A 144,179-nucleotide genomic window follows, 5' to 3' on the forward strand; every position below is an offset into this window, starting at 1 on the left:
TTGTGAGCACCCAGTACATTCTGAATGGTGCAAATCTATGGATGTTGATCTTATATGGCATGAGAAAGCAGGCTTAACAAACATGGAAAACAAACAAGTTAATGATGTTATTGCTCTGCTTCACTTCCTCAAAGAATCCATTCTCTGTCTTTCTCTGATGACAGACTGTGATATGGAAACTTAAGGTATATAACCTACTTCTTCCCAAATCATTTTTGGCCATGGTGTTTAATCACACCAACAGAAATTCTATCAAAGGCAGTACATGGTTCAAAAATTAAGTTTAATAAAACTCATAATAGGAATTCATGAAAAAAATCACATGATCATATTAATAGATGCAGACAAAGATATTGACTTATTCCAACATGCCTTTATGATTAAAGTCTTAGGGAGAGTAAAACTAGACAGAACATACCTCAACATGATTAAAGTTATATATGAGAAACCCACAGCCAACATTTTCTGAAATGGAGAAAACTTGATGGAATTCAACTCAAATCTGGGATATATACTCTCTCCAGTCCTGTTCAATATTGTATCTTCAGCACTAGGTACAACAGTAAGGGAAAAGATGGAAATTAAATGGTAAAGAAGAAAGTACAATCATCCCTACTTGCAGATGGTATAATATTGTACATAAGAGATTCCAAAAAATGCCAGCAGAAAAAATCTAGACAAGTAATTCTAGCAACATATTAGAATAGAGCAACAAATTTTCAACACTCAATGCTTTTAAATGTCACACCAATCATATGGAGAAAGACATCATGGACATATGCCCACTCATAATAACCTCAAATTAGATAAAGTATTTTAAGATAAACCCAAGTAAAAGGAAAAAAGACATTTGTAATGAAAATTTAACCTTCTGAAGAGATAGAAACACTAGAATTGGAAACACATCTTACATGAATTGTGAAAATGTCAATTCAACCAATAGCCATTTACAAGTTCAGTATGGGTCCAGTCAAAACTCCCATCACATTATTCACAGAAATATGAGAACAAAATCTATTCTAAATTGTACATGGGAACAGAAAGTTGCAAGACAGCAAGAATCATAATGGGCAAAAGAATGATGCTGGAAAGAAGACCAGTGTATATTGGAGATGTAGTAGAGTCATTTTAATAAGAGCAGTATGGGATTGGTGCAAAACAGATGATGCAAAAAGAAACACAAGAATAAGAAAGCTTATGTAATGTGTGGTGCTGGAAAAACTGGATCTTCACCTGTAGAACAGTAATAATAGACTGTACCCATCACCTTGCACTAACAAAGGCTTGGTGTGATTGACGGCTTAAATCCGTAATAACAAGGAAGCCATGGAAGGTAGGGTGAACAAAGTAAATTGCTGATTCCTATGTTAATGGGACACAGTGAAAGTTCAGTGCCAGTATGCTCCTGGACCACAGGACAGGTGATGTTACAATCAACATACAGGATAGGCATTTGTTCTTCCACTAAACCTCTCTGAAAACACATTCCCCATTAATGCCCTGTTTTGCCTTTTAATCACGTGTAGCTGAAAATCAAAATTTATTGTTCCATCACCAATGCAATATGAGTCTCAAATGATTAATTTCTTATAAGTAATACTTTCTCACCAAACACTCAACAAGAATAATGAATTATCTATGTTAGTTTGAGCCCAAGATATTGTCATTCGAAATGGTCAGCTGTTGTTCTATGATTAGCTTTGTGATGATTTAGCATATATCTCAGTTTAGTTGTTATATAAAATGTGTCATATTGCGTCCTGCACGACCGGCAAGAAAGACGCAACAAACCAGAATCTTCCGCGGCAAGAGCTTTATTGCTTGTTTCTCAGGAAGATCCCAAACCGGGAAAATGGCGCTGCTTTTATAACCCGCAGCGTGACGTGACGTTTCAGCACCTGATATGGCGTGACAGCTCCCGATTCGTTGCTTGCCCATCACCCCACTATTACACCCCGAGAATGGGAGTGACTAGGAGTGAATTCACTCTTGCACCTGAGTACAAGGCTTGTTTACTAGTTAGGCACAGCGGAGGCCCGCGCCATCTTATAATGGTGATTGCTCGCGGCACACAAGGCTCTCCTCAGAGATTACCGGCTCTCCACAGTGTCAAAAATAGATGACATTACCAGGAATTGTAATTTTATTCTAACTGCCATTTGGAGGCATATTTCTATTAATTCATAACCAAGTGTTTACTTTTATGATAGTTAATATTGTCCTTCATGTAAGATCAAGCATCACCATAGATGCAAACTTCTGAGCTTGCATATGCAACTTTCTAAGTAGATTAACTGAAATCAAATGATCAACTGCAACTGAAGGCCATAGCATTCAATGGGGTGCAGTGCTGAACTAAATCAAAAACAAAAAGTACAGTATTCATCTATCCCCGATTCCTGACTGACTGTAAAAGTCATGCTCATGTCAGACATGACATCCCACTGTGGCAGAATGTACCTTTGAGTTGTCATCCAAAGTAAACCATAGTTGCTTTGGTTAGCTATGTGTCACAAAACACAGGGCCCCCAATGGAGGAGCTAGAGAAAGTACCCAAGGAGATGAACGGGTCTGCAACCCTGTAGGTGAAACAACAATATGAACTAACTAGTACCCCCAGAACTTGTGTCTCTAGCTGCATATGTTAGCAGAAGATGGCCTAGTCGGCCATCATTGGGAAGAGAGGCCCCTTGGTCTTGCAAACTTTATATGCCCCAGTACAGGGAAACACCAGGGCCAAGAAGTGGGAATGGGTGGGTAGGGGAGTAGGGTGGGGGAAAGGTATAGGGGACTTTGGGGATAGCCTTTGAAATGTAAATGAAGACAATATCTAATAAAAAAATGAAAAAAAAAAGAAAGAAAAGTTGCTAAGCCAAGCTCTACACTAAATAACCTGTTGGTATACTAATCAATTCTTATCTATCTCTTTTCAGTTGAATACTATAGCATACATATATTTCCTTATATTAGCTATGAATCAGATTGTTTCTTTTAGTACTAACACATTAATTTTGTGTTACTCTTAAATTCTATGAGTATTTTAGGATTTATCAGTGTTATATATAATTTTAAAATTAATTAATTAATTGATTCTCTCTCTCTCTCTCTCTCTCTTTCTCTCTCTCTCTCGCTCTCTCGCTCTCTCGCTCTCTCTCTCTCTCTCTCTCTCTCTCTCTCTCTCTCTCTGTGTGTGTGTGTGTGTGCATGAACATATATATGTGGTTCACCAAAGAGGCCAAAATTTAGTGTAGGGACCACTGGAACTAGAGTTATGGGTAGTTGTGAGACACTAGGAATGGGTGCTTGAAGCTAAACTCCAGTCCTTCCAACAGCAGAGCAACTCTTAATCTATAAACTTCCTTCCCAGTGCCTTGGCTCCCATACACCTCATGGCATTTGAGACAGAAGGTAACCTATGTGCAGCATGCGTAGAGCATCTATGTTCATCTCCTATGGGGAGAGTATTTAGACAAACAGGAGTGTCAGACAGTAGGCATTCCACTCATGGGGGTGTATTTTCTGACACACTAATGGATAAATGACATATTTAAACAATTTTACTGTATTAAAGGCATTTATCTAAAGTGTTTGGAGACTGTTTTATTCTGTTTAGGAAAAGACATATTGTAGAAACTTGCAGCTAATATTTTTCAACTTGTCAATTTTATTTTTAGAAAATACAATTTTGAAAAGTCTATTTTATACTTAATTCTTTCCATAGACTATTTCTATAGACTAAGACATACTTGTAGGATCTCATACTAATATGCCCAAGTATATATGCATATCAAGAGCTTCCCTTTTTTTGGTTCCTTTAATATATAAACTTTTTACTACATATCTTTGCTTCACTTTTGTGTTTTGCAATATCATTTCCCTGACTTATTTAATGTTGATAACAACAGACGTTAGGGGTAGTCCTCTGCATTGTTTATTTGCTGCATTTTTTGCCTGTAGAAATTATATTTCTTTTTATACATAATGACAATTTCTTTGTAGGAAGAAAATTCTTTTTACCAGTAATTGAAAAAGAACTGGATATCCTTCTTATATCAGATTATTGAGAAGCATTCCACATGACAATATCTTTTGTTCAGAATCACATTTTCATTCTTTAGACAATTTTATAGAAATTTCTATAATAAACAACCATACAATATTATAACTTTAACATTTTAACTTCCTTATAGACACTCCTTTATAAAGTAGAAATGGTGATATATATAGAAAACAATTTTTCTCTTGTTATCAGTAACACAAATTCTTTGAATATCAATGCACCTACAAACTTGTAGACATGTGCATACATATTAACAAACACACACATATATATACATATATTTATACTAATATATATAACACATACTAACACATATATCTATGCATCATTTATTTTCATGTAAATATTTTACCACTCATAAGATACCAATAATTTTAAATTGTGTAATGTATTTATGTATTATTGAGATAAAATAAAACAAAGTTTATTTAGTAAACAATAGTAATCCATTCAAAACAAAATTAAATTATTATTAAGAACAGTAATATGAAAAGAAATCTTAGTTGATGTTCAATGGAATTTCATTGGAAATACAATTAACCAGAGATTGCATACAGTTAGTCTTTATGAACTCAAATATTAAAGGTGGGAATTTATGAAGGGAGTCATTCTAATATATGCCAGAATCAAATAAGGCCCAGAATTAGGTAGTTTTTTTCAAATGGAATTATATAAAAGTGAAATGAAGAATAAGATGAGGGAAGATGGACGGTGGCAATGTGAAATAGAACACGGGAATGTGGTAAGAAGCTTCAATTCCTTCTCTGATAACTGAAGACACATGACAACAGTGCATGGAGAGAATTACTTTAAGAGGAAACAAGAGCTGAACTGAGAGGTTCCTTAAGCAAGGTGTCTGTGAATTTAACATTTTCCTAGTAAGAAAACTCATATAGTCCGTGTGTAACTCAGTAACTCCAAACTTCGCATGGTCTTTCATTATCAGAAAGAAGTTTCCATATCTCATGTCTCCTGAAACATTTCTTGGAACAACTGGACCGCATGTAAAATATTTCAGTTTTTCTAGATGCTGTATTCTACTGGGCCTACTTTGGAAGAGGGAAAGAACCAAAAACTCTATAGATTCTCAAGATAATTGCTGTGAAGATGAGAGTTTACAATGACCATATGCTTTGAATCTGAGTAAATCTGACTGAAGCCTGATTTAAGAGGTTTGTCAGCTCAGCAGTGCCAATACACAACAGGTAATGGAGGTAGCTGTCTTCTCTAAAATACAGACAAAAGAAGAAGAGGAAGGAGGAAGAGGAGGAGAAGGAAGAGGAGGAGGAGGAAGAAGAGGAGGAGGAAGAGGAGGAGGAGGAGGAAGAAAGGAAAGAAACTGGAATCTGTTTTAGGCCTAGAGATAAATCTCCATAAAATGTCCTTAGTCGTATTGAGATATGTGAATCACCCAACTGCGAGCCCGGGAAAACTATCACAAGTAAAAGAAAGAGTTCAGGAAGACAATAAGTTAATAAAGTTTGAAAATGATGAACAATAAATCACACAGAGTAGAAAGCTAACAGCTGAAAGTGTAATGTCAAATACATGTACAAGGTAGATATCTTTATATACATGAGGTGAGGAATTTACAATTTTCTCAGATTGTGGTGTGCTTTTATTTAAGTGTATATTTTTTTCTCAACATCATGTCATATATTGTGTGAACATGTATGTAGTTGAATGCCATACAAAACTTTAAATCCAGAAGTTACAGAGAAATACTGGTCTATTCTGAACATGAATTTGAATTTCAGTTCCTTCTTAGAGTTGTAAACTGGACAGTTTCCTTATCATTTGTCTCCTGAAATAAATAATGTTATAAATGTCTGTCTTCTGTATTTCACTACTTAATAAAGAAGACAGGAACTATATATAGAACATTATGAATTAGATTTGCCTTTGATAAAGGAAACACATTCTTAGCCACCATGCTATACCATACAACTTTACATGTCATATGCTTTAGAAATTGTTTGGAAGGGGAGCAGGTACATTGATGCATCATCCCCTTTGCGCTTTGTATCTTAAGTTCTTACAATGAATGAAATAGTAATAAACAGTACTATAATTTCGAAAATTATTTTCATTTGATCAAGAAACTATAGAGCTTGTCCTATAGTGCACTTGATCTCTTTTGTACCATGAGAAAACACTGAAGAGGATGGAAATAAGCACTCTATATTGTGAGGTCCAAAAGTTAGATGCTGGGCTTTACCTGGATAAGGGTATAATGGTATACTGACAACTGAATGAGTAAGCATAACTACACTCTAAGGCTAGTATTTCAGGTGAAAACAGGGATGTTCGTTGACCTTCCTTTCTGTGTTGTCATGAACATCCTTCCTATTTGATCACTCTTGAATAATCTCAATTAACACAAATGGAGAATAGAAGTAAAATAATGCTATTCAAAAATTCATTTTCTGATATATCAGCTCATAAGGAAAACTCCCTTTATGAACACTAAGTGTTAAGTGTCTAATGAAAGAAATAAAGTTATATTTTCCCACAGCTAGTGCTTAATCTATTGATGACTTATTGTTAAATATTACTAGTAAAATCTTTGGAATGTAGTCTCTGGATTGCTTTTCGTAAATCTGATATCAATCAGATCAATAGCTATGTAGCATTTCAATCCAGATTTCCTCAGGTTTCTGCATTGGCTTGTATATAAGACAGAGATAAGTGTATATAACATATATAAATTACATAATTCTTTAATAAAAGGAATGCTGGATGTCATATGCTCCCATAAAGCAGTACATACTAAAAGTATTGTCAAAAGTTAAGAGTGTGACATTGGCATACAGATATTGAAACGTATCTGGAGTAGAAACTCTTGTACAAATCTCTAATAATGTGAGCTCGAATCATAAAACAGCTAACACTACAAATCAGTGAACAATCTAATCAATAAATGTATATGCTTTGGGTCTGGATCTACCGTTTTATGTAAGAGCACTCATCTGACTACCACATACAAGCTCTTTACTTCTTGGGAGCTTCCTACTTAATTTGTCTTGTTTGGTTTTTTGTTCTGTTTTGACAGGGATTCTCATTGGTCTGGTGCTTGCCAGGTAATAAGTTATCCTAGCTATCAAGCAAGCTTCAGGTATCTCCACCTGCTGCTGGCTATTCATAACTGGGAATAAATCACATGCTTGGATATGATGCTCTGAGGGAGAATGTTTGTATATTTGAATTTGGACTATATGTAGCATATCTTCAGTTCAGTCTGTGTGTGTGTGTGTGTGTGTGTGTGTGTGTGTAAGTGTGGAACACTTCTACATATATATATAGAGAGAGCACTATAATATACTAATCAAAAAATTATATATGTATATATATATATATATATATATATATATATATATATATATATATATATATTCCTAAAAACTATGTTCTATGTTAACTTCCTAAATAGAAAAACAGTTAATAAAAGAAAATTAATTCTTTTATATTTGCAAGACTTTGTATATTAAGGTTATATAGCTATTTCTTATGAATTGATAGATAACCCCAGAAGGAGACTTGTAAAATTCAGAAAGGGAATGAAATTTAACAAGCTCAGAATGCTTATAATTTTTACAAGTGTCACAAATCTCAAAAAACTAAAAGACCCATGCGGGTCTTTCCTGAGCTTATGTAATCAGTAAACAATTGACAAGGGAGATGAGACCATGCTGTGGAGCTGTGTGCATGTTGAACAGTTGTATTCTTGTGGATGAGGACAGCATGAGGCAGTACCCACTGTGTGTGCATGAATTTGTCTTTGAATCATCCATAGCCCTGTGTGAAACGATTGTCACATAGACTCAGCAAACTGAAGGAGCATCGTTTCTGTAGTCTGCAGTGAGTCAATATTCATTTATACCTCCCGGTAATAATTCCACAAGAATTACATTTAAAATTGCATCTTATACAGTAGAGTATCAGGCTACTTCTCATATGCAATGATGCAAAAAACAAAAAACAAAAAAAAAACAAAAACAAAAACAAAACAAAAAAAACCAAAACAAAACAAAAACAAAATACAACAACAACAACAAAAAAAAAAACCAAAAAACAAAAAACAAAAAACAAAAACAAAAACCTAACCAACAGAACAAATAAAACAAAAACAAACGTTCCTCTGTATCAGTAATTAAATATTTTCCTGATACTCTTTTAGTGATAAGCAATGATGCTTTTCCCTGGAAATCTTATATACCACTATCGTAGAAATGGTGGGGCCACCACTACGTAAACTTTGGGGGCTGCACATTCGTAAAAATATTTCCTAGAGGAAGACCCAAATGAGGACTGGCTGAGAGACCAAGGATTGCCGGTGCAGACAATGCCAGCCAATCTGGAACTACTGTTTAGAAGACATGTTTTACTTGGGACCAATGGGACGCTCATGGAGGGTATTAACGAAGCTCACAGCAATGTTCAGAGAGCTTGTTGCAGCATTTCTCTGCTGCTCCTGGAGACTACATTGTTGACTCCATGCCACCTCACCTCCTACCCACAAGGACTGATAGGGTCAGGCGGCAAGTAGTCCAGGGCAAAGGCAAGTTACCACTCTGTAGCTTGGATTTAAATACAGTATTAAATGAAATCATGCAGTCTCATTACTATAAATGTGAAGAACCTTTATTTCCAAACATTATAATCATAGCTGAAATTCATGTGGGCTCTAGGTAGACATGGTTGTGCCTTATAAGGAATATGACAAAAGCATATCTAGAAATCAGTATCTAAATTAGAGGAACATTCTGATATCATGTGCATAACCGTTTATAGTTAATTCACAGACAGGCTTCTAGCTTCCCCGGACCCATTCTTGTGGCAGAATGACAAAGTCTGTAATGACTAACTAAAATATGATTGGAGAAAAGAAAGTAAACACTTGGGTTTCTTACCATTGTTTGTACATTAATTGTGGTTTCTAAAGAGGATTAAAGACTACATCTCAAGCTCTTGTGTAAAAATCATTAAGAAATAAGAGACATGCTAATAGGGGCTAGAGATATGGCTCAGTGGTTAAGAGAACTGACTGCTCTTCCAGGGGTCTTGAGTTCAAATCCCACAACCACATGGTAGCTCACAACCACATGTAATGGCATTGTATGCTATGTTCTGGTGTGTCTCAAGGCAGCTACAGTGTACTCATATGAGACATGCTAATAGCTTGCATTAAATTTAAGAGTGCACTATCCACGATGTTTTGTATCACCATCTTATACTTTTAAGAACAGCAATGGCTTGTGCTGTAAGATCAAGAATCGATAAATGGGACCTCATAAAATTGCAAAGCTTCTGCAAAGCAAAAGACACCGTCAATAAGACAAAAAGACCACCAACAGATTGGGAAAGGATCTTTACCTATCCCAAACCGGATAGGGGACTAATATCCAATATATATAAAGAACTCAAGAAGGTGGACTCCAGAAAATCAAATAACCCCATTAAAAAATGGGGCTCAGAGCTGAACAAAGAATTCTCACCTGAGGAATACCGAATGGCAGAGAAACACCTGAAAAAATGTTCAACATCCTTAATCATCAGGGAAATGCAAATCAAAACAACACTGAGATTCCACTTCACTCCAGTCAGAATGGCTAAGATCAAAAACTCAGGTGACAGCAGATGTTGGCGAGGATGTGGAGAAAGGGGAACACTCCTCCATTGTTGGTGGGATTGCAAGCTTGTACAACCACTCTGGAAATCAGTCTGGCGGTTCCTCAGAAAATTGGACATAGTACTACCGGAGGATCCCGCAATACCTCTCCTGGGCATATATCCAGAAGATGTCCCAACCGGTAAGAAGAACACATGCTCCACTATGTTCATAGCAGCCTTGTTTATAATAGCCAGAAGCTGGAAAGAACCCAGATGCCCCTCAACAGAGGAATGGATACAGAAAATGTGGTACATTTACACAATGGAATACTACTCAGCTATTAAAAAAATGAATTTATGAAATTCCTAGGCAAATGGATGGACCTGGAGGGTATCATCCTGAGTGAAGTAACCCAATCACAAAGGAACTTGCACAATATGTACTCACTGATAAGTGCATAATAGCCCAGAAACTTAGGATACCCAAGATATAAGATACAACTTGCAAAACGCATGAAATTCAAGAAGAACGAAGACCAAAGTGTGGACACTTTACCCTTTCTTAGAAATGGGAACAAAACACCCATAGAAGGAGTTACAGAGACAAAATATGGAGCTGTGACGAAAGGATGGACCATCTAGTGACTGCCATATGCAGGGATCCATCCCATAATCAGCTTCCAAATGCTGGCATGATTGCATACAATAGCAAGATTTCGCTGAAAGGACCCAGATATAGCTCTCTCTTGTGAGACTATGCCAGGGCCTAGCAAACACAGAAGTGGATGATCACAGTCAGCTATTAGATGGGTCACACGCCCCCTAATGGAGGAGCTAGAGAAATTACCCAAGGAGCTATAGGGAACTCCAACCCTATAGGTGGAACGACAATATGAACTAACCAGTACCCGGGAGCTCTTGTCTTTAGCTGCATATGTATCAAAAGATGGCCTAGTCGGCCATCACTGCAAAGAGAGGGCCATTGGACTTGCAAACTTTATATGCCCCAGTACAGGGGAACGCCAGGGCCAAAAAGGGGGAGTGGGTGGGTAGGGGATTGGGGGTGGGTGGGTATGGGGGACCTTTGGGATAGCATTGAAAATGTAAATGAGGAAAATATCTAATTAAAAAAATCAATAAAAAACAAACAAACAAAAAAAAACTTTGTAAATATGTTCTGGACAGTATTCCTTAGTACATGCAGGGGGTTGGCTGCAAGACACATGTATATACCAAAAAAAAAAAAAAAAAAAAAAAAAGTACACCTCTATATTTACTATGAACTCCCATTACACTGCTGTGTTAGCTACTTTTTGCTTTGCTTTGATAAAATACATAACAAAAGGAACATAAGGAGCGATGTGCCAAGGATCAGCCTTGGATTGGAGAAGGGGTTCATGAGGAAAGGGCTTTCAGAGCTGCCAAAGAACAACTCAACTGTGGGGAACAGCCTGAGAGCTCTGTTTGCTATTTCAGACAGGTCTCTCTCTCTGCAGATCCCCAGAGAGCTTGTCAGGTTGGCTCATCTCTTGCAGACTAAAGCCTAGTGTTTAATTTGCATATCAATTCAATCTTCCAGCCCAGGTTCTAAGTTTTGATTATGTCATGAATCAGCATTTTAGGGTCTCAGCCCCTTCATTCTTAGAAAAAACCCAGCAAATGTATGTTTTTTTTTTCCATTTTTTATTAGGTATTTAGCTCATTTTCATTTCCAATGCTATACCAAAAGTCCCCCATACCCACCCACCCCCACTCACCTACCCACTCACTCCCCCTTTTTGTCCCTGGCGTTCCCCTGTACTGGGGCATATAAAGTTTGCCTGTCCAATGGGCCTCTCTTTCCAGTGATGGCCGACTAGGCCATCTTTTGATACATATGCAGCTAGAGTCAAGAGCTCCGGGGTACTGGTTAGTTCACAATGTTGTTCCACCTATAGAGTTGCAGATCCCTTTAGCTCCTTGGGTACTTTCTCTAGCTCCTCCATTGGGAGCCCTGTGATCCATCCATTAGCTGACTGTGAGCATCTACTTCTGTGTTTGCTAGGCCCCGGCATAGTCTCACAAGAGACAGCTACATCTGGGTCCTTTCGATAAAATATTGCTAGTGTATTTCAGGCTTGTACAACCACTCTGGAAATCAGTCTGGCGGTTCCTCAGAAAACTGGACATAGTACTACCGGAGGATCCAGCAATACCTCTCCTGGGCATATATCCAGAAGATGCCCCAACGGGTAAGAAGGACACATGCTCCACTATGTTCATAGCAGCCTTATTTATAATAGCCAGAAGCTGGAAAGAACCCAGATGTCCCTCAACAGAGGAATGGATACAGAAAATGTGGTACATCTACACAATGGAGTACTACTCAGCTATTAAAAAGAATGAATTTATGAAATTCCTAGGCAAATGGATGGACCTGGAGGGCATCATCCTGAGTGAGGTAACACATTCACAAAGGAACTCACACAATATGTACTCACTGATAAGTGGATATTAGCCCAAAACCTAGGATACCCAAGATATAAGATACATTTTCCTAAACACATGAAACTCAAGAAAAATGAAGACTGAAGTGTGTACACTATGCCCCTCCTTAGAAGTGGGAACAAAACACCCTTGGAAGGAGTTACAGAGACAAAGTTTGGAGCTGAGATGAAAGGATGGACCATGTAGAGACTGCCATATCCAGGGATCCACCCCATAATCAGCATCCAAACGCTGATACCATTGCATACAAATGTATGTTTTTAACATGGCAAATGAGTTCAGAGATCTGCCTGCCTTTGTAAGCACAGACAATAAATTAGATGGGTGGAATCTTACTACGAAATCACCATTCCCATCATACCTGGGCCCAAACACCTCATATAGTTCATTTTGTATCGTTATATTTTACATAGTTGAGAAATTATATATTCTTGAACTTGTGTTTTTAGAGTTCTTTCCCACAGCCCTAAGGGCTGTCCTGAAGGTCATAGCATTTACCATTTTGCTAAGAACCTTATACATAACCTGGCTTCCCTGGCTCCAGTTGCCTATAATTATGTTGGGGGGGGAGTGTGAACAAGGGCAGCCTAACCAGCCTGTCTGTGCATAGCCCAATGCCCCACAAGGGGCCAGGAGGATTACAAGGGAATACTACTGCTAAAATCTATGTCTACACTTAGACTTTCTAAGATCCTAGGAAGCAAATGATCTACATACCTCAATTCACTAAATTAAACTGATCCCTACAATGTTCATTTCCAGGTAATTCTAGATTCTGTCAAGTTGACAACAAACATTAGCCATCATATCAGCAAACTCAACATATACTATTTTTCCTTCTACATTTCCCAGAATTTAAAGCCACATTACATTACATTTTGCCTATTTATTATCAGAGATTAGCCACATAGGCTGAGATAATCTGTGTCTGTGTTTGATGGCCAAAAATAAAAGACAGCACCAACAAAAGGGTTAATGATATCTATACAGAGACAGAAAGAGAGAGAGAGAGAGAGAGAGAGAGAGAGAGAGAGAGAGAGAGAGAGAGAGAGAAAGAGAAAGTAAGTCATGATTTTTCTCCCAGTCTCTATTTTCCACCACATGTGAAAATAATGACACTCATCAGGAAGTAAGTACCCTAGTAGGGCTTGCTCCTGATAATGATTTTTTAGGTCATCAATGGCTTCCTTCTTGCTTTTTTTTTTTTTTTTTTTTTGTCAAATTATATCTGAAATCTGATAGTATGCCTGAGTGAAGGTGGAATTCACATTATCATTGGATTGCTTTTATACCAGGGCTGTTGAGCATCTCCCCATCCTAATTTGAATCTCAAATTTAGAATCCTGAGGTAAATAAATATTTTACTTGTTCATTATCAGAGATTAGGCATGTGGGTTGAGATAATCTACAGCTGACTCTGGTGGCCCAAGGAATTTAATGACTTCTCAAATTAAGTCAGAGCAGTGGGGATATATTAGATTAGTGGTTCCATGCTCTCTGTGCATGGGGGACACATTGGTAGTCCTTGGAAATGCAATACTCATTGCTGTAACAGACCAATTAGAATGTAATATCTGGAGGCATGGCCTAGGCACTATTTCCTAACACATTCCCTGGTTCATTCAAAATTTCCCAAGATGTTTCGTAATTCTTAAGAGGAATATGTTATCTTGCTTTAAACACCCAAGTTAATACTAAGAAGAATAATTCTTAATTGAGTAATTTCTTCTGCTTAATGTGTTTTGAGAATATTTCTGACTTTTAGCTTTTGAGATGCTTTTTAATAGAGATTAAGGTAAAAAGATGTATTCCACCATCTGTTCACTAACAAATTGTAGTGCAAATGCTATATTCTACCCAGGTTTTTTGTTTGTTTGTTTGTTTGGTTGGTTGGTTTTGTTGTTGTTGTTTTATTTGTTTCAGTTGAGTAGAGATAAAATATGCATTAGTTAGGAAGAGGAAAAATACTTAAAATGCTGAACTTGTGTTTACTATAAGGGGAACCAATCACTTTCCTGTCTATTCTGCACACATAAAAGGTATCTGATGCTCAGACTAGTTTCAATTTACAGGCATGGGCTAGCCTCACTTGAAAGACTTAATCACTTGGAGCAGTGTCATTTCTAGGTCATAAACATGTTTTGTCAGTTGATAGTCCCCCCCCCCCAGGAGTGTTGTGACTGTCATTTACAGTATACTTATACTTCTCTATCTACCCCATGAAGCTTTTATAATGATGTAAATAAGCAAATATATTATTATGCATTTCCAAGCATGTTTAATTTTGTTCCTGAAGGAACTTTCTTTCAAAAAATATCTGATTTCCACACACAGAGTACAAGTGTTTTTTTATTACCTTGCCATCTTTTCTTTATAAGGACTTTACTGTTGCATAGCAATACACACACACACACACACACACACACACACACACACACACATATATATACATTCTTATTCTAACTCTGGATCTGGAATGTTCTTCATGTTGAAACCTCTGTCTTTAATATTGTAGGGCACCAAGATGTCTGGATGATTGAAGATCACATCTGAAATAAAACCTACTTTGAATCCAAATCCTGAAACAGAGAAAAGGAAGAGCTCACTGACAGCTCTGTCCTTGATTTTAGTGTGTTTCTATACAATTTATTTTTTATTAAATGATAATTATAAGATACTTCAGAAGTAAAAAAATAGGGCTGAATCATGCTTGACAGTGTGTTTATAAAAATACTGAACCCACAATGCTTTCTTTGTAAATATCTCTTAATACATAAATGATTTAATTAACATAACTACTTTAGTGAATTAGTAAATTGGTGGTTGCAAGCTGTGTGGAGGTGTATAGAACTGTTTTCAGGTAAAATGATATGTGTCATCTTTGTAAAATCTGTTACACTTAAGTTGCTCCTGTCTGAACACCTACAAAATTAGCATTTAATGATTTCTACAAGTTCAGCATAAACAATACAAATTAAGACCGAAATGGCTGCTCATATGCATATTTTCTTGTTATCTCAACTTACATGTACTATAAACAGCATTATAAACACGATGAATAGTAGATGGAATTAATTGAAATGAAGTTTTCCCATATTAATAGAATCAATATAGTGTACAGTTTCCATATTGTAGAGTCCTTCTGAGTCAACAAATTCACAAGAATGTGAACTGCTATGAAACGAGGTCAGTTCTGAAAGGAAGAAGGTACACCCCGCTATTGCAATATTGTAGTTGATAGAGTGTCATTGATGCAGGATGGATGGATAGAGCAGAATAATTGTCTTCTCGAAAGGCAATTTCTGGAAATGGCTGAGCTTGCTTGAGAGGTCACCAAGGGAAAAAAAAAGGAGGGGCTGATTGAAAAAGTGGATCTAAAAAAGTGGGGAATGAAAAGGATTCAATTAAAAAATGTGCCTGTAACATATACAAAGATCAACTTCAGATGGGAAATCTGAAAGCACTGAAAACAAGATCTTATTAAAAATGTGACTTAAATCATTCAAAATTTTGTATAGGCATAACAGAATGATTTTTAAGGAAATATTTATACATGCATTGATACTTGGAGGAGAAAGATTGTGACCTACCAGAAATATAAATTGACTCCTTATTATTGGATGATGAATCCTAAACTTTTAAAGATCCTGTTCTCTAAATGAAATTATTAATTGCTTTCTTATGTTGCTCATTTAAGATGTGAATTTATGAGATGAATTTAATTTTTGGTTAATTTCTCCATTCTCAATGCCCACTGAGCAACCAAGGCAGAAATTACACTAGATATTTGCTATTGAAGGACAATTTCAGATGATGAGACTTGGTGTGAGAGAAGATTCACCTACAACTCACAGCAATAGTAAAACACATTCATGAAGTTAATTTTAATGGAACAACAGCTATCCTTCAAATGAGCAATGGTCTATAAGTAGTGAATTAGTCCAAAAAAAGTAAGTAAAATCATTGTTGCAGAATATAAACGTCATACAGACTGATAGAACACTTGCAAAAATATATAGAGAAGGTATTTTATTAAACCATCAAATGATGTGATAATAGTGAGATTCGGTGAATGAATATACTCTGTTGATGACTTGTAAATTTCAAACTTGTTTCAAAATAACTTGTAATTAAAACCCAATGTCTAAAAATATAAGACAGGAACCATTACATTTATATCCATAATTTATTAAGTTATTTAAAAACTTACTTTCTGTGAAAAACTCAATGAGTGGAACCCTTAAATTTTCTTATATGAATAATTAGCTAAGTGATTGGATATTATGTATAAATTAAATAAATTTTAAAGATTTAATCATTTCTTAATTTTATTCATAGGAGTACACTGTCAGTCACTCTCTTCAAACACACAAGAAGAGGGCATCACATTCTTGTATAGATGGTTGTGAGCGGTTCTGTGGTTGCTGGAAATAGAATTCAGGATCACTGGAAGAGCAGTGCTCCTAAGGACTAAGTTATCTCACCAGCACCCTAAATTAAATTGAAATTATATTTATATGCATTAAAATATTACTGTGTGACTTCTGTCACTTTGCAAATGTCCATCTCCAACAAAATGACATATACACTCAAAAAATTTTTTTATAAAGAAATAGCAGAAATATGAATTTTTCTTTAACTTTTGTATCTTTCCTAAAGCAATTTAATTATGAGAAACATGGCACTACATATAATTAGCAAGGGAAAAATATACATTAATTTAAACATGAATGCTCAGATATATGGTGCTTTTTATTTGAGTTCAGACAGAGAAGAGAGTCATACTGTGTAACAGTTAAAATCCTCCATGTTCTTCACAGGCCTTGAATTATTTTTCACAGATGGTCAGGTAGTTAAGCAGATGGCAGTTTCCTTGACCTTTAAAATCTTTGTTTTTCTCTTCCTAATTACCTGTGGCTCAAAACAGATCAAATTCTGCATCTCATATAATGGACTTTTATATTTGTATCTTACGTCTATTGTGCAATATTATCACTTGCATAATGAAGATACATATAGTTATAAATCAAAGACATTTTTTATAAAGTGAAAGTTTTATTGGACAAGGAACTTTATACTAGTTCAATTTCTGAATTAAAGATGTTCATCTCCTAGAACAGCATGTGGATGGAAAAGACACTTTTTTTCTTACCAAGTAGGACTTAGTATTTTTCTATAAGAGGGTGTAGAAGGGGTACTGAGTGGAGTGAAGTATTTATCTTCCATAATAAAACAGAGGATTTTGAATAAAGAATCTGTGATTTGATCTGGTTGTTGAAAATAAACATTGTACTTAACAACCTTAGTGATTCATGAGATGTGGAATATATTGATATTAATGGGCATGTTTGTTTATAGACTAGCCATTATACAATATTCACTGATTAGTTTCATTCAAGTCTAAGAAATTCAGAAGAAAATGTCTTGTTAATTTGACATTATTCATCAATAGTGATGTTGAAACTTTCTCTTATATCTTAGATTGGGTTACTTTCTTCTGGCTGATGTTATGAAAATACATAATCTGTGTAATTATACATATCAGAAACATAATTTTCATAATTCATGAAGCTGGGAGGTCCATGATAAAGACTGATAAGAACGTACTTCCTGGTTCTTTAGAGAATTTCCTTCTTGGTGTTCACAAAGCAAGTAAAGAATTCTTCATTCCGTCCTTAGAGCATTATTTGATTAATGAGTACTCCACCTTCATAATCTAACCACTTGATACACTTCACTCCAGAGGCTGTAATTTACACATAAACTACCAACAAAAACATTTTCAACAATTGTAAACTACAAGAAAAGGACTATTGTATTAATTCATAATGTTATTAATATATGCTAATAAAACAGTAAATGTCTCCTGATCTGGGCACAAACATTTCACAGATACACAAAGGTCTGGGTGTGTGTCATAGATGCCTAATTCATTTTTCAGTAATATTAGGTTTACAATACACATAATACTTCCACAGATTAAAAAATAACTTAGAGTAAAGGTCTATCACATACTAGATTATATGAATATAAGGAATGATGCAATGGAAACATGACATAGCTTTACCAATACACACAAAACAATTCAGTTAGATTAGATTTTACACTCCCAATAGTTACTTCTATAATCGATGTTCAGACTCAATTTGAGCCTCACATCATGTGGTTCTTCACATTGCCTATTCCTCACAGGAATTCTCAAAGCAACCACCTTCTAGCTTCCACTACAACTTCCGGATTAATACATATATTTTTCATGAATCTTCACAGAAGACTTAGAAGAAGTAGAGATAACAGAAACATCCTTTCCTCTGGAACTCTATTGCCAACAGTTCTTAGGTTCAAATATATTGAGAATTCAATGTCATTCTATTATATATCTAATTATCTATCTATGCGTCTTAGTCAGGGTTTCTATTCCTGCACAAACATCATGACCAAGAAACAAGTTGGGGAGGAAAGGGTTTATTTGGCTTACACTTTCATCACCAAGGAAGTCAGGACTGGAACTCAAGCAGGTCAGGAAGCAGGAGCTGATACAGAGGCCACGGAGGGATGTCTCTTACTGGCTTGCTTCCCTTGGCTTGCTCAGCCTGCTCTCTTATAGAACCCAAGACTATCAGCCCAGAGATGATCCCACCCACAAGGGGCCTTTCCCCCTTGATCACTAATTGAGAAAATGCCTTACAGCTGGATCTCATGGAGGCATTTTCTCAACTGAAGCTCCTTTCTCTGTGATAACTCCAGCTGTGTCAAATTGACACAAAACTAGCCAGTACAATTGACCCCTTTTCAACTTGACACACAAACACATCATTAGTAAGCCTCAACCCTTAGTTTCTTATTCATCCCCAAGATCTAAATAACTTTAAAAGTCTCACAGTCTTTACAAATTCTTAAAATTTCAATCTCTCTTAAAATCCAAAGTCTTAACAATTAAAAATCTCTTAACTGTGGGCTCCACTAAAATACTTCCTTCAAGAGGGAAAAATATCAGGGCACAGTCACAATCAAAAGCTAAAATCAATCTCCAAGCATCCAATGTCTGGGATCCAACTCATGATCTTCTGGGCTCCTACAAGGGTTTGGGTCACTTCTCTAGTCATGCCCTTTGTAGCACACGCATCATCCTCTAGGCTGCAGATGCCTGTACTCCACTGCTGCTGCTCTTGGTGGTCATCTCATGGTACTGGCATCCCCAAAACACTGCATGACCCCTTCAGTCCTGGGCCATCAATTGCAACTGAGGCTGCACCTTCACCAATGGCCTTCCGTGGCCTCTTACAGTACCGAGCCTTAGCTGCTCTGCATGACCCCTTCATGCCTTCAAAACCAGTACCACCTGGGTAGCTCTTACATGCTACTAAGTCCAGCCACAGCCCAAGATACAACCTTGGCTATCTCTGGAACACAGCCTCTGTGCTCTCAGAAAACACTTCCCAGAAGATTTCACCTCAGTGATGCCAGTCCCTTCTTAATCACTGCTAATTTCTTAGCTCAGGCTAACCAGCATCAATAGTCCCAGTAATACAAAAGTTTTACTTTAGTAGTTCTGGTATCTTGTTAATCACAGCTGATTCTTCAGCCCCAGCTAACCAGAACCACAGAATCTTTACAATCCAAAATAGCAAGGGCCCTGAAAAGAGTCTTTAATTTTCCCTCTTAAATTGCACAAGCCAGGCCTCCATTTTTTCTGCACTGTTCTCAACATTATCTTCCAAGCTTCTACACAACATCTCAGAGAGCTCTTAGCAGTGAATGGATCTTCTGACCCAAAGTCCCAAAGTCCTTCCACAGTCCTCCCCAAAATATGGTCAGGTTGTCACAGAAATACCACACTGTGCTGGTACCAATTTGTCTTTGTCAAGGTTTCTATCCCTGCACAAACATCATTACCAAGAAACAAGTTGGAGAGGAAAAGGTTTATTCGGCTTACACTTCCATACTGCTGTTCATCACCAAGGAAGTCAGGACTGGAACTCAGGCAGGTCAGGAAGCTGCAGCTGATGCAGAGGCCATGGAGGGATGTCTCTTACTGGCTTGCTTCCCCTGGCTTGCTCAGCCTGCTCTCTTATAGAACCCAAGATTAACCAGCCCAGAGTGGTCCCACCCACAAGGGACCTTTTCCCCCTTGATCACTAATTGAGAAAAATGCCTTACAGCTGGATCTCATGGAGGCATTTTCTCAACTGAAGCTCCTTTCTCTGTGATAACTCCAGCTGTGTCAAGTTGACACAAAACTAGCCAGTACACTATGTATCTATATATTTATATGTATTGTATCTACAATCTATATATCATCTCATCTTTCTATCTATCTATCTATCTATCTATCTATCTATCTATCTATCTATCTATCATATACCTATCAAATTCCATTGCCTATCATTTATCAATCATTATTATCTAGCATCTATCTATATTATAGCTATCCATCTATCATACATCTATGATTTTCTATTATCTCTTTTTATCTATCATCATAATTATCTATCATTTATCAATCTATCATCATCATCACCATCATCATCATCATTTATCTACCTGTTTATTGTTTACTGTCTGTCAATCTATGGATAGGTAATCTACATATCTTTTGTCTCCATCATCACAATACATGCTAATGGAATATTTTTTCTTATTTTATGAAAGTCTGATGTACTCCAGGAAAGCCTTCAACCTGTTATGCATCTGAAGTGAACTTTGAACTTATGATCCTCATACCTCTATTTACTGTGTGTAGAAATTACAGAAAAATTCCAGAACAGTTTTAATGAAGTGGAAATTGAACCAAAGTTTTCAGGTACGCTGTCCAAGCATGCTACTAAATGAATGACATGCTTAATCCTAGTATAGTTTTCAAAATAAATCATACTTCTTAAGAATTGATTGTAATTTACAGAAACATAATAAAACTTACTTATATTACTTATAAATTCATTCTTAATATATGTATTGTAAATTATTACATGTTTGATCATTCATTGTTTATTATTTGTTTTGTTCCTTTTTATATTTGATTGCCAATTTAAAATAAATAATTTACTTGCAATTATTGTGCATATTTTTCTAAACATTTCTTCCTTTGCATAGACATCAAAATGCCTAAAATATCCCTATTTTACTTCCTCACAAACTAAAGATATTTTATCCAGAAGTTGAACCTCTTGTTGGTCTTATTTTGTCTTTAGATTAGAAATTTTGTACATAATTTCTCATCTAAAATAATAAAACACAGTATCTTTAGCCTTCAATCCAAATGACATCAGAAAATGCTGTTCTCAAAATTTTTATGCCACAAATTTATTTTGGAGTGGCACTACCACTATTTGAATTGATGCTACCACATAAGGCCCATGATAATTATCTGTGCTCTATACGTCACATTTCCTTTGCCCAACTCCAATACCAACTTTCCTGTAAGCCGGCTAAAGTCAGTTCTTGAATTGTGTATTTTCTACAAGAAATTTTCCAACTCCTGCTTCAAATTCAAATGTATGTGAAATCTGTCCTAGTCTGTCTACACAATCATCCTTCACGAACCTCCTTTATGAACCCCCTATTTCAACCTCCTACACTCTTCCATGACTTCCTTTCCTACTTGTCATCTTCCTTTATTTTTTAGGACAGCAGATCATTGCTCTAAGTCACTGCACTGTCTTACCATCATGAAATGCACTAGATTCAGAGCTGGGCCAGCTTTCTTGTCAATGCATAGTCATCTGAAATCCCTATCCAGCCCATATCCTGTTTTATTTCTTTTTTTGATTCTCCCATTGTCCAATTAACTCATTTGGATCTTTGTTTGTTTGGGGATTATATTTCTTCTGACAGAGAATTTTCCCATAGATATCAGAAATTTTATCCCTCAGAATATTATTTTATTTCCTCAGCAATCTGCTTAGCCTTATACAGAAATTCATCACTTGAAAATATTTATTTTCATGAGTGGAAAGCAAGCTTATGTTTCTTGGTGTTTTCAGAGCATAATTTATCACCGTGCATAGAAGAATGATTTAACTTAGAGTTATTTGAATGTCTTTGTAACTTTGGTCATTTACTAAATTATTGTGTACATGTCATGTCAAAGCTGTTATCGAAATATGGTGGTTTCAGTAATTTTATTTATTTAAAATAACACTTAATGTGTATATAATTGCTTAAATATTTTACTCATAAAATTATAAGAACAATAATATTGATAATTGTCTTTTATTTACTATTTTTTTTTGTATGTACCAAGAGTTAATTTTCTGTCAGCATAGTTGTCTATAGGGAAAGTTATCATTCTAATCAGATTAGAGAATCTTCACACAAAACTTATAAAATATAAACTAGTTTAATATAGTTGTAATAAACTACCTTATTAACTTTCCTCTTGCTGTTTAAGTGTAAAAGAAATTAAAACAAAGACATACATATGCTATCTCTTTGAAGATCAAAAGCAAATACATTATTTAATGTATTTAATGTGACTGTATCATTTTACTTATTTGAAGTTTCACATTGAATCCCCAAAAATAAAGACTATGAATGAAGTATTAACTAATATTCTTTTTCTTAGAACTAGAGGGTTCTTATTATTCATTCATCATCAAACTATTTAGAAAATGCTTGCATCAATAAAATAAATGAAAAGAGTCAGAAGGATAACCCTGTATTTGAATGTGAGAGATTACAATTTAAAAATATTTTTCAGTTCTGCAAGTCACTTATGTAGCTCTGTACATAGCTAACCTACAGTCACAAATATTATAGAGTCATGGTGAGAAATGTGGACTTAATGAATATTACTGTCTTCTGTTATTAGATATGAAGCTGCAATTTCATTTTAATTTTCTGTTTCAGTTAGTTAATCTTCACTTCTTCTATTATTATACATATACGGTAGCCTTCACAAATAGCTAAATAGATTCTACAGGAACAGGGCCTAGATTTTCTTCTACTTGGGAGTTTTTTAAACAATATATTAGATAAAACATAAAATGATATATTTAGAAAATAGGTTTCATCGTGATATGTAAGATAGGCTATAAAAATTAGAACACTGGAATGGACTAATAAATCTAAAATATATTCATCTGTTATTAATCCCTTGTTTTGTGTCTTTTATTCTTTTTTGTGTCTTTTATTCTTAATCTTTGTAGCATAATTTTTTTTTAAAAGATAGGTTCTTTGGATAGTTTTATTGCCTTGAGCACTCTTTTGATAGGAAAAAAAAGAACAGAAAATCCTTAAAACAGGTGGAAGCCAACTAAACAATCTGGTTATGGAAACTGGAAAGGGGTGGATAACCTCTTCTCTTTGGCAGCAAATAACCTGAAAAACCAGTCATATCTTCTTTCCTTTCCAACATGGAAGCCACTGAATCTTGAGTAAATGAATCAAAACCACACATTTAGAGAATTTTGATAACAGAATCAACAGTAAGAAATTTAATGTCCAAATCAGAAAGACACAAGCACCTACCAGGTCATGGCTCCAAATATGGAAAACAAAACAAACCAAAACAAACAAAGCAAAACAAACAAACAAAACAACAACGAAAAACCAGGGACATCTTGTTAGTTAGGAAGGCTGTTCTCAGGTGTGAGTCTCAGCATTTCTGCGCCTAATTTCTTATTTAACACTTGCTACACTATATTGTCAGCAACATTTCCCACTTTTAAAAGGAATACACTTCACTTTTTAAATGCCATCACAAGGATAAAACAATAACACATAAGTAGTGTTGTGACAATTTTAGGATTGTAGCAGAAGAATAGAGATGATATTACAGAACATGTAAATATAGTTGATTTTAACTGGTAAACTTCTGGTAGTCCTTTGTAGTCAGTTTAGAGGAAATTAGCAGACATGAAATGAAATTATTTCCCCCTTAATGGCCTTTTAGAATCAACTACTTGTGATTCATTGTAGCACATACCCTTTAAGCATAGATAAACCAAAAGATATTTTAGTAATTGCTTTCATCAATACTCCTTCTATCACAGCACTATGGAATAGTTTGAATGCAACATTAAAAGGTGACTTGTTTGGGCTCATCTTTGTAGGGTTGATAGCTGCCAGCTGGTGATGGCTTTCTTGCTGGTTTCTTAAGGCAATACAGGACATTAAAGGAGAATGAAATGTTTGAAAGAACTAAAACAAAGCCTGCTTTTAGTATCCTCTCTACTCTAAAGGTATCACAGTAATCAATCATCAAATTAAACCAACTGTAAGTAAATACTAAACACATTCATGAGGAAAGGGAAAAATAAACCAACCATAGTGGTCATACATAATGATTAATATTTAGTTAATCTGTAGTTGTTTATTTTTATTGCCATATGTTTTAAAATATACACGGTGAGTTCACACTTCTTCTTGGTACCTTACCTTGATTATATGTCTGCAAGTTTTACTTTTAATAATTGTCTTTTTCCTTGCTGGTGGAGAGATAGCTCAGTACTTAAGGAAGAGCACTTGCTATTCTTGCAGAGGACTTTTGTGAGTTTCATGCACCAACTATGAACCAACAAACATCAGTAACCTCAACTCTAAGTGTTACACATTTTTCTGATATTCCAAAGCATGAGTGGTAAAAGACTCATACACATATAATAAATATGAATTAATATTTTAAAAATTGTACTTATACAAAAATTAAGCAAAAATTAAAATAGGTAAAGAAATAACCATTATAAAAGTGTTTTAGGTATACTTATTTTACTTTTCATGTACTTGTCTTATATAAACAAAATCTTATATATGAGTACACTAGGATGGCTTACTTATATTCATTACTGTTTTGAACTTAAATGTTTCTTATGTCTAGTGAAATGTTTTTATATTCCAATATATTGATGTTCTTTACAAAAGGAAATATTGTGCCTGCACATATTATGTTGCATGGCATCTCATTTTAACAAATCAATAGAAACAATATTAGAATTATCAAGAGAGTGTTCTGTTGTTTCTCACTTTGGTTTCTAAAGGATATTTCTAGAAGCCTTAATCAGTAGATGTTAGAGTACGTTAAAATTTCTACAAAAATATGTTACACATTCTTGCGCACGCCAGACTCAACCAGCAAGAACGACGCTGCAACAGGATCCTTCTGCACACATTTATTGGGAGAGCTTGATTGCAGAGGCGAAGAGACCCTGAGCCCAGAACTGGTGCTGCTTATATAGGCCTAGGAGAGGCGTGTCTCACACCCGGATTGGTTATGCACTAAGCCTCATTTGCATGTTCCTCATCTGATTGGCTACTCTCTCTCTCTGTACCTCACAGAGCCTCATTATCATACCTCATTTGCATGTCTCACATCTTATTGGTTATACTCTCAAAGCCTCATTATCATGCCCAGGCCAGGCAGTGTCTTTGCAACAAACTTTACTGCATATGTACACATTGGTTGTCCAAACTTATGCTTGGTGGCCAGCAGTAGTCAGCGCCACTCTGCAATGGCACATGTGGCTTCCCACAACACATAAAACAAGGAAATTAAAGAAGGACAACAACAAATATTTTAGCAAAATTCCAGAGAAATATCAAATTATGAATTGATGAATAATGCAAAAGAAAAAGAGAACAAAGGAAAGACAGAGAAATTCTTGATTTTGTGTTGAAGCTCATGGAAAACCTTTCTGCTCTGAACTTTTCAAAGTAAATACAGATCTACAGGGCACTCTTGGTTCCTCATTCACATTCATTTTAAAACTGGGCTGATGTTTGTGATTGCAATGGGATCAAGCTCCCTGCAACAACTGAAAATTTATTTTATTCTAAAACTTAACATTGGGTCTTCATGACTGTAGACTTATATACAAATAAGAGAAATGGAATTCACAAGATTGTTTTCTTAACCAAAGATGAAACATTCCATGTACTGTAAACAAAACTATTTACCTACTAGTTATCCAATGAAAACATATTTTCTCTTACTGTTATTTTGTTTGTTTAAGAACATGAAGGAATAAATAAAAAGTACTAAATTAAACATAGTATTAATTTATGAATAAACATACAATAGCAATTTATTTTAGCACATAAAACTCCATTTTTAAAACATAAAATATTAGAAGGAAGAGAAAAAGTTGAAGAATATTTATGATACCATTTTTAACTTGTACTCGGCATAAATTTGTATAAATTGTAATTGAATTCTGTATTATTGAACATCACACATAACTGCAGATCAAACCAGTAGTGGTGGTTTGAATCAAAATGGCTCAGATATGCTCATAGGTAGTAAACGTATGAGGAAGTGTGGCCTTGTTGAATTAGTTGTGTTCTTGTTGAGGAAGTGTGTCACCAGGGAAGGTTTCTGAGGTGTCAGAAGTCCAAGTCAGGCCCAGTGTCATTCTCTCTTCTTGTTGCATTCATGCGGATCCAGTTGTGGAACTCTTGGTTTTTATTCTCCAGCACTACATCTGCCTGCTTGCCACCACACAATTTGATGATAATGGAGTAAACATCTAAAGCTGACCATGCTTCATGGTCTTTTATCTGCCAATTCTTTTTTAAAAAAAAAAACATGTTATTTTTATATGTTGCATTTATATGGCGAAATTTCCTGCTTGTATTCCACGTGTGTGCCTAGTGCCCATGGAGAGCTGAATAGGGAATTGTATCCACTTGAACCTGTGTTAGAGGTGGATGCTAACTGTTACATGGGACATTGAGATTTGTACCTAGATCCCTGCAAAAGGAATCAGTGCACTTTATTGCTGAGCCCTCTCACCAGTCCTGGCTGATATATATTTTTAAAGAAACAACAACAGCAACAACAACAACAACTTTCAAAACAGAATGAGAAAGATCACTGAAAAACAAAACACAATATTTCAAAATTATTTCCTTGCAATATACCACTGGTGTATTAGAATGAAAGGTTAAAAATTACAAATTTTCTCCTATGAAGAATACACCATTGTGTTTAGTAACAGAGTAAATATCAAACTCTATTTTAATTGCTTCAAATTATTTAAAATTTATTATTTGAGGATTTTTACATATGCATAAAATGACTAAGTAAATTTGTCACCATAGCCACTGTAATTTCATGTGCTTTTTTAAAAAATATATACACCAAGTAAGTTCACATAGAACTATAATCACACTGATAGTTGTAGGACATTAGTTAAGCATGGATAATCTATCGCGAATCATATATCTACAGTGAAAACTGTCTCTATCCCTTAAGTTTCCACTTCAGACATGAATCCCTTATTAACAAGGAGGCTTTATATAAATTCTATAAAGATATAAAATTGAGAATATGAGTTCAGGGAGAAAAGAAGTAGATACATCTATACCCCAGAGTTAAGAAGGTTTATGCAGGAGGTTCAAGATTTCTATGTCTGAAAAGGTTACATAGGGGAGGAGAGAAATAGTAGAGTTTGCTTTCCAGAAGCAATGAGCAAAAATCTGTACCAACATCCTTTACAACTATTATATTCTGCTGAAAAACTCACCTTTGAGACAATATTTCATGTGAAATGAATATTAATTTAAATTTTATAGGACTGTTATTACCATTTTAATTGTCTACTGGAATATATATGTGATGGCATTATTTAGTGTGATTTTCCAGACAAAAGAAAACAAATATTCTCAATTAAATATATAGAAAAAATCTCTAGTAAATATGCTTTCACTATTAATGTAAGACTATATCTATATCTATATCTACATCTACATCTACATCTACATCTACATCTACATCTACATCTACATCTACATCTACATCTACATCTACATCTATATCTATATCTATATCTATATCTATATATCTTTCCCTTTTTATTTTTTTTTAATTTTTGTTTTTCCAAGATTGGGTTTCTTTATGTAGCTTTGGCTGTCCTAAAACTAGCTCTCTGTATTCTAGGCTGGCCTCAGACTCACAGAGATCCACCTGTCTTTGCCTCATGATATTGTAGTTGCAGCAGAACACTGCCATTTCCCAGTTCAATTTCTTTTCATTTTGTTTTTCAGGAAAATTTCTTTTACTTGTCCCATAGTTGTAAAAACTTATGGAGTCAACATAGATTGAATGACAATATTCTCTAGTAGTCACAATAGCAGGTTTTAATTTATTCAATCTATGGCCTGTTAGCTTACTCATATCGAGAATATGAAAAATGCAATGTCTGGTAAACTATTTTGGATTTCAAAAGAAGTATTAACATTATTCTTTTTATGTTTGCTATAGTTTATATGCAGGCTTACTTTTAGAGAGATTCCTACCACTTACCTTTCTTGTACTTCAGAAATATGCAGTTTAAAAGTAAATTTATTCTAAAAGGTATCCTCAGAGTGTCCTCCTGAAATTGCTGTTGATAGAATGTGCCTTGTGCAATTATTTATTAACTTAGAAAACTGCTGTGCTTTAAGAAAGAAACACAAGGTTTTTAAAATTCCAGTTTCTGGGAGATTAGCTTTGACAGTGTCCTAGCATGATCATTATACTGTTTGCTAAGCGCAGAAAGTGTCCAACTCTACTTTCCCACACACATTAGAATTAAATGCTGCGTGTTGCAGCTTTCTTCTTACATAGAATTTGTGTTGATTCTTTCACCTTCTGACTTACATATTTTATCACCTTTCAGCTTTAAAAATGTTTGTTTTAACATCCAAATGGTCTCATATGATGTATTTTTGTCTTCACAAATAACTGTTTTTCTATTTGTGCTATTTTTCCTGCTGAATATGAAACTTACAATGAGTATTTATGCTTAGCTTATAGACTAATGTTGTTGTTCACTTGCATATGAATTTGTTTGTATGTCATTAGTTAATTGTAAAGGTTTTCACATATATACATACATATACACACATACAATAAGTACATACATACACAGATACACACACACACACACACACGCATGCACACACATCCTGATATTTTACTGTTTTCACCCTTTTCAAACTGTTCCCAAATGACTTAATCAAAAATTAAGAAGCATGTTGAGGAAAAGACAATAAAATGAAATATTTAACTCCTTTGTGAATGTAAATACTTGAAAAAAACCTGGAGTTTAGCTTTAGTAATATTAGAAACACATGTATTACATATCTCAGATGACTTTTATCATTGTTGTAAACATAATAAAAGAGACCAACACCTGAAGCCATGGTTTGCAATGCATGTTGAAATATAAAATTCTATATCCTACAGCGATGAATAGTGTTTTTTTCCAATTATTCTCTAAAATTCAGTTTATCCTTCAATGAAGGAACATTACATTACTTAATCAAAATATATTTTCTTACATATTAGATCTCTCTTTTTAAGCAACTGTAATATTATTTTATATGTATAATTGTGAAGATTAACTTTGACTTAGAAAGGTATTTAGAAAGAGATGTTAGATGTTTTGTTTTCTGGATGCTATATGCATATCAATATATATATATATATATATATATATATATATATATATATATATATATATAACACACACACATACTAGTGATTTAATTTTCATAATTTAGAACTGTAAATTTCTAGAATATGTTGAAAAATTCATAAATGTTTTCAATAAAATAGGATAATACTCAATCCAAAATCCAATTTCTACTTGACTTCCTCACAACTTCCTTTGAAAATATCATTTTTTAACCTAATTTATCTGTTTGCTTTACTTCCCAATCATAGCTTCACCTCCCTCCTCTCCCCTGAGTCCCTCCTTCTCACCTCCCCTTGCACCATTTCTCCTTGCTTTCTCCTAGGGGAAGGGGAAGCCTCCTGTGGATACCAAGCTGACCTGGCATATCAAGTTGTGTTAGGACTAAGCATATTTTTTCCTATCAAGCATTGACAAGGCAGCTCATTTATGGAGGTAGACAACAGATTCAGAGATAGCATCTTCTCCAGTTGTTAGGGGACTCACATAAAGACCAAGCTGCACATTTGTTACCTATGTGTAGGGTCCTAAGTTAGTCCTATGCATGCTCTTTGATTGGTGGTTCAGTCTCTGTGGTGCTCCATGGGCCCAGGTTAGTTTATGTTGTACTAATTTTTGTTGATCCTTGACTCCTCTGGCTATTTCAATCCTTCCTCCTTCTCTTTTACTACATTTTTAGAGTACCACCTAATGTTTGATGTGGGTCTCTGCATCTGTTGTCATCATCAGTGGTGTGAGCCTCTCAGAAAACAGTTATTTTAGGTTCCTATATAACTGTTTCTAGTTACATCCATTCATGATGAACATGTTAACCCTCTGTTGGATATAGTGTTGGTGACAATCATTTCCCTTTTTATAGGCTGTCATTTTGTTCTATTGATGGTGTTCTTTGCCTTACAGAAGGTTTTCAGGTTCATGAAGTCCTTCTAATTGTTGATCTTTGTGTCTGAGCTATTGGTGTTCTGTTCAGGAATTTGTTTCCTATACTTATGCATTCAAGGCTATTCCCCACTTTCTCATCTATCTGATTTAGTGTATCTGGTCTTTTTTGAAGTCTGTGATCTATTTTGACTTCAGTATTTTTCAGGACGATAGATATGGATTTATTTGCATTATTCTATATGCAGACATCCAGTTAAACCAGCACCATTTTTTGAAGATGCTTTATTTTATTCCATTGTATTGTTATGACTTCTTTGTCAAAATCTAGTGGCCATAGGTAGGTCAATTCATTTCTGATCCTCTGATTTGATTACATCAAATTCTGTCAGTTTTTATGCCAATACCATGTAGTTTTTATGGCTATTTCTCTGTAGTACAGCTTTAAGTCAAGAACGGTAATACCTCTAGGCTTTCTATTTTGTAAATTATTGCTTTAGCATTTCTGTGGTTTTGTTTTCCCATATGTAGATGCTTATAAAGAATTGTGTTGGGATTGTGGTTGGAATTACATTGAATGTGTAGACTGCTTTCAGTAGAATTGCTATTTGTGCTATAATATCCTACTAATCCATGAGCATAGGACATTGTTCTGTCTTCTGATGTCTTCTTCAATTTTCTTTAATACCTGAAAGTTTTTGCTGCCAATGCCTCTGGCTATTTCTGGTATTCATGTGGTGAGCAATCTGAGGCAGGAAATCTTTGGGGGTCAGTGCTTAAATTTGCTGACCAGGATGGATACAAATACTCAAGGGGGTGTGCCAAGGCAGCCAGTTGTTAGGGAAGCTGATCAGCGGACTTGTTTTCTGAGGGAACAAAGTTTAATTTACTGAGACTGGCACTCTCTGTGGCCAGCAGAAAGTTATGAACTCTATTAATTCCTTGGAGCCCGTGAGAAAGGAAAGGAAAGAGAGAAAAATCACACATACACACACATACACACATATGCACACACACAATGAATGGATGAAACAAAAGTCAGAGTCCAATAAATTCATACACACAAATATACATGCATGAATAATACATAACATATATATACACACATACATACATATACATATACATATACATACATGCATACAGACCTACAGACAAACATATATACATAGTCATACATACAAGCTTTATACACACAGAGAGAGAAACTATACACTGTTTATACATACTTAGTAAGAAGTGACATTTGGGGAATGACCATCCCTTCTATAACACAATTTTGGCTGGTCTGATCTCAAGTAGGTCTTGTACAGGTAACCATAGCTACTCTGAAGTCACTAGTGCTCTGGAAATGCTATGTTTCAAAGGCAGTATTTCCCAGCTTCCCTCGCCATTCTTAGATCTTACATTTTATCTGGTAACTTTTCTAATATGTCCTCCAGGTTTTGTAGCTTTAGAGTTAATATATGTTGATATCCTACTTAGGGATGAGTACTCAGTCACCTTTTCTTAGAACTTTACATAGTAAGTGTTCTCCCATTGATTGATGTCAACTACCCCGAACATGCTCCTCAAGAAAGCTTGAGATGAACTCAGATCTATGAACATGTGTATTTAGAAAGTAAATGGACATTACGGCCATTTAGTAAAATGTCAGTACAAGGTTCAAAATCAGGACCTATACCCTCCCTGGGGATAGCCTACTGACCAGGATTACAGTTCCAGACAAAAATGCCACACTTGTTATGCAGCCCTCAAATCAAATCAGAAAATTCTAAGGTACTCTCGAAGTTGTCATGTCATTGTTGTAAAAGTAGCCACATGATGTATGGCAGGTCACAACTGCAACATGCAGGATGCAGTGCTTGACAATATGATTGGGTTATTTCCTGTTTGAGTGGTCTAAATAAGATATTGCTCTACCATGAAAGCTAGTGAGTTAAGAGAATGTATTCTTGGCAGGTTTGAAATATATTTTTTTTCTATACGCTATGGTCAAATTCTGTGGTACATTTACTTATAAGGTCTTATCATGGAGTTATGGTCAGGAAACAAGAGCAGTACCAATATGAGACATCTATGGCCTTCTTGACTAATAAACAAGAGAAAATCAGTGTATGCTTTCCTCTTTACTGTAATTGTCATTTAATAACCCATGTTTACAGTATACGTTCTATGTTAAAGTCACAAATGAGAAAAGAAGAGCTTTCTATTTATTTGAAGTACACAAAAGGTAAATTGGTCCAAGCACAAAGTCTTTAAAATCTCTTAGTGCCAGGCACTGTTTCATCCTCTAAGTGAAACCTTTTCTCCAAGCCACTGTAGGTGGTTCTTTTTTTTTTTCTTTACCTCCAATGAAACTAGCTTTTAAAAGTATTAACTGTGATTTCATGTCTTCTTTAATACTCTTAATTGTATAAAAAGTATCATGGCTTGCGTAAATCTCTCTAGACCCCATTAGTAAGGATATGGTACAATTTTCTAAAATGATGATACACTGTCAATTTTCTAACATTCTCAGTTGTAATCATTAAAGTTTTGTAATTTTATTAGTAAACTTAAATCTAATAACAGTCATTGAATTTTTATATAATTAGGTAAATTAGGTTAAACAAATTACTCAAAGGTCATTTCTGTGAGAAGAAAGTTTATTTGATTCCGTATAATTGACATAAATTTAATTATAGCTTTAATTCTTGGGGCAGCAAAGGGTAAAGAAGCAGTAACTTAATAAAAAATAAATCCCCACTATTTACCCTGAGAAGTATTTCTACGGCTAAACCATCACCTCTGCTTTCTTTATCCAATACAGAGGATATTCTTTGTCTTTGCATATCAGTCTCCAGCTAATACAGCTAATACATATTGAAAATGTGGCATGAACATGTAAGCTGTATTGTGCTTTGAAACGCATGTGTCTGTTTAGGATGAAGAAGATGAATAGTGTATTTCGCATCTGTATTCCCATATTCGGAAACAGAAAGAGTTCCAAATCAGCAATACACACACAGTCACACACAGACACAGACACAGACACAGACACAGACACAGACACAGACACAGACACAGACACAGACACAGACACAGACACAGACACAGACACAGACACAGACACACACACACACACACACACACACAGACACAGACACACACACACACACACACACACAGACACAGACACACAGACACACAGACACACACAGACACACATACACATTATGAGTGAAGTTCATCACTTCTGATCACAAACTCTTCACTCATAGAAGACAGCAGCTTCATCCCAACTCTAATTCCTAATACAAGATGAGAATCTCTCAGCATTTGCAGTTCTCATTGTAGTCCTCTATCAGGAATGTCTTCTCTGCTATGCCTGTGAAACAACAGATGTGGGTCTTTCTTAGCTTCAAGTGACCATGCTCCATAATTTTCCCAAAGAGTTATGAATACTCAGATAAATCATTACTACCAACAATACTAATTCCTACCTATTTAGATGAGCTTTTTATAGCATAGAACATTTTCTGTATATTAATGCTTACAAATCCCCCATTTGCAACCTTTGGCTCCAGAGTCCCTAAGAACTTTCCAGTGGACAGAAACAATACAAACCTTGACACTTAACATACTGACTTAGATACTTTTTTATTGTTGTCATAAACCACAATGACTAAGGTAAATAAAGAAAAAGAGCTTATTTGGGTGTTATACTTTTATTGGTCTAGAGTCTATGATGATTATAACATAGAACATGGAAGCCAGCAGACAGGCATGATGCTGAAGCAGCATCTGAGAGCTTACATTTTGCAAACAACCATAAGGCCTAAAAAGCTAATTGGTATGGGCTTGGAGAATTCAAAACTCTTTCCCAGTGATCCATCTTTTAAAAGACATACCTAATAACCCTTCTGAAATATTTTCCCCACATGGTGACCACATATTCAAACATGTATTCTCAGTTATGTTTTTTCCTCTTTAAAAATTATTAATTAATTTATTTTTTAATTTACTGCTATGATAAAACACCATAATCAAGCCAAATTATAGAAAACTTTACTCTTATATTTTCAGATAGTTAAAATCTGTGACCAAAATAGCAGGAAGCATGTAACAGGCAAGTAGGAATGACTTTCAAGTAGTAACTGAGAGCTTTCATCTTTACACAGTCATGAAGTGATGAGAGTAAACTGGGTGTTTGTGGGCTTTTGAAACCTCACAGCTTATACTCAATGATCTTCCTCGTCTAAGTCTGTATGTCTTCCTCCTTCCAAAGAGTTCTCCAAACTGGGTCCAAGTATTCAAGTATATGACAGTATTGGGACCATTATTATTTATACTGCCATGTATACTTTATTTCATTTTTCCATTCTTTGCTTAAAATTTATAGAAATACAAATGAGAGGGTTTTTTTTATCATTTTCCACATGCCAAGTCAATAACATCTATATCTAGAAAAATACTTGAAATACCAGCATATCAGGCAATAATATGCATACATTTATTATTTATTGTCAATAGAAAACAATACAATTTTTATGTTTCTTTTACATGTCAGATGATAATGAGATAATATGATAGTTTTGCAAAAGTCTTGAGTGTTATAGACAATAAACAATGGTACATTTCTTTGGATGTGTATTCTTCAAAATGTGTTATTCAATTATAAATAAATAAACTTATCAACACTCCACAAATAGTTCACATATATATTATCTTATGGATAATTGAAATATCTATAAGCAAATATGAATATGTGTGTGTGTGGAGGGGGTATGTAGATGTCTGTGAGAAAGATATCATCATTTCCAGCCTGTTGTTTGAATAAAATAAAGCAAGTGTGATTACGAATGTAAAAAAGTCCCTTAGGATGTAATTAGTACTTGGAAGTATTTATCTACAGTCTCCATTTTATTTAGTTACAGTCATGTTAGGACAAAAATGAATCCCATGTGGTAGAATTCTTTAAGGTTTTTAAAAAATTAATTTCCAAGACAGTGAAGTCTTGATAAGTTAGTTCAAGGATGTGCTAATGAAGAAAACTTTATTGCCCTTTGTCTCAATAAACGACCTACATTCATTTTTATATACCCAAAGAGTGAAAATAAAAAGATAAACATTTAGTATGTTATTCTGTTCTGTTCAAAAAGGAACTCTCATTAACTATATTTTAGTGTATTTTATGTCCATTATTATAAAAACTATATACATGACCTGTTCAATTGATTTTTTTTAATATTGTTTATAAAATTAACATATTTTTGCCAGCAAGTGTTGCTGTCCATGCTGCCAATCTGATTTCAGGCTATGGATCATACAAGGCAGGAATGAAAGAACCTATTCTGGCAAGTTGTACTTTGACTTTTACATTCATGCTATGAGATACTTGCTGTGATAATAGCATGCAGGCCCGTGAAACACACAAACAGAAATAATGCGATAATAACATAATACAATGCTTTTATAGGTAAAATATTTGATTGTAAATTAATTACTTCTGAACAATATATAATTTAGTAATTTCTAAAATAGACAATTGACAACATTGAATATTTTGAAAAACTTCTGTGAAAATAGAAATAGCCAAATTTACTTAGAATATTTTGCCAAATATTCCTGAAATGAACTACTAAATTGTAAATATTCCAGGAATGTTATGTTAAGTTTAAAACTATGAAAAATTTCCACATTTGAGTAATAAAATATTAAATAACAACAATAAAATAATGTAATTATGGTCAAATATAAAGCCAAGATACCAAGATTGTATTGCCTTGACATTAAATTTTAATTTCTAGTAATTAGAAATGGCATATTTGTGATGAGAAACAATATTCTGCAGCAACTTTGAATTAATATATCTTTTGATTTACACCCTACCACGAAATATGTAGGCAAAATTTAGTATTTTGATAAATTCTAACACTTGATTTTATGCAAAGAAATATATTTACACATATGTAAATGTATATTTATATGTGACATATAAATATATATTCTACATTATATAAATACACATTTACATACATATGACATTTACATATATATTTTTATATGTAAGTGCATATGTATATTTTAGTGATCACTTTCACTGATTAATTCTCTTAAATTTACAATTACTTTATAGTCTATGGCATTCTGTAGCTTTTATTTACTTTCTGTTTCTCCCTTATTACATAAGTTACATTTTTACCTAGAAACAAGTAGACTGTGTAGAGGGTAAAGTGATTCAAAAAGTAGATTTCCTTAACTGAACCCATTCTGACATGACCAATGATAGTCTAGCAGGCTAACATTTGGCTGAGAATTTTAAGACCAACATGTAGGTTGTTTTCACTTTTAGAAGTTATGGTTAAACTAATGTTCTCTGAATTCCTTTTGTCGTATGCATATTAATGATATATTGTTCCTTCTTTCTCACCTCTAAAAGCCATTGTCTTCATCTTAACCAGGTTGGAAAATGTCAGCTTCTTTATAAATAGTAATTTTATGTTCATGCTCTCTATAAAAGAAAATCTTCTTGCTGATATATCTTGCTACACGGGCTATTGAAGACAACTGTCTAGTTTGTCTTCTCTTCCTCTGAAAAATATTATGACCAGATAAACTTGGGCAGATAAGGGCTTTTTTGGTTTTTGCTTCCAGGTAACAATCCATTATTGAGGGAAGTCATGGAAGGAACTGAAGCAGAAAACAAGGAGAAACATTGATTTGTGGTGGCTTGCTCTCCTGTGGATGCCCACCTAGCTTTCCTATAGGGTCAAGGCCAAGATACACAGAAATGGCTCCAACCATGGTTGATTCAGTCTACCCATATCCATTATTAGTCAAAACAATCTCTACAGACATGGCTATGAATAAGTATGATACAGTCAATTATTCAGTTGAGATTTCCTTTTCTCAGTTGATTTTAGGTTGTTTCATTTTAAAATAAAAAGTAACTAGGAAATTGTTTGGGTCTGTGCTGGAAAAATAGCATTAGAAAAATTCTGGCCCTTCCGCTCGACTCGAGACTCGAGCCCCGGGCTACCTTGCCAGCAGAGTCTTGCCCAACACCCGCAAGGGTCCACACAGGACTCCCCACGGGACCCTAAGACCTCTGGTGAGTGGATCACAGTGCCTGCCCCAATCCAATCGCGCGGAACTCGAGACTGCGGTACATAGGGAAGCAGGCTACCCGGGCCTGATCTGGGGCACAAGTCCCTTCCGCTCGACTCGAGACTCGAGCCCCGGGCTACCTTGACAGCAGAGTCTTGCCCAACACCCGCAAGGGCCCACACGGGACTCCCCACGGGACCCTAAGACCTCTGGTGAGTGGAACACAGCGCCTACCCCAATCCAATTGCGTGGAACTTGAGACTGCGGTACATAGGGAAGCAGGCTACCCGGGCTTGATCTGGGGCACAAACCCCTTCCACTCCACTCGAGCCCCGGCTACCTTGCCAGCTGAGTCGCCTGACACCCGCAAGGGCCCACACAGGATTCCACACGTGATCCTAAGACCTCTAGTGAGTGGAACACAACTTCTGCCAGGAGTCTGGTTCGAACACCAGATATCTGGGTACCTGCCTTGCAAGAAGAGAGCTTGCCTGCAGAGAATACTCTGCCCACTGAAACTAAGGAGAGTGCTACCCTCCAGGTCTGCTCATAGAGGCTAACAGAGTCACCTGAAGAACAAGCTCTTAACAGTGACAACTAAAACAGCTAGCTTCAGAGATTACCAGATGGCGAAAGGCAAACGTAAGAATCCTACTAACAGAAATCAAGACCACTCACCATCATCAGAACGCAGCACTCCCACCCCACCTAGTCCTGGGCACCCCAACACAACCGAAAATCTAGACCCAGATTTAAAAACATTTCTCATGATGATGATGGAGGACATCAAGAAGGACTTTCATAAGTCACTTAAAGAATTACAGGAGAGCACTGCTAAAGAGTTACAGGCCCTTAAAGAAAAGCAGGAAAACACAGCCAAACAGGTAGAAATCATTAAAGAAAAACAGGAAAACACATCCAAACAGGTGATGGAAATGAACAAAACCATACTAGAACTAAAAGGGGAAGTAGACACAATAAAGAAAACCCAAAGAAAGGCAACGCTGGAGATAGAAACCCTAGGAAAGAGATCTGGAACCATAGATGCGAGCATCAGCAACAGAATACAAGAAATGGAAGAGAGAATCTCAGGTGCAGAAGATTCCATAGAGAACATCGACACAACAGTCAAAGAAAATACAAAATGCAAAAGGATCCTAACTCAAAACATCCAGGTAATCCAGGACACAATGAGAAGACCAAACCTACGGATAATAGGAATTGATGAGAATGAAGATTTTCAACTTAAAGGGCCAGCTAATATCTTCAACAAAATAATAGAAGAAAACTTCCCAAACATAAAAAAAGAGATGCCCATGATCATACAAGAAGCATACAGAACTCCAAATAGACTGGACCAGAAAAGAAATTCCTCCCGACACATAATAATCAGAACAACAAATGCACTAAATAAAGATAGAATATTAAAAGCAGTAAGGGAGAAAGGTCAAGTAACATATAAAGGAAGGCCTATCAGAATTACACCAGACTTTTCACCAGAGACTATGAAAGCCAGAAGAGCCTGGACAGATGTTATACAGACACTAAGAGAACACAAATGCCAGCCCAGGCTACTATACCCGGCCAAACTCTCAATTACCATAGATGGAGAAACCAAAGTATTCCACGACAAAACCAAGTTCACACAATATCTTTCCACGAATCCAGCCCTTCAAAGGATAATAACAGAAAAGAAGCAATACAAGGACAGAAATCACGCCCTAGAACAACCAAGAAAGTAATCATTCAACAAACCAAAAAGAAGACAGCCACAAGAACAGAATGCCAACTCTAACAACAAAAATAAAAGGGAGCAACAATTACTTTTCCTTAATATCTCTTAATATCAATGGACTCAATTCCCCAATAAAAAGACATAGACTAACAGACTGGCTACACAAACAGGACCCAACATTCTGCTGCTTACAGGAAACCCATCTCAGGGAAAAAGACAGACACTACCTCAGAGTGAAAGGCTGGAAAACAATTTTCCAAGCAAATGGACTGAAGAAACAAGCTGGAGTAGCCATTTTAATATCGGATAAAATCGACTTCCAACCCAAAGTTATCAAAAAAGACAAGGAGGGACACTTCATACTCATCAAAGGTAAAATCCTCCAAGAGGAACTCTCAATTCTGAATATCTACGCACCAAATGCAAGGGCAGCCACATTCATTAGAGACACTTTAGTAAAGCTCAAAGCATACATTGCACCTCACACAATAATAGTGGGAGACTTCAACACACCACTTTCTTCAAAGGACAGATCGTGGAAACAGAAAATAAACAGGGACACAGTGAAACTAACAGAAGTTATGAAACAAATGGACCTGACAGATATCTACAGAACATTTTATCCTAAAACAAAAGGATATACCTCCTTCTCAGCACCTCACGGGACCTTCTCCAAAATTGACCATATAATTGGTCACAAAACAGGCCTCAATAGATACAAAAATATTGAAATTGTCCCATGTATCCTATCAGACCACCATGGCCTAAGACTGATCTTCAATAACAACATAAATAATGGAAAGCCAACATTCACGTGGAAACTGAATAACACTCTTCTCAATGATACCTTGGTCAAGGAAGGAATAAAGAAAGAAATTAAAGACTTTTTAGAGTTTAATGAAAATGAAGCCACAACGTACCCAAACCTATGGGACACAATGAAAGCATTTCTAAGAGGGAAACTCATAGCGCTGAGTGCCTCCAAGAAGAAACGGGAGACAGCACATACTAGCAGCTTGATAACACATCTAAAAGCCCTAGAAAAAAAGGAAGCAAATTCACCCAAGAGGAGTAGACGGCAGGAAATAATCAAACTCAGGGGTGAAATCAACCATGTGGAAACAAGAAGAACTATTCAAAGAATTAACCAAACGAGGAGTTGGTTCTTTGAGAAAATCAACAAGATAGATAAACCCTTAGCTAGACTCACTAAAGGGCACAGGGACAAAATCCTAATTAACAAAATCAGAAATGAAAAGGGAGACATAACAACAGATCCTGAAGAAATCCAAAACACCATCAGATCCTTCTACAAAAGGCTATACTCAACAAAACTGGAAAACCTGGACGAAATGGACAAATTTCTGGACAGATACCAGGTACCAAAGTTGAATCAGGATCAAGTTGACCATCTAAACAGTCCCATATCACCTAAAGAAATAGAAGCAGTTATTAATATTCTCCCAACCAAAAAAAGCCCAGGACCAGATGGGTTTAGTGCAGAGTTCTATCAGACCTTCAAAGAAGATCTAATTCCAATTCTGCACAAACTATTTCACAAAATAGAAGTAGAAGGAACTCTACCCAACTCATTTTATGAAGCCACTATTACTCTGATACCTAAACCACAGAGAGATCCAACAAAGATAGAGAACTTCAGACCAATTTCTCTTATGAATATCGATGCAAAAATCCTCAATAAAATTCTCGCTAACCGAATCCAAGAACACATTAAAGCAATCATCCATCCTGACCAAGTAGGTTTTATTCCAGGGATGCAGGGATGGTTTAATATACGAAAATCCATCAATGTAATCCATTATATAAACAAACTCAAAGACAAAAACCACATGATCATCTCGTTACATGCAGAAAAAGCATTTGACAAGATCCAACACCCATTCATGATAAAAGTTTTGGAAAGATCAGGAATTCAAGGCCCATACCTAAACATGATAAAAGCAATCTACAGCAAACCAGTAGCCAACATCAAAGTAAATGGAGAGAAGCTGGAAGCAATCCCACTAAAATCAGGGACTAGACAAGGCTGCCCACTTTCTCCCTACCTTTTCAACATAGTACTTGAAGTATTAGCCAGAGCAATTCGACAACAAAAGGAGATCAAGGGGATACAAATTGGAAAAGAGGAAGTCAAAATATCACTTTTTGCAGATGATATGATAGTATATATAAGTGACCCTAAAAATTCTACCAGAGAACTCCTAAACCTGATAAACAGCTTCGGTGAAGTAGCTGGATATAAAATAAACTCAAACAAGTCAATGGCCTTTCTCTATACAAAGAATAAACAGGCTGAGAAAGAAATTAGGGAAACAACACCCTTCTCAATAGTCACAAATAATATAAAATATCTTGGCATGACTCTAACTAAGGAGGTGAAAGATCTGTATGATAAAAACTTCAAATCTCTGAAGAAAGAAATTAAAGAAGATCTCAGAAGATGGAAAGATCTCCCATGCTCATGGATTGGCAGGATCAACATTGTAAAAATGGCTATCTTGCCAAAAGCAATCTACAGATTCAATGCAATCCCCATCAAAATTCCAACTCAATTCTTCAACGAATTGGAAGGAGCAATTTGCAAATTTGTCTGGAATAACAAAAAACCTAGGATAGCAAAAAGTCTTCTCAAGGATAAAAGAACTTCTGGCAGAATCACCATGCCAGACCTAAAGCTTTACTACAGAGCAATTGTGATAAAAACTGCATGGTACTGGTATAGTGACAGACAAGTAGACCAATGGAATAGAATTGAAGATCCAGAAATGAACCCACACACCTATGGTCACTTGATCTTCGACAAGGGAGCTAAAACCATCCAGTGGAAGAAAGACAGCATTTTCAACAATTGGTGCTGGCACAACTGGTTGTTATCGTGTAGCAGAATGCGAATCGATCCATACTTATCTCCTTGTACTAAGGTCAAATCTAAGTGGATCAAGGAACTTCACATAAAACCAGAGACACTGAAACTTATAGAGGAGAAAGTGGGGAAAAGCCTTGAAGATATGGGCACAGGGGAAAAATTCCTGAACAGAACAGCAATGGCTTGTGCTGTAAGATCGAGAATCGACAAATGGGACCTAATGAAACTCCAAAGTTTCTGCAAGGCAAAAGACACCGTCAATAAGACAAAAAGACCACCAACAGATTGGGAAAGGATCTTTACCTATCCTAAATCAGATAGGGGACTAATATCCAACATATATAAAGAACTCAAGAAGGTGGACTTCAGAAAATCAAATAACCCCATTAAAAAATGGGGCTCAGAACTGAACAAAGAATTCTCACCTGAGGAATACCGAATGGCAGAGAAGCACTTGAAAAAATGTTCAACATCCTTAATCATCAGGGAAATGCAAATCAAAACAACCCTGAGATTCCACCTCACACCAGTCAGAATGGCTAAGATCAAAAATTCAGGTGACAGCAGATGCTGGCGAGGATGTGGAGAAAGAGGAACACTCCTCCATTGTTGGTGGGAGTGCAGGCTTGTACAACCACTCTGGAAATCAGTCTGGCAGTTCCTCAGAAAACTGGACATAGTACTACCGGAGGATCCAGCAATACCTCTCCTGGGCATATATCCAGAAGATGCCCCAACAGGTAAGAAGGACACATGCTCCACTATGTTCATAGCAGCCTTATTTATAATAGCCAGAAGCTGGAAAGAACCTAGATGCCCCTCAACAGAGGAATGGATACAGAAAATGTGGTACATCTACACAATGGAGTACTACTCAGCTATTAAAAAGAATGAATTTATGAAATTCCTAGCCAAATGGATGGACCTGGAGGGCATCATCCTGAGTGAGGTAACACATTCACAAAGAAACTCACACAATATGTATTCACTGATAAGTGGATATTAGCCCCAAACCTAGGATACCCAAGATATAAGATATAATTTGCTAAACACATGAAACTCAAGGAGAATGAAGACTGAAGTGTGGACACTATGCCCCTCCTTAGATTTGGGAACAAAACACCCATGGAAGGAGTTACAGAGACGGAGTTTGGAGCTGAGATGAAAGGATGGACCATGTAGAGACTGCCATAGCCAGGGATCCACCCCATAATCAGCATCCAAACGCTGACACCATTGCATACACTAGCAAGATTTTATTGAAAGGACGCAGATGTAGCTGTCTCTTGTGAGACTATGCCGGGGCCCAGCAAACACAGAAGTGGATGCTCACAGTCAGCTAATGGATGGATCATAGGGCTCCCAATGGAGGAGCTAGAGAAAGTAGCCAAGGAGCTAAAGGGATCTGCAACCCTATAGGTGGAACAACATTATGAGCTAACCAGTACCCCGGAGCTCTTGACTCTAGCTGCATATATATCAAAAGATGGCCTAGTCGGCCATCACTGGAAAGAGAGGCCCATTGGACTTGCAAACTTTATATGCCCCAGTACAGGGGAATACCAGGGCCAAAAAGGGGGAGTGGGTGGGCAGGGGAGTGGGGGTGGGTGGATATGGGGGACTTTTGGTATAGCATTGGAAATGTAAATGAGTTAAATACCTAATAAAAAATGGAAAAAAAAAAAAAAGAAAAATTCTGTAATATGATGATAAAGTGTAAATCATTTAGAGATTAAATAAAGTGTGTCTGTACCTACTATTCTAATCAACAGTAGAGGAATTTTAATTTATCAATAAGGCTGCTCTTGCACGGGAACACATCCAAAGATATGATCCAGGAAAATCAAGACACACCCCAGATTACAATGTGATCTTGCTAGACTAGAGACAAGCTCTTCGTACAGAGCTTAAATCTCAAACAATTGAGGCCAGGTAAGTCTGTAAAAGGAGACAGTTGTATTTGAAAGTGTAGTCAATAGAGAGGCAGTACAGTAGAGTTGAGTGCATGGCAGTTCAATTGGTGGCAGTTTCCTTCATGAGGTTCAGATACAGTTTTATTGATACAGTTTTTTTATTAGATATTTTCTTTATATACATTTCAAATACTATCCTGAAAGTTCCCTATACCCTCCCCCTGACCCTGCTCCCCTACTCACCAACTCCCACTTCTTTGCCCTGGCATTCTCCTATACTGGGGCATATAAGGTTTGCAATACCAAGGGGCCTCTCTTCCCAATGATGGCTGACTAGGCCATCTTCTGTTAAGTATGCAGCTAGAGATATGAGCTCTTGGGGTACTGGTTAGTTCATATTGTTGTTCCACCTATAGGGTTGCAGACCCCCTTCAGCTCCTTGGGTGCTTTCTCTACCTTCTCAACTGGGGCCCCTGTGCTCCATCTTATAGATGACTGTGAGCATCCACTTCTGTATTTGCCAGGCACTGGCATAGCCTCATACGAGATAGCTATAACAGGGTCCCTTCAGCAAAACCTTTCTGGCATATGCAATAGTGTCTGGGTTTGGTGGCTGATTATGGGATGGATCCCTGGGTGTGGTAGTCTCTGGATAGTCCATCCTTTCGTCTTAGCTTCAGACATTGTCTCTGTAACTCCTTTCATGGGTATTTTGTTCCCTATTCTAAGGAGGAATGAAGTATCCACCCATTGGTCTTCCCTCTTCTTGATTTTCTTGTGTTTTGCAAATTTTATCTTAGGTGTTCTATATTCCTGGGCTAATATCCACTTATCAGTGAATGTATATCTAATGATTTCTTTTGTGATTGGGTTACCTCACTAAGTATGATATCCTCCAGATACATTGATACAGTTTTAAAGAAGCAGGTTGCAGAGCAAACAAGCTACACACAGGTGAAGAGAGATTAGAACAGATTGACAGAATTAATTTGAGGCCAAGAAGTGTGGTTTAGTCAGAAACCTAGAAAAGCCAGTTTAAACCAGTTATCTTGAAGAGGAGTTTGAGCCTGAACATCTGATTCTAAGTTGAATGAGCCAGGCAGAGTTCAGAAAGAGCAAGAAAGGATAAGCTTATTCACCAGTAAGCCTCAGAGATGGTAATTACATCTGGCAAATAAATGTTACATTTACAATCATCATGCAAGTTTTGTGTGTCTTATAGCTCAGTTAAAATAAATGTAACCAAAAAAGGGGGGGTTCCTTTATACTCATATAGATCTTCTGAGTTTATGAACATGAAAAAAATTTTCTACTTGAAAAATAATATGTATCTGCACAAATTAACTGAATAGTGTCAAAAATTTATGGAAGAGGAAAAGGTAGAGGCAAAGGAGGAGGAGGAAGTGGTCAAGTAGGAGAAAGAAAGGAACTTCTGCTCTCATTTTGTTTTTTATTACAAAAATCACACTTAGAAAATGCTGTTGTATTTAAATATGTAGTTTTAAATGACGTGTGTGTGAGTGTGTCTCAAATGAAAGTTATTTAAGTATTTAAATTTAGATAACTCAATAAGACTGAAAACTAAATATTGTGAAAACTAATATTAATATATTTTATGAATGAAGTAAAAAACCACAAATTTTCTCTGCTCGTCCAGAATATTCTATAAATGTAACTAATACATATAATAAAATTAAGTTAAAATATATATTAGTATTTTACAATTAATTGGTATCTAAAATTAATTAAGACTTAAATTTTACTTAAGAGAAATTCTCAGATTAATCATTATATTCAATAATGTAATCTGAAAAAGTCCAAGCAAATGAATGAATATGATTGCCTCATATTCACCTACAAGCATTCTGGTAGTGCATTAATGTAAGATTATTATAGTTGACAAATGCAAAAAGGAAACTAAACCATAGAGATATTATAGTACTAGCTAAAGCTGTATATTTTATATGCACAAAGAGAAATTACGATTTAAATGGTTTCAGCTTTATTGCTGACATATTTATCTTAATATATATTCTTTCAAAATCTAATACCACAAGAATTTTAAAATTTATTATCTCATTTATTATGTTCCAACTTCAGCTCCCCCCACTTCTATCTAATTCTATGCCCATCTAATCTTCCTCCCATGGATATCTGTGGAGAGCCGTGCATGCCGCAAACAATCGCTGTAGTGAGCAATCGCCATTATAAGATGGCGCTGACCTCAGCTGTGCCTAACTATTAAACAAGCCTTGTACGCAGGCGCGAGAGTGAACTCACTCTTAGTCACTGCCCATTCTCTGGGCGTAGTAATGGGGTGATGGGTTAGCAACGAATCAGGAGCTGTCACGCCACATCAGGTGCTGAAACGTCATGCTGCGGGCTATATAAGCAGTGCCATTTTCTGGGTTCGGGGTCTTCCTGAGAAGTAAGTAATAAAGCTTTTGCCGCAGAAGATTCCGGTTGTCCTGAGTGTGTTCTTGCCGGTGGGGACAAAAGCTCGGCCGAAGACCCGGGAACTACCATCACACGGGTACAAGGGAGATCCCCCGTTCACGAGGCAGAACCAGAACTACGGGACACTTAAGGCTCTGCAAGGTATGTACAGTCTTGAAATTTCTCCAGGGTTGGACGCCCTTTTGATTTTTGCACAGTGATTGCACTTTTCCTTTCGGTTTCATTTTGCTTCCACCGCTGGAACTGCTGACTGGTTTTCAGTCGTGGTCAGGCCTGGACAGCGCCTGGACAGTGACCAATTTCAGTCGTGGTCAGGACTGGACAGCGGTAGTATGGGAATCTCCCACTCTGTAGTAGTGGCGTTATGGTTGGTCCTGAACCAGTGTGACCTGAAAATCGCCACTAAGATTATAGAGGGATTTGTCAGGGAGATAGACCGTGTGGCACCATGGTATGCTTGCTCAGGGTTGTTAACTGTCGCCTCTTGAGACAAACTGAGAGGAGATCTAGTTAGGGAACAACAGAACAGCAAACTTAAAGCAGGGATCATGCCATTGTATAAATTGGTGAGATCGTGCTTAACAGACGAGGATTGTCAGCAAATGGTAGAAGCGGGGCAGAAAGTTTTGGACGAAATTCAAGACAGTCTATCAGAGGCAGAGCGGGGAGAGAGAGTAAAAGTAGAGAGGAAACAAAGTGCACTGAAGAATTTAGGCCTTTCCACGGGCCTTGAGCCTGAGGAAAAGAGATATAAAGAAAAGAATGCCTTGGGAGAGATTAGAAAACGGGATGGAAAGGGAGAGAAGAAGGGAGATCGAGCTGGAAAGGCACATAAGGAAAGGAGCCTCTACCTGCCACTAGATGAGTTTAAGCAGCTATCTGTCAGTAGCTCAGAATCAGATGAGGAACTTAGCTCCTCTGAAGAAACAGACATAGAGAAGGAAGCAGTTCGTTATAAGGGAGAAAGGTACCAGCAAGATAAAATGCAAGCTAATCAGTCCAGAAAAAGGCCAAAAGTGGCTGGCAAAAGCCAGCTTGCTGCTCAGCCTCTGGACCGTCGGCTTCAGGGTCCTAGTGCACCTCTGCCTTATGTGCAGAGTCAGCCCTGTTACATAGAAGACATCTTGTGTATATTACTCATGTCAGGGCTCATTCTGGCCTTCCTGGCCCCATGTCTCATGGAAATGACTTGGCAGACAAAGCCACTAGAATCAAGCCTGCTACTCTGTCCTCGCAGGCAGAGGCTGCAAGGGAGTTTCATAAATGCTTCCATGTGACGGCTGAAACATTACGCCGCCGTTTCACTTTAACCAGGAAAGAAGCTCGTGACATTGTTACCCAATGTCAAAACTGTTGTCAATTTCTGCCTACTCCTCATGTAGGGGTAAACCCTCGAGGCATCAGGCCATTACAGGTCTGGCAAATGGATGTCACTCATATTTCCTCCTTTGGGAGAAATCAATATTTACATGATTCCATTGACACCTGCTCTGGTGTTATGTTTGCTACACCTTTAACAGGTGAGAAAGCCTCTCATGTTATACAGCACTGCCTAGAAGTGTGGAGTGCTTGGGGCAAGCCCACAATCCTAAAAACGGACAATGGGCGAGCGTATACTTCTACTAAAGTTCAACAATTTTGTCATCAAATGGATGTCACTCACTTGACTGGCCTTCCTTATAATCCTCAAGGACAAGGCATTGTGGAACATGCCCATCGTAAGCTCAAGTCTTATCTTATAAAAGAAAAAGGGGGAGTTGATGAGACTCTGCCGTCAGTGCCAAGAGTAGCTGTATCTATGGCACTCTTTACACTTAATTTTTTGAATCTCAATGAGCAAGGACGTTCTGCAGCTGATCGACATAGCTCAGACCCTGATAGACCAAAAGAAATGGTCAAATGGAAGGATGTTTTAATTCGTCTGTGGAAAGGCCCGGATCCTATTTTAATAAGATCCAGAGGAGCTGTCTGTGTTTTTCCACAGAGTGAACACAACCCATTTTGGCTGCCAGAATGACTCACCTGCAAGATATTCATAAAGGATGGTGCAGAAGATGCTGACCTCCTGAGGACTGCTCCTGATCCTGACAACACTGAACTTGTTTCAGGTTCCTAGTATGAGGGACGAACAGAGATGGGCTATTCTCTCCACTTTCCCTAAAGCAATGCCGGTTTGCCATGATGCTATAGTTTTTTCCAAAATTCTTTACTACTAATAAAACAGTGGATTTGCCATATTTACCCTATGATCCCACCTGAGCACCATTATGAGAAAATCGTTCTTTATTAGAACAGGGTTCTTTATGTTTTCAAATTAATGGACCAGGAAAATGTATCAACCTCACAGCCCGAGCTTTGGGGAAGTTTAATGAACACCGAGGATGTTGGGTGAGCACAACCCAAGATACTTCCAATGTAGATATAACCTTTACAAATCAGACCTTTTGGCAGGAGGCAATTTGGGTTAATGGTACATTTCTACCACCTAAATTTTCAGACAAAGAATGTCCCCACCAACCAAAAATAGCCCCTCATTGTAGCTTGGAAGATGAAGGGCTGATCCTACCTTGGTCTGATTGTCAATCCTCCACCACTCGTTGGGCAGATCAGAGTAAAACCTTTTCCTTTTCTCCCAACATGATAGATGACCCAGAGAAGGAATTTGATATGAAAAAGGGACTTTTCATACAGGACTTTAGAGTGCATCCCTTTCATAAGTGGGTGCTTTGTGGAGTTAATGGCAGTTGTACAGAACTCAATCCTTTGATCTTTATCCAGGGAGGAGCAGTTGGAAAGGCTTCTTTTACTGGCATCTCAAGATTTGCTCAGTATTGGGGAATACATGATGCCTCCCAGGACTCTTATGGATATACTAATACCAGTGTAGAGATCACTGGGTTCAATAAAACTTTGGTAAACCAGATTAATTATCCATCAACCCCAGTCTGTGTTTACCCCCCTTTCTTGTTTATTCTTTCAAATGATTCATTTGAAGTCTGTTCCAATGATTCTTGTTGGATTTCTCAATGTTAGGATGTAACAAAGGACCCCCGTGCCATGGTGGCACGGATCCCACGTTGGATCCCTGTTCCGGTGGAAACACCCTCCACCTTATCTCTATTTTGACAAAAGAGAGATTTTGGCATTACTGCTGCCGTGATCATAACGAAATCAGCCAGTGCAGCTGCTGCTACAGCTGCAGGGTATGCTATGGCTAGTACGGTTCAATCAGGCACAAAATTAAATCAGCTTTCAGCAGATCTGGCTGATGCCATCATTGTCCAAACTTTTGCTAGTACCAAGTTGAAGGGAGGGCTGATGATTTTGAATCAGCGCCTTGACCTGGCGGAGGAACAGATAGGCATTCTATACCAGATGGTCCAGTTGGGTTGTGAAAGAAAACTGGAAGCTCTGTGTATTACCAGTGTCCAATATGAAAATTTTACTTCTGCAGCTAATCTGTCTAGACAGCTTTCCTTGTATCTTGCAGGAAATTGGTCCGAGGGATTTGATGAGACTCTTGAGGCCCTGAGGGTGGCAGTTTTAAAGATCAACTCAATGCGAGTGGACCTGTCATTGACAGAGGGCCTCTCCTCCTGGATTTCATCTGCATTTTCTTATTTTAAGGAATGGGTGGGGGTGGGTTTATTTGGTGTTGCCACCTGCTGTGGACTTGTGTTCATGCTCTGGTTGGTTTGCAAGCTCAGAACCCAACGAACACCTGACAAGGTTGTGATAGCTCAAGCACTTGCTGCCATAGAGCAAGGGGCCTCCCCCGAAATCTGGCTATCTATGCTCAAAAATTAGTTAACATTGGTGGCTGGCCTCTTTTGTAGAGTTCGCCCTAGGTCATTTAGTAGTTACTGTCACATAGCACTGTGGTATCCAGGGACGGGCAACTTTCCTCATGCACAGATCAACCTAAGACACGGGGCCCGGTGGCGATAGGGTTACCCGATGATAGGAAAGGCTGTGACATTGGAGGAATGACCTAAGACAGGAGCCACAGCGGATGGGCATAATTATACAGACCTAGTCCAGCCTCATTTTAATAAAATAAAAAGGGGGGAGATGTGGAGAGCCGTGCGTGCAGCGAGCAATCGCCATTATAAGATGGTGCTGGCCTCCACTGTGCCTAACTAGTAAACAAGCCTTGTATATAGGCGCGAGAGTGAACTCACTCTTACTCACTGCCCATTCTCAGGGCGTAGTAATGGGGTGATGGGAGAGCAACGAATCAGGAGCTGTCATGCCACATCAGGTGCTGAAATGTCACGCTGCAGGCTATATAAGCAGTGCCATTTTCTGGGTTTGGGGTCTTCCTGAGAAGTAAGCAATAAAGCTTTTGCCACAGAAGATTCTGGTTGTCCCAGTGTGTTCTTGCTGGTGGGGACAAAAGCTCGGGATAGATATCAATGAAACATAGCATGTCAAGTTGCAATAAGATTGGCATCTCCTGTCATATTAAAGCTGGATGGGGAAACCTAGAAAAATGTTCCCGCAAACAGATAAAGTAGTCAGAGACAGCCCCTATTCACACTACTAGGAGTTCTGCAAGAAGACAAGCTACACAACCACAGCTTGTTTGCAGAGGCCCTAAATCAGATTGGTGTAGACTCCCTCATTGCCAGTTCAGTGTCTGTGAGCCAGATGCTCCCAGATTAGTTGATTCTGTGGATTTTCTTGTAGTGTCCTTTACCGGCTCTGGCTCCTACAATCCTTCCTTCCTATCTTTATATATGATTCACTGAGGTCTGCCTAATGTTTGGCTTTGGATCTCTGCATCTGTTTCCATTGTCTGCTGTATGTACCCTCTCTGATGATTATTATGCTAGGTTCCTGTCTACTAATATAGAATATTGTGGGCCTAGGTACCAGAGGTTTTCCACGGCTTTCTGGTCAGGCCTGGTGTGAGGGTTCCAGTGAAGGAAGCGAGTGCAGGCTTGGAGACCAAGTCTCTGCCATGCCTTCCAGGTTGCTTCTCTACACTGAGTTGGGTGAGGCTGGGCCGATGAGAAGCCAACTATCCAGTGAGGAGTGGGGCTGGACCTCAGGTGGCTTTGGGGAGAGAAGATCTCTTCCCAAGTGTTACAGTTCTTGGAACAAAAGACTCAGAAGATGATGTCAGAGTCGTCATCACACACCTTTAATTCCCTGGATATGATTTATATACAGTTTTGGGGGTAATTCAAGGTTCTAGAGCAGGTACCACTCATTGGCTTGGACTGAGGATTTGGGAGGAAACTTATTTTCATGTAGGAAGGCTTGGTGCTGCTCCTACCTTAATGTTAGCCACACACCTCTCCTGTGCGGGCTGTGGGGGGCAGTAACTTCGGTAGGAGCCAGGGGTCCAGGATTGAACACTTTTAGTTCCATGTAGGTAGAAATCACCACCCATTGGACCCCGCCCCAGCCCCGGGTTCAAGACCTATACTCTAGTGGAAACTAGGCTATCTGTGTGCAGCCCATTGCCCCACAGAATGACATTGGGAATTTTATGTATTTATGTATATTTTGTCAGTCACATTTGGTGATTCAACCCTAAGTCTCTGGGCTATCTGAACTATGGTTCCTGCAGATGCTATGCCAATATACAAAGTACACCCAAAAATCCTACCAGATAACCCGCACCATTGACAAACACCTTCAGCAAAGTAACTGAATGCAAGATTAATTTAAATAAATAAATAAATAAATAAATAAATAAATAAATAGTCTGAGAAAGAAGTCAGGGAAACAACACCCTGCATAATAGCTAAAATTTATATAAAATATCCTAAGATAGCTCTATCCAAGCAAGATAAGATATGTTTGACAAGAACTTCAACTTTTTGAAGAAAGAAATTTAAGAAGATATCAGAACATGGAAATATCTCTCATGCTCATGGATTGGTAGGATTAACATAGTAAAAATGGCTATTTTACCAATAAGCATTCAATGAAATTCCCCTGAAAATACAACATATTTTTAAGACATGGGAAACAAACAATAATAAATTACAAAAGAGAAAAACAAACAAACAAAAAATGAAAACAGAACAAAAGAAAAACCAAACCAAACCAAACAAACAAACAAACAAAAAACTAGCAAGGCAAAACTATTTTGAGATTACAACAATCAAAATTCCTAAGATCAATAAAATAAATGATAGCTCATGCTGGCAAGGCTGTGGAGTGGAAGAAGCACTCATCCATTGCTGATATGACTATAAATTTGTACAGCCACTATGGAAATCAGTGTGGTGGTACCTCAAGAAGATGGAGACCATCTACCTCAACATCCAACATATACCCAAAGGATGCTTCATCACACTGCAGAGATTCTTGTTCAACCATGCTCATTGCTGTTCTATTCATAGTAGCCAGTAACTGGAAACAACTTAGATATCTGTCAAAAGATGAATGTATAAAGAAAATGTGGTACATTTATACAATGGAATATTACTCAGCCATTAAAAATAATACAAATCAAAAAGAAAAATGGGAAAGCAAAAACAATTTTGTAAAGTGGAAGAAATTCCACAGATGTCATCATTCCTATTTTCAAGTTCTATTACAGATCTACAGTAATGAAAGAAAAACAAAACAAGGAATTCAAAGACCATACTTAAACATAGTAAAAGCAATATACAGCAAACCAGTAGTCAACATCAAACTAAATGGAGAGAAACTTGAAACAATCTCACTAAAATCAGGGACTAGACAAGCCTTTCCACTCTCTTTCTATCTATTCGGTATAGTACTTGAATTGCTAGCTAGAGCAATTAGACAACAAAGAGGTCAAAGGGATTCAAATTGAAAAGGAAGAAGTCAAATATCACCATTTGCAGACAATATGCTAGCATACTTAAGTGACCCCAAAAAGTCCACCAGAGAACTCCTGATAATAGCTGATAAACAACTTCAGCAAAATGGACGGATATAAAATTAATGCAAACAAATCAGCTTTCCTCTACTCAAAGGTTAAACAGGCTAAGAAAGAAATAAGGGAAATGACACCCTTCACAATAGTCACAAATAATATAAACTATCTTGGGGTGACTCTAACTAAACAAGTGAGAGATCTGTACAACAAGAACTTCAAGTACCTGAAAAATAAATCTAATACCTTAGAAGATAGAAAGATCTCCCATGCTCATGGATTGACAGAACTAATGTAGTAAAATTGTCCATCTTGCTGAAAGCAATCTATAGATTCAATGCAAGCCCCGTCAAAATTCCAACTCAATTCTTCAGAGTTAGAAATGCAATTCTCAAACTATTTGTAATAACAAAAAATCCAGGGCAGTGAAACACTTCTCAACAATAAAAGAACTTCTAGGAGAATCAACAGTCCTGACCTCAAGCTGTTCTACAGAGCAACTGTGATTAAAAACTTCATGGTATTTATACAGTGACAAGCGGGTAGATCAATGAAATAGAATTGAAGATTCAGAAATGAACCCACACACCTATGGTCACTGGATCTTTGACAAAGTAACTAATACCATGGAGTGTGGGGGGGGGGGGGGGAAGACAGCATTTTTAACAAATAGTGCCAGTTAACTGGTGGTCAGCATATGGAAGAATGCATATCTCCCAACAACTGGAACAGAGACTGTCCCTGAGCCTGTTCATCATGGATCCTGTGTCCCTACAGGGACCCCCTTATCTGGCCTCAGTGGAAGAGGATGTACGTAGTCTAGCAGCGAATTGATGTGTGTGTGTGTGTGTGTGTGTGTGTGTGTGTGTGTGTGTGTGTTTGTTTGTGTTTTGTGTTAGTGGAAGTGTGATGCCCAGATGGAGTCTTTCCCATCAAAAAGAGGAAAGAAGGTAGAATGGGGGGGGGTAGAACTTGTGTGAGGTAGTACTGGAAAGAGAGGAAGTGCTGATACTGAGTTGTAAATTGAATGAATAAATAAACAAATGATTTTAAATAAATACATAAAACCAGATATACTGAACCAGATAGCAACGAAAGCAGAGATAGCCTTGAACTCATTGGCACAAGAGACAACTTTATTAACATCAATAGTGCAGCAACTATGATCAATAATTAATTAATGCAACCTCTTGAAAGTGAAAAGCTTCTGTAAGTCAATAGGAGAAAATGGCAGTCTACAGTATGGAAAATGATTTTCTTTAACAGCATATCTGACAAGGACTAATTTCTAAAATATATAAAGAATTCTAGAAAATAGACTTCCACATATCAAGTAATCTAGTTAAAAATGTGATGCAAATCTAAACAAAGAGTTATCAGCAGAGGCATCTCAAATGGCTGAGAAGCTCTTGGGAAAAAAAAAGTTAAACATCCTTAGTTCTCAGGGAAATGCAAATCAAAATGACTCTGAGATTCCATCATATATGTGTTGGAATGGCTTACAGCTCATGCTGGTAAGACTATCGAGGAAGGGGAACACTCCTCCATTGCTGGTGGGAAGGCAAACTTATACAGATACTTTGAAAATCAATATGACAACTCATGAGAACATGGAATAAACAAACTTCAAGACACAGTTATGCCACTCAGTGTCTCAATTAAAGTGCCTTTCACTCTCCCAGCAGGTATCAATTGCAAGTAACTTTCTACCCAGAAGTCAGAATTTGTGCCCATTTCTCTGAACTTGTATATTCTGATACGAACTTCTCTAGGTCTTCTTCATGCTTTCACAGTCTAGGTAAGAACATGAATGTTGTCAATCTTGTTGTGTCTGGGAGTTGATATTTCCTTAGAGTCAGAGTCATGTATCACATCTGTCCCTTTCAATCTTTCTGATTCCTCTTCAACATAGTTACCAGAGACTTAATGACAGTGGTGTTAAAGACATTCCATTTCCGTATGACTGATTCAGTCTTTCATACTTTATACCTTGCCTAATTGTGTGCGACCGTTCTAACATCCATCTATCTACAGACGGGGTTTCTCTGAGAGGCACAGAGAAATGCATTAATCCCATGTCATCAACTACAAATGAAAAGGGACTGATAACCCTGACTTCTTATGAACTAGACAAATTAGTTTTCAAATTAAAGCAATTTTAGTAACACTTTTAATTTTAATAGGTTGGGAAATGTTTTTAAATGGACTTTATTATTTTATAATTTTACTCAAGTTATGAAGAGCAAAACTACACCTTAATCCATGCTCTCCATTTCCTCCTAGACTTTCACCTTGCCCTTTTAACCAAGGTTCAAAGTTCATCATGAAAGACAAGGCAGATTGGAAGAGCCAATAGCTGCAAAAGACTGTTGGGAAATTGTTTTTCAGACCCAACAGCCTTTTATTATACAATAGAACTCAAAGTGGTTGTGGCTACATGCAAAAGACTTATATATGATCATTCCAGCCAATATTCAAAAATTAATGGGCCATGGTGGGCAAAGCTTTAATTTTGTATCTGATAAAGAATTAGAACTTTGCTTCAGCTCACTGAGTCTTCTCAGGTACTCCAAGCTACTCTGAGCCTACTAGCTCCTTTCCATTCACCTTTATCAGACCTGCAGAGGCCAAATTATACAGGTTGGCTTCCCTTACCCTACCCATATACTCTGCTCACTGTGTCTTCTGGGGGTATTCTAAGATGTCATGAGCAGTCTGTTATCCCCAACAGACCTCCTTTCTCCTGCCAGCTCTCTGCCAACCCTCACTGGACCTGTGGATTCTGAACCACCCAGACCTGTGGATACTAAACAGTATAGACCTACCTATCCAGAATCACACAGCTGAAGGATAGCCATAAAAGGCCTACCATACCAGGATCATTCAGGTTAACATTCCCCTATACCTTCAAATGACAGTTGTCCACAAAGTTGGCAAACCTTAAGAAAATAGATGATTTTTAAAGTTAAATCGAGGTCAGGAAAACTTTTTAAACATCCCTATAACCCATAAATAAAAGGAAACAATTGTCTCACCAGGGACTATCTGAGGCAGGTTTACTCAGGAGCTCACAGGCAGAGAAGGAGCAGAGCAGCTGGGACAGGGTCCTATGGGCCTACATCTGCACTCAGGTGAGGATGACCCTCAGCCCTCACTGCACCTTCCATGCCAGAGGAGAACTTCCCTCCAGGAAGTGTCTGACCCTGGAACTCAGGTGAGATCTACATTTGTTTTCTGGTGACTCTCTAAGGCAGGTCCACTTAGGAGCTCACAGGCAGCAGAAGCAGCATAGCAGCAGGGACAGGATCCTGTGGGCCTACATTTGCACCCAGGAGATGGGGTTATTCCAAGCCCTCTGTGCACTGGTATTTCCAGGAAAGAGCTGGTCTCCCAGGAGTGCTAACACAGGATTACAGACTCACAGGAGGAGCAAGCCAGAGACAGCAAGAACATCTAACACCAGAGATTACCAAATGGCAAAAGCAAATACAAAAATCTTACCAATATAAACCAAGACTACTTGGCATCATTAGATTACAGTACTCCCGCCACAGCGAGTCCTGGATACCCCAACACACCAGAAAAGCAAGATTAGGATTTAAAATCATATCTCATGATGCAGGTTGAGGATTTAAAGAAGGACATTATTAACTCCCTTAAAGAAATACAGGAGAACACAAGTAAACTGGTAGAAGCACTGTTTTAGTCTGGGTTTCTATTCCTACACAAACATCATGACAAAGAAGCAAGTTGGGGAGGAAAGGGTTTATTCAGCTTACACTTCCATACTACTGTTCATCACCAAAACAAGTCAGGACTGGAACTCAAGCAGGTCAGGAAGCAGGAGCTGATGCAGAGCTATGGAGGGATGTTCTTTACTGGCTTGCTTCCCCTGGCTTGCTAGGCTTGCTCTCTTATAGAACCCAAGACTACCAGCCCAGGGATGGTCCCACCCACAAAAGGCCTTTCCCCCTTGATCACTAATTTAGAAAATGCCTTGCAGCTGGATCTCGTGGAGGCGCCTCCCCAACTGAAGTTCCTTTCTCTGTGATAACTCCAGTCTGTATAAAGTTGACACCCAAAACCAGCCAGTACAAGCACTTAAAAAGGAAACACAAAATTCCCTTAAAGAATTATAGGAAAACACAAACAAACAAGTGAAGGAATTGAACAAAACCATCTAGGAACTAAAAATTGAAGTACAAACAATAAAGAAATCACAAAGGGAGACAACTCTGGAGATAGAAAACCTAGGAAAAAAATCAGGAGCCATAGATGCAAACATCACCAACAGAATGCAAGAGATGGAAGAGAGAATCTCAGGTGCAGAAGATTCCAGAGAAATCATGTACAAAAAAAAAAGTGCAAAATGCAAAATTCAAAAAGGTCCTAACTCAAAACACCCAGGAAATCCAGGACACATTGAGAGGAACAAACCTAAGGATAATACATAGAGATGAGAATGAAGATTTTCAACTTTAAAGGTCAGTAAATATCTTAAACATAATTATAGAAGAAAACTTCCCTAACCTAAAGAAAAAGATAAATGAAGCCCATGGAACACCAAATATACTGGACCAGAAAATAAATTCCTTCTGACACATGTTATGATCCTGGACAGATGTCATACAGATCCTAAGAGAACACAAATGCCAGCCCAGGCTACTATACCCAGCAAAACTCTCAATTGCCATAAAAGGAGAAATCAAAACATGCCTGACAAAACCAACTTTGCACAGTATCTTTTCACAAATCCAGCCCTTAAAAGGATAATAAAGGGAAAACTCCATTACAAGGAGGGAAACTATGCCCTAGAAAAAGAAAGAAAGTAATCTTTTAACAAACCGAAAAGATGATAGCCACATGAACAGAATCCCAACTCTAACACAAAAATAACAGGAAGCAACAATTACTTTTCCTTAATATCTCTTAATATCAATGGACTCAATCCCCCAATAAAAAGACATAGACAAACAGACTGGCTATGTAAACAAGACCCATTTTGCTGCATACAGGAAACCCACCTCGGGGGGGGGGGAAAAGACAGACACTACCTCAGAATAAAAGGTTGGAAAACAATTCCCAAAGCAAATGTTCCCAGGAAACAAGCTGGAGTAGCCATTCTAATATCAAATAAAATCAACTTTCAACTTAAAGTTATCTTTTTTTTTAAAAAAAAAAGGAAGGACACTTCATACACATCAAAGTTAAAAATCTACCAAGATGAAATCTCAATTCTGAACATCTATGCTCCAAATGCAAGGACATCCACATTCATTAAAGAAGCTTTGCTAAAACTCAAAGCACACATTGCACCGCACACAAAAAATAGTTGGAGAATTTAATACCCTACTCATCAATGGACAGATAATTGGAACAGAAACTAAACAGAGATACAGTGTAACTAACAGAAGTTATGAAACAAATGGATTTAACAGATAATTATAGAGCATTTTATCCTAAAACAAAAGGTTATACCTTCTCAGAACCTCATGGTACTTCTCCAATATTGAAAATATAATCAGTCACAAAACAGGCCTCAGCAGATACAAAAATATTGAAAGAGTCTGATTAATCTTATCATATCACCATAGACTAAGGCTGGTCTTCAATAACAACATAAATAATAGTAAGCCCACATATATGTGGAAGCTGAACAACATTCTACTCAATGATAACTTGGTCAAGGAAGAAATAAAGAAAGAAATTAAAGACTTTTTGAGTTTAATGAAAATGAAGCCAGAAACATACCCAAACTTATGGGACACAGTAAAAGCAGTCCTAAGAGGAAACTCCATAGCTCTGAGTGCCTCCAAAAAGAAACTGGAGAGAGTATACACTAGCAGCTTGACACCACACCTAAAAGCTCTAGAACAAAAGGAGCAAATTCACCCAAAAAGGGTAGACAGCAGGAAACAGTCAAACCCAGGGATGAAATCAACCAAGTGGAATAAGAAGAACTATACAAAGAATCAACCAAACCAGGAACTGGTTCTTTGAGAAAATCAACAAAATAGATAAACCCTTAGCCAGACTAACTACAGGGCACAGGACAGTATCCTAATTAACAAAATCAGAAATGAAAAGAGAGACATAACAACAGAATCTGAGGAAATCCAAAAAACCATCAGATCCTACTACTAAGCCTTTACTCAAAACAACTGGAAAACCTGGATGAAATGGACAATTTTCTAGACAGATACCAGGTACCAAAGTTAAATCAGGATCAGATTAATGATCTAAACAGTCCCATATCCTCTAAAGAAATAGAAACAGCCATTAATAGTTTTTCAACAACAACAACAATAACAACAAAAAGCCCAGGACCAGATGGGTTTAATGCAGACTTCTATCAGACCCTCAAAGAAGACCTAATACCAAAACTCCTCAAACTATTCCACAAAATAGAAATAGAAGGTACTCTACCCAATTCATTCTATGAAGCCACAATTATTCTGATGCCTAAACCACATAAAGACCAAACAAAGGAAGTGAACTTCAGACCAATTTCCCATATGAATATCAATGCAAAAATATTTAATAAAATTCTCACAAAATATATCCAAGAACACATCAAAATGTTCATTCATCATGATCAAGTAGAGTTAATCCCAGGGATGTAGGGATGGCTCAATATACAGAAATCCATCAACCTAGTCCACTATACAAACAAACTCAAAGGAAAAAAAAAACATGATCATCTTACTAGATGTTGGCAAAGCGTTTGACAAAATCCAACTCCCATTCATGATAAAAGTCTTGGAAAGATCAGGAATTCAAAGCCTAGACCTAAACATAATAAAAGCAATATACTGCAAACCAATAGCCAATATCAAACTAATTGGAGAGAAACTTGAAGCAATCCCACTAAAACCAGGGACTAGACAATGCTGCCCACTCTCTCCCTACCTATTCAATATAGTACTTGAAATCCTAGCCAGGGCAATTAGCCAAAGGGAAACAAATTGAAACAAAAGTCACTTTGATACCTAAATCACTCAGGACTCAACAAAGAAAGAAAATTTCAGACTGACTTCTCCTAGGAACATTGATGTAAAATATTCAAGAAAATTCTCAAAACTTTCTGAAAACAAATCAAAGACATAATCCATCATGATCAAGTAGGTTTCATTCAAGGGATGTAGGAATCATTCAATATTTGAAAATCTGTTAATGTAATCAATATGAAAATCAAATGATCATCTCATGAGATGCTGGAAAAGCCTTTTGATCAAATCCAAAACCCTTTTATGTTAAAAATATTTAAAATGTTAGGTCTCTAAGCACATACCTAAACATAATCAAAGCAAAATACAGCAAACCAATAGCCAACTGCAATCTTAAATGGAGGGAAATTGAAAGCAATTACACTAAAATCAGGGACAAGAAAATGCTAACCAACTCTCTCGCTATCTCTTCAATGTAGTACTTATTCTAGCCAGAGCAATAAGACAGCTAAACATCAAGGGGATACAATTTTGGAAGGAAGAATTCCGTGTTTCATCATTTGCAGATGATAACCTAGCATACATAAATGATCCAAAAAATTCTACCTGGAATCACCTATAGCTAGTAATCACATTCAGCAAAGTAGCTGAAACAAAATTAATTAAAGAAAACCAGTAACCCTCCTTCATACAAATTTTAAACCTTCAAAGAAGAAATTATGGAAACAATACCCATTACCATCAACACAAATAATGCAAAGTATCTTGGTGTAACTCTAACTAAGCAACTGAAAGTTCTATATGACAAGAACTTTAAGTCTCTGAAGAAAGAAATTTAAGAAGATATCAGAAGATGGAAAGATCTCCCATGTCCATTGCTAGGTAGGATTAACATTGCGAAAATGGTCATTTTACTTAAGTAATCTACAGATTCATTGTAATACCCAGCAAAATTCAAACATGACTTTTATTACCTTGAAAGAACAATTCTCAACGTCATATAAAAAAAAAACAAAACAACAACAAAAAAAATACAAAAGAGAATATCCCACACAATCCTGAACAATAAAAGAACTTCTCGAGGAATCACTATCTATGACTTCAAGTAGTACTACAGGGAAGTAGTGATACACACTTCATGGTATTGGTACAGAAACATATGTTGATCAATGGAATCAAATCAAAGACTGAGAAATAACTGCAAATACCTATGGACACTGAACTTTTGATAAAGAAGCCAAAACCATACAATGGGATAGAGAATGGTGCTTATCTAACTGGATGTCTACATATAGAAGTATGCAAATAGATCTATCTGTAATATCCTGCACAAAACTGAAGTTTAAGTGAATCAAAGACCTCAACCAAAGCCAAATAAACTAAATATAATAGAAAAGCAAGAGTGAGATACTCTTGAACTCATAGATACAGGAGACAATTTCCTGAACAGAACACCAATGGCTCAGGATCTAAGATCAATAACTGACAAATAGGACCTCATGAAACTGAAAATTATCTGTAAGGCAAAGGACGCTGTCAATACAACAAAATGCCAGCCTAGAGATTGGGAAAAGATCTTCATCAAACCTATATCAGAGGGCTAATATCCAAAATTTATAGAGAATTCAGGAAGGTACACAGCAATATTCAAAATAACCCAATTAAAAAATAGGATACAGAGCTAAGCAGAAAATTATCAAGATAGGAATCATGAATGACCAAGGAGACCTTAGGGAAATGTTTAAAGTCCTTAGTCATCAAAGAAGTGCACATCAACTCTGGTGGCAATTCAGTCTCCATGAAGCCCTATGGGCCCAGGTTAGTTTCTGGTTGTTTTCTTGACCCTCTGGTGACTGCAATCTTTCCTTCCCTTCTTCTACAGGGGTTGGGAAACCTTGCAGTTAAGGTAGCAGTCCTCAATGATCTCGTGGCTTTCTTAGCAGGATGTCCCCAACTCTGCCTCTGTTTGGAAAATGTCTTTGTCGAGAAAGCATCCCTGAACACAGGGGGATGGCCTTGTCTAAAGCTCTCTACAAGGCTGCATAACTCAGCACAAACATCCCATCCTGGCTTTGCACTCACATCATAATTAGGTGCTGTATTAGAACTAATTGCCCCTTGCTGCTCCTGAAATGCCATGACCAATTATCCCTTTCCACTTACAACAGTAAAAGGCCATTATATACCATATCCCTGAAACAATAGAGTAGACTCTTCTTGCTGGAGTGGTATCTGGAGATCATTCCATGCATAATCACAGATATGAACACAGCTTTCCACCTCTGCTCCCTTTGTTCTCTCTGGTTGGTGGCCAAAGCCTCTTAAGGTAAAAGGAGACCTGTACACAGGATCCCCCAATCTCCACTTACACTTACTTAGCAGTGGGTATTTCCATCTGTTACAAGCAGTTGCTGGGTCAAGCTTCCAGGAACAGTTATGCTCTGCGCCTGCCTGCAAATATAGCAAAATAGCATTACTGGTGTCAGGGCTTCTCTCCCTCTCATGCCATGAGTCCCTGGTTGGAGCAGTCATTTGTTGGGACAGTCCTCAGATTCTGTTCAATCTTTTACACCTGCACATCTTCTAAAGAAGAAAAAGCATGGGTCTAAGATTTGTGTCTGCATTTCTGTCCAAATCCATCCATTGGAAATCTTGCCTGGTTACAAGATATGGCCAGTACATGCTCCGTATCCCTTATTGATAGTAATTTTAGCTAGGGTCACTCTCATAGAGTCCTGGGAGTTTCCATTGTTGTCCTATCTCTCCCAGTACTTTCTCCCTTTGTTCCTCTTCACTTCGTTCCTCCTATTCCTATCCCTATGCTGTCCTATACCCAGTTCCCTCCGTCTATATACTCCTAATGTCTCATCTATTTCCCCATTTTGGTGAGAGTCAAACATCCCACCTTGGGCCCTCCTTGTTACTTAGTTACTTTGGGTCTGTAGTTTGTAGGATTGTTATTCTGCACTTTATGACTAATGTTCACTTATAAGTAAGCACACACAATGTTTTTCTTCATGGGTCTCAGGTACTTCATTTAAGATGATTTTTTAATAATTCCATCCATTTGCCAACTGAAATCTTATGACAAGGTGTTCCTGTACAATATATGTCAACTCTGTTTAACCAAGAAATTCTCATACTGTGATCCAAAGCTGCTCTCACACATGTTAGTACTCACAGGAGTAAAAGTATATGAATATTCTGATTCCTGAGAAGAAAGAAATTTAAGACCATGTCTTAGTGATGTTCATTATTTACATGCAAATAACTTTAACAATCAAACCAATGTAATGCATTGAGTCTATAAATGAAATATGAACAAATATCTTCAACTCAATATTAATGAATCATATCTTTTGATATATAGTAAAATGATATTTCCATATAGGAACAATAGCCAATAGATACACTTCTAAATTTAAGTACATATCTTTAAGAAAAATTCAATTTGCAATAACACTACACTGGTATAATACTTGATACAAATTAAATAAAAATTCTGAGTTATTCATCCCCAAAATATTGAGATAACATTCAAAGAAATGAAGATGATTGAAATAGATAAGAAAAACTATCCTGTGTTCATGGACTGATGAGTTTAATGTGTTGAAAATCACAATTCACTCCAAGCAAGCAAATTGGTTTGGCAAAATGCCCTTCGCATCATACATGTCCTTTTGTGAAAATGAGAATGACAGAATGTGCCAAGCCATTTTAAAATATTGCAGCATTTCTGTTCATGCCAAATCACAAATTTGTGAGAAAGTGGTTATTATATGACATTGTCATAAGCATAGATTGAAGGTTCTTGAAAATACCTAGAAACAAACCCACCTGGGGAATGATAATTAATTTTTGTCAAATACACCTAGACAAGCAAATTAGAAATAGTTTTTCTCAAAAAAAATGAATGAGCTAGATATATACATGCAAAGTAATGAACTACATCTGAACTATGACATACAGCTATTATATATTGACTGCTTACCTAAATTAAGTAACTATATGACTATTAGAAACAAGTTATCAATTCTTTCTGATTAAGTATTAGTAAAATGTATTCTGATGAATACTATTAAAAGACTATTATGAATATTATATTATGAAATGAGATTTTGTGATCTCGTGTGTGTGTGTGTGTGTGTGTGTGTGTGTGTGTGTATCTTTTGTTCAGTATTACTGTTAGTAAAGCCAAGGACAACCAAAGAGTAGAGGGATGTGTCTGTAAATCTTGTCTTACAGTACCTTGTATATTCCATATCTTTGCTGTGAAGATGGCCCTCTTTCTTACATTACAATCTAGAACTCATGAAAAACAAATACATGTCCACTCACATGATGGACAACACACTGTCTAAAGCTTACATAGAGAAGCTGGATACTCAGAATAACCAACCCCGTGTTGAGTGCAAATAAAATCAGGGGGAGAACAACCCGATTTCCAGCATGACTGCAAATCTACTGAACAAATATGTACCTGTTGACAAAACAACAGCAGAATAAGGAACCCTAATACCATGCTTATAGATGATGTCAAGAGAATTGCGACGAAGGCATAAAGGAATCAAGGAAGAGAAAATAATCTTCTGAAGAGAGTAAATAGAGGAACTGATCATTCAGAGAAACACCAAAGGAATCTAGATGAATACTTTGAAACCTTTCCAGAACTCAAAAGATTGTGATTGACAGGCCTGAAGATAAAAGGCAAAGTTGTACAATTCAGAGCAGATGAGTACAGAGTCTAGATATCATCTTTGATGATAACCTTTAAAACAAAATACCAAAGACATGATGTTTGAGAGAAGGAATGGCAAACATAGATTCAAGTTTCACACTTGTGAAAGATACTTTATGTGAAAAGACAAGGCAAAATGTGAGGAGAATATTTGCCAAAAGCCATTTTCTTCTTTCTTTGTTTTTTAAAATCATAATTTTTATAGAAAATTTATTGTTTACATAATATACCCATGCTATGATTTTACTTCCTCTGATCTACACAGTTTCCTCCCATATTCCCATGTATTTGGATCTACACTCGTTGTGTCTCTTATTAGAAAATAAACAGTCCCATATGGGTTAGTATGATATAATGTAATGTATATTTTCATGAAAGATAATAACTGACAAATCAGAATAGGGAGAAACAAAGAATCAGAAGGAAATGAGCCCAAGAAAAGGTCCAAAAAAAAAAAAAATAGAGACACAGAGAGCACTCATATCCACACAGAAATCTCATAAAATCACTGAACTAGAAGCCATAATAAATATCTAAAGACCCATGCAGGTACTGTGTATGTCATCTCAGTTTCTGTAGATTCATATGTGCATTCATCACATTGATCTACAGGGCCCTGGTACTTTGGTGACCTCCATCCTCTAGCTCTTACATTTCCCCTTGTGCAGGGTTTTACTGGGCCTGATGATACGAACATGATGCAAATAATACCTACTCAACTCATTGGACACAGAGAAGATGAGCTGGTGCCTACATATGCTATCCTACTTGGTACAGGTAGGTACTATGCACACCACTAAAAGAGAAACATAAACACCAACCAAGCTGAAAACACTGTGATCTTTAGTGTCTGCAAAATACAATAGAAAATATGTCACAAGCTGGGAGGTGCGTGGACATAACATTATTCCCAGGACTCAGGAGGCAGAGGCAGGTGGGTCTCCATGAGTTCAAGGCTGGTTAGTGTACAGAGTGAGTTCCAGGACAACCAGAGCTAAACAGAGATATCCTATCTCAAAACATAAAAAAACAAACTAGCAAACAATCAAAGTTACAAAGCTTGTGTGAGACACCGATATCTGATTTGACTTAAGGCCCATTCTAGGAGAAGGGACCTATATGAGACAGATACTGTTTGTGTGACTAAATACCTAAGACTAGGTAGGTCAGGGACCTAGGATATAACCTAAATAGATAAAGAATTCTTAAATTCAAATTTAAGAAAGAAAATTGAGGGCTCAGCAATTAAAGGCTAAGCTCACAACAAAAATATATGAGAAAAAAACGTGCTGAATAGTTTATAAAAGCTAAAGCAATCATAGTGAAGAAAATCTCAGTAAAGAAATTGCCTCCATAAGATCCCACAAGCCTGTTCTACAGGTTTGTCCTTCAGGCAAACCTGTAGAACATTTCTTTAACTAGGGATTGATGGGGGAGGGCCTCAAATCATTGTCAGTAGTGCCTCTCTGGGTTCTATAAGAAAGTAGGCTGAGCACCTCATGGACACTAAGTCAGTAAGCAGCACCCTTCTGGAGCCTCTGCATCAGCCCTGACTCCAGGTTCCTGTCCTTTTTGAATTTTGTCCTGACTTCATTCAATGATTGACTACGTGAAAGTGTAAGCCAGACCTTACTTTTTGCTCATGGGGTTTTCTCACAGCAATAGAAACCCCAGATAAGACACAAATGACTTTATTTGTACATAGTCAAATGTTTAACTGATAGCTCAACTTGACATTCAATATCATATTCATTTGAAACAGTGATTTTTGACGCCAGACTGGGTAGTAATACAAGAATGTCTCAGGGAGTGGGAAGGTTTAGTGGGGTGGAGAGTGGGGTACATGGGGAGTGAGAGAGTGGGACATTCTCATGGAGATGGGGGGGTAAGAGAATGTGGAACAGATCATGGACCAGAGCGGGGAGAAAATCTGGATTGTAAAACGATTCAATAATATTAAAAAACAAAGAATGTTTCAATGATGAAAAACAAAAACCAGATAAAGAACACCTCAGAAGAAATACTGATTAGGAGAGTGAAAGCAGAACTCCACTTCCAGGAAACAGAAATATCTTTGGTTTAATCATATAATCTGACTCTTTTGTGTATATATTAAAAAAATCATACAAATAACCTTCAATTCATAACTATTAACTAGATGAAGAAGTAAGGTAATCTTTTTTGTGTTTGCCCCATGTATTCACAATTTTTTTTTTGTCAGCCCTATGTGACAAGATTTGTTTGTATTTTTAAATTCGTTTTTATCTTGGCACCCAGCAAAATATGTAGCAAGTAGAAATAAGTATGCAGGCCATGTTTTGGGAAATTGACATACATGTGAAGGTGCAAAGATACAAAATTTGATCAAGAGAAGAGGAAATGGTGTGGATAAAAATATTCAGGATAGGTTAACTTGGATATTTTCAGTTTGTGTCAAAAGGGAGAGGAGGAAAGAAAGAGTGGTGCCCATAGGAGGATGAGATTTTATCTACTTCAGCAATGAGGGATGCTCTGACAGCTGTGTACAATACTGATGGCTGACAATTTCAATGTTGGTTTAACTATGAGGAAAGTCCTTGGACATTATACAACTACCGATTTATGATAATTGAACTTAATTCTGACAATCTGAAGTATCATTGATCATTAAATAGGAGTTTTTCACTAATACTTAGGGCATATATATTTTGAACTAACTGGTAAGATTAGTATGGAATGAATTTATTGCTAATTTATGTGTTTGAATAGTAACACATCAAGTGGATTTGACTAAAACTTACACATAACTGAAAAGACAGTAAAACAAGATTTTCATTGAATATCATTTGAGAGAATGCCAATCCCACTTTGTTAAGCCAACCACTATGTCGTAAAGTGCAAAGAAATTCATTGATAAAAACAGTCACTTGTATTTATGGGACCTGATTATCTTAAGATAAATGTTTGTGTGAAACAGGGGAGGTAGGATGGTGTCGAGTTTAAACACAATATACAGAACAACTAGCTGGTTAATAGAAACATTTCTAGAAGTTACAGCCATACAGCATTTTCCCTTCGGCTATAAATAATGCATTTCTTTGGTGTTTAATCCAATGCTGACAAGAAGAGTAATGAGTTGACATCCATATGGAGAATATTAACTACATTTCTAGCTATTGTTGCTTCTAGATCTTTAGGGCTTTATTTATAGATGGCAATAAAATGTAGAAAAGAAATTAATATATTGAATCTTAAGCTATAAACAAAATCATGTACGGCAAAGGCATCCAAATATTTTATCTCTGCAAATGAGGCCTGGACTGATTAATAGAGGAGCTGAAGAAAGTATAGCTTAATTATGGAGAACGTAACCATAATTTCCTGTTGGTGAATTTATTGCTTTGCTAGTAATTGAGATCCTGATGTAAAGTATTGTTTAGGTGAGAAAGCATAGCACAATATTTAAAGGCTCAGTGTTAGAAAGCCCTGTTGAGCTTTCTAACACTGTTAGAAAGAGCGGAGCTCTGTAGGGTCTACTCTTCTTTCTGTGGTCATCCGCAGGACTCATTTCGCAAGAACGTTCCTCATTTTATATATAATGGGAGAAACTTTATGTATGTTGCTATGGTGGTGACATCTTAAATCTACAGCTAAACATCTTGCTAAAGGAATCCTCTGGCTTAAAACATTGTAGACGTAAATAACTGTTTCTTTATCCCATGTGCATGTTTTCCATGAAGCTAACAAGATGCTTTGTACTCTCAACCTCCACATGCCTTTCAGGAAGATCATAGGTGAGAAAATTGTATTTGATATTTACACAGGAATAATTTAAATAATTCAAAAGAAAATAGGCCCAGAAGTTTGATTTATGTTTTGTGCATTATAATTCTAAAGACAAAAATTTTTAGCATTTATAAAAGCTCATTGGAAGTTTATTCTCTGTTACTGAGGTAGAAATTTCAGTAGCAGCAGTTATCTCACTGTACTCTGAGATACCCTTTTATTTTCATGTTATCATTGTCTGTTTTTGTTCTTCATGGCTTATGAACGTAATGACACTATGCAAAGAGCTTGGGTCTTCAGAACTTTACTCAGCTTCTTATAGAAATGCTAGCAAATCCCCTGCAGAGAAAATCTATGCTATGTATCATGGCAGAAAGTGAACTTGGTGTTAGGCCTGTGCTTGTCAGATACTTTGACATCTTGACCAAAAAAAAATTATAGAAGAAACAATTTGCTGGTAGCTTACAGTCTTAGAGGGTGAGGGCATGGTTATCATTTCTAGGAGAGTGGCAGCAGGCAGGCACACAAGGTATTGGATAAGTAACTGAAAGCTTATATGCCTATCAACAAACAGGACGGAGAGAGAGACAGAGAAAGAGAGAGAGAAACAGAGAGACAGAGAGAGACAGAGACAGAGAGACAGAGACAGAGACAGAGAGACAGAGAGAGACAGAGAGAGACAGAGAGAGACAGAGAGAGACAGAGAGACAGAGACAGACAGAGAGACAGAGACAGAGAGACAGAGAGAGACAGAGAGAGAGACAGAGAGACTTTTGAAATCTTTATGTCCATCTGCAGTGACACACTTCCTCCAATAAGAACATTCCTCCTAATCATTACCAAACAATTGCACCAAGGATCGAACATTCTCATATATAACCCTATGGGATTCATGCTCATTCAAACCACCACATGGCTCACCCTTGCCTCCATGTGCTTGTGGCCATATTGCATTACAAAAGGTATTTATTTGAGTATCAAAAGTCTGTAAAGCACTTGTCTTTCTTAGACTGGTTCCTCATCCTATCTTCAGCTTTCCCTGATAGGTAGTACATAAATCTGAAACATCCACTATCCCGGGGTCTCTGATGCATCCCATTATCCACTTTCACAGCTTCACACAGTGGCCATCCACAGTCCCATACACTACCAAATGTCTGGCCTTGGTGACTTTCCTTAACCAGAAAGGAAGTGTCACAACCACTTTACTCCTGCATCTTCCTGGACTCTGAGGTTTGTTTTTGCCTGTGGTGGATTCTCCCTCTTTCCTGAGTTTCATTTGAATAAGCTTAACTTTTTATTCACTCTCTAGAAGTCTAAAATTCCTAATTTATTTGGACAAAATTATTTGACTCCAACATTAAATTTACTGCATTTTTTTCTCTATTTGCCATTTTGGAATCTCTTTTGGAATTTCCTTCTGTAATTGCTAATAACCATGCCCCAGAGTAAATATTAGATGATCTCAAAATATCCCCTGCCAACTCCAAACCTCTTCACTTAACTCTCTACCAAGTCTTACAGCTAAGAAAAAAAGAGTGACGACCTACTTTATTAAAATATCTCAAGAGTGGTTTTTAGCCCAGATGCTAATATTGTTCTGATGAGCATTGTCTTGAATTAGTCTACTATAATCCATATTGTTCTCAGCACCACTGTCTTGCAAGCTCCTTCTAGGATGGACTATTATGCCCCGTTTATGGTATTCTCTTTTAATCTCTTTTAATTATTATTTTATTTATTTACATAACAAATGTTCCCCTTCCCCCGCTCCCTCTCCCAGAGTTTCCTATCACATTCCAGCCCTCCTTTACCTCAGAGAGGCTGACCACCCAAGGCATCCTCCTTCCCTAGGGCATCAATTCTCTACAGGACTAGGCACAAATTCTCCCACTGGGCCAAGAAAAGGTTGAATACTCCTCTGCTGAATATGTGCCAGGGTCCTCAGACCAGACCGTATATACTTTTTTTATTGGTAGCTTAGTATCGGGGACACTGTTGGTCCTCCTATGGGGTAGCCCTCCCATTCAGTTCTTTCACTCTTTCCCTTATCTCTTCCCTAGGAGTCCCTGACCTTAGTCCAATGGCTGGCTGTATATATCTATATCTGTCTCAGTCAGCTGCTGGTAGAGCCTCTCAGAGGACAGCAATGTTAAATTTCTGCCTGCAAGCACAACATAGCATCAGTAATAGTGTCAGGGTTTGCTGTTCTCCCATGGATCCCAAGTTGGGAAGGTCACTGGCCTGCCATTTCTTCAGTCTCTGCTCCATTTTTGTTTTTACATTTCTTTCAGACAGGAACAGTTCTGGGTCAGAAACATGGTACTCAAAACAAGATGGACATTATATAACAACCTAAATTAGAACTCTGAGTAACTATGATGTGAGTCAGAAGGAAAATAAAATTATTTGAGTATAAAAAAATGGTAGAGTAATTATAAAAATATCAGTGGACATAACCTATGGCTTAAATGTGCACATATATTTTTCTGAATCCTGTGAGTGTGTGTGTGTGTGTGTGTGTGTGTGTATGTATATGTGTATATATGACATCCATTTTTAAAACCAAATTTAAGACTGTTTTGCATTTCACTTTCCATTTGTCACTTGAGTAGTATTACGAATCCAGAATAAGTTAATGAAAAAATCAATTAAAAAGAAAATTGCTTTTATATGAGGTTTTATTTCTGAATTCATCTTATGAAGTAATAATTAAAAATTATTTTAGAGTACATCATAAACAAATGCCACCTTGAAGTTAATAAAAATTAACTACCCCTCCAGGTTTTTGAACACTAGGCTACGTTTCTCTTTCTCGTGTCTGTGTGTGTCTGTGTGTGTGTGTCCATTTGTATCTGTGTGCGTCTAAGAAACAGATGATTTTGTCAGGTGTAATCTCTGAACAAAAGAAAATGTAACTAAAATATTTAAGTCATACTATCATACCCAATGTGCTTCATCCAGTAACAAACATAGACAAAGATAAGATGCCCTAGGGCACCACGAGTTTAGGATTCTTACCCCACTCCTACACAAATATTACTCCAATCGCTTACATTCCAGTTTTAAGAAAATTCCTCTGTGATTCTTCTTTTCCTAGGGAGCCTTCTCCATTCTTTATCCAGATTTTTCAGACCGCCTTTTTTCCTAATTAAAATTCAGTTGAGAAATCCTGTCAGTTTTAAGAAGATATAATCTGTTAACTTTTGGCCTTCATGTATATTTGATTCCACTTTAACCATAGTACTTGCTCTCCTTAGGGCTTAAAGACTTAATTCACTTACTAGGAATCAATGTGTGATTTGGGAAAGTGGGGAAACAAAGGAGAAAATTAGTTCATCAACGACAGAATCTGATAGGAAATTATGCCAAGGGGTAAGGTAATTAGTGTCGTGTATTGTCAGTCTTCCCCAGGATTAGGCCCACATATAATAAAGTGTTTTGAAATTAAGAAGTCCGTATGGGACAATTTCCAATGTGACATACTGTTACCTTTCAGGATATTATTACAAAGAGTGGAATGTGCATAAAATAAGAGCAAGATCTTTTTTGACCCATTTCATGACTTAAAGAGACTTTAAGTTATTATCTGTTTAGATATGGAAACTATAAACAAATTGTCATTGAATATTACAAAATAATTGGTCTGTTTTTTTTTAAATGCTGTCATTAAATCAGCAAAGGTACAAAGGGGCAAAACTGGACCTCCATTTCTATAGGAGGACTAATGTATCCTTAGATGAGTGGAGACAATCTTGTTTTGTTTTACAGTTTTCAGCTGTCTTATTTAATAAAGATCAAAAGGAAAAATGGAAAACTCCCCAAACGATGGATACATCGTCTATTGTTCATCAGTATGAGTACCATGGTACATGTAGATTTACCTCATTCCTCCTACTGGGATAGTAATCATCCTTTGTCCTACGTTTTACCCTGAGATCTCAACTACCCATCAGAAAATGGTTAGGCACTTTGGATATAAGATGACTGTCATCACATTACACAGACTGTGTTCCAGATTCCTTTCCAGTAAGGGATGCTGAGAGTGATAGAAATAATCTTCACTGGGTAAGAGCACAGAAATTCGTTATCTTGTGCAAAATATTAAGCCTTAATATTAAATTTTTAATATTTAAATATTTACATTTTAATATTGAAGCAATAAGATATTAATCATGTTATTATAATTCTAAATGTGGGCCCTCAGGTCCTGGAGTCTGCACTTAGCCCCAAGTGACCCTGCCCCAAGTTATTTCTGATTGGTAAATAATGATGCTAATAACGAATAGCTGGGTAGAAGAGACATAGGCAGGGTTTAGTTTTGCTGGGCTTGGGGTCAGAGGAGAACCAGAAGGGGAAGAAGAAGGTGTAGGAGGAGGAAAGAGAAGCCTCCGTGGGTTAGGAATCAAGAAAACACAGCCATGAAGCATGGAAATGGAGTTTGGAGCATCCCAGATGAAACAGTAATTAATAACCCAGAGTTATTGATAGGAAAGTAGATAGTAAGAGCAAAGAGAATAGCTATCTGCCCAGCTTTGTTTCCATTTAAGGCTTAATGTAACTATAAAAGTTGTGCATGTCTTTTATCTGAGAACTAGATGGCATAGGCAGGGTGGAAACACTGGGTCAACATTAAATAATTTATACAACACATAATGACTATGTTCAATCTATGTATTGAGAAATATATGTGGACATTCACATACATATTTACATATTATATATGTTTGTATATGTGTATGTGTATGTATATGTATGTAGCAACAATTAAAATTAATGAAGCAACCAGAAATTTGAAAGACAACTGGAGTATACCAGAATGTTTGGAGGAAGGAAAAGGAAGGGGAAAATTATGTGATTAAGTTGTAATTTCATCCTGAGTGAGGTAACACAATCACAAAAGAACTGAAATAATATGTACTCACTGATAAATGGATATTAGCCCTGAAACTTAATATATTGAGATATAAGGTACAATTTGCAAAACACATGAAACTGAAGAATGCCAGGGCCTAGCAAACACAGAAGTGGATGATCAGAGTCAGCTATTGGATGGGTCACACGGCCCCTAATGGAGGAGCTAGAGAAATTACCCAAGGAGCTATAGGGAACTGCAACCCTATAGGTGGAACAACAATATGAACTAACCAGTACCTGGGAGCTCTTGTCTTTAGCTGCATATGTATCAAAAGATGGCCTATTCGGCCATCACTGCAAAGAGAGGCCCATTGGACTTGCATACTTTATATGCCCCAGTACAGGGGAACGCCAGGGCCAAAAAGGGGGAGTGGGTGGGTAGGGGATTGGGGGTGTGGGTATGGGGGACCTTTGGGATAGCATTGAAAATGTAAATGAGGAAAATACCTAATTAAAAAAAAGAAAATAAAAAAAAAGAACTCAAATAATATGTACTCACTGATAAATGGATATTAGCCCTGAAACTTAATATATTGAGATATAAGGTACAATTTGCAAAACACATGAAACTGAAGAAGAACGAAGACCAAAGTGTGAACACTTTGCCCCTTCTTAGAATTGGAAACAATCACCCATGGAAGGAGTTACAGAGACAAAGTTTGGAGCTGAGACAAAAGGATGGACCATCAAGAGACTGCCATATCCAGGTATCCATCCTATAATTAGCCTCCAAATTATGACACCATTGCATACACTAGCAAGCATTTGGTGCAAGGACCGTGATATAGCCGTCTCTTGTGAGACTAGGCCAGGGCCTAACAAACACAGAAGTGGATGCTCACTGTCAGCTATTGGATGGATCACATGGTCCCCAATGAAGGAGCTAGAGAAATTACCCAAGGAGCTAAAGGGATCTGCAACCCTATAGGTAGAACAACATTATGAACTAACCAGTACCCCGGAGCTCTTGTCTCTAGCTGCATACGTATCAAAAGATGACCTAGTCGGCCATCACTGGAAAGAGAGGCCCATTGGTCATGCAAACTTTATATGCCCAGTACAGGGGAACGCCAGGGCCAAAAAATGGGAATGGGTGGGCAGGGGAGTGGGGGTGTGGGAGGCTTTTGGGATGGCTTTGGAAATGTAATTGAGGAAAATATGTAATAAAAAAAATTTTAAAAAAATATAAGTGTAATCTCAAATTAGAAAGTAATGATGTTTGAAACCAGGTATGTCAAAAAAGCCTTGTGATTCATATTTGTTATCTGAGATGTGAAAACCAATATAGATAGATTGCTGTGAAATTAAAGGTTCCTGGCCTGCAGAAGCCCAATCCTAACAGCCTCTTCAACAAAAGCAACAAGAAAACCTGAAAAAGAAATTCTTTTGAGCTTAAAGTTAAATGCAAAACACATTGTGACAGATACAGAGATTCTGTTCAAATAACCTTTGTAACAATATGCTGTTATATAAGGAATTCATTGTGGCAACAATGCTTTTAAAGTGTGTAATTCATTAAAGAGACCCTATTGTAGGCATATAAGTACATTTGGAGACAGCACAAAGTACTTAGTATTGTGCAAGGTTTGGAGACTCATTGGGTGTCTGTGAACTTACTCCTTATTAAACAACACAGCTAGTGATGTTCTAGAGTCAGCACATCTAGGTGTTTCCTTCAACCACTAAGGTGGAAGCTCAGCTCTCCAGATGTCTGAGCAATGTGTCTAATATGCAGGTATGTCCACTGTGAGTACCTCATATCAATATACCCACAGGAAAGGTGACCCGAAAACTCAGAACCTACGTGTAAACTAACATCCTCCTCCTCTGCCATGTCCAGACCTGACTTCTTTCAGTAAGCATTTTATTATGAAATGACATTTTAAATTTGAATCTTCCCTAAAAGCCAAGGATGTAAAGGTCACACTATTGTTTATATCACCTTTATGTCTTCTCCAAAAAATGAAAACTTATAATTTTCTCATGGAACTATCACTCCATAGAGAAGATTTGTGAGTATTGTACATTAACTACCCAAGTTGAAACATTGAAACATCTTTGTGTGTGTGTGTGTGTATTTTACTTTGCAAAGTACTATCTTTTTAGCAGTATATAAGTCAAACCCTACCTAATATATTTTATATGACTAGGGAAAATTAAACAGGGTTCAATATAAAACATTCCATGCCAGGTGCATTAAATTATAGTTACGAGTGGCTTTGTATTGTGTGAGCAATGAAAACACTTTCCAATACAACACAGGTAGCATATTGAGCTCAACAGTTCACAAGTGCTTAAAAATAGCAAATTAATTACTTATATTTGATAAGGAGAATGGAACAATCAATGAATTCTTCAAATGAATTAAGAAGATGACTGGAGTTGGGTTAGAGGTGATGAAGAGAAAATGGTTCAGAAAATTTAGTTTAGGCAATGGGTTTGGGATGAAAAAAATGAGTAATATTTCTTGACTTAATTCTCATATAAGGCCAGATTTATTATGCATGGAGAATATTTAGCAGAATATAATACAAATTAAAATGAGTGTAATTTGAATGCAATAATATGAGCTACATATGTTGGCTCTGTTAGTGGTCTATGAAAGCTATATTTAAATATATAAATGCACATGTTTTTGTCTTAATAGATTTAGTCAAGGAAGCTTCATGTTTAATCACAAAACATGAGTCAATATCATGTTACTATTTAGGTATATTTATATATTTGTTATATGACTTAAGGTAAATATGAAAATCAATCTCTTTGTCTGAATAGATGTCTCAGTGGTTAAGAGAAATTTCTGTTCTTGCAGAAGACCAGAAGACCTGCGTTTTGTTTTCAGCATCTACATGGTGAGTCACAACAAATTTATTTCCACTTTTATGGCCACTTCTGACCTCATGCAACACTAGACAGTCATTTGGTTCATAGTCATATATGCAGAATATATATCTATATTTGCACCTGTATCTGTATTGTATCCGCATCCATATCTGTATTTGTATCCATATTCATATCTATATCTACATATATAATATGAACAAATGTTTTAAATATATATGAAACAATCACCATAATCAATTTTATAAATTCACTATCAGAATTATTTCTAAATTATTTGAATGTATAGAACAGAAAAGTTAAAGCCCTCATATAGCCAGGAAATTATTATTTTAATAGAAGAAACAAGCCTCACTCTCATCTCTTCCTTGTCTTGGTCATGGTCTATGTTCCTTTACAAGTTGTATTGCTACAGTAACTGTTAAGTTATCCATCTTTCAACTAAAGGAGTATAAACAAAAGCAAAGTCATTTCTCCTGTACTTTTCAAAATATTGAAGTTTTATATTACCATTAACTCATGAATAATTGTAAAATAGCATACACCTGACACATTAGGGCAGGTCATATTGAAAAAGTTACATTTAATGATGAAGTATCAGAAGAAGTAATGGAGGAATGAAGATAAATCAGAGAGGTATGAAGGCAGAACACATTAAATTAATCTTTAGTATTATCTTAACACGCATCTTTCACCATGACTCTTTGAGTGCCAATTACACTCCAGAATGCATTTAAACGTTTCACAAGGTAGAATATTTTAAAAATATATTAAAATAAAAGTTTCTTGTAAAGTTTGTATCAGAACAATCAGTGGAAATAAATTTCCTTTTGTAAATTCCGTGCTTTGTATGAGCTGATTTCATTTGTCTCAAATTATAGTAGCCATTGAGGATCCAGTGACATTCATGCTTGGCCCTTCACTTATCCTTGATTTTAAATATCACTAACCCTAGTTTCTGCTTCCTTTATGCTTCACATTAGAATAATTCCACTCTAAAATTTAGCATACATAAAATTACACATATGCATATGTTTCTCTAATGCTATCTCCATTTCCTTTCCCTGAATGAAGCAAAACCAAATTTACTTCCTGCTTATTTCTCTGATGACCTCACCTTGTGATAGTCTATTTAAAAGATGAATGGAGGCAAAAGGAGACTCATTTACTTTGATTAATTTTTTTATGCTGACTGTTTTTGGAATAGGCTGGGATAAAAAGGTTTTGTATGTCTTTGCAATGTATTATATTTGTACATATACATTATAATTTACATGCTTCTGCTATATACTTCATTCTTTATGTATGTAATACTCACAGATAACTATTGAATGTTCTGTGAAAAGCAGGGCTTCTCAAAATTAGCCATGCAGAAGTATTTGTCCTGCCTGGACTGTGAGCCAGGTGATGCTGAGAACTCATGAATTCTCCAGCTAAAGAGACCATCCCTGATTGCCTTCTCTGTAAGGGTAGTGGCATTTTCTCATCACAAGATAGTACACCTAAATCTAACTCACCACAGGCTCCAATATCCACAGAAGAAAGGCAGCTGCTACCCAAGTTAGTCTTCACAGCTCCTTGATAACATATTTTTCTAGGCGGACAAACATGTTATCCTTTTGATGACAAGGAAGGAAAAATTCAAAAGGAAATATATGTGGAAATATATATTGTTATTCAGCAAAGTAACATGGCATTTCTCAGCAATGTGAGACGGGTGAGCCAAGCTTCTCTCCTTTATTTTTAATGGTTCTTTAACATACGTGCTTCTTCAAAAAAGAAGCACCCCCCCAGTGTGTGTGTGTGTGTGTGTGTGTGTGTGTGTGAGAGAGAGAGAGAGAGAGAGAGAGAGAGAGAGAGAGAGAGAGAGAGAGAGTTAGAGACCACATATTAAAACAATACTAAATTCAAATTCTAGCATGGAAAGCATAGAATCCTACTTCAAGATGTGGGGCTATTGAAAATTCTTAGGTACAGTAAGTCAGAGAACCAGTTCTCTTTTCTACTAGTGTGGCCACAAGTAAATCAAATTCTCTCTAGATTAAGATCCCACATTCAAGAATATTTATCCATGACAAGTAGGTCTTTTTTTTCTTTTTTTTTCTTAGGTATTTTCCTCGTTTACATTTTCAATGCAATCCCAAAGGTCCCCCATACCCAGACCCCCAATCCCCTACCCACCCACTCCCCCTTTTGGGCCCTGGCGTTCCCCTGTACTGGGGCATATAAAGTTTGCAAGTCCAATGGGCCTCTCTTTGCAGTGATGGCCGACTAGGCCATCTTTTGATACATATGCAGCTAAAGACAAGAGCTCCCGGGTACTGGTTAGTTCATATTGTTGTTCCACCTATAGGGTTGCAGTTCCCTTTAGCTCCTTGGATAATTTCTCTAGGTCCTCCATTGGGGGCCGTGTGACCCATCCAATAGCTGACTGTGATCATCCACTTCTGTGTTTGCTAGGCCCCGGCATAGTCTCACAAGAGAGAGCTATATCTGGGTCCTTTCAGCAAAAACTTGCTAGTGTATGCAATGGCGTCAGCATTTGGAAGCTGATTATGGGGGGGGGATCCCTGCATATGGCACTCACTAGATGCTCCATCCTTTCGTCACAGCTCCAAATTTTGTCTCTGTAACTCCTTCCATGGGTGTTTTGTTCCCATTTCTAAGAAAGGGTGAAGTGTCCACACTTTGGTCTTCGTTCTTCTTGAATTTCATGCGTTTGGCAAGTTGTATCTTATATCTTGGGTATCCTAAGTTTCTGGGCTAATATCCACTTATCAGTGAGTACATATTGTGTGAGTTCCTTTGTGATTGGGTTACTTCACTCAGGATGATACCCTCCAGGTCCATCCATTTGGCTAGGAATTTCATAAATTCATTATTTTTTAATAGCTGAGTAGTATTCCATTGTGTAAATGTACCACATTTTCTGTATCCATTCCTCTGTTGAGGGACATCTGGGTTCTTTGCAGCTTCTGGCTATTATAAACAAGGCTGCTATGAACATAGTGGAGCATGTGTTCTTCTTACCGGTTGGGACATCTTCTGGATATATGCCCAGGAGAGGTATTGCGGGATCCTCCGGTAGTACTATGTCCAATTTTCTGAGGAACCGCCAGAGTGATTTCCAGAGTGGTTGTACAAGCTTGTAATCCCACCAACAATGGAGGAGTGTTCCCCTTTCTCCACATCCTCGCCAGCATCTGCTGTCACCTGAGTTTTTGATCTTAGCCATTCTGACTGGAATAAAGTGGAATCTCAGTGTTGTTTTGATTTGCATTTCCCTGATGATTAAGGATGTTGAACATTTTTTCAGGTGCTTCTCTGCCATACGGTATTCCTCAGGTGAGAATTCTTTGTTCATCTCTGAGCCCCATTTTTTAATGGGGTTATTTGATTTTCTGGAGTCCACCTTCTTGAGTTCTTTATATATATTGGATATTAGTCCCCTATCTAATTTGGGATAGGTAAAGATCCTTTCCCAATCTGTTGGTGGCCTTTTTGTCTTATTAACGGTGTCTTTTGAATTGCAGAAGCTTTGCAATTTTATGAGGTCCCATTTATCGATTCTTGATCTTACAGCACAAGCCATTGCTGTTCTATTCAGGAATTTTTCCCCTGTACCCATAGCTTCGAGGCTTTTCCCTACTTTCTCCTCTACAAGTTTCAGTGTCTCTGGTTTTATGTGATGTGGAGTTCCTTAATCCAGTTAGATTTGACCTTAGTACAAGGAGATAGAAATGGATGAATTCGCATTCTTCTACATTATAACTGCGAGTTGTGCCAGCACCATTTGTTGAAAATGCTGTCTTTTTTCCACTGGATGATTTTAGCTCCCTTGTCAAATATCAAGTGACCATAGGTTTGTGGATTCATCTCTGGGTCTTCAATCCTGTTTCATTGGTCGACTTGTCTGTCACTATACCAGTACCATTCAGTTTTGATCACAATTGCTCTGTAGTACAGTTTTAGGACCGGCATGGTGATTCCACCAGAGGTTCTTTTATGATTGAGAAGAGTTTTTGCTATCCTCGTTTTTTTGTTATTCCAGATGAATCTGCCGATTGCCGTTTCTAATTCTTTGAAGAATTGAGTTGGAATTTTGATGGGGATTGCATTGAATCTGTAGATTGCTTTTGGCAAGATAGCCATTTTTACAATGTTGATCTTGCCAATCCATGAGCATGGGAGATCTTTCCATCTTCTGAGATCTTCTTTAATTTCTTTCTTTAGAGACTTGAAGTTCTTATCATACAGATCTTTCACTTCCTTAGAGTCATGCCAAGGTATTTTATATTATTTGTGACTATTGAGAAGGGTGTTGTTTCCCTAATTTCTTTCTCAGCCTGTTTATCCTTTGTGTACAGAAAGGCCATTGGCTTGTTTGAGTTAATTTTATATCCAGCTACTTCATTGAAGATGTTTATCAGCCTTAGGAGTTCTCTGGTGGAATTTTTAGGGTCACTTATATATACTATCATATCATCTGCAAAAAGTGATATTTTGACTTCTTCCTTTCCAATTTGTATCACCTTGATCTCCTTTTGTTGTCTATTTGCTCTGGCTAGGACTTCAAGTACAATGTTGAATAGGTAGGGCAAGAGTGGACAGCCTTGTCTAGTCCCTGATTTTAGTGGGATTGCTTCCAGCTTCTCACCATTTACTTTGATGTTGGCTATTGGTTTGCTGTAGATTGCTTTTATCATGTTTAGGTATGAGCCTTGAATTCCTGATCTTTCCAAGACTTTTATCATGAATGGATATTGGATTTTGTCAAATGCTTTCTCAGCATCTAACAAGATGATCATGTGGTTTTTGTATTTGAGTTTGTTTATATACTGGATTACATTGATGGATTTCTGTATATTGAACCATCCCTGCATCCCAGGGATGAAACCTACTTGATCAGGATGGATGATTGTTTTGATGTGTTCTTGGATTCGGTTAGCAAGAATTTTATTGAGGATTTTTGCATCGATATTCATAAGTGAAATTGGTCTGAAGTTCTCTATCTTTGTTGGGTCTTTTTGTGCTTTAGGTATCAGAGTAATTGTGGCTTCATAGAATGAGTTGGGTAGAGTACCTTCCATTTCTATTTTGTGGAATAGTTTGTGAAGAACTGCAATTAGGTCTTCTTTGAAGGTCTGATAGAACTCTGCACTAAACCCCTCTGGTCCTGGGCTTTTTTTGGCTGGGAGACTATTAATGACTGCTTCTATTTCTTTAGGGGATATAGGACTGTTGAGATCATTAACCTGATCTTGATTTAGCTTTGGTACCTGGTATCTGTCTAGAAACTTGTCCATTTCATCCAGGTTTTCCAGTTTTGTTGAGTATAGCCTTTTGTAGAAGGATCTGATGGTGTTTTGGATTTCTTCAGGATCTGTTGTTATGTCTCCCTTTTCATTTCTGATTTTGTTAATTAGGATGCTTTCCCTGTGCCCTCTAGTGAGTATGGCTAAGGGTTTATCTATTTTGTTGATTTTCTCAAAGAACCAGCTCCTTGATTGGTTGATTCTTTGAATAGTTCTTCTTGTTTCCACTTTGTTGATTTCACCCCTGAGTTTGATTATTTCCTGCCTTCTACTCCTCTTGGGTGAATTTGCTTCCTTTTCTTCTAGACCTTTTAGGTGTGTTGTCAAGCTGCTAATGTGGCTCTCTCTAGTTTCTTTTTGGAGGCACTCAGAGCTATGAGTTTTCCTCTTAGGAATGCTTTCATTGTGTCCCATAAGTTTGGGTATGTTGTGGCTTCATTATAATTAAACTCCAAAAAGTCCTTAATTTTTTTCTTTATTCCTTCCTTGACCAAGGTATCATTGAGAAGAGTGTTGTTCAGTTTCCACGTGAATGTTGGCTTTCTATTATTTATTTTGTTATTGAAAATCAGCCTTAGTCCATGGTGGTCTGATAGAATGCATGGGACAATTTCAATATTTTTGTATCTGATGAGGTCTGTTTTGTGACCAATTATATGGTCAATCTTGGAGAAGGTACCATGAGGTGCTGAGAAGAAGGTATATTCTTTTTTTTAGAATAAAATGTTCTGTAGATATCTGTTAAGTCCATTTGTTTCATAACTTCTGTTAGTTTCACTGTGTCCCTGTTTAAGTCTCCCACTATTTTTGTGTGAGTTGCAATGTGTGCTTTGAGCTTTACTAAAGTTTCTTTAATGAATGTTGCTGCCCTTGCATTTGGAGCATAGATATTCAGAATTGAGAGTTCCTCTTGGAGGATTTTATCTTTGATGAGTATGCAGTGTCCCTCCTTGTCTGTTTTGATATCCTTGGGTTGGAAGTTGATTTTATTAGATATTAGAATGGCTACTCTAGCTTGTTTCTTCAGACCATTTGCTTGGAAAATTGTTTTCCAGCCTTTCACTCTGAGGTAGTGTCTGTCTTTTTCCCTGAGATGGGTTTCCTGTAAGAAGCAAAATGTTGGTTCCTGTTTGTGTAGCCAGTCTGTTAGTCTATGTCTTTTTACTGGGGGATTGAGTCCATTGATATTAAGAGATATTAAGGAAAAGTAATTGTTGCTTCCTATTACTTTTGTTGTTAGACTTGGCATTCTGTTCTTGTGGCTGTCTTCTTTTAGTTTTGTTGAGGGATTATCTTCTTGTTTTTTCTAGGGTATGGTTCCCGTCCTTGTATTGGATTTTTTCTGTTATTATCCTTTGAAGGGCTGGATTCGTGGAGAGATAATGGGTGAATTTAGTTTTGTCGTGGAATACTTTGGTTTCTCCATCTATGGTAATTGAGAGTTTGGCTGGGTATAGTAGCCTGGGCTGGCATTTGTGTTCTCTTAGTGTCTGTATAACATCTGTCCAGGCTCTTCTGGCTTTCATAGTCTCTGGTGAAAAATCTGGTGTAATTCTGATAGGCTTGCCTTTATATGTTACTTGACCTTTTTCCCTTACTGCTTTTAATATTCTATCTTTATTTAGTGCATTTGATGTTCTGATTATTATGTGTTGGGAGGAATTTCTTTTCTGGTCCAGTCTATTTGGAGTTCTGTAGGCTTCTTGTATGATCATGGGCATATCTTTCTTTAGATTTGGGAAGTTTTCTTCAATAATTTTGTTGAAGATATTTGCTGTTCCTTTGAGTTGAAAAATCTTCATTCTCATCCACTCCTATTATCTTATTTGGTTTGGTCTTCTCATTGTGTCCTGGATTTCCTGGATGTTTTGAGTTAGGATCTTTTTGCATTTTCCATTTTCTTTGATTGTTGTGCCGATGTTCTCTATGGAATCTTCTGCACCTGAGATTCTCTCTTCCATCTCTTGTATTCTGTTGCTGATGCTGGCATCTATGGTTCCAGATTTCTTTCCTAGGGTTTCTATCTCCAGCGTTGCCTCACTTTGGGTTTTCTTTATTGTGTCTACTTCCCTTTTTAGGTCTAGTATGGTTTTGTTCATTTCCATCACCTGTTTGGATGGGTTTTTCTGTTTTTCTATAAGGACTTCTACCTGTTTGGTTGTGTTTTCCTGTTTTTCTTTAAGGACTTGTAACTCTTTAGCAGTGTTCTCCTGTATTTCTTTAAGTGAGTTATTAAATTCCTTCTTTATGTCCTCTACCATCATCATGAGATATGCTTTTAAATCCAGGTCTACCTTTTCAGGTGTGTTAGGGTGCCTTGGACTGGGCAAAGTGGGCGTTCTGGGTTCTGATGATGGTGAGTGGTCCTGGTTTCTGTTAGTAGGATTCTTACGTTTACATTTTGCCATCTGGCAATCTCTGGAGTTAGTTGTTATAGTTGTCTTTGTTTAGAGATTGTTCCTCTGGTGATTTTGTTACCCTCTATCAGCAGACGTGGGAGACTAGCTCTCTCCTCTGAGTTTCAGTGGTCAGAGCAGTCTCTGCAGGCAAGCTCTCCTCTTTCAGGGAAGCTGCACAGTTATCTGGTGTTTGGACCTCCTCATGGCTGAAGATGAAGGCCCAAAACAGAATCTTTCCCAGAAGCTGTGTTGCTTTGGCCAGGAAGGTGCCCGGTTGTCTAGAGCCGAAGATGGCGCCACCTCAGAAGCTCTCTGGCTCTCGCCTGTCCCAGAAACTGCTGGCCTCTGTATTCCACACCCTCACCCATGCAGCCTGCTCTCCGCAGAGTCCCGGAGCCAAGGTGGCTCCCACTGGAGCCTGAGGCAGAAACCTCTCTGGCCTGGTGGACCCCTGTGCTCTCACCAGGAAGGTGGCCATTTGTCTGGACCCGAAGATGGCACCGCCTCAGAAGCTCTCTGGCTCTCGCCTGTCCCAGAAACTGCTGGCCTCTGTATTCCACACCCTCACCCATGCAGCCTGCTCTCCGCAGAGTCCCGGAGCCAAGGTGGCTCCCGCTGAAGCCTGAGGCAGAAACCTCTCTGGCCTGGTGGACCCCTGTGCTCTCACCAGGAAGGTGGCCGGTTGTCTCAGACAAATAGGTCTTGAAGGAATTTGTTTGTTTGGTTTTTGTTTGTTTGATTGCTTGTTTTTTTTGTTGTTGTTGTTTTTTTTTTTTTGTTGTTTTTTTTTTTTTTGAGTGGGTAGATTTTGTCGTTTTGTTTTTATTTTTTACAGCTGAGACTTTTTTTTCAAAAAATAAATTTTTGTTAATGCGTTTATTTATTTATTTATTTATTTATTTATTTATTTTTCATCCCAACCACAGCTTTCTCTCTGTCTTCTCCTCCCAATCTCTCCATCTCACTACTCTTGCTCTATCTGCCATCTTCCCTTTCTTCTCAGAAAAGGGGAGGCCTTGTATGGATATTAGACAAAACAGTCCAGTAGGGCAAAGGGATACAAAGGTAGGCAACAGAGTCAGAGACAACCCTGGCTCTTGCTCTTAGGAGTTCCACATGAAGTTCCCACATGAAGGACTAACTGAACAACAGTTACATATGAACTGAAGACCCAGCTCAGGCTTTTGCATGTTTCTGGTTGGCTGTTCAGTCTCTGTGAGCCACTATGGGCTCAGTAAGGTTTTCTTCTGGTGTCCTTGACCCATCTGAATTTTTCAATCTTTCCTCCTCCTCTTCCACATGGTTCTCTCAAACATCTTACAATGTTTGGCTATGGATCTCTGCATCTGTTTCTGACAATTTCTGGGTGAAGCCTCACAGACATCAGTTATGCTAGGCTCCTGCCATATTTGTTTGTCTGTCTAAGTCTGGGCTACCTCACTTAGATGACATTTTCTAGTTCCATCCATTTGCCTGTTAATTTCATGATGTCCTTTATAATAGCTGATTAATACTTGATTGTATAGATATACCAGATTTTCTTTATCCATTCTTTGGTTTAGGGATATCTAGGTTGTTCCCAGTTTGCTGGTATTATGAATAAAGCTGCTATGAACATAGTGGAACAAACATCATTGTTTTTAATGTGGCAAAAAATGAGTTGGAGGGAAGGGGGAATTGATTGAGGAAGATATAGGGATGAGTATACTCAAAATGTATTTTATAAAGCTCAAAATAACAATCTATACTTTTTAAAATTTTGATTTTCCTTAATGTGTACTATGCACAATTTCAGAATTGCTCTGCCCTCCTGTTTTTACATTGGTGAAAATAATATCTCTGTAGAAGTGTTAGAAGCATACTTAAATATATGAATTGATTTAGTAAAAATACATGAACATTGGTGGTAATGAGCTAATTCAATGAATAAAGTGCACTCTCCACCAGTGTGAAGGTCTGAGTTTAAAAATAATGTAAATCCAGATAAGACAAATAGCTCACATCTGTAACTCCATTGATCCTTCAGTGCACTTGCATGTGTGTGTGTGTGGGGAAGGGGAGTAACAAGTCATCTTGACAATGAAGATTGTAATGCAATGGAGCCCGGCATCCATAGGCTGAGACATCTAATTCTGCAGCAATATAAATCTTCCCTCCCTTAAAAGTTGTTCATCTGGCATATTTTGCTATATCACTAAAAAAAAAAAAAAAAAAAAAAAAAAAAAAAAAAACTTAAAATGTCTAATACAGGAGGAACCAGGAGCAGTTAAGAATGGACATTACTTCAAAAGTGCCCATGTCTAAAAGAAATGCTGGGACAAAAAAGAAGAAGAGACTGAAGGAATAGCTGACCAGTGACCATCCCAATTCAGGATCCTTTCCTTGAATGGGCACCAAACCCTGACATTATTACTAATGTTTTGTTTTGTCTTTAGACACAAGCCTAACATGGTTGCCCTCTGATGGGTACTAAAAGCAGCTGAGAAAGATGTAGATATAGCCAAGCGTTGCAGGGAGGTCTGGACCCCTATAACCCCATAAGAGTAACAACGCTGTCAACTATGTTGGACTCCTATGAATTCATAGAGACTGAGTTACCAACCAAAGAGCATACATGGGCTGGCTTAAGGTCTCACACATGTAGCAGAGGGCTGCCTTTTCTGGCCTCAGTGGTAGAGGGTGCCTCTAATACTGTAGAAACTTGATGCCCCAGGATGGATGTACCTGGTGGGAACATCCTCTCAGAGATGGAGGGGAAAAGAATAGGGGAAAGAACACTGTGAGGGAAGGAGACAGGAGAGGGCTAATATTTGTGATGTAAATAATCAAATACTTAATAAAGGAACAGACATTACAGAATGACAAATTTTCTCTTTGCTCTGGATGTGTTCCACCGGTACATTTTGCTTTTCCATATAATGCAAATAACTACTGCCTTTGAAGAATCATATATTTTTGTATGATTACTTATCATCTATAGAAGTAGAAGAGTATTAAAACTATTAACAAAAATAAATGGATGGCATTCACACAGAAGGAAAGAAGCAAAATCCTCTTCCCTGGACTTGGTTCTGAGTCATATTTTTATGATATCTATAGAAAAGTGCCGTTCTTCTCTAAGGGAATGGCCCATACAGCCATTGGGGATCCATTCTCAGGAGATTACTTGTTCATTTAACAATGAAGAAGAATAAATACAATGTTGTTCTTGTGCCAAATGATCATTTGTTGACCACTGTTAGGTTTATGTTGCTCATCTGGCTTGAAAGAGCATTCAGTACATTATTTTTCATTTATGTTTCTGTCACAGAATTATGAGACAAAATCATATGGCTTCATAAACTCTTTAAAGTGTACCTTAAATAAGAGGACATATCATACTTAAGTACAGGCTATCACACTTAAATACAGGCAACACTACTGGGCACTTTTCCAGTCATTGAGAACACATGCTGTTTTTGGAGAGAACCTTGGTCCAATTCCCAGAGCCAGCATGATGGCACACAACTGTCTGTAACTTCATTTCAAAGAAATACAATGCCCTCTTCTGGCTTCTGCAGGTACCAGATTTGCACATGGTACATTTAAGATTATCTGGCAAATCACTCATATGCAAAAATAAAAATAAACATGTTTTATGAATGAGGCATCACTTATTAATTTTATTACTAATATTTTCATCTTTCTACTTAATAGTTAACTGGCTCAACAGAGGGGAAAGTGACATTTGCCTTCATTTTCTTTTATTTTTCTAACTTTGACTCCTAAAGTTGACAGGGTCTCTATTAATAAGAGACAGTAATGAATTTTAGACCTTCTAAACTTGCAGTGTAAGTTTCAATTAAAATTGAATCCCGTGCTCAACAGTTTTGGATTGTTTCAATAATTAAATATAATGAAGTCATTGAATATTTAACGTATTCATACAAGTGTCATTTGTGTCTCTTAAAGTGGAATGGTTAAATGCAACCTAGAATCTTTGCTATTTATTTAGTGAAGTATCTCATTAAGCACTAATGATGAGGAAGGAGTGGCTCCACATTATGCAATGCGAAGAGTGACTGCAGACTTTGGATGATAGTGGTACCCAAAGGCTAATTTATTTGAATCCTTTGTCTCCAAGAAGGGCTTGAAAAAGTTGAGGAGATGCAGCCTTGTTAGAAGGGCACAGTATGGGTGGCTTTGAGGTGTCAAAAGCCCACTTCATTTCCCTGACTCCTGCTTGTGGATAAGGTGTGAGCTCTCTGCTACTGCTCCAGTGCTGCTCCTGGCTGCCTGCATTCATGCCTCTTTCCAAGCTTGCTGCTGAAACCATGAACTCCAATGAAATGTTTTCTTATATAAGTCACTTTGGTAATGACATGTTTTTACACCAATAAACATGTAACACGACACTGACTAAAGACGATTTGGGCACTCAACATGAATAATTGCTGAAGCCTCGATGATGGGATGTGGGTTCGATGTCTATCAGTGCTTCAGCAAGCACAGACCTTTGATCCTTTTACAGAAGTCCTTACAAGATAATAGAAGGAGACATTTTGGATCCTTCTTCTCCATTTTAAGCATAGCAAATGCTTAGTAAATGAGTACTAGTAAGCATAGTAAATGACACTAACCTTAAACAGGCGTTTTGACACATGTATGGCCCGTGAAGCCAAGATGAACCCAATTACCATAAGAAAATGCAATTTGTGTCAGATTTGTGACCATCCTTTTGAAATTGCAACCTCTTATCACTGAGAATTACGTTCATTTTTATTTTGTTCTGCAAGTTCTGCAAGATGCATGGACAGTCCAGGACAGAAGCTACAGGATATATTTATACTATGATGGTAGAGAAGATTATAATAGCTGATCAGTTTCAGGTTACTGATTGAGTATATTACATAGGTATTTTACATTATATTTTGGTAAGCTTTGAGAATTGTTATAATAGCATCTATATATCATAGTCTAACAAAATATATAGTTTTATAAAAAATAACTTTTTATCTTTGACTTAGTTGAATATTTGGTGGAAGAATGAGGGGAATAAAAGTCTAGAAATGGAATTTATACGAACTGTTTAAACTTCACGAAAATATCTTTCAGAAGTACTAATGCATATAGGGGACACCCAAACACACACAAAACACACACACACACACACACACACACACACACACACACACACACACAAGATCCAATTACTGCCATTTAAGAAGCAAGCTTCTTAAGTTTTCAAAGTCCTTACTCAATGAAATTTAAAAATTATTCATGCTATTTTTGAAGTGGTGTCCACAATTCATGTAACAGTAAGATTCAAGTAGTTAGGTAACATATCCATTTGTTTCTCAAATTGTATATCTTTGTCTCAACCCAATATAAACTTAGAATATTGCTTGTTGAATAAATTAAAATATTTAAAATCTCTAGGATTCATTTTATGGTAATGTACAATGAAAAATAACAAGGTCTCATATTTAATATTGATGTAAGCATTAAAAACAATAAGAGGATTATTATAACAGTAACCACTAGAACTTTTTGAATAACATAATATCATAATGATTACTTTATAAGACATTCAGTGTGTATTTAATTGATACTATGGCACAACATTTTTCTAAACTTTGATAATTTTAAATATGTAAAGTCACATCATCCATGTAGATGATCATAAAAATACTGTGGGGTAAGACTTAAAGAGCAGCATGAAATCTTCTCTTACAAACCTACAACTTATTTGAACATTTGTAAATTAGTTACCTGCTCTGAATTTTGTGTCTTTTATTTGTTGAATTCTGTGAAAATACTTAGCCACACTTCTTGTTATACGAATCATAATGCTCAAATGAAATATTCAAAATCATTATCTTTTGTTCTGTGGCAGGAAATGTAAATCTCATATTAAAATGGATTTAATGACATTCAACACATTCCAGGTTTTATATTCCACGGAACGTAGTTGGCTGCAAGACAATTCAAATTCATTGCCTGCACTTCTCACAGATTGTTTCTTTGAAGTACAGACACAGGTTACTTCTCCAGTGCTCTGCTCAAGAACATCAACCAGCTTAACAGCCTGAAACTAAAATAAAAATAAATCGAAGACCATTTTGGGGAGTAGAAAGATATCTTTTATCAACACAAAGTAAGCAAGCAAACTATATCCCATCAAATTTTACCACCTCAAGGAAGAAGTCTTCATACCTCAATTAATTTTAATGGAAACTGTGACTACCTGAGACAAATGATTGCACAAAACTTTGTGTGCAAGTGATGACATTTCACAATACCTTTGTAAATACCTCTTGAAGAAGAGTCCATGTATCATTCGAAAGTATATGTCAGTGTAGTTTCATCTAAACCAAATGGCATTTTCAGAAACTTTTATATCTTTATTTAATGGATTCTTCCAGCACTGAAAGTATTAATAGATTATCACATTGAAAGATGTTTGTTCTGACCTTCACGTGCCTCCATTTCTCCAGAGGTTTAGTGTCTCTTACCATGTAACAGAAGAACATTAGGTGATTTCTCACTTCTCACTGGTCTTACCCTACCTTTGCCACAGACAAATGATAAATCACTTGGTGTATAAAACTCCAAATAATGCACACAAAAATGCTTTTGTGTTCCTTTGACATTTTAGTCCCTAATAGTCTAACAACATATAGATAAGTCAGTTCTACTTTCAGATTCTCAGAGCAATTTGTTTAGTTGCTACTAAATTTGTGGAAAATAAGAAACAGGACTGAACACAGAGGGGTTTATAGAGAATGCATATATGCAATTTTATGCAAACATATCATAGTCCAAATCAGAATTTCAATATGCGATATATTACAAAATTTAAAAAAAAAATTAGGAGAGAAAGGTATGATGGATATGAAGTGATCTTTTAAATGAATCTCTAAATGGCTCTCAAAACAGGAGCAAACAAAGACATCAATAGGCAAGCCAAAAATGCAGGGGAAGATTATTAGGTCCCTACATACAGAACCTCGGGCAACCAGGGAAATCTAATTGAGGGGGAAATACTCTTATTCAGGGAAGACAATACTAATTGTTTATCCAACACCAAATGGTCAGCCCTGGAAAGAAACATAGGAAAAGCATTAGAAAGACTTGGCAGGTTATATTATGGAATGCATGTGTGTACACACTAACATCTGTAAATGTAAACATTCATTAAAATAGAGATCATGAATGTTAAAGTGAGCATGGAAAGGCACATGGGAGCTTTAAGGGAGGAATGGAAAGGAAGAAATTATGTAATTTCATTACCCTCTCAAAATATCAAAGAATCTTTGCCCCAGTAGAATAAGAATAAGTACAACTTAGAAAATGTGCACCTAACCCCAGGATTCAAGATATAGGAAAGATCAAGAAGAAAAGACAGGAGAATCTGACAGAAAAAAAAAAAAGTTCAGTAAATTGTCAAACAATTTATTGGAGTACATGGAAAATTAATATAAGAATAGACAAGAAAGAGAACATAAAATTCAAGGCACGAATTAGTTTTAGCAGATTAAGAAATTCGAGTAGGATAGTAGTTAGAGTATTCAGTGATGTCAGCGGCACACCGCACCCATACCATGGCTCTGCACAAGGTGACAGGAAAGGAACGGAGTTGTCTACATGTTACTTGCTTGATGCTAATGACACTGTTCTCATACTATTGCTGTTGCTGTTATAAAACACTGAGACAAAGCAACAACAACAACAAACACAAACAAACAAACAACAAACATAAAACATAAAACTGGGGAAGCTGGGGCTCTGTGGCTTACAAAATAAGTGTATAGTCTATTACTGGGAGGGCACCAATGAACTCAAGCAGTAATCACATCATTTCCTCAATCAAGAGCAGAGAAAATAAAGGATATTTGCTGACTCGGTTCTGCTCAGTGAGCCTTTTCACTCTTACAAGTTTCAGGATAACCAGACTAGGGGAATGTGCTGCCTATGATGGACTGCTGTTTCCGTACCAATTAAAAACTCAAGGCAGCCTAGGGAAAAACAACCATGGACAGGCCAAGTGATCTAGCCAACACATTTACAGAAACATTATTTTCAGGTGATTCCAGGTTAGCAGTAAGCTGGTTGACTTGAGAAGTCATAAATATAAAATCTAAATTAATTTAGAAATGAACATTAGTTTGTTCTTATTTAATTTCCCCATTTATATCATGTTATCCAATTGGATTGCTGATTATTTTTGATGGCTACTAAATCAAACACACAAATACACACACTCACACACCCAAAACACCCACACACAAACACATATATGAACACACACGAACATACATAAACACTAAACATTCACATGCACACACACAGATAAATATGAAAATAGTAAGCTGGTATTTTGATAAAGATAAAGGAATAGAAAGATGGAGAAGGAGAAAGACATTCCACAGTGGGCAAATATCCTTTTCTCTAGGGAAAATGGGATCTTAGCAAACATTTGGAATCACTTGCAGTTTGGAAGATGGAACCAGGAAACACATAGATAGATATAGAATTGAAAACTGGTATAGAAATAAATTCAATCCCCCAAAGTATTGTCATTCTCTCCTCTTCACCCCTACTTTACACTAGTTCTCCTTTTCTAAGAAGAAAAATGCTTTCAATCATTTTCAATGATTGACTAACTCAAAACAGAATAGTTTGTGTGTGTGTGTGTGTGTGTGTGTGTGTGTGTGTGTGTGTGTTTCTGTCTGTCATTCTATCTTTGCTGTTACATCACAAATAGTATAAAAAAACAAGTGGAATAGAACATATCTTGGACAGGATATAACATTACAGGTTTTTATTTTTATTTTTTATTTTTATTTTTTTTGTTTTTTTGTATTGTTTGGGGTGTTTTTTTGGTTTTTGTTTTATTTTATTTTGTTTGAGACAAGAGTTTCTCTGTGTAGCCCTGGCTGTCCTGGAACTCACTCTGTAGACCAGGCTGGTCTCGAACTCAGAAATCTGCCTGCCTCTGCCTCCTGAGTGCTGGGATTAAAGACATGAGCCACCAACACCCGACTATTATTTGATTTTTTTTTTTTTATTCATAAGGATTATATATATGTACTGCAAGGGGCCCCAGTACAGGTAAGACATCATAACTTTCCAAATAAAAACTAAGGAGAGAAATGTGAGGATGTGATTGGTCAGTTAGAAGGGCCTTGTTCTCTACCCAGTTTAGATTCACCACAGTTTACCATGAGCCATAGTATTCAGAGTATTGCCCTTGGATTGCAGCTTGTCTCTCAGCAGGGAAACAAATAAGAATCAGTGGTCTCAACTTTTGAAATCGTGGCATTTCCCAGTTGCCATTGGGTTGATTTCTCTGAGAAACTAAAGGTTGCAGACAAAATGATCTCATAGGGTTCAGAAAATGATCTATTAGATTGCATTTGACACCTGACAAAGCTCAGGAAAACCAGGATACTTCTCCACAAAGGAGAGGGATAGATAAAGTAAGCACAGTTAGAGGATACTTTTAACGTATCTTTCTACTGCCACTTAGCAAGATACTGGAAAGAAAAGGAAATCGGAGCTTATGGACTGAGAGAGAGTGAGAGCAAGAGCGAGAGCAAGAGAGAGAGGGGGGAGGGAGCGGGAGAGAAGAGAAAGAGGAGAAAATTTAATTCTCATAGATACATCTTAAGAGAAAGATACAGAAACTCTACTGGGATTGATTCATTAAGGCATCCCTTTGTTAAAATTGTCCAAATAACAGGGATACAGCATACAGGAACTTTATCATGTAGAAAGCCTGCCGTTTTCTATGGCTTCCCATTCTGACATTTGTTTGTGTTCTTTAAAAGTTTTGTTTGTTTAATATGAATATGAGAAATCAGAACAGAAATATAGTCCATCTGTTCACTGAAATCAACTACTAAATGCAAGTAATGCAAAGAAAAAAATTGAAAACATTATTAGCTTGCAAATCTCACTGCTAAGAGTTTCTGAACTCAGGTATTGCATCACACCCTGTGTATGCATGCACCTGTAAACACACCACTTGTACAACTTTTGGAGCTATTTTGATTTTTGCTGTCTCAGAGTTTCAGGGTTGCAATTAATATCTGTATTTAGATTTTGTTATGCTTTGTCTAGTTTTTATTTCCCTTGTAAGCTATCACTCTGTGTTTTCCACAGATCAAATTAATGTACTCACTTTTTATCCAAGCATTCTTCATACACAGAAACCTTTTGATTACTTTTGATTGCTGTATTTTCACTCAATACTTCATTTAATTTTGTTATTTAAATTTAGGTTTTGCGGTGTATTATCTTTTTTCTTTTATCTGTTTTATTTTATTTTATTTTTTCTCATACAAAACATCCTGAGTACAGCTTGACTGTTCCGTTCCTCCTCCCAGTTCCTGATGTCCCCATGTAATGGCTATTTCTATTTGTCAACTTGAGTATATCTGGAATAAACTACAATCCAGAATTGTATGGCTCACCTGGGATCATAATCTGGATGCTGGGGGATCTGACCTAGATCTTGGCATGGAGATCTTGAGCCATAGTGCCTATGAATCCCAGGAGACTAAATCAGGGAGGTCTCTGAGTTCAAGGTCATATGGAGCAAATCAAGTCTCAGATCAAGGTGTAGGTGGCACACAACTTTTTTTGTTTTGTTTTGTTTTGTTTGTTTTGTTTTGTTTTGTTTTTTTATTTTACATATTTTCCTCAATTACATTTCCAATGCTATCCCCAAAGTCCCCCATAGCCTCCCACCCACTTCCCTACCCACCCATTCCATTTTTTTTTTTTTTTTTGACCCTGGCGTTCCCCTGTACTGGGGCATATAGAGTTTGCGTGTCCAATGGGCCTCTCTTTCCAGTGATGGCCGACTAGGCCATCTTTTGATACATATGAAGCTAGAGTCAAGAGCTCCGGGGTACTGGTTAATTCATAATGTTGTTCCACCTATAGGGTTGCAGTTCCCTTTAGCTCCTTGCGTACTGTCTCTAGCTCCTCCATTGGGAGCCCTGTGATCCATCCACTAGCTGACTGTGAGCATCCACTTCTGTGTTTGCTAGGCCCCGGCATAGTCTCACAAGAGACAGCTATATCTGGGTCCTTTCAGCAAATTCTTGCTAGTGTATGCAATGGTGCCAGTGTTTGGAAGCTGATTGTAGGGTGGATCCCTGAATATGGCAGTCTCTAGATGGTCCATCCTTTCGTCACAGCTCCAAACTTTGTCTCTGTAACTCCTTCCATGGGTGTTTTGTTCCCAGTTCTAAGGAGGGGCATGGTGTCCACACTTCAGTCTTCATTCTTCTTGAGTTTCATGTGTTTAGCAAATTGTATCTTATATCTTGGGTATCCTAAGTTTTGGGCTAATATCCACTTATCAGTGAGTACATATTGTGTGAGTTCCTTTGTGATTGTGTTACCTCACTCAGGATGATGCTCTCCAGGTCCATCCATTTGGCTAGGAATTTCATAAATTCATTTATTTTAATAGCTGAGTAGTACTGCATTGTGTAAATGCACCACATTTTCTGTATCCATTCCTCTGTTGAGGGGCATCTGGTTAGGATAGCAAAAACTCTTCTCAAGGATAAAAGAACCTCTGGTGGAATCACCATGCCTGACCTAAAGCTTTACTACAGAGCAATTGTGATAAAAAAAAAAAAAAAAAAAAAAAAAAAAAAAAAAAAAAACCAAAAAAAAAAAAAAACAAAAAAAAACTGCATGGTACTGGTATACTGACAGACAAGTAGACCAATGGAATAGAATTGAAGACCCAGAAATGAACCCACACACCTATCTTCACTTGATCTTCGACAAGGGAGCCAAAACCATCCAGTGGAAGAAAGACAGCATTTTCAACAAATGGTGCTGGCACAACGGGTTGTTATCATGTAGAAGAATGTGCATCGATCCATTCCTATCTCCTTGTACTAAGGTCAAATCTAAGTGGATCAAGGAACTTCACATAAAACCAAAGACACTGAAACTTATAGAGGAGAAAGTGGGGAAACGCCTTGAAGTTATGGGTACAGGGGAAAAATTCCTGAATAGAACAGCAATGGCTTGTGCTGTAAGATCGAGGATTGACAAATGGGACCTCATGAAACTGCAACGCTTCTGCAAGGCAAAAGACACCGTCAATAAGACAAAAAGACCACCAACAGATTGGGAAAGGATCTTTATCTATCCTAAATCAGATAGGGGACTAATATCCAATATATATAAAGAACTCAAGAAAGTGGACTCCAGAAAATCAAATAACCCCATTAAAAAATGGGGCTCAGAGCTAAACAAAGAATTCTCACCTGAGGAATACTGAATGACAGAGAAGCACCTGAAAAAATGTTCAACATCCTTAATCATCAGGGAAATGCAAATCAAAACAACCCTGAGATTCCACCTCACACCAGTCAGAATGGCTAAGATCAAAAATTCAGGTGACAGCAGATGCTGGCGAGGATGTGGAGAAAGAGGAACACTCTTCCGTTGTTGGTGGGATTGCAAGCTTGTACAACCACTTTGGAAATCAGTCTGGCGGTTCCTTAGAAAATTGGACATAGTACTACCGGAGGATCCAGCAATACCTTTCCTAGGCATATATCCAGAAGATGTCCCAACCGGTAAGAAGGACACATGCTCCACTATGTTCATAGCAGCCTTATTTATAATAGCCAGAAGCTGGCACACACCTTTAATCTTGGCCACACCTTCTGCTGGGCCACACCTTTCTACATAAGAACATTGGAAGAAGAAAGATTTGCTCTCTCTTCTTCACCTGCTTGCCTTGTGGGTCTGAGTAACTGCTAGATTTCCAGACTTCCATTCACAGCTGCTGCTGACAATTGTTAGGGAGTTGAAATACAGACTGTAAGTCATCAATAAATTCCCTTACTATATAGAAACTACCCATGAGAACCCTGACTAATACACCCCACTTCCCTACTAACCCAGACCCAATGCGTCTCTGGTTTCTATTAACAATTTTTAACTATTTTCTGTTTTGTCTCAAGATTTGAGAGTTATGTGGGTAGAGCTTTGATTATTAATACAATTCAGCATTATGTGTTGCAATTTTTATTGTTTTAAAATATATTATTTTAAACTATTTGCATTAAAGAAAACATAAATATTAACCCTATTAAAGGGAATTTCCAGATTTTCAGCTATTTTTAATATACTAAAGATTATGCACTTTTAATTTTGTTTTTACCATGGGCATTGTCCAAGAGAAAAATAATGTTCCTGTCTTTCTCTTGTTTGGTCTTTCTTGCTTAGTTTGTGAGTCTGATTATGCCCTTAACAACATCTTACAGTTTGCAGGCACAGCCCTGAATATAACATGTTTCATCAGTTTCAGGGAAAATATTTCCCCTGGGCTGTTATGCACAGTGGAAAATCAGTGTCTCAGAGGGTGATATGCTGGAAAGGATGTGAGAAGTCTTTGAGAAGAACAACTCTGCTGATTTAATATTCAAATATTCTGCTTTCTACTCACTTTACTGAAGCATACAGAAAGTCTGTCTTTGGCTTTGTTTCTCTCTTCATCATTGGTATATGAATTTGTAGTGTCGCTTACTATATGAGACCACAAATATACAATATAGTCTTAAAAAATCAGTCACCAATGTAGAAGATGGAGAAATTTCGTTGATTTAATGGAACTTGTCAATTTACATAACAAAACTAGTAATGGGCAAGCATCCACTGCCCAGGTGCAGGCAGGGGCAAGAGTCCCATCTATACTCTGAACCCTCTCTCTCCCAGATCCAAATGGCTGCTACTTCCTCCAACACAACTCCAACCTACCCCTGATGATGTACCCTTGCTGTGCAGTGCAGGCCAAGCCATTCAGAAGAACAAAGATACCATGATGGCCACACTAACTACCAGAATTTCAGAACTGAACTCTGATATAGACACCCTGCTGAACCAGTGGTCATGCCTGCTACCATAAATACAGATCAGAAAGACCAGAAGACCAAAGGGAAAACAGAAACGAAAGAACAAAAGCCCATCCAAAAATTAAAAAAAAAAAGACTCAGTAATTGGCTTCTAGACATATATTCATCCCCAAAATAGATTTCTAGAACACAGTCAATAATAGCCAGGACAATATAACACTACCACATAGCCAGCTACCCTGCTCTAGTAAACCTGGAATAGTGCAACAGAGCTGTAGCACAAGTAAATGATCTCAAAACCAACTTTCTGAAGGTGATGGAGATCTGTAATGAGGAAACAAACAAATCTGCTAAAGAATTCCAGACAAACACAAAGCAACAATGGGAACAGAGGAATAAACTCCCTAAAGAAAGCCATGTACGTGACAAGCAGACGAAGGAAATAAATAGAATGGTTTAAGAACTGAAACTGGAAACAGAAGTAATAAGGAAAGCCTAACTGAGAATCCCTGGAAAGAGAAAGTCTAGGTGAACAGAAGGAAATACAGATGTCAGTATAACCAAGAGAATGCGAGAGATGAAAGAGAGCAGCTTAGGCATAGAGAGTAAAATAGAAGAAACTGATGCATCAGTCCAAAAAATGTTAAATCTAAAAAATTTCTGATGCAAAACATTCAACAAATCTGGGAAACTACAAAAAGACAAAACTCAAGAATAATAGCAACAGCAGAAGGAGGGTAGTACTAGCTTAAAGGCCCAGAAAATGCTGGTGACTGAATCATAGAAAAAAAAAATTCTAAACTTAAGAAGGACATGCCTATAAAGTTAAAAGAAGCTTATGTAATACCAAATAGATTGGTTCATAAAATAAGATCCCCTTACCACATAATAAAACACTAAACATGTACAGATCTAAAATATTAAAAGCTGTAAGGAAAACCCCCAAATTATATATAAAAGCAGATCTAATAGAGTAACACACAACTTTAGAATGGAGATTCTCAGAGCAAGCAGGACTTGAAAAGTTGTCCTACAGACTCTAATAGATGATAGATGCCAGCCCAGACTACTATACCTAGCAAAACTTTCAATCATCATAGATGGAGAAAACAAGATATTTCATTTAAACAATATCTGTCCATAAATGCAGCCCTACAAAATGCACTAGAAGGAAAACTCCAACCCAAGGAGGCTAAATACACCCATAAGAACACGTGAACCCTGGAAATAATACATATACATAGACATTTTCAAGTAGATACATAATCACAGGCATACACACACTCACACACACACACACACACACACACACACACACACACACACACACGTGTGCACTACTACAACAAACAAACAACTAAATAATAGGAATTAACAATTATTGGTAATCAGTATCTCTTGATATCAATGGAACCAATTCACCAATAAAGAGGAACAAGCTTACAGGATGGATGGGAAAATGATCCGTCATTCTCTGCATAAAAAATAACAGAACTCAAGGTCAAAAATAGAAATTACATCAATTATCTTGATACATACTACTTACCAAAGGTAAACCAAGATCAGATAAATAATTTAAAAGACCTATGACCTTTAAGGAAACAGAAACAGTCATTGAAAGTCTTCTAAAGGAAAAAGTCAAGAACCAGACAATTTTGGAACAGAATTCCAGGCTTTCAAAGAAGAGCTAATAACAATACTTCTCGAATTGTTACAAAATATAAACAGAAGGACCATTTCCAAACCCTTTTTATGAGGCCACAGTGACCCTGATATACAAACCACACAAAGGCTTCATTAAAAAAAAGAAAATTACGAACCAATTTCCCATAAACAATATGGTGTTATTTAAGAAATTATAATATAAACTAATTAACTCAAAGGTATGTGTTAGACAAATGTTCTTCATGGGCTGAGTTATTTTAATTCTATATGAAAACATAGCCATATGCTTTTGAATTAGAAGGTGTACTGACTGGATCTCTGGTGTGTTAGTACAATACATAGAAGCCAGCAGGCTACTATATTTTTGAATAACATATTCCTGGTAGTGTTTCTGTAACTAAACTATTATCTGAGCAATTTCAAACAGCTTGAAATTTTAACTCTCTGAGTCATGACTGTATTTTTTTTTGTTTTTATGTCCTCATTTTTTTCATTCTTCCTTGTGCCTGGGAAATAAAGAATATGGAACAATCTTTTACATTTTATCACAGGGCATGTTAAACATGACACACTTTATCAACTCATACCTCTCATGGAAGAGACAAATAAGCTTTCTTAGTTTAGCTATACTATCTTGAAGCTCTATATCTAAAACTTAAATTAAGTGGTAGTTCACAAGCAACCAAAATTTGATAAGACACATCAATAGCCATAAAAATCAATTTTCTTCCAAGTATTCTTTCTCCAGTAATCAAAGTTACTATACCCTCCCAAAAAGCCTAACATGACTAAAGCAATATGTACAATAAAAAAATAAGGAACTGTTGTCTATTTAAGCTCAGAGCATCTATTTTGTGTGTTTTGAAGTGTTGTGAACATGCAGTGGACACCTGTCACAGCTGCATTAAGAGCTCACCTTCCCTTTTGGTAGGAAAGCTTTCCTCTGGGGAACTGACCTTCCCCCTGTAAGCTCTGTTTCTCCAATGTTAGAATATATTTGGAATGTAAATGTGCCCCAGGAGAGAATTTCTGGGAACTGACTGCTTAATTAGAGTACAAAAACATATGCGTCATATTTTAAACTCTGAAGTTTGTCTTATGCTCAAACTTCTCTCTCTCTCTCTCTCTCTCTCTCTCTCTCTCTCTCTCTCTCTCTCTCATTGAAAATAGACTCTTCTCTCACGGAATATATCCTGGCCACAGTTTCCATCCCGCCACTCTTCTTGCAACCCCACCTCCATTCTTCCTCACATCCACTCTCCTCCCATCTCCCTTCAGAAAAAAAGAAAACCTCCAAAACATAACAAAACAAGATACAATAACCTTCACGAAGCTCAACAAGGCAGCCCAATAAGGGGAAAGAAGTCCCAGGAGCAGGCAAACTTGTCCGAGATACACCCCCTCCCACTGTTAGAAGTCCCACAAAAATTGCCAGGTTAACAGCCACAACAGATATGCTGAAGATTTGGTGCAGACCCATGCAGGTCCTGTGCTTGCTGCTTCAGTCTCTGTGAGCCCACGTGAGCCCCAATTAATTGTTTAGGTGGGTCAGGTTGTCCTTGTGTCCTCAGACTCCTACAGTCCTTCCTCTCATTCACTTCTGTGGTGCTCCAAGTGAATGTCCTGATAGAGACCTCCAATTTACACCCACTCTCCTCAGGTCTTTGGACTGTGGGTCTTTTTGTAACTCTACAAGCTATGATTCCAGCTGTGCTCCAGACTTGGTCTCTCACAATTTGCTCACTTAAACGCTTGAATATTTCACTCACAAACTGCAGTAAGTAGAGATGCTTCTGAATGGTATCTGATCCACCAGAGAAATCCTTTGTGTGTTCTTTATGGAGACTTGTTTTTCTTTTCTTTCCTTTCCTTTCCTTTCCTTTCCTTTCCTTTCCTTTCCTTTCCTTTCCTTTCCTTTCCTTTCCTTTCCTTTCCTTTCCTTTCCTTTCCTTTCCTTTCCTTCCCTCTTTCCTATCCTTTCCTTTCCTTCCCTTTCCTTTTTCCTTTCCTTTCCTTTTTCCTTTCCTTTTTCCTTCCCTTTCCCTTTTCCTTTCCTTTCCTTTCCTTTTTCCTTTCTTTTTCCTTTCGTTTCCTTTTTCATTTAATTTCCTTTTTCCTTTCCTTTCCTTTCCTTTCCTTTTTCCTTTCCTTTTTCCTTCCCTTTCTCCTTCCCTTTCTCCTTCCCTTTCTCCTTCCCTTTCTCCTTCCCTTTCTCCTTCCCTTTCTCCTTCCCTTTCTCCTTCCCTTTCTCCTTTCCTTTCTCCTTTCTCCTTTCCTTTTTCCTTTCTCCTTTCATTTTTCCTTTTTCCTTCCCTTTCTCCTTCCCTTTCTCCTTCCCTTTCTCTTTCCCTTTCTCCTTTCTCCTTTCCTTTTTCCTTTCCTTTTTCCTTTTTCCTTTCCTTTCCTTTTTCATTCCCTTTCTCCTTCCCTTTCTCCTTTCTCCTTTCCTTTTTCCTTTCTCCTTTCCTTTCCTTTTTCCTTTCCTTTCCTTTCCTTTTCCTTTCCTTTACTTTTTCCTTCCCTTTCTCCTTTCCTTTCTCCTTTCTCCTTTCCTTTTTCCTTTTTCCTTTCCTTTTTCCTTTCATTTCCTTTTTCCTTTCCTTTTTCCTTTCCCTTTTCCTTTCCTTTTTCCTTTCCGTTCCTTTCCCTTTTCCTTTCCTTTTTCCTTTCCGTTCCTTTCCTTTTTCCTTTTTCCTTTTTCCTTTCTCCTTTCTCCTTTCTCCTTTCTCCTTTCTCCTTTCTCCTTCTTTCTCCTTTCTCCTTTGTCCTTTGTCCTTTCTCCTTTGTCCTTTCTCCTTTCTCCTTTCTCCTTTTTCCTTTTTCCTTTCTACTTTTTCCTTTCCTTTTTCGTTTTTCCTTTTTCTTTTCCTTTTTCCTTTCTGTTTTCCTTTCCTTTTTCTTTTCCTTTTTCCTTCCCTTTTTCCTTCCCCTTTCCCTTCCCTTTCCCTTCCCTTTCCCTTTCCCTTTCCCTTTCCCTTTCCCTTTCTGTTCTTGTTTCTTTTTCCTTATCTTCTCTTCTTTTTTTGTGATTGATTACATCATTGACCCTTTACTTCCTCTAAATTTTCCCATATGTCCCTTCTTGTACTTTCAAATAATGGCTCTTTTAAAACTATTTATTGTTATACACACACACACACACACAAGTATATATACATATATAGTTGTAAATATATTTGCTCAGTCTATATAATGTTACTTGTATATAAGCTTACAGAGTTGACCTCTTGGAAAACCAATTGGTGTGCTCTTCCTTAGCATTTCTGTTGTGATATCAGTGTTCTTCTTATGTTTAGTTAATTCTGTTGGTGAGACTTTATGAGTGTTGCTTCTGACATTACTAGGAGACAAAGACTGACTGGAAACTTCCTTAAAAAATTGTCTACTTCAAAATGTGATATTGACAAAAGATAACAAGTATGTGTCAAACAAAAACACATGCATGTTTATGTTTTACTTTTGTTCCAACTGAAATTCTGGTGAAAGGAACATTGATAGTACTCGCTTTATGTCAATTTGTTAGAGTGAGAAAGAAATGATTCTTTTTAAAAGTAGATTCACTGGCTCAGTGGCTAAGAACATATACTACTCTTGATGAGTGTGCAAGGGTCCCAACACCAAGCTTAGACTGCTCACAACAATCTTTGAAGCTCCAGGGGTCAGACGGCATATTCTGACCTCTGCAAGTTCATGAATCCATCTGCACAAATCCATACATCCAGAAACCTACAATCATACACATAATTGAAAACAAAAGTACATGCTTTTGTGGGGTTGACTTATTTGAGAAAATATGAGTGCCATAGAACTTCTTTAAATGTACAGGTTTATTTACAGACAATGGAGAAAATTTTACTTTTAAGGTCAGAGAGAATGCCTATTCTTAAATTTATTGGAAGATATTTTAAAAACCATTTCAGAAAACTGCTCACATAAGTATGAATCACTATCAAAATACTACCATTATGGAATGTATAACTGTTATTTTCCTCCTTATCATATCTGAAATATAGATGTGTTTTAATATTTTTTGTTTTAGTCAACCATGTAGCAGTAATCACAAAGATGCTAATTCCAGAGTATATTGAGACATGCCATATTATCTTACAGTCTTAATTATTTGCATTACTGACAGCACATGAATGAAATTAATTTCCTCTCACTGGCTTTAAATTTTGAAAATATAATTTACAATTGTAAATTTTATAAGGCAGTGAACTAGAGGTACCAATACTAGAAATTACAATAATAGATAAAAAATGGCATTATTTTCAAAACAGAGGTTTAAAAAGGACAAAATAATCATTGTTTCAGTGCACATCACTGCATGCTGTCTCAGTCTTTTGGTCTTCATAGTGCATCAGTTCTGTTGATTTGAAGAGCCTTGTTTCCTGGTGTCCTCCATCCCCTCAGGCTCTTAAATTCTTCTGATTATTCTGCATGATTCTCTGAGACCCCAGGGGAATGGTTTCATGGATACATTCTCTTTGGGGCTCAGTATTCAGAAGTCTCTCATTCTCTGCCTAATGTCTCATAATTCTCTGCGTAAGGTCTTGGTGATTATTCCCAGCTATTGCAGGAGCAAGATTCTCTGATTCTGTCTGAGTAATGTGCTAATCTATGTAAAATGTCATTAAATGCTATTTTATTACTATATTTTTTGGAGCAGTTTAGCCAACTTTATTAGGACATCTAGTGTAAGATTCTTGCTCACAAAGTCAGTGTAGGTTTAGGCATGGATCTTTTCTTGTAGAGGGGGCCTTAAGTAAAATCAAATATTGGTTGGTTATTCTCATGAGTCTTGTACCACCATTGCTATGGCATGTTTTACAGGCTGGACACCATTATAGATCAAAGCATTTGTGTGTGGGTTGGTGTTTAATTGTATAGTATGTCTTCTAGTACAAAAACAAAAACAAAAACAAAAAGACACACAAATAGCAACAACAACAACAACAACAACCAAACCAAACCAGAACCACAACACAAACACTAGAATGTAAGCCATGGAATGTAGAATGTTGTAAAGACTCTTTGTAGGCACCAGCTTGACCTTTCTATGTTTAATGAAATGTGTAGGTGTTGCCTTTAGAATGTTACAATGCAGCCTTGCCATCAGTTTGTGGACAAACAGAAATTGTCATAGCAACAGCTTAGACACCCATGGTAACATTTTGGTCAACAACAAAATTATATGCAACCCAATACTAGTACTGAGCTCTTCGCTTGGTGATAAGAAATGTTCAGTAGGATCTATGTCTTTGCTGTTTTGTGAAATCATTTAGACTCCATACATATGTAGATTTTATTAGTGTAATCTGTGTGTGTGTGTGCACACGTGCATACATGCATATGTGTGTATACTATAGGTTTCCATACTACATTTGATATAGACCTTAATTTTAACTGTCATTTCCTGTATTCCCTCCATTGCCCTCTCTTTCCTGGTGTTCTCCACTTGATGTTCTCATGTAGCTTCACTCCAGTCCACTGATTCCTGACTATCTATATTGTATTTCCCGTTCTTAGGGAGTTGTATTTTTCCCCTCCAGTCCCTTCTCTATATCTAACATCTGAGGTTCTTTGGCTTATAACTTGGCTATTCTTGGCTTAACAGCTAATATCTCCAAATAAGTGAATGCATACCACAGTTGTCTGGATTATCTCATTCAGGGTATTTTCTCTAGTTCCATACACTTGTCTGCAAAGTCATGATGCCATTTTTTTAATGGTTGAGCAGTACACTATAGTGTAGATGTACCACAATTTCTTTGTCCTTTCTTTTGTTTAGGGACATCTAGGTTGTTTCTAGTTTCTGGATGTTACATAATTGAGTAGCAATGAATATGGTTGCGTAAGTTTCTCTATGCTAGAATGAAATTTCCTTTGCCCAATATCTGCCAAATAGTGGTATAGCTGGATCCTAAAGGATTGATTCACAGTTACTGGCCACACTGCTTTTTATGATAGCTATAATTTATTTTTTAATTACTCTGATAATGAGAAAAATTTGAAATATATAAAACAATGCCTGATGGTATTGGAAAATATCCTGAATATAGTTACCCATATTATTTCAATGAGATCAATTGATTGTTCACTATACAATAAATGAAACTTCCTTCTTTTCACATTTATAACATCAAGGCGGTTAGGGGGACCCTACCGAAAGTAACAAAGACTTGAGAGGTGAGAGACTCTCAGGGCTTAAAATGAGGGATCTTAGATGAAGTGCCCTACAGTAGGGAGAGCGAACTTGTAGAATCCACCTCCAGGAGAAAGATAGGTCATCAAGTGGAGAGTGGAGAGATGGGGTTGCCATCGCACAGTCAAAAACTCTGATCCAGAATTGTTCCTGTCTAAAAGAACTGGAGAGACAAAAATGGAGAATAGCCTGAGGGAAAGGAAGTCCAGTGATAAGCCCAACTTGGAATCCATCTCAAAGAGAGGCTCCAAGACCTGACATTATTACTAATTCTATGGTGTGCTTACAGACAAGAGCCTGCCTGCATAGCTATTCTTCAATAGGCCCAAAAAGCAGCTTTCTGAGACAGATGCAGATACTTATACCCAACCAATGGACTGAAGTCAGGGATACCTCTGGTTGAATTAGGGAAAGGCTGGAAGAATTAAAGAGGAGGGAAATCTCATAGGAAGACCAGCAGTCTCAACTAATCAGAACTCCAGAGATTTCTCAGCTACTGAGTCACCACTTAGGCAGCACACACTAGCTGGTCTAAGGTCCTGACACCTATACATCAGAGGACTGCCTGGTCTGACCTCAGTGAGTGCCTAACCATAGAGAAACCTGAGGCCCCAAGAAGGGGGAAGGCCTGGTGGAGGGGGTTGGGGGCAGGAAGTTGGGACATCCTCTTGGAAACAGGGGGAGGAGGAATGGGATGAGGAACTATGATAGGGCAGTCCTGGAGTGGGGTAAAGACTGGACTGTAAGAAAATAAAAGTAACAGGAAAAAATAATAAAATTATACTGTGGTTTAAAACAAAGATTGTGAGCATTCTTAAATCCTGTTAAATACTAATTTGGGACATGACAAAATAGCTTCCCCCTTGCACAAAGGCAGTATTGAGACAAAAATAAAAGATTGTGGAAAACCAGTATCCTTTTTTTTACAGGTTCCTAAACAGCACCAGGCCCATAGTAACAAAGCATCAACATTCAACTCCAGTGACAACTCACATGTTGGCTTCTGTAAACTGGTAATGTCTTATGGGCCATTATATGACCTACTACAGTCCATGAAGTAGAAATCCTGAAGATGTGGAAAGTAGACTAGTGGCAACGAATTTAGCTACCATGTATAAAGAACTATGTTAAATTTCCATTATCAAAACAAGTGTAAAAAATAATTAGTCTTAGTGGGAGTACAGTAATTGATTTATTGATATATTCATTCATTTAGCAAGTATTTACCATTTGAATTTGAGATTGTATAATTCTGGTATTGAGCTGAAAAAGATAACACTTATGTATTTGTATTTTAAAATCTGCACTGTCACTCAATACATTTAATAAATGGATATTATAATTCATGATGAATACAAAGATTAAATTACATTGAGGGAAATGAATTTAATGATGTATTCAAGAGAGTCTCAAAAACAGTGTGTTGAAATTCACGGCTTAACTAGATTTTTCCAACTAATGAGAGAGTCGAGATGACTTTCAGAACTCCACTTCACTATTTAGAGTAATAGAACACAGATAAGGGAGACATTATCATTGGCAATGGATAAAAATTTTATTATAAGATATTAATAGAAATTAAGTGTCAGCTTGAAATTATATGGATGGACCCCATTTTCACTTTTGCTTTACTGTTTCTTTGCTGTTCTTCTTATTATTTGTTGATTGTTTGATTCAAACAGGGTCTTGCTATTTACCTAGGTAAATCATGCCAAACCTCAAAATTAGGTTATCATATGATGGTAAACATATAACAGGATGTGTGTGTTTTAGTTGCTGTCTTTATATTATCATTAAAATGTTTAATTTCTGATTTTCTGGTCACCAGCCTGAAATGTTTTAGCACTTGTGGCATTCCTAGAAATGTCATGATTTCTAGAATAAAAAAACATAGTCTAATATTTATATATCAAGTCTTCATTTTTAACGTGTTTTAAATCTATGGTAATATAAAGTACTTAAGAACTTCTCTAAAACATCTTGTAGAATACTGTTATTAGAGAGTTAAATTTTTAAGTAATGATTCAGAAAAACAATTTATGTAACAATATTCACTCATTCTAAGGAATGAATGTCTACAGTTCCAGAATATATATATTAAGCTGTTTGCCTTTATAGGTAGTTCAATGGGAGGTGATATATTGGAGGTCCTATTCATGGATATTTGCCTTTCACAGAAACAATATGAAATTACTTCCTTGTTTTTATATAGGAAGAACATATATAATGAAAATAATAAAGTTAATGAGTGGTGTCAACTTGCATCATTCCCCACAATCATTGGGAACTTGCATTCATCTGTCAAGATCATTCTTATCATCAGCTTCAATGCAAAGGAAAAAGAGAGAGAGAGAGAGAGAGAGAGAGAGAGAGAGAGAGAGAGAGGGAGAGAGAGAGAGAGAGAGAGAGAGAGAGAGAGAAAGAGAGAGAGAGAGAGAGAGAGACTAAAAGGCTGCAGAGTAAATATGTCAGATTATTGCCTGAACTCTGACCATCAACCTGAAGCAATTAGTCTGGAACTCTAACCAATATATCTCTGAAGCATTTAGTTGTACCATGTCAGATTTGATCAGTAACTGCTGGCTAAGCTAATTCTCACTTCTTATATGTATATACCTTACAGAACAAGAACATCTATGGAATGCAGCTGTTCCACTTAGATTTGACCTTAGTACAAGGAGATAGGAATGGACCAATTCACATTCTTCTACATGATAACTGCCAGATATGCCAGCACCATTTGTTGAAAATGCTCTCTTTTTTTCCACTGGATGGTTTTAGCTCCCTTGTCAAAGATCAAGTGACCATAGGTGTGTGGGTTCATTTCTGGGTCTTCAATTCTATTTCATTGGTCTACTTGTCTGTTGCTATACCAGTACCATGCAGTTGTTTTGTTTTGTTTTTTGGGTTTTTTTTTTTGTTTGTTTGTTTTTTGTTTTTTGTTTTTTTATCACAATTGCTCTGTAGTACAGCTTTAGGTCAGGCGTGATTCCACCAGAGGTTCTTTTATCCTTGAGAAGAGTTTTTGCTATCCTATTTTTTTCCCAGATGAATTTGGAGATTGCCCTTTCTAATTCAGTGAAGAATTGAGTTGGAATTTTGATGGGGATTGCATTGAATCTATAGATTGCTTTTGGCAAGATAGCCATGTTTCTCTAGCAGCATATGTATCAGAAGATGGCCTAGTCAGCCATCAGTGGAAAGAGAGGCCCATTGATCTTGCAAACTTTATATGCCTCAGTACAGGGGAACACCTGGGCCAAAAAGTGGGAGTGGGTTGGGGAGAGCGTATGGGGGACTTTTGGGATAACATTGGAAAGGTAAATGAAAAAAAATACCCAATAAAAATAATAATAATGGGCTCCCGGACCCTGCCAATACTAGTCTGCACAGGCAAGGGTGTGGAGTACAGAAGCTAACAGCTTCTGGGACCGGGGGGAGCCACAAAGCTTCTGAGGCAGGCCCCATTTCAGGCTCCAGACATACGGGCACCTTCCCTGCCAGGGAAGAGGTGTCCACCCCACCCGAGAGGACTTTGCCAGAGCACCTGAGGGAGCCATCTTGGTTCCTGGATCCCACCGAGACTAATCTGCACAGGTGAGAGTGTGGACTACAGAAGCTAACAGCTTCTGGGACAGGCCCTTTTTCAGGCCTTCATCTTCTGCCAGGAGGCAAGTCCAAACGCCAGATATCTGTGCACCTTTTCTGCAAGAGGAGAGCTTGCCTGCAGAGAGTGATCTGACCACTGAAACTCAGGAGAGAGTTAGTTTCCCAGGTCTGCTGGTAGAGGCTAACAGAATCATGAAAGGAACAAGCTCTATCAGAGACAAATATAGCAACTAACTTCAGAGATTACCAGATGGTGAAAGGAGACATAAGAATCATAACAACAGAAACCAAGACCACTCACCATCATCAGAACCCAGCACTCCCACCTCAGCCAGTCCTGGGCACCCCAACGCACCCCAAAAGCTAGACCCGGATTTGAAGGCATATCACATGATGATGGTAGAGGACATCAAGAAAGACTTTAATAACTCACTTAAAGAAATACAGGAGAACACTGGCAAGAAGCTATAAGTCCTTAAAGAAAAACAGGAAGACACATTCAAACAGGTGATGGAAATGAACAAAAACATACTAGAACTAAAAAAGGGAAGTAGACACAATAAAGAAAACCCAAAGTGAGGCAACACTGGAGATAGAAATCTTAGGAAAGAAATCTGGAACCATAGGTGCGAGCCTCAACAACAGAATACAAGAGATGAAAGAATCTCAGGTGAAGAAGATTCCATAGAGAACATCAGCACAACAATCAAAGAAAATGCAAAATGCAAAAAGATCCTAACTCAAAACATCAAGGAAATCCAGGACACAATGATAAGACCAAACCTACAGATAATAGGAGTAGATGAGAATGAAGATTTTCAACTTAAAGGGCCAGCAAATATCTTCAACAAAATTATAGAAGAAAACTTCCCAAACCTAAAGAAAGAGATGCCCATGAACATACAAGAAGCCTACAGAACTCCAAATAGACTGGACCAGAGAAGAAATTCCACCCGACACATAATATTCAGAACAACAAATGCACTAAATAAAGACAGAATATTAAAAGCAGTAAAGGAAAAAGGTCAAGTAGCATATAAAGTCAGGCCTATCAGAATTATACCGGATTTTTCACCAGAGACTATGAAAGCCAGAAGAGCCTGGACAGATGTTATACAGACACTAAGAGGACACAAATGCCAGCCAAAGCTACTATACCCAGCCAAACTTTCAATTACCATAGATGGAGAAACCAAAGTATTCCACGATAAAACCAACACATTATCTTTCCACGAATCCAGCCCTTCAAATGATAATTACAGAAAAAAAAATACAAAGACAGAAACCACGTCCTAGAAAATGCAAGAAAGTAATCCTTCAACAAACCTAAAAGAAGACAGCCACAAGAACAGAATGCCAACTTTAACAACAAAAATAATACAAAGCAACAATTATTAATCTTTTCCTTAATATCTCCTAATATCAATGGACTCAACTCCCCAATAAAAAGACATAGACTATCAGACTGCATACACAAACAGGACCCAACATTCTGCTGCTTACAGGAAACCCATCTCAGGGAAAAAGACAGACACTACCTCAGAATGAAAGGCTGGAAAACAATTTTCCAAGCAAGTGGTCTGAAAAAACAAGCTGGAGTAGCTATTCTAATATATAATAAAATCGACTTCCAACCCAAAGTCATCAAAAAAGACAAAGAGGGACATTTCATACTCATCAAAGGTAAAATCTCCCAAGAGGAACTCTCAATTCTGAATATCTATGCTCCAAATACTAGGGCAGCCACATTCATTAACAAAACTTTAGTAAAGCTCAAAGCACAAATTGCACCTCTAACAATAATAGGGAGAGACTTCAACACACAACTTTCATCAATGGACAGATCATGGAAACAGAAACTAAACAGGGACATAGTGAAACTAACAGAAGTTATGAAACAAATGGATCTAACAGATATCTACAGAATATTTTATCCTAAAACAAAAGGATATACCTTCTTCTCAGCACCTCATGGTACCTTCTCCAAAATTGACCACGTAATTGGTCACAAAATAGGCCTCAACAGATACAAAATTTTGAAATTGTTTCATGCATCCTATCAGATTACCATGTACTAAGGCTGATCTTCAATAACAACATAATAGAAAACCAACATTAATGTGGAAACTGAACAACACACTTTTCAATGATACATTGGTCGAGGAAGGAATAAAGAAAGAAATTAAAGACTTTTTAGAGATTAATGAAAATGAAGCCACAACATACCCAAACGTATGGGAAACAATGAAAGCATTTCTAAGAGGAAAACTCATAGCTCTGAGTGACTCCAAAAAGAAACTAGATAGGGCACACACTAGCAGATTGACAACACACCTAAAAGCTCTAAAACAAAAGGAAGCAAATTCACCCAAGAGGATTAGACAGCAGGAAATAATCTAACCCAGGGGTGAAATCAACCAAGTGGAAACAAGAAGAACTATTCAAAGAATCAACCAAAGGAGGAGCTGGTTCTTTGAGAAAATCAACAAGATATATAAACCCTTAGCCAGACTCATGAGAGGGCACAGGGACAGCATCCTAATTAACAAAATCAGAAATGAAAAGGGAGACATAACCACAGATCCTGAAGAAATCCAAAACACCGTCAGATCCTTCTACAAAAGGCTATACTCAACATAACTGGAGAACCTGGATAAAAAGTACAAATTTCTAGACAGATACCAGGTACTAAAGTTAAATCAGGATCATGTTAATGATCTAAACAGTCCTATATCCCTTAAAGAAATAGAAGCAACCATTAATGTCTCCATACCAAAAAAACAAACAAACAAACAAACAAACAAACAACAACAACAACAACAACAACAACAAAAACCCAGGACCAGATTGGTTTAGTATAGAGTTCTATCAGACCTTCAAAGAAGATCTAATTCCAGGTCTTCACAAACTATTCCACAAAATAGGAGCAGAAGTTACTCTACCCAACTCATTCTATGAAACCACAATTACTCTAATACCTAAACCACAGAAAGACCCAACAAAGATAGAGAATCAGAACAATTACCCTCATGAATATCGATGCAAAAATACTCAATAAAATTCTTGCTAAATGAATCCAAGAACATATCAAAACAATCATTTATCCTGACCAAGTAGTTTCATCCCAGGGATGCAGGGATGGTTCAAAATATGGAAATCCATCAACATAATCCAGTATATAAACAAACTCAAAGACAAAACCACATGATCATCCCCTTAGATGCTGAGAAGGCATTTGACAAAATCCAACACCCATTCATGATCCAAGTCTTGGAAAGATCAGGAATTCAAGGCTCATATCTAAACATGATAAAAGCAATCTACAGCAAACCAGTAGCCAACATCAAAGTAAATGGTGAGAAGCTGGAAGCAATCCCACTAAAATCAGGGACTAAGCAAGGCTGCCCACTTTCTCCCTCCCTATTCAACATTATACTTGAAGTCCTAGCCAGAGCAATTCGACAACAAAAAGAGATCAAGGGATACGAATTGGAAAGGAAGAAGTCAAAATATCACTTTTTGCAGATGATATGATAGTATACATAAGTGACCCTAAAATTTCCACCAGAGAATACCTAAACCTGATAAACAGCTTCGGTAAAGTAGCTGGATATAAAATTAACTCAAACAAGTCCTTGGCCTTTCTCTACACAAAGAATAAACAGGCTGAGAAAGAAATTCTCAACAGTCACAAATAATATAAAATACCTTGGTGTGACTCTAACTAAGGAAGTGAAAGATCTGTATGATAAGAACTTCAAATCTCTGAAGAAAAAAATTAAAGAATATCTCAGAAGATGGAAAGATCTCCCATGCTCATGGACTGGCAGGATCAATGTAGTGAAAATGGCTATTTTGTCAAAAGCAATCTACAGATTCAATGCAATCCTCATAAAAATTTCAACTCAATTCTTCAATGAAATAGAAATGACAATCCCCAAATTCATCTGGAATAAAAAAAAAAAAATAAAAAAAAACTAGGATAGCACAAACTCTTCTAAAGGATAAAGGTACCTCTGTTTGAATCACCATGCCTGACATAAGGCTGTACTACAGAGCAATTGTGATTAAAACTGCATGGTACTGGTATAGCGACAAACAAGTAGACCAATGGAATAGAATTGAAGACCCAGAAATGAACCCACACACCTGTGGTCACTTGATCTTCGACAAGGGAGCTAAAACCATCCAGTGGAAAAAAAGACAGCATTTTCAAAAAATGGTGCTGGCACAACTGTCGGTTATCATGTAGAAGAATGTGCATTAATCCATTCCTATTTCCTTGTTCTAAGGTCAAATCTAAGTGGATTAAGGAACTTCACATAAAACCAGAGACACTGAAACTTATACTGGAGAAAGTGGGGAATATTTGGGCACAGGTGAAAAAAATCACTGAATAGAACAGCAATAGCTTGTGCTGAAAGATTGAGAATGGACAAATGGGACCTCATGAAACTGCAAAGCTTCTGCACGGCAAAAGACACCATCAATAAGACAAAATGACCACCAACAGATTGGGAAAGGATCTTTACCTATCCTAAATCAGATAGGGGAAGAATATCCAATATATATAAAGAACTCAAGAAGGTGGACTCCAGAAAATTAAATAACCCCGTTATAAAAATGGGGCTGAGAGCTAAACAAAAAAATTCTCACCTGAGGAATACTGAATGGCTGAGAAGCACCTGAAAAAATGCTCAGCATCCTTAATCATCAGGGAAATGCAAATCAAATCAACCCTGAGATTCCACCTCATACCAGTCAGAATGGCTAAGACCAAAAATTCAGGTGACAGCAGATGCTGGCGAGGATGTGGAGAAAGAGGAACACTCCTCCATTTTTGGTGGGATTACAAGCTTGTACAACCACTCTGGAAATCAGTCTGGCGGTTCCTAAGAAAATTGGACATAGTACAACTGAAGCATCCCACAATACCTCTCCTGGGCATATATCTAGAAGATGTTCCAACTGGTAAGAAAGACAAATCTCCACTATGTTCATAGCAGCCTTATTTATAATAGCCAGTTATACGTTTCCTGTTATATGTTTACCATCATAAGATAACCTAATTTTTGAGGTTTGGCATGATTTACCTAGGTAAATAGCAAGACCCTGTTTGAATCAAACAATCAACAAATAATAAGAAGAACAGCAAAGAAACAGTAAAGCAAAAATGAAAATGGGGTCCATCCATATAATTTCAAGCTGACACTTAATTTCTATTAATATCTTATAATAAAATTTTTATCCATTGCCAATGATAATGTCTCCCTTATCTGTGTTCTATTACTCTAAATAGTGAAGTGGAGTTCTGAAAGTCATCTCGACTCTTTCTCATTAGTTGGAAAAATCTAGTTAAGCTGTGAATTTCAACACACTGTTTTTGAGACTCTCTTGAATACATCATTAAATTCATTTCCCTCAATGTAATTTAATCTTTGTATTCATCATGAATTATAATATCCATTTATTAAATGTATTGAGTGACAGTGCAGATTTTAAAATACAAATACATAACTGTTATCTTTTTCAGCTCAATACCAGAATTATACAATCTCAAATTCAAATGGTAAATACTTGCTAAATGAATGAATATATCAATAAATCAATTACTGTACTCCCACTAAGACTAATTATTTTTTACACTTGTTTTGATAATGGAAATTTAACCTAGTTCTTTACACATGGTAGCTAAATTTGTTGCCACTAGTCTACTTTCCACATCTTCAGGATTTCTACTTCATGGACTGTAGTAGGTCATATAATGGTCCATAAGACATTACCAGTTTACAGAAGCCAACATGTGAGTTGTCACTGGAGTTGAATGTTGATGCTTTGTTACTATGGGCCTGGTGCTGTTTAGGAACCTGTAAAAAAAAGGATACTGGTTTTCCACAATCTCTTATTTTTGTCTCAATACTGCCTTTGTGCAAGGGGGAAGCTATTTTGTCATGTCCCAAATTAGTATTTAACAGGATTTAAGAATGCTCACAATCTTTGTTTTAAACCACAGTATAATTTTATTATTTTTTCCTGTTACATTTATTTTCTTACAGTCCAGTCTTTACCCCACTCCAGGACTCCCCTCTCACAGTTCCTCATCCCATTCCTCCTCCCCCTGTTTCTAAGAGGATGTCCCAACTTCCTGCCCCCAACCCCTTCCACCAGGCCTCCCCCATTCTTGGGCCCTCAGGTTTCTCTATGGTTAGGCACTCACTGAGGTCAGACCAGGCAGTCCTCTGCTGTATAGGTGTCAGGGCCTTGGACAAGCTAGTGTGTGCTGCCTAAGTGGTGACTCAGTATCTCAGAAATCTCTGGAGTTCTGATTACTTGAGACTGCTGGTCTTCCTATGAGATTGCCCTCTTCCTTAATTCTTCCAGCCTTTCCCTAATTCAACCAGAGGTATCCCTGACTTCAGTCCATTGGTTGGGTATAAGTATCTGCATCTGTCTCAGACAGCTGCTTGTTGGACCTATTGGAGGATAGCTATGCAGGCAGGCTCTTGTCTGTAAGCACACCATAGAATTAGTAATAATGTCAGGTCTTGGAGCCTCTCTTTGAGATGGATTCCAAGTTGGACTTATCACTGGACTTCCTTTCCCTCAGGCTATTCTCCATTTTTGTCTCTCCAGTTATTTTAGACAGGAACAATTCTGGATCAGAGTTTTTGACTATGGGATGGCAACCCCATCTCTCTACTTGATGACCTATCGTTCTCCTAGAGGTAGATTCTACAAGTTCCCTCTCCCTACTGTAGGGTACTTCATCTAAGGTCCCTCATTTTAAGCCCTGAGAGTCTCTCACCTCTCAAGTCTTTGTTACTTTCTATAGGGTCCCCCTAACCCCCTTGATGTTGTAAATGTGAAAAGTAGGAAGTTTCATTTATTGTATAGTGAACAATCAATTGATCTCTTTGAAATAATATGGGTAACTACATTCAGGAGATTTTCAAATACCATCAGGCATTGTTATATATATTTCTAATTTTTCTCATTACCAGAGTAATTAAAAAATAAATTATAGCTATCATAAAAAGCAGTGTGGCCAGTAACTGTGAATCAATCCCTTAGGATCCAGCTATACCACTACTGGGCAGATATTGGGCAAAGGACACTTCATTCTACCATAGAGAAACTTACACAGCCATATTCATTGCTACTCAATTATGTAACAGCCAGAAACTAGAAACAACCTAGATGTCCCTAAACAAAAGAGAGGATAAAGAAATGTGATACATCTACACTATGGTGTATTGCTCAACCATTTAAAAAAATGGCATCATGACTTTGCAGAAAAGTGTATGGAACTAGAGAAATTACCCTGAATGAGATAATCCAGACACCTGTTATGCATTCACTTATTTGAAGATATTAGCAGTTAAGTCAAGAATAGCCAAGTTATAAGCGAAAGAACCACAGATATTAGATATAGAGAAGGGACTGGAGGGGAAAAATACAACTCCCTAAGAACGGGAAATACAATATAGATAGTCAGGAATCAGTGGACTGGAGTGAAGCTACATGAGAACATCAAGTGGAGAACACCAGGAAAGAGAGGACAATGGAGGGAATACAGGAAATGACAGTTAAAATTAAGGTCTATATCAAATGTAGTATGGAAACCTATAGTATACACACATATGCATGTATGCACGTGTGCACACACACACACAGATTACACTAATAAAATCTACATATGTATGGAGTCTAAATGATTTCACAAAACAGCAAAGACATAGATCCTACTGAACATTTCTTATCACCAAGCGAAGAGCTCAGTACTAGTATTGGGTTGCATATAATTTTGTTGTTGACCAAAATGTTACCATGGGTGTCTAAGCTGTTGCTATGACAATTTCTGTTTGTCCACAAACTGATGGCAAGGCTGCATTGTAACATTCTAAAGGCAACACCTACACATTTCATTAAACATAGAAAGGTCAAGCTGGTGCCTACAAAGAGTCTTTACAACATTCTACATTCCATGGCTTACATTCTAGTGTTTGTGTTGTGGTTCTGGTTTGGTTTGGTTGTTGTTGTTGTTGTTGTTGCTATTTGTGTGTCTTTTTGTTTTTGTTTTTGTTTTTGTACTAGAAGACATACTATACAATTAAACACCAACCCACACACAAATGCTTTGATCTATAATGGTGTCCAGCCTGTAAAACATGCCATAGCAATGGTGGTACAAGACTCATGAGAATAACCAACCAATATTTGATTTTACTTAAGGCCCCCTCTACAAGAAAAGATCCATGCCTAAACCTACACTGACTGGGTGAGCAAGAATCTTATACTAGATGTCCTAGTAAAGTTGGCTAAACTGCTCCAAAAATATAGTAATAAAATAGCATTTAATGACATTTTACATAGATTAGCACATTACTCAGACAGAATCAGAGAATCTTGCTCCTGCAATAGCTAGGAATAATCACCAAGACCTTACGCAGAGAATTATGAGACATTAGGCAGAGAATGAGAGACTTCTGAATACTGAGCCCCAAAGAGAATGTATCCATGAAACCATTCCCCTGGGGTCTCAGAGAATCATGCAGAATAATCAGAAGAATTTAAGAGCCTGAGGGGATGGAGGACACCAGGAAACAAGGCTCTTCAAATCAACAGAATTGATGCACTATGAAGACCAAAAGACTGAGACAGCATGCAGTGATCTGACTAGTTGGATTCTCAGGTATGACAGAAGTAGAGACGTGCCACTTGGAGGAGTCATGCAGGTTATAAGGGTATGTGATGTGCACTGAAACAATGATTATTTTGTCCTTTTAAAACCTCTGTTTTGAAAATAATGTCATTTTTTATCTAATATTGTAATTTCTAGTATTGGTACCTCTAGTTCACTGTCTTATAAAATTTACAATTTTAAATTATATTTTCAAAATTTAAAGCCAGTGAGAGGAAATTAATTTCATTCATGTGCTGTCAGTAATGCAAATAATTAATACTGTTAGATAATATGACATGTCTCAATATACTCTGTAATTGGCATCTTTGTGATTACTGCCTCATGGTTGACTGGAACAAAAAAATGTTAAAACACATCTATATTTCAGATATGATAAGGAGGAAAATAACAGTCATGCATTCCATAACGGTAGTATTTTGATAGTGATTCATACTTACGTGATGAGTTTTCTGAAATGGTTTTAAAAATATCTTCCCACCAACAATGGAGGAGTGTTCCTCTTTCTCCACATCCTCGCCAGCATGTGCTGTCACCTGAATTTTTGATCTTAGCCATTCTGACTGGTGTGAGGTGGAATCTCAGGGTTGTTTTCATTTGTATTTCCCTGATGATTAAGGATGTTGAAATTTTTCTCAGGTGCTTCTCTGCCATTCGGTAGGCTTGTACAACCACTCTGGAAATCAGTCTGGAGGTTCCTCAGAAAATTGGACACAATACTACCGGAGGATCTAGCAATACCTCTCCTGGGCATATATATCCAGAAGATGTCCCAACCGGTAAGAAGGACACATGCTCCACTATGTTCATAGCAGCCTTATTTATAATAGTCAGAAGCTGGAAAGAACCCACCTGCCACTCAACAGAGGAATGGATACAGAAAATGTGGTACATTTACACAATGGAGTACTACTCAGCTATTAAAAAGAATAAATTTATGAAATTTCTAGGCAAATGGATGGACCTGGAGGGCATCATCCTGAGTGAGTAACCCAATCTCAAAAGAACTCACATGTTATATACTCACTGATAAGTGGATATTAGCCCAGAAACTTAGAATACTCAAGATATAAGATGCATTTGGGAAACACATGAAACTGAAAAAGAAAGAAGATCAAAGTGTGAATACTTTGCCTCTTCTTAGAACAGGTTAACAAAACACCCATGGAAAGAGTTACAGAGACAAAGTTTGGAGCAGAGACCAAAGGATGGACCACCTAGAGACAGCCACACCCTGGAATCCATCCTATAATCAGCCACCAAATGCTGACACCATTGCATACAACAGGAAAGTTTTTGCATAAAGGACCCTGATATAGCTGTAGGTTGTGAGACTATGCCGGGGCCTATCAAACACAGAAGTGGATGCTCACAGTCAGCTATTGGATGGAACACAGGGCCCCAATGGAGGAGCTAGAGAAAGTACCCAAGGAGCTAAATGGGGTCTGCAACCCTATAGGTGGAACAACAATATGAATTAACCAGTACCCCCAGAGCTCGTGTCCCTAGCTGCATATGTATCAGAATATGGCCTAGTCTGCCATCAGTGGAAAGAGAGGCCCATTGGTCTTGCAAACTTTATATGCCTCAATACAGTGGAACGCCAGGGCCAAGTGGGAGTGGGTGGGTGGGGGAATGGGTAGGGGAGGGTGTGGTGGACTTTTGGGATAGCACTGAAAATGTAATTGAAATAAAAACCTAATTAAAAAAAATTAAAAATATATCTTACTGTACTTAAAAAATAACAATTTAAAAAAGCAGGGAAAGTAACAGATGAAGTAATATTTAAAATGTAGACTCCACCCGATTCTCTATGTAAGCTATTTCTTCAGTGTCTCTGGGTTTCATACAATAAATTCTGTAGTAGAAGATTGGGGAAAAAAGAATTACAGCTGTTCTCTATTTATTAATCATTAAATAAACTCACCTTCTAGTTAACTTCAAGAGTCCAGGTTTGGAGTCTTTATCTCGCTTCATGGTTTATTTAAAGTGATTTCTGTTTTGCACTGTGCAACCCTCCCACTCATCTGAGCTTACTGTGCTCCTTCCAGGTGGCGTTACAGGAGCTTCTTTCTTAGCTGGAACTGGCTCTGAATGGACCCACTTTCTTCTTCACTTCTGGGCTTACATCATTACAGTGTTTTGTCATATTACAGAGATGCTTAGCAGGAAAGCCAGACAATCTTGATCCACTTTTGCTGAGTAGATGCAGTTCTAACAAATATATCATAGAGGGTTCAGGTTAGTCCAACATTTCACAGTACAGTTGTAGACTTCTACAAAATAATAGTAATAGTAATAGTAATAATAATAACAATATCATGCAAATTTAATTTACATGTAATATGCACATGTTGAATATAGTGCCCTTTTCTACATAGTACTTTAAAGATGTCATCTTTATAGAAGTTATTAAATATATTTACAAGTTTAATTTTTGATTTTGTTCTCTGTTTCCTATTTTCTGAAATGCATATCTGAAAGTCAGTAACAATAACCACTACAACAAGAATAATTTGTTTAGTCAAGCAAAACATACTACAAAATTTAACTTTGCAGTTTATCACATATGGGATACAGAGAAAATTAATCTCAGTTTATTCCTCTGCGAAATGGCATTAAGCGTGGATACAGTTTATCATGTCTGTAACCATTGTCAAATACTCAAAAAGATAACATTTAATAGGCCACTAAGAAAACTTTGGTAAAACTATCTTATGAAAAAAAAATGATGCTTTTTGAAAATTTGTTTGGAAACTGTCATTTATTTGAAATATTTTATGTAATTCAAATTAACTGTGATTCTGCCTAGAATTTTGGTTACCCCATGTTTGGATTATTCAAAAGTTGTATGCTTTTTATCTCATCTATGTCATAGCCCATGAAATAATAATTTATGTAACATTGTCATGTTTATTACTGGATTCATGAGATACAGTGATAGAAATATGCACTGTTTTTGTCAACTAACAGCATGAGCATTCTTTGGTAAATTATGATACATTATCTTTGATGATGGAAAAAGACTAATCTGAGACAATACCTTAGACTGAGAATACATATTTTTTAATTAGGTATTTTCTTCATTTACATTTCAAATGCTATCCCAAAAGTCCCACATACCCTCACCTCCCCAATCTACTACCCACCCACTCCCACTTCTTGGACCTGGTGTTCCCCTGTACTGAAGCTTATAAAGTTTGCAAGACCAAGGGGCCTCTCTTCCCAATGATGGCCAACTAGGCCATCTTTTGCTACATATGAAGCTAGAGACAGGAGCTCTGGGGGTACTGGTTAGTTCATATTGTTGTTCCACATATAGGGTTGCAGACCCCTTTAGCTCCTTGGATACTTTCTCTAGCTCCTCCATTGGGGGCCCTGTGATCATCCAATAGCTGACTGTGATCATCCACTTCTGTGTTTGCCAGGCACAGGCATAGCCTCACAAGAGACAGCTATATTAGGGTCCTTTCAGCAAAATCGTGCTGGTGTATGCAATAGTGTCAGCGTTTGGAGATTGATTATGGAATGGAAGAAGGTGGACTCCAGAAAATCAAATAACAATTAAAAAATGGGGCTCAGAGCTAAACAAAGAATTCTCACTTGAGGAATACAGAATGGTTGAGAAGCACCTAAAAAAAATGTTCAGCATCCTTAATTATCAGGGAAATGCAAATCAAAACAACCCTGAGATTCCACCTCACACCAGTCAGAATGGGTAAGATCAAAAATTCAGGTGACAGCAGATGCTGGCAAGGATGTGTAGAAAGAGAAACACTCCTCCATTGTTGGTGGGATTGCAAGCTTGTACAACAACTCTGGAAATCAGTCTGGCAGTTCCTCAGAAAATTGGACATAGTACTACCGGAGGATTCTGCAATACCTCTCCTGGGCATATATCCAGAAGATGTCCCAACCGGTAAGAAGGACACATGCTCCACTATGTTCATAGCAGCCTTATTTATAATAGGTAGAAGCTGGAAAGAACCCAGATCTCCCCCAACAGAGGAATGGATACAGAAAATGTGGTACATTTAAACAATGGAGTACTACTCAGCTATTAAAGAAATAAATTTATGAAATTCCTAGGCAAATGGATGGACATGCAGGGCATCATCCTGAGTGAGGTAACCCAATCACAAAAGAACTTGCACAATATGTACTCACTGATAAGTGGATATTAGCCCAGAAACTTAGAATACCCAAGATATAAGATACAATTTCCAAAACACATGAAACTCAAGAAGAACGAAGACCAAAGTCTGGGCACTTTGCCCCTTCTCAGAATTGGGAACAAAACACCCATGGAAGGAGTTACAGAGACAAAATTTGGAGTTGAAATGAAAGGATGAACCATCTAGAGACTGCCACACCCGGGGGAGAATGCATATTTTTGAAGGTGGTGGCAATTAGCAAGCCAATCACATGGTACTTTTACCTTGCTTCCCTCACCATGATACTGACAGGTTTTAGAGAGTTTTCCAGTATTTGAGGAAAATATGCTGCTACTCATGTTGAGAAAATTCATGAAGACAGTGAAAGAATGTTGGCATGGAATCCATTAGAAAATAGAATATTCATATTGTGTTTAAGAACAAAGTAGATGTATGATAAATTATGGACACAAACATGTTTGCCTAATAAAATTTTGAAGACTGGTAAATTAACTACAAGAGAATAAACAACTGTTCACAAACAAGGGCCTGATAGAGATTTGTACAGTTAGAGAAACTTCATCTCTGTCAGGTAATGAATAGTATATGCATTCTTTAATGCAGTGCCGTGCATATATTTTCATATATATTAGAAAAGTACCATATATATCATCAGACCAAAAATCTAATTTAAATGATTTATAAAATATTAAAATAATAAAAATACAATCAAGTAAGACTCTCTGTCTGAAGGATCTCATCCTGAGTGGGGTAACCCAATCACAAAAGAACACACATGATATGTACTCACTGAGAAGTGGATATTAGCCCAGAAGCTGAGAATACCCAAGATACAATTCTCATAACACATGAAACTCAAGAAGAAGGAAGACTGAACTGTGGACACTTTGCTTCTTATTAGAATGGGGAAGAAAATACCCATGGAAGGAGTTACAGAGACAAAGTGTGAAGCAAAGACTGAAGGAATGATCCTCCAGAGACTGCCCCGCCTGGGGATCCATCCCATAAACAACCACCAAATCCAGACACTATTGCGGATGCCAAAAAGAGCTTGCTGACATAAGCCTGGTATAGTTGTCTCCTGAGACGTTCTGCCAGTGGCTGACAGATGCAGAAGTGGATGCTCACAGCCATCCATTGAGCAGAGCACAGGGACACCAATGAAGGAGCTAGAGAAAGTATCCAAGGAGCTGAAGGGGTTTGCAGCCTCATAGGAGGAACAATAATCTGAACTAACCAGTATCTCCAGAGCTCCACGGGACTAAAGCACCAATAAAAGAAAATTCACAGAGGGACTTGTGGCTCTAGCTGCATAAGTAGCAGAGGATGGTCTAGGTGGTTATCAATGGGAGGAGAAGCCCTTGCTTCTGTGAAGTTTCTAGGCCCCAGTGTTGGGGACTGTCAGGGTCAGGAAGCAGGAGTGGGTGAGTTGGTGAGCAGGGGGAGGGGGGAAGGGATAGAGGGTTTTCGAAGACAAAACTAGGGAAGGGGATAACATTTGAAGTGTCAATAAAGAAAATACCTAATTAAAAAGTTATAACTTGAAAAAATGACTGTCTAAAATGCTATTTATTTGGTTTAGATTCTATTTTAACATTAAATTATAATTCAGCATACATTGTGTTTATGTTGAGAATCACAGAGATGAGAGTTCTCCAATAGTGGGCAAATAAGAGTTTGTCACAGTTCCACTACACCATGTCTCCATTAAGATTATGCATTTAGTGATTGCTTTTTAAATGGTGGCAGTGTGTTGGAAGATTCTAAAGCCATGGAAGCACATGGCTAGTTGGATAAAGCAAATCACTAGTAGTTCGTTGAGTGTATATCTTCCAAATTGATTTCCTGTCTCATTCCTCTTTGTTAAAATAGGGTATGTCTTATGTTATCATTCTGCCTCCACATAATATAATGAAGGTTTTGAGTCTATGTTACCCAAAACATTTCCTACCTTAAGTAACATGATTAGATATTTTGTCCATCAACACAAAATTAACAAGCAGTAGTTTGTTTTCAGAAAAGTGATAATCATTTGCTATGAATAATCTAAACCTCAGCACATGATTTTTATGCATTTGGCATAGCTTTATGGCAGGCACTTCGAAGACTTTATTGCTACTAGCTAAAGAACAGCCAGAATGCTGTTTGACGGTAATGCTGAGCTGGGGGGTGGTGGCACATGCTTTTAATCCCAGCACTTTGGAGGCAGAGGCAGGCAGATTTTGAGTTTGAGGCCAGCCTGGTCTACAAAGTGAGTTCCAGAATAGCCAGGGCTATACAGAGAAACCCAGTCCAAAAAAAAAAAAAAAAAAAAAAAAAAAGACAATAATGCTGAATCAGCTGAAAATGCAGAATAGGGTCCTGACAGAAATGTAAGCAGTAAATGTTATTGTTACAATAACCCTACTAGGAATTTAAACAGAGAGGATTTGTGTTATATTAGGACAAAAATAAAACTCTTTGCATTTTCTCCTTGTCTTCAAAAAGCTATTAGGGCATACACTTAAAGGTTAAAGGTAAATTAATTTGGAGACTAATAAATAAGCATAGTATTCAGGCTTGAAGTAGAATTCTTGCTGCCAGCTGTTAGCCTATTTTAGAATGAATATCAGACCTGATAGTCAGAGAAGCAGGATTTTTATTTTGTTTTTATTGTTTTTGTATGTTTTATGTTTTTTGGATGTTGTGCAATATCCTCTGTATATCAGGCTGGCTTCGAAGTCAGAGATTTTTTGCCTGCCTCTGCCTCCAGAATGCTGAGATTAACAGTGTGCTCTATAAGAATCCAGGCGAAAAGTGGGTCGTTCTAGCAGTGCAATTTGCCTAGAAAATGGCAAAGGAGTATGTTTTACAAAGACTAGTGCAGTAAAACAAAGGTAGATCCTTTGTACTTGGAAGACAGAAAATTGCCCAGAAAACTACAATTATGATCCAAAGGCTAAAATTGGACATTTATTTGAAAGACTTCCCTTTAAGAAGAAAACTTCTGGGATACTCTCCTCATACTTACAGCTTTGGGAAGTGTTCCCCATCGGAAGCTTCAAAAGATTGTGAGCTAAGTTACATAGGCACTGGGAAGCAAACTCAGGACTTCCTAAAGCATAAACTCTGCTCTTAACTGCTAAGCCAATGCCTTTTCACGGTCATTTGTTACAATGTCAAAAACCTTAGCAAAATAAAAATACAGGGCAAATGAAATTTGAATTTCAAATTAATAATGCTTCATTTTATAGAATAATCATGTCATAAATATTGCCTGGGACAGACTTATATGAAAAACTATCATGCATTAGTTATCCAGTATTCAAATTAAAGTGTTCACTCTATTACTTCTGGTAATACTTATTTGCAGAAGCCATGATAAACTGCTGATTTTGCAGAATTTTAGTAACTTACTGTTAAACTGAAAAAAATTCTGAATGTTTTCTGGCATCAAATCCATTTTATTAAAAATAGTTTTAAAGTATGCCAACCTTGCTAATAAACTCCAAACAAGAAAAACAACTTTTCTTTCACTATTTATGTTCTCATTAGTAGGCTTGGATGCAGAAATATAGCTTATACTATTTCACAGTTATTTGAATTGTGGTATTTTATGGACTGAACTGTGGCATGATTCCAGTTAATTTTGCCAATTTAGAATCGGACAATTCATTTCTTAAATGAAAAGCAAAAAAAAAAATATGGCCATTGGTAGATTCCCTGAGTTCCACTGGATCTCTCCTCCTGCATTTGTACAAAAGGGTACAAATAACTAGATTTGGTTGGATAGGAAAACACACACACAGAGAGAGAGAGAGAGAGAGAGAGAGAGAGAGAGAGAGAGAGAGAGAGAGAGAGAGGAACTTGCTAGTGAGCATCCTGTGGGTGTTTAGGGACAGTTGAAGAGAAAAATGGGTAATAGATGAGTTAATAATACATTACAAAATACCAGGTATGTCTGGGTTGAATGGATGGAAGAAAAGGATAATGTGAGAAAATCAGGAATAGTAAACTAGGAAGAAGCATGCCTCTATGGTCTCTACATCAACTCCTACTTCCAAATTCCTATATTGGGATCTTACTGTGTTCTTTCTTGGTGATGGACTTAAACCTAGAAGCTAGACTAAACCCTTCTTTTTCTCCTAAGTTGCTTTTGTTCAGTGTTTTGTCACAACATCAGAGAGATAAGCTAGAACAATGATTCATGGAAATAATCAGAACATGACTATGGGGATGGTACTTATAAGGAGTTTGTACATTGCTGTTTTAATATATGAAGCTATTGGGACATGGAGCATTAGAACAACAATGATTGACGTGGCTTTAGTATGACCTTCTAGGGTTTTTTCTTTGTTTATGATTGAATGAATTGTAGAAAGAAGAGTTAGGGTTGAGTATGAGTAGTGGTGTTTCTAGTCAGTTTTACATTGTAATTAGATCCATTAAAAGAGCAGGCGTCTTTAGATGGTCCACCCTTTTGTCTCATCTCCAAACTTTGTCTCTGTAACTCCTTCCATGGGTGATTGTTTCCAATTCTAAGAAGGGGCAAAGTGTCCACACTTTGTTCTTCGTTCTTCTTCAGTTTCATGTGTTTTGCAAATTGTATCTTATATCTCGCTATACTAAGTTTCTGGGCTAATATCCACTTATCAGTGAGTACAGGGATCCATCCCATAATTAGCCTCCAAACGATGACACCATTGCATACACTAGCAAGCGTTTGATGCAAGGACCTTGATATAGCTGTCTCTTGTGAGACTAGGCCGGGGCCTAGCAAACACAGAAGTGGATGCTCACAATCAACTATTGGATGGATCAGAGGGCCCTCAATGGAGGATCTAGAGAAAGTATACAAGGAGCTAAAGAGATCTCCAACCCTGTAGGTGCAACATTATGAACTAACCAGTATTCTGGAGCTCTTGTCTCTAGCTGTATATGTATCAAAAGATGGCCTAGTCGGCCATCACTGGAAAGAGAGACCCATTGGACAGGCAAACTTTATATGCCCCAGTACAGGGAAACGCCAGGGCCAAAAAATGGGAATGGGTGGGTAGGGGAGTGGGGGGCGGTAGGGGACTTTTAGGATAGCATTGGAAATGTAATTGAGGAAAATACGTAATTATTATACATATATATAAGAGCAGGTGTAGATAAAAAGTTCAATGATACAATCTGGAGAGACAGTTCAGCAGTTTAAAGCACATTGGGGAGTGCAGTTTCCAGCACTAATATCAGGCACTTCATATCTGCCTCTAGCCTCAGGTCCGATGGATAAAACATCCTTTTCTTGATTGGTGGGCATTTCCATGTATATGTGCACAAATATAAAATTAAAATATGTAATTCTTTTTCAAAAAGACATTAAAACTAGCTTGGGCTTTGTGAAGCCCTGTCCAAAATAATGTAAAATAAGAAAGAACAGTATGAATGAAAGAGGGAGGGGAATGAACAAAAGAAGGGAGGGAGAAAGGGAGCAAGAGGTCAAGGAAAGTTAGACGAGAGAAGCAAATATGGAAGAGAAATATCTTGACAGTTTAGCAATCTCTTTCTGCTTTAAAATATTTTTTACCCATTCTATAGGATATTTTTATACCAGATTAATGTAAGAACTATAACTATATCCCTAACAATTGGATACAGTATATATACTTCTACATCTGTGAAAACAAATGCACCAAGGAAAAACAAAACATTGCATTTAGCATGCTGTACTCAAGAACTTTATCTATATATTTTATTCATGGACATTTCAAAAAATATTGATGCACTATTAATATAATGTAATCTATAGTTATATTACCCTTTTTATTTCTTTACTCATTCCAGAATACAGGGTGTACTGGCTAGTTTTGTGTCAACTTGACACAGCTGTAGTTATCATAGAGAAAGGAGCTTCAGTTGAGGAAATGCCTCCATGAGATCCAACTGTAAGGCATTTTCTCAATTAGTAATCAAGGGGGAAAGGCCTCTTGTGGGTGGAACCATCTCTGGGCTGGTAGTCTTGGGTTCTATAAGAGAGCAGGCTGAGCAAGCCAGGGGAGTCAAACCAGTAAAGTACATCCCTCCATGGCTTCTGCATCAGCTCCTGCTCCCTGACCTGCTTGAGTGCCAGTCCTGACTTCCTTTGGTGATGAACAGCAACATGGAAGTTTAAGCCAAATAAACCCTTTCCTCCCCAACTTGCTTCTTGGTCATGATGTTTGTGCAGGAATAGAAACCCTGACTAAGACACCGGGTCTCCTCCATCTAACCCCATGAATGTCCCTACTCTTAAACTAATAGCCTCAATTTCTTTGCTTATTGTTTCTACACAGACACACACAGACACACACAGACACACACAGACACACACAGACACACACACACACACACACACACACACACACACACACACTCACAGACATATATACACACAGAGAGAATATCAGAATATATATATACCGCGAATATCAAGGCTTACCTCTTTGATTGGATAACCAATAAGGGGAATTGTATGTCCCTCCTTCCTTGTGGGTCATTGACCACTGGTCCTTGAGGGTGAGGGGAGCAGAGGTGGGGAGGGGGCAACATTAAGAAAGCCATGAGTCCTGATGGATTAATAATCTGGAATCAGCTTCAGTGAGACTGCACAACTTTTTTTGTGGGGGTGGGGTGGGGGGGTAACCAGGTAGAATATAGATCTTGGAGAATGGGGAGGGATTTCCAGGGTGGATAAACATTTTAGGCTAGGGCAGGAATGTTTCATTTATAAGAAGAGGAATTCCACGAACCTGCTAGGAAGGTTCTTATCATTATCGACAAAGTGGATCCTATAATTTGGCCAAAGACTAAGTAACAGTCTTCAGAGGTAGGGGAGGTAGAGGTCGGTCCTGCCTGGGAGTAAGTACACTAAGAGCGTGAAGAGAGGGGTCTGAACTCCTGTCAGTCTCAGGGTGAGATGCTTAAGGATTAGGGACACACAACACACGACAATCTCACTCTTCCTCCAGGTCAGATTCCTAAGTCTTGTGTGCCCACAGGGAATCATATCCAGTAGAGGCTAATTCTATCCCCAGCAATCATTAGGAACCTGTAGTTCTTTGATTAAGGATGGGAGGGCAGACCTGGAGAGAGGCAGTGACTGGACTGTAAAAAGTAATGATAATAATAATAATAATAATAATAATAATAATAATAATAATAATGAAAGGTAGCCACCTGTCAAACTTCCCTGAGGTGAGAATTTCTGGTTTCTTCAGAAACTCATTTGTGTCACATGCTCTCCTGGAAGCTGTCTCATGAGAGGATGCTTGGCTGAAGCAGACATGTGAGAGGATATTTTGCTGAGAGGGCACGTGATGTTTTGCTGGAGCAGAGGCTTGAAAGGGCCCATCAAGTTAGGAAAGATTATAAGTAGTATGCTACAGACAGTGAAAGGCACTCTTACAATGTGACACAGCACAAAACTTAGCTCGTCTTGCTTCTTCACTAGTCTTCCCTAATCTTTGCAGATATGCACTTCATAAAGGAAACACACCAAAGAAGTTTTCATGGTATTTCAGCTGATTTTGGCTGGTTCCTCTGACTCATGCTGACTCGGCAGAGGCTTGTGATTTCTACTGGGTAGTTTCATTGCTAGGGATTCATGTTCTGTGTTTGCTATCGGACTGGATTGCTGCTATCCTAACAATGAAGATAGGATTCACCCCAAAGTTTTACTACTAAACATATCAAAAAACTCCCTTTTCTATTAATCTTCTTTCTTCCCTAACTCTGGTTTGTAGGCTAAAAGGGAGATTGAAGCATGTAAGAACCCTAAATGAAGTAGGTTTAGAAAAATCTAAGGCTACTCTCCCCACTTCCACATTAGATTGTTTACTGATATTTCCATTGTTCCAGTATTATTTATGAAAAACACTTTCTGGTATTCTGCTCTACTTATAAATTTTCTGTTTTCTCTTCCCTGACCCATAGATACAGGAGCTATTATAAAGATATAACCATTGAGGCTTACATTCCCCACAATCTGTTGATATCTGTATTATGTATCACCTTGGTATCATGTGATGGCCTCCATTTTCTATAAAAAGAGGCTTGTCTTACTCATTGCTCTATTTCTGTGAAGAGACTGCATAAGTACAGCAACTCTATAAGGTGAGGATTTAATTGGAGTTTGCTTACAGTTTCAGAGGTTAAGTCAGTTGCTTTCATGTCAGAAGCACAGAGTCCTGTAGACAAACATGGTTCAGTAGAAGTATCATCGAATCCATATGCTGCACAGAGTGAATGACTGGGACATGATGCATGTCTTTAATCCCAGCACATGGGAGGCAGAACCAAGAGGATCTCTGTGCGTTTGAGGCCAGACTGGTCTACAGAGAGTTCCAGGACAGCCAGGGATAAATGGAAAATCCTTATTTGAAAAACAAATGAAAAAGAAAGAAAAAAAAAGAAAGAAGGAAAGAAAGAAAGAAAGAAAGAAAGAAAGAAAGGAAGAAAGGAAGAAAGAAAAAGATAGAATGAAATAACATTCTAAAGCTCACTGTCAGTGAGACACTTCTTCCAAGATGATACCTGTTAATTTCTTAATACTGCCTCTCTGTGCTGACCAAGCATTTAAATCTATGAGGCTTTGGGACTATACTCATTCAGATCACCACAGAAACTTCTTAGATGAAGCGCAGTAATGAACCTTATCTATGGGTATAGGACAAGACTTAGAACATAGTAAAACATTGCTGGTATTGCAAATGGCAGCATGAGATCCTTTTCTAAGGTTCATATAAGGTTAATGGCTTGAGAAGACTGCTAGGTTCAAATACCAGGTATTATTTCTATCCTGTTGAGTAGCTTTTGATTCCAGTTAGACAGCTATTAGTTAGCACCAATAAGTGAGGGCTGCTTACTGTGTCTTTCTAGATATCTTGCCATGTTAACCATTTGTGTAGGACATATGTGTCACAGGTGTATAAAACTCATTGTCTCTCTGGTCAGGTTGCACAGTATTTTTGGATACCATGAAAGCTAGACTGAAATGGAGGCTTTCAGTTTATACCCAGCTCAAATCATGTGAATTCTGTGCCCTAAATGTTTAGTGTCTTTCAGCTACAAAGGCTTGCCTTTAACTTCAAAACAATTTATGACCTCTCTTATCTGTGGTTCCAACCCTCCGACCTTCAGATGAGTTATGCAACATAGAATAACCACAGAAAAACAGGAAATCAATAAGAGACCCCAGGTGGAAGGATTTAAGAGGAGAATATCAGGATACAGATTATATGAAGTCGAAGAAGGAATAATGGATAAGGATCTCCAATTGGGGAAGAGAGAAAGACATTTCACAGGGGGGAGAAGGAGAGATGAAGGACAAACACCAAAATTGTTGGATCAAGTCTCAGGGAATCAAGTAAATGTATATTTATGTAAAATTATACTGAAAGAAAATTAAATTGAAGGTCCATGACTCATGCGGCTTGCTAGTTAGGAGTGCTTTTTGGGCCAAGGGCAAAGAACAAAGGCTGTTGCTGTTAAGTCATTCCAGGAACTGGCTAGTCATAAAGATAGGAGAGAGACATTCAAGGACATCCAGACTATCTCAGCTGTTACCTCACTCTACACGTACAATTTACTGATGTTTAAACTGTCCAATTGTGGGTAACCTTGCCAATTCTTCCCCTGCCCCCAACTTTTTTGTATATAAACCCCTAGCTTCTGAGCCTCGTGGCCGATTCCTCTGTCTTCTGTGTGAGACATGTGTCCACCTGGAGCTCCATCATTAAACTATCTCGTGTGTTTGCATCAAGACGGTCTCTCGTGATTCCTTGGGTGTGTGCACCATCTCAGGACTTAAGTGGGGATCTCCCCACTGTGGTCTTTCATTTGGAGGTTCCACCGAGATCTGCGTGACACCCAGGAACCCCTAAGACCCCTTGGAGGTATGTTTGTGTGAGTCTTATATGTTGTCTGTTGTCTGATGCGGTGCCACTGAGTTTGTGTTTGGTTTCAGTTTTCTGGCAGCTGCCATAAGGGCCCAGTGGCTGTGGAAGGAGACTTCCTAGGGCCGCAGGCTGCAACCCTGGAAGATGTTTCACGGGTGGAGGGGGGTTGATGTGGAATCCCACGCCCTGACAAGAAAAGTCAGGAGAGCCTGGTTGTTGTCTTTCAGAACGAAGGAGATGGAGTGCTTCTTCTACTGGGAAGGGAGTGGATGTAAAATCCCACCCCCTCTGCGGACACGTGTGTTTAGACGTACTAGTGTCTTGTGTCTTTGTTTTGTTTCTGTTTTTTTGTTGTTGTTGTTCTTTTGTTTTTTTTTTTTTCTTCTGATTTTTGTTATGAATTTGTCAGTGATAGTTAAAACAAAACAAAAACAAAAACAAAAAATACTCGGTGCTACTTTCCCACAGGAAGGCCTGCTCCCCAGCGCCCTGGGCCAGCACGAACCTGGCAGTGCTGGCAGTGCTCCGGGATGTGGGCTCAGGCCTGACTGGGGACTCCCAACTTCTGCGGTGGTGGTGGTGGTGGCTGCAGCTGTGGTGGGGGAGGCGTGGCTGGGGCTTGGTGTGGAGCAGCACACAAAACTTCCATTACCTACTGTTCACTTCTGGGTTCTGCAGGCACCACAATGGAGGAGGCCAGCTGTGAAGCCGCGTGACCCCGCATGCTGGGCCCCATGAGCATACCGTGTCCGATAGTTCGATTTACCCACCATCGTCATGCACCTGATCACCAGCAGGACTGGTGGAAGAAGAAGAGAGGAGGGGTGAGGCCTGCAGGCCGGCACTGCCCGACTCCCTGAGAGGGGCCTTGACACCTGCCTCAGGTGATGCAATCCACAAGAAGGGCCTGGCTCTCATCCAGAGTTGCCCCCCCCCCCATGTCTGGCCCCTACTGGGGCCAGCTGGAAGGAGACTGTGAGAGTTGCCAGCCAAGAGCTCCTGCCCTGGCTGCCTCTCATACTTGCCTAATTATGTTTCCCTTTCCCTTACATCCCACCTGCCCGTCTCCAGGTTTCAGCAGTACCAGAGTGCCTCTTGTTAGCAGACAAAGTGCTTTCACTTTGAGATTTCAGTGGCCCAGTGCTGCCAGCTGTGAGAGCTGCACTCCCTTCCCTGCCCCATGTGTCTTCTCTTCTCCGGAGGCCCTGCCCTGAGCTGCAGGCAGTGAGTCTGTTCTAAGCTCCAGTGAGGGAGATATCCAGCCAACTTGGGGCTTCTCCTGTCCCAGGTAAGGAGCACCTGCGAGTCTAACCACCAGGCTCTGATGGGTGTTTTATCTCTGTGGGGCTAGAAAGTGCCCAACAATCTGACCAAGGTAATAAGAAGAGAAGACAGGAGGGATTGTAGACAAGAGAAAAATTTGACTAGAATATTGGTCGCAGTGGTAGGAGAGGAAAAAACAAAAAAACAAAAAACAAAAAACAGCACTTAGACAGGGAACCTGGCCAACAGAAAACCAATGTACTTAACAGAATTAAGTGAGTTAGAGTACTGAGCCTCAGCTAAAAAGGCTCAGCTGTGCCAGGCCGAAGTTACTTATTTGGGATACACCCTTTGAGATGGGAAGCAGTGGCTAAAGGAAGCCAGAAAAAGACTAACTCAGATCCCCAACCCAACTACACCAAGGAAAGTAAGAAAATTCTTGGGCACTGCTGGCTTCTGCAGACTCTAGATACCTGAGTTGGCAACCTTAGCTGCCCTTTGTACCCCCTAACCAAGGAAGGGGAGGTGTTTGTGTAGACCCCATAACACCAGAAAGCCTTTAAAGAAATTAAAAAGGCTCTACTGATGGCCAGCCTTGACCTTGCCTGATCTAACCAAGCCTTTCACTCTTCATGTCGAAGAGAGAACAGAGGTCGACAGAGGAGTCCTTACTCAGACTTTGGGACCTTGAAAAAGACCAGTGGCTTACCTATCATAGAAATTAGACCCTGTTGCCAGCCAGTGGTTTTCTTGCCTGAATGCTATTGCTGCCATAGCTCTGCTTGCAAAGGATGCTGGTAAGCTCACTCTGGGACAGCAAATAACTGTAGTGGCACCCCACACTCTTGAGAACATTATCCAACAGTCCCCCTGACCAATGGATGACCAACGCCCGTACAACACATTTTCAGAGCCTTTTGTTCACTGAATGAGTGACCTTCACTTCCCCTGCTGTCCTCAATCCTGCTACCCTACTGCCCAAGACTGACTCAATTACTGCTCTAACATTCTGGACACAGACGGCAGTAACTTCCTAGTTGAAGGTAAGTGGAAGGTGAGGGCAGCAGTACAGTGGTGGACAGAAAGCAAATGATCTAGGCCAGCAGCCTCCCTGAAGGGACTTTGGCCCAGAAAGCCGAACTTGTGGCTTTGATACGAGGTCTACAAATGGCAAAAGAGAAGTCTATCAACATTTACACTAACAGCAGGTTTGCGGTATGCTTTTGCCACTGCATTGAGCAACATACAGAAAAAGAAGGCTGTTGACATCTGCAGAGAAAGACCTAAGATGCTGTGGCTAAATAGAATCATATGGCAGATCTAACCACCAAACAGGAGACCCAAGGAGCAATGATCCTGGCAGTCAAGGAGCCTAAAGATTATTATGACATCAGAGAGACCAGCTTTAGATACACCCCTGAAGACTATCAAGTTATGGACAAATTAAGACTGGTAAAGGAAACCCTGTATAGAGTAGTAGAAACAGAAGAAAGAAAACTAGTCCTCCCATGGGAAGTAGGACACAAATATGTTACCAACTTATATTACTTGACCCACCTGGGGGCCAAGAAATTAAAAGGTGTGTTTAGGTCCTCCAACTACTATGTTATAAGACTCTGACTTGGCAGAAGAAATAGTCAAAGCTACAAGGCCTGTGCTATGGCTAACACAGGACACTGTTTATACTCTTGTTAAGAGGCTCAGGGGCAACTGGCCAGGGGCCTATTGAGAAGAAAAATTTATAGAAAATAAGCCAGCTAGATATGACAACAAGTACATAGTGTTTATAGACACCTTTTCAGGCTGGGCAGAAGCTTTTCCTACCAGGACTGAGACAGCCAATGTGATGGCCAAGAAGATCCTAGAAGAAATCTTCCCACAGTTTGGGATACTCAAGTCCAATAACAAATGCCCAGGTAAGTCAGGGACTGGCCAAGATATTAGAGATTGATTAGAAGTTACATTGTATATACAGGCCCCAAAGCTCAGGACAGGTAGAGAAGATAAATAGAACTCTAAAAGAAATCTTGACAAAATTAACCATGGAGACTGGCCAAAGCTTGGTGCTCCTTCCCCTTTGCCCTATTTAGAACTAAAAAATACTCCCTCTTGATTCAACCTTAGTTTTTTTGAGATCCTTTATGGGGCTCCCATGCCCATAACTGTCTTAAATGATGTGTTTGAACCCATATTTTATTGTAATAATAATCTGTATGCTAAGTTAAAAGGCTTGCAGGTAGTGCAGAAAAAAGTCTGGTCACAACTGGCTACAGTGAACGAGCCGGGTACCCCAAAGACATCTCACCAGTTTCAGTCGGAGATATGATTTACATGCACCTGCATCATGCCCAGACCCTCAAGCCTCACTGGAAGGGTCCCTTCCTAGTCCTGTTTACTATCCCTTCTTATTCTGTTTTGTTCCCATGTTAAAGATAGAGTGAATGCAGTGCAGCTTATGGTCCTCCAGCGTCAATACCAACCTATAGTTAAGATAGAAAAAGAGTATGATTCCCCACATAGATAAATAGACCTGTGAAATTCTAAGATTAGAATTGTTTAGTAGAAGAAGAGCGGATTGAAAGAAAATTAAATTCAAGGTCCATGACTCATGCGGCTTGCTAGTTAGGAGGGCTTTTTGGGCCAAGGGCAAAGAACAAAGGCTGTTGCTGTTAAGTCATTCCAGGAACTGGTTAGCCATAAAGATAGGAGAGAGACATTCAAGGACGTCCAGACTACTCTACACGTTCAATTTACTGATGTTTAAACTGTCCAACTGTGTGTAACTATGCCAATTCTTCCCCTGCCCCCAACTTTTTTGCATAGAAACCCCTAGCTTCTAGGCCTTTTGGTCAATTCCTAGGTCTCCTGCATGAGACATGTCATTAAGCTACCTCGTGTGTTTGCATCAAGACGGTCTCTCGTGATTCCTTGGGTGTGTTTGCCATCTCGGGACTTAAGTGGGGGATATCCCCACTGTGGTCTTTCAATACTATATAATATACATAACATATGTGATAAAATTTTTAATTTATATAAAGATAATATATAGTTTAATATATTATTTCATATATTAGGTAGGTGTATATACATTACATAAAATATACATGTACATATAACGTGTGTGTGTATATATATATATATATATATATATATATATATATATATACATACATACATGCACATACACTTAAGTCCATTGGAATGCCAACGCTTTCAAAAGAACTACAGTTAAACAAAAACCCAGTACCAGGCATGAGAAAAAAACATGTCTTGTTAGGGGATTCCAAGGGACTTTCTGAGCAATTTTGACTAATAGTATGTATTTTGTACTCAATTATCTACAAGATAGGTTAAAAATTCAAATTACTCTTCATAGAAATTAAAAAAAAATCTTTTTGATCTATCTTGGGATTTTACTATGAGTCAAACAAACATGGAAGAAACAATTATTAACATTATACAATCATGTTTTCAGCTTTCAAAGAACATTAAAATATGTAAACCTTACAGATAAAACTTTTCAATCATTTTAAAGAAAAACCCAATTTGAAAGAATGTAGGGGTTTTCTACATTTTGTTAGAAGGCTAAGGAGCGGACACTGAGGAGGTCATGAAACTGTAATTTTATTTATTTGTTTATTTATTTATTTATTTATTTATTCATTTAGTTAGTTAGTTAGTTTTTGGTTTTTGGTTTTTTTTCCAGACAGTGTTTCTCTGTCTAGCCCTGGCTTTCTTGAAACTCAGTTTGTAGTCAAGGCCGACCTTCAACTCAGAAATCTGCCTGCCTCTGCCTCCCAAGTGCTGGAATTAAAGGTGTGTGCCACCACAGCTTTGTGATTGCTGTTGTCTCCCAAGGAGTTTCAGGGATAAGTCCAACATCATACATCATGACTTCTGGGATCTATGCTTCTTGATATTAGAGGATGATATTCCCAAATTCATATAGATTCTTTTAAGAATAGAAACTTGCTTTTCTTTCAATTTTTTATTAGATATTTTCTTCATTTACATTTCAAATGCTATTCTGAAAGTCTTCTATACCCTCCCCCTGCCCTACTCTCCTACCCACCCACTCCCACTTCTAGGCCCTAGAGGTCGGCAAATGAAAGCCACCTTAAATTGGCATATAAAAGAAAAACAACAAATAATGGGTTCATAAAATATGGCTTAATCAGAAGAAGGTTAGCCTTAATATTGGAATCAAGTTCAAGTTTTAATTTTCCACTGTGACATCGAAGTCTCTGATGGTACTTAAGCAGATCACAGATAATTATCTGGCAGAGCTACCACAGGGGCAAAGCTGGCACCAGGAGAAAAGATACTCCAATTAGTTATGCAGTACATCCTGACTACAAAAGTTTCTAATTATTTTTGTATTTACTATAAGGTGTGAGTAATAAAAAAAACTATTTCCAAAATTCTTGCCTTCTCAAAAAAAAAACCTTGCCACCATAAACTAGGTAGAAATGGAATATAGAAAATGTTTTAAACGTTTCTTTGTCGTTAATAATAAAAAACCCTAAGATTTAAATTACAGAATGAGATAGAAGCATTCCTCATGTTGAAATAAAAACATCTGAGCTGCCTTGGAGGAATTTTCTTATCAGTACACGAGAGGATGGCAGTTCTAAGCATCACCTCAATAGACCATTGGAAACCAGGCTTCTAACAAAGCTAGTATTTTTAAAAGAAAAATACTACCTGAGGCAGCCATAGAGACAAAGGACAATCCAATTAAAGCTAGGAAATAAAAAAGACAGCCAAGAGGAAAAAAATAAACGGTGAAATAGACACTATAGGTATTTAACTGCTACACCTATCCTGTCTTGTTTTGAAATTTTTACAACATGCTGCCCCTAAAAACAACAAAAAATATAATTAAGTGATGCTTGCCATGTTCCGGTGACAATTCTTGGTACTGCTTATTAATAATGGATTAGTTTTTGAGGAAAAAATGATCAACTCACATTTTACAAATTTAATAACCAGAAGTCAAGTGCAAAATATAAAGTTATAACATAAAAGAAGACAGTTATGAACAAGATTCAATGAAAATAATATAGAAGAAATTATGTAGAACTTAGGAATTTAGAATGATGCTACATATTTAGACAGCAATGGATATATTTAAGAAAGATAATATTTACAAAGGAGTAAACCATATATAGTTTTAATATTGCCAGATATTTTTATTTACAACACTAATTAATTTTTGTATTGTTACACATGTGTGCATGAACTGTGAAAGAATACATGTGAATGCATTTTATGAAAGAAAACATATGAATGCATGTTATCATACAAATGTGAAGGTCAGATTGCAATCTCAGGAGTCTGTCCTCTCCCCAAATGTAGGTACTAGAGATAAATCTTGGGTCTTCAAACTTACAAAGCAATTATCCTTACCTTCTAAAATATTTTGCTAAGCTTCAAAGAAGTTTCTAATGAGCCAAAATGATGCTAGATGAATAAAATAAATATGTTGAGTAAACTTGATGTTGAATAGTTTGATGAATACGTCTTCAAACTTACACAGCAATTGCATTTACCTTCTGAGATATTCTGCCAAGCTGCAAATACGTTTTTAATGTGCCAAAATAATGCCACATGAATAAATAAATATAATGAATATAATAGAAATGTTGCCCACATACTTATAAAAATTACTAAAATAAAGACTAATATTTGCTATACTCAATTATTAATTTGGCTGCTTTTAATCATTAAATAGCTAATAATAATCTACCTACATATCTTCTTATCTTGCTTCACTCTTTGTGTATATGTTTATATATCAATTTTTATCTTATTTATTTAAGAACAATATCTTCTATAGTGATTTTCTCAGGAAATACTATTTCTAAGGTCTTTCAGAATATTAGAATGAAAAATATGACCAAGATAACTCGCCTTATCAAAATGATAAAAATCATATTTTTTTCAGTGTTATTTCTAAACATTCTCTCAAAACTCTTGGAGATCTAAAAGATGTTCAGAGATTGAACTAAATAAATATATGACCCCCTGCAAGAAAAATAGAGAAGCAGTACTTCTCCACATATTTCCATATGATGGCAACCAAACCAGATATCTGCTTAGCTTCCTCTGATACTTTGAAACCTATCTAGCAGAAAGAAAGATTTCCTAATTGGTTTTGTATTGATTTCTGTATGCCTTACAAGCAAAGGGTGTGGTGTCATTCATAGGATCTTCCTATATAGTTATGGAGAGTAACTGTACTGGTTGGTTATTACAAAAATCTTAAAAGGGAATTAATTGCCTCTGTCAAACTACCCTGTGATGGCTACATCTGTGTGGTAGAGTCTTGATTGCTAGTTGGTATAAAATGGCTTAGATCACTTTGAATGATGCCATTTTGGGGCAGGTAGGCCTCGGCTTCATATAAAAGTTAAATGAGCAAGTCATGGAGAGCAGCTTTCTTCCTTGGCTCCTGCGATTGTTCTTTCTTGAGCTACTGCTCCAAGTTCTTATAAGAATTGTAGTCAGGAAGTATAAGGCAAATACACACTTTCCTTCCCACATGGCAATGGGCAATGGTGATTGAAGAGTACAACAATCCAAGGCAATGGCCTGTGGGTTTTTATTTGTTTGTTGTCCATTGTATTTTGCTCTTGTTTTGTTTTTTGAGAAATCTACAACACTTCTGACCACTAACTCATAGGGTTCTATCTTTTGCTAGCTGCTAGGATTCTCTTTTAATCTCCCAGGTGTTTTCTGAAGTGACACTGTCCAGTCATGCAGAGTAGTTCCAAATCTAAAACACAAACAAATGGACAACCCTCTCTAACACACAATCACATACACACAAGAAATCACCACACAATCACATACACACAAGCAATCAGAGACACACACTTACACACAATCACATACACACACAGCCACGTTTACTTTGAAATTAGTATAGCTAATTACTAGTGTAGATTATTAGTGTATTATTAGTGTAGCTTATTATAATATTTCCTGAAAGATTTCCCGAAATCTTTTGTTTTGTCTACCAACTATTATCCTTCTTCCTTCAATTCCTCTGCCCCAAGAATAATTTACATCTTATTTTGTTTTTAGCTAATGTGGTCTCTTTGGTTTCCCAAACCAATTGCTATTGGTTACATTCCACAACCTGATAGCAAAATCAGTTGCTGAAAATACTACTTATCTTTATTCTCAAATATGGAGAAATCAGGCTTATACCCAATTAGAAGCTTTATGCCTACTGAATAGTATTCACAGGGATAAAAATATACTGCATATGGTGCTAGAGAAGAAAATTCTCAATTTTATTCAGCTATAAACTCTGTGATCTTCAGCAGTGGCCTATCTTCAAGATGATGCTTGTGCAATTCTGTTACAAAAGTTGTGATAGAAATGAACCACTCTTCCAGTTTGATTGAAGGCTCAGTCATTGATATGAAACCCATATTTGACTACAAACTTGAAACGAGGTAGGTTCTGGGTCTTAGAAGAAAAGCTACCACTATTACTTGGCTAAATAAACATAACAATAAATTGGTTCCTAATAATATATTACTATATTTATACACTTGTACATCACTAAACCTTTCTCAGAGAAACTTGTTCTTGCCAAAGACGACTTAAACAGAGTTCAGGAGAAAATTTATGAAGTTAAGTAAATGTAAGCATAGAGTTATCTGGTAAGAATGTCAGTTATTCAGTAAATGAGAACACACCAAGCTGTCGTTTGGCAGCTAAAGTTAATGCAGATATTAGGTCACACCCCTTATACCAATTAGTATTCCTGTATTTAGTGATAAAAAGAATTTCAAGACTGGCCAAGTCATAGGCAAAGATAAAGATTTTTTCACAGATGAAATGATGGTTCTCAGAAACAAAAAAAAAAAAACAAACAAACAAACAAACAAAAAAAAAACCCACATAGAAGAAAGTATGACGATTCCTAAATAAAGTGTTTCTTTTCATTGTTTCTTACATTAGTCTTATGAAGAATCTTTATAGGGCTTGAAATTACTATCAGTGAATTTTGAGTAACCTTCATGAAATTGTTAGAGAGTTACCAAACTATATCAGACAGGATTAAAATTGACAGGGGAGAAGTCTCTCTTTCAGGGTTATCAGAAGTTAGAATACATTTTCTGTATGATTGCTTTGATTGAGGTTCTTAGCAGATGTCTGAGGAAATGAATGAGGCCTTACCTAAAGCCATGTAAATAGAGGTCTTAAGCCTGCTTCTATATTACTTTAAGGTATTATCTCTATGACAACAGCCTTTACCATAATGTTAATTTTGCTAGAGATTTTACTTCTCAGTCAGTGAAAGAATTTAATCAGACTCTGGCATGAAGCCCTTTTCCCTCTTCATGTGTTCCCATTGCTTTTATTCTATTCTTATTCAGAATGATAAGTGTGGATTTAGCCAATGAGGGATGAAAGGGAAAAAGGGAAAGGAGGAAACGGAAAGACCGCTCCGAGGCTTAGTCCAGACAGTTTATTGTGGATATGAGGGAGAGCACAGGCCAAAGCAGAGGTATCTGGGAGAGTCCAAAGTGGGCACGATCATGCACCGTATGAAAAAAGGGATGAGGGGAGAGTAAGACCATAGGTTCAGGAGTGGAAAGCTTAAATGAAAAGAGAGTGGGCTATGACTGGATTATATAGGGAAGGGCAGTTGGAGAAATGTGGCTCCAGCCCTGGGTTTGAGAAGTTTAAGGAGGTGGGCATGGTAAAATACCAGATGAATGACAAGAAGAAATAAAGAAGCAAGGACATGTGTGTCACTAGAGGTGGACTTTGAGATTCCAGTTGCATAAACCAGGCTCAGTATCTGTCTGCCTCTCTTCCTGCTTCCTGCCCATATTGATACAGAACTCTCAGCTCCCTCTCCAGCACATGTCTGCCTGCAAGCCACCATGCTTCTCACCTTGATGATGATATATACTAATACTCCAATATATAAGCAAGCCACACTTGAATGTTTTCCTGTGTAAGACCACAATAAAACTTTCACTAAAACACTGTGTGCACAAACATTGGATTGTCATTTTATTAACTCATTATTGCTACACAATGCATAAAGACACAATGATTGCCTATACACAAAAGGCTTGATTTGAAACTGTGACAGCTACTGTTCCTAAAATCAAAATCTGTATTGCTTCTGAACAATTACATCCAGCGTTGTTGTTATATAGTCAATATTGCAGTGAAGAAGAACATATCTTCAATTCTCCTTAATCCTTTGCAATCGTCTTATGTAACTCTAGGAGTCAAAAGGCATGTCAGTCATTATTCACATTAAAAATTAAATTTAAATTTAAATGTTTAAGGTAATTCTTGTTTATTTGTACACATATCCCTGAATCTTGTGTTATACTGGAACAAGTAAGATGTTAAGGTTTATTAAATATGCTAGCACAAATTGTCATTTTTCAGAGGAGCAAAACAAGTATGTGACAAGATTTCACTTTGAAAACTTTATTTCATCATGTTTTTCATTACTTTTGAGCCATCTGTCATTATGTAATGTATTTAAAGCTCTAAATTCACTCTAAACTGACATACATCATGTATCACAAAAATGTTATGTCTTCTAGCAAGTATAACATCACAAAGCATTTCATAATTTATAAATAAGAGAGAACAATACCTAATCTTTCTATGGAAGCTGTAGAGATAAAGCTATATGACAGCAATTTCACAAGCATGTTTTTTTCCTCCATCCCAAAGAGTAAAATGATCTTTGATGAAACTAAAAGCACATTTATCTTCCTGAGACTGTTTCTGTGAGACAGAGGATCACCATGGGACACTGGCTGGCCTGGGATTCACTGTATGTACCAGACTGTCCTGGAATTCACAATTATCCTTTTGCTTCTGCCTTCTAAATGCTGGGATTGCAGGTAGGTACCACTGCACCAGTTTTTCTGACATGTTATTCACCAGTTTCAGCTCATGATGCTTTCCTGTATCAATAATGGCAGAAGCATTTCATAATAACTAAGAAGAAAAGTTAAATGATATGCTATCATCTTCAATGGTTTCTTTAAGAATGCAAATTTTGAGTTTAATATCTAAATTTAGGCCTCCTGCTCATATGCAGCAGAAGTGTACCTTGGTCTTCATGCAGGACCCAAACAATTGGAGCAGAGGCTATCCAAAAAGCTGTTGCCTGTACATGGGATATGTTCCTCTAGCTAGACTACCTTGTCTGGCCTCAGTGGGAGAGGAAGCACCTAGTCTCACAGAGACTTGATGTTCCAGGGTGGGGGAATACTAAGGAGGCATTCCCAGCTTAGAGGAGAAGGGGAAAGGGATGGGGGAAGGTTTGTAGGAGAGGGTGACTGGGCATGTGGAAGTGAGTGGAATATAAAAGTGAATAAGAAAAATAAAAATTAAATTTCAGAATACACATGTACATGAATATATTCTGTTTCTGCAACTTAAATACATTTAAAGTTACAAATCATTTTGAGATCACAAATAGAACTT

The sequence above is a fragment of the Mus musculus genome, chromosome 15 (assembly GCF_000001635.26).
Source record: "Mus musculus strain C57BL/6J chromosome 15, GRCm38.p6 C57BL/6J".
Lineage (NCBI taxonomy): Eukaryota > Metazoa > Chordata > Mammalia > Rodentia > Muridae > Mus > Mus musculus.